This window comes from Mustela nivalis, assembly GCF_964662115.1.
Source record: "Mustela nivalis genome assembly, chromosome: 14".
NCBI lineage: Eukaryota > Metazoa > Chordata > Mammalia > Carnivora > Mustelidae > Mustela > Mustela nivalis.
In genome coordinates this window covers 30,244,466-30,388,644 of record NC_139033.1, presented here as the reverse complement: position 1 = coordinate 30,388,644, position 144,179 = coordinate 30,244,466, and positions in this window count along the sequence as shown.

Sequence of the window (144,179 nt, the reverse complement as noted above, 5' to 3'; positions counted from 1 at the left end):
ACATTCTAATATTTTAAACTTCAGTGAATGAAGTAATTACTTTTTTTTCATTTCCCTATGTATTTATAACAGAATATCTAATGTTTTGACAAAGTGTATAAAGGTCACTGAATAACCATTTATGCCCCATTGACCATTAAGATCATTTTGCAGTTTTAGGTCATAAGACCATAAGACAGTCCCGAACTACCATGCAGAATGGGGTCTAATCTGAATAAATAAAAATTTGCTAAACTTGCCACCAAAAATGAAAATGATTATGAGACAGAAGAGTTTCAAGTCCATCTGTTTCTACTATTTGCTCTATGAGGTAAGTATGTGAGTTAAGCATGACCACTGCGTGGATTTGATTCAATGAGAAAACATATATGTTTATCATCACGTTAAACTATTTCTCAAAAGAACCTAGTGACTCCATTAAATACTAGATTAGTAGCCATGCCTTCAAAAATATGAAAAAGGTGGTAATTTAGAAAGACTTTCAGCCTAGACAGTAAATTCCTGTAGTGGTTTTAAATTCTAAACTATAATTTGATGCCTTGGTGACAATTCAAGCATATACTAATGCTACTAAACACTAGTTTATTTATAGGCATATTTATAATGAACACGTCTGAAAGATTAGGTTGGGGCAATCCTGTGGAAAGTCTTCAGTGCCATTTTAGGAATGTGTATTTATGTTGGAAAAAAAATACTGGAATTATTACCAATGCAACTTTTTTTTTTAAAAAGATTTTATTTATTTATTTGACAGACAGAGATCACAAGTAGGCAGAGAGGCAGGCAGAGAGAAAGGAGGAAGCAGGCTCCCCACTGAGCAGAGAGCCCGATGGGGGCCTCAATCCCAGGACGCTGGGATCATGACCTGAGCCGAAGGCAGAGGCTTTAACCCACTGAGCCACCCAGGCGCCCCCACCAATGCTACTTTTGAGAATGTTAATAGCTGATACTTTATAGGACTTACTTTGAGTCAGGAACTCTTTTAAGCACTCTAAGCCTATTCATTTTATTCTCACCTTTACCAGGTATTACTATGCTTATACCCATAGTACAGATGGGGAAACTGAGGCATATATAGGCTAAATAATTTGATGAACTAGACACAGCTAGAAAGTGGCAGTGCTGGAAATTAAACCCGGGCTGTCTGGTGCATAGCATGGGGCATGCTATCTCTTCTTGTATCATTTCATACATTACACATCATAAATTATGCCATCACTCCATATCCCTCTCTAGACCCTATTCTTGGTCATCTTCGGAAGGTGCTTTATGAGTCAACATTATAAAAGAAATTATTATGGCTGAAAAATAATTGTATTTTCTGTGAGTTTGGAGATTATATTAAAATATCATATCAAAACTACTGATCTGGTAAGACAGATGTATAATAATACAATGAGGAGAAGATAATTCTTAGATCTAAATTTTTAAATAATTATGTCAAGTAAAAATATTAGTACTTTAAATATTTTCAACATATAAATGAACAGAATTACATAATTTTTGCATTTTTATTTGTTCTATTTTCAATCACCTATTATATCCATTTTTCTACTGGCCATTCTTATTTTTGCTTATTTTCTTCCTGTCTCTCGATTAAGTGCTTGTCATTGAAAATATAATTCAAAAACAAGAGGAGAGTTATATTACCTTTTTGTTAGACTTAGAATCTACTTATCCATAGTTTATTTTATAATTTTGCCATGAGGATCAATGTGCAATTTTCTATCATTTCTAAAACAATGAAATTAGTGGTTTTAAATTCTAAACTATAATTTGAATATATAAATTGAATAAACTCATATTTATTTTTTGTTTATAATACTAATGAAGAGTCTGGTGTAATACTTCTCCATGGGTGGTAGCAATGGAATCAGCTTCAGCATACAATAGATTATTTAAGAGTAATTATAAAAACGAACTTATTTAATTATGAAACAAATAAGTATCTTTTTGATATATCTTTTATATAGTGTTTAGTCTCTTCAGTGATCATGCAACTTTAGCTTCAGTTTGGAATGTACTATTATAACTTTTATGAATCAAAATAAGGTATTATTTAAGAATAAATAGGCATGAAATAAAATAGAATCACAACAAAGATGATGGTGATTCACTGTGGCATGGGAGTTCTGTAAAGGACAGAGTTTGAAATGGGACTTCAGCTATTCCTGTACATATTTTAAATTTTAAATCCTAAAGCATAAAGTCTGCTAAATATGGCTGACATGGGTATGTGTTTGTTACACGATTTTTTTTTCTCAATCATTTCCTCGCTGTTTTACAGCCTATTCCCCACTCAGAACTCTTGAAAAAAATAAATAAATACAAAAACTGTACTGTCAGCAGTGGACATCTATAATATAGAGGTTATTGGATAAGCAGACGGTTTTCATTTTTATGTTATTTCCCTTTCCATATACGTAGGGATCAAAGATCTCTAACAAGAACATTAGGTATCAAAGGATTTATTTTAAATGGTAACCTGATCATTGTTTTAAATGCTACACCTCTCTTCCTAGGTTATGTTCTTAAGGCATATAACTTAGCATATTGTTTTTCTGTTCCTAAAAGTTTGAAAAGTATAGTCTGTAGTGGTGAATCTTGTGTATCAACTTGGCTAGGCCATGAAATCCAGATCATAGGTCAAATATCAGTCAGGATAGGGCTATAACGTCAATTTTTAGATGAACTTAACATTTAAAGCAAACATTTTAGTCAAAAGATTACTTTCCAAAAAAACAAAAAAATTTACTTTCCATCATGAGGATGGGACTCAGCCCATCAATCGAAAGCCTTAACTGAAAACCGGGAGAATGTGAGGAAGAGCCAGCCTCCAGATTGCATTCAGACTTGTGCTGGGGTGTCACTTCCGCCCTGGGCTTCCAGCCTGCCCTCCTGCCCTGCAGAATGTGGACTTGCCAACCTTCACAATCCTGAGTCAATTACTTAAAATACAATCCTGTCCATAGATAAATAGATGCATAGATTCAGATAGATAGACACCCACATATGCTATTAGCTCTTCTCTGACAAACCCTGGCTAATACGTGGTTTCGTTAAATTTTTGACATTTACATTTTAAAACATTTAAAGCACTGGAATTTGGCCATTACTTGCCTTAAGATTCATCCCACTGCATTATTTTGAATGCAGCTCCATAGACAGAATTAAGCTTCTAAAATATGTTCTTTCCTAGGCGTTATGTCCCAACTTACTGAAAAGCATATAACACATGGGAAAAATGTGTAACAATTACCAAATTCAGACTAACATAAAAATATATATATATACGTTGATTCTAAATCATCTCTACTTTCTACAGTCCAGGTAAGCAAACTGAAACGCCCACCCACTCTAAAGTAAAAACCGTATTAGATTAGTCGGTGGTTGGTGATTCAAGCATTGGCAAACAAGAAAGATGCAGAAATGTATTTAAGAGGGCAGACTTCCCCTTTAATTTTCAGACAGATTTGTTTTTCAAAAGATCCTAGCTTGTCATCTATTTCCATTCGTTGAGTACACATCACATTTTCTATCTAAACAAGTATCGTAATCATTCAATATGAAAAAATGAGACACTCCCACTGCCTTCCAAAATTAGAAAAAATGAAGCCCTAGAGTAAAACCCTGCTGCCTAATCACACATTCTCTGATAGATGGGCCAGTGTCATTCCTGGATTACAGATGTTAATGAGCCGTTTAGAATAGCTCACTTGAACGGAAGACTCACAACAGGCCAATTTTTTTTTTTTTAGCCTGTGTTAAAGGTTACTGGATTGTGCAGTAATCTGATTTTTTTTCCCATTATACACCATTTAGATTTTTCAAAATACAGAAAATATTGTATGTTATGCCTATACATATTTAAAGACAATCCAGGAAGATTATGCTTCCATTTTTATTTATGATACACTTTATTTTTTTCAGAAACAAAAAGGTGAGGAGCTAGCCTAGTATAGAGGTTCAGATTGGACAGATTTAAGAACTTACACATGGACTTTTTTCTTTCTTATTTTTGGCTACTCTCCTGTCCTTAGTCTTTTCTTCCTACTCTTCCCAGACTGTTCTCTTGTCTGTCTCACCCTTCCTTTTTCATTGCTAAGACATTGTTAATTCTGGCAGAGAACAAATAGCCTCCGTGTCATTTTTTTTAAGCCAATGTTCTTTAATTTTACCTATGTGTGCTCAAGTATTCATCCCCCACAAGCAATTACTAGTGTCATGTCAGTACAAAGTAATTACATGATTTTACAGATTATCTGATAATTATCCCTTACATTACTAAGTATTTTCAATTATTAACATGTAGTATTTTTGGAATGTATAATACTAAAGCATTTGAATACATTTTTGAAAGAGAAAGAAATCTATATTGCAAAGCATTTGTACTTTATTTTCTCCATTTGCACAGGAAAAAGCCCTAAGTACATGGACAACTAATAGGATTTTCTGAAGATAAAACAACTGCTCAGTGAAAGTAAATGGCCTTGGTTTTCTCAAAGAAAAGTAGTATTAGCCACAGTCAGAAAACATGACTTCATTTTTATTGATCGATTCATTTTACAAATATTTATCAGATGTTTACCATTTGCTGGGAACAGTATTAAGTGCTGGGGAGACTCTGGGAAACAAAAATGAACTTGATTCCTGCTCTCATTATTATTTCAACCTGGCAGAAAAAAACAAAGATTGATCAATAATCACAAAATCAAAGTTGTGACTTTGATCTATACTACGAAGGGGTGGTACATGATATCAGATATAACTTGGAGATCTCACCTAGTCTATGTTGAAAGAAAAAGGAGAAAATTGGTCACTGATCCAATATTTGAAGGATGAAAAGGAAATAAATGTGCAAAGGGAATCCCAGGCAAAGACTCTGGTTCTGGAGAAAATGAAAGAAAGACATATGGCAGGCTCATAAAAAGGGAGGTTGGATCTAACAGAAGATGCAAGATGCAAGAGAGATGTGCCCATTGTGGGGCATACTGAAGATTATGATCATGCACGAAAGACTAACAGGGCATCTTTTCAGGATTTGGAGCATGTTAGCAATAGGATCAGATTTAAAAGGATCTAGGCAGAGATCTAGGAATGAATTTAAAAAGCTATCCCAGCACTTCAGGTAAGATATAGTAAATTGGGATTAAGGATATAATGGTAGAGAAGAAAACATGAAATTTATCTGAGAGATATTTAAGAAGATGGGACTTAGAGAATTGGAAAAGGAGAAGTGCCAGGAATAATATCTCTTGTATTTCTAACACGTACAACTGAAAACATAGAACAGAGCAAGACTGAGTTTTCAGTCTTTACTTCAGTCATTACTTGTGTAACTGTTTTTCAGTATTTTCAATTTGAGGGTACTTGCCTTCTCAAGCAGTTAGGTCAAATAAGTAGTTGAATTGTAAATGTATATTCTGGGCCAGATTTTGACGCCCAATAGGTGTTTATTGAATGAAGAAAGGATAGTATGTGTGAATTACTCAAGCTTAATATGAAGCCAAGTCTCAAGTTTTGATCTCATGACCCTGTGCACCTTTCACTATGCCATGCTGTCCTATTTTGATGTTTCATTTCTGTGAGGAACTCTTGAGATACTATCACTTAGGCTATTGATAGTTATCTCCATCTTGTGGTTTCTCAGGATAATAGATGCTTTTGGTGACTAACCTAAGCCCATAGGCCTTTGAGAACATAGCTGCTAATGGCTCACAGAGCTGCCTTCTACAAAGTATTTCCCTTGATCAACTGAAGCCACCTCATCTGACATGTCTCCCACACCTTGCATGCTGCAGTCACTGACTAACTTTGATGGGAACAGATTAGGCTAGCTTCTTTACCTCAAGCTGGGACAACTTTGTAGTGTAATTTATACCCCAGAGTTAATACATTTGAGGTCTGGGCCAGCCTACGGCAAGACAAAACCTGAATCTCATTCTAGCTCAATCATTTCTGATTTTCTCATTCCTTTTCATCTTCTTTACTAGAAGAGCAAACTTCATTTCACAATATTGTGTTACAAGCATCCTCAAACGGAGTGGCACTCTAACAACAGCTTGTATTTTGTTTCCTAACTGAAGTTTGAGAAGGTTTGGTGGGGACAGTTTTATTTTTTCTATTCATCAGTGATTTGGATGGCTAAAATCTCCTGAAGGCTGATTCACACTGATGCTGGCTAAACTCAAAGAGCTGCAAGCCAGAATAGAGATGTCCTTTAGACAGCTCTTGCCTTCCCTGTGGTCCTTCAGCACGATTCCTTCAGCATGGTGAGGTCAAAGTAGGCCGACCTCTAACATGTTGGCTCAACACTCTGAAGACATGAGTCACAGCAGGAGGAGCCAAACTTCTCATGGCTTAGCTTCAGAAGTTACACTTCTACCACATTGTCTTGGTTGGACCAGTCACAAGTCCATCGATCATCATAGTATACCAAAGAAGCTTTTCCCGTTATAAGACTTAATCTAATACTTAAGATTTGAAAAGTGAAATTACATTATATAATAATGATGAAATACAACAAAATTTAGTAGTATTGATCTCAAATAGATGAAAAATATTGTTTAGGGGGAAAAAGGAGTGAAGGTAAAGGACTTTTATTTTTCAAGCATTAAATTGAAGACAATACATGGAAGCAAATTGTCACATGGGGAACAATTTCATACCAATATGGAGTAAGAGGAGAAGGAAAATGTTTCTTTTTTTTTTTTTAAAGATTTTATTTATTTATTTGTCAGAGAGAGAGCGAGCGAGAGCAAGCACAGGCAGACAGAGTGGAAGGCAGAGTCAGAGGGAGAAGCAGGCTCCCCACGGAGCAAGGAGCCTGATGTGGGACTCGATCCCAGGACGCTGGGATCATGACCTGAGCCGAAGGCAGCTGCTTAACCCACTGAGCCAAAGGAAAATGTTTCTTAAAGGCCCTAGAGCAATGCTAATTTGGGGTCAAAGCACACAAGTTTCAGTAATTATAGAAGAATATGAAGAGGGAGCACCTGGGTGGCTCAGGTGGTTAATCATCTGCCTTTAGCTCAGGTCATGATCTCAGGATTCTGGGATCCAGTCCCTCATCTGGCTTCCTGCTCAGCAGGGAGCCTATTTCTCCCTCTCCTCTGCCACTCTCCCCCACCAATACTCTCTCCTAAAAAACATAAATAAATAAATAAATAAATACATACATACATACATACATACATACATACATACATACATAAATCTAAAAAAAAAAAAGATGATGATGATGAAGAAGGAAAGATGAATGGTTGTGTTGATAAATCACAAGAGAGGCTGAAAATCAAAAGAGAAAGGCAATGCACTGCAGACTGACTCCTTTTCTCTAAGGCTTGTCATGGGGTTTATTTGAGAGTAGGATTGAGCCAGAAGTGGAGCGCTCCATTGGTCTAGATTATCAAATTTATTTATGGCAGTACTAAGCCCTGATGTTGGTTTGGATGCTTCATCATTTGAATTTATAAATGAGTTATTTATGAATTATCATCTGAGCCATATTTTGCTTTCTTGTATTTCACCGTTGTAAACCAAGTTATTTTCATACCGATGCACATGTAAGTAATCTTTCAGTTTTGCAATCTGGAGCAACACAAGTTGTTGATGTTAATTACTCCTCTGCCACCTGTGTTTCCAGTAAAAGGCTTTCCCAACTGACTTAGATTTAACTCTTTAGAGTTTAAACTTTTAGGTTTAGAACTTTTGAGATTTTTTTTTTACATGTGAATAACTTTGTGAGCCATAAATAAAATATTCATTCATTCAAATGAAATTATTCTCAGTGCTCACTATGGGTTGTACCTACTGTTGAGTATAAAAATGAATGTAATTGATTCACACATATGGACAAGGAGACTGACATCTGTCCCTGTTAATGAGTAGAACCTGAGATCAGAAAAATTAAGTTGCTTTCAATGGGTCAAAGAGATGATAAATTATACAAAAAGAGGTTTTAACATAATACTTATTATACTGCTGTTGCCATTTGAATTGAACAAATGTTCAAGAATCCTTGAAAAAAATGATTTGGAAATTCTAAACAATATTACTGAGGAAAAATAATTGGATTTAATTGGGGTCTCCTAATATTTTGAGTAGTTATTTCCTTTCCCAAAGAATATATTGTATATACATGTAATACATATATAAAATAAAATGTCTTATATATATATACACACACACATGTGTATGTGTATATATATATGTATATGTGTATATGTATATCTATACACACACACACACACATATATATATATGAAATTTTTTCAATTTTTTATGTTCCTGAATAAGAATTTAGTGTTTATAAGCAAAATCATAACTTCAGGTTAATTTCTAATAAATTTTTAAAGTTGTTTCACCTTCACTTGAATTGATAATAGTGACTCTTTTTATATTTTAATTCCAATTTGTTTGCCCTTCATACATTGTGAATCAATTATAATGTTATACCAAGCATTTAAATAAAGTATTAGAAGAAGCATGAAATTAACTCTTGTGAAACGTAATAAATCTGTGATTCAGAAATAATCATTCCCTAATTATTGTTTTGTAAATGCATATTAAACATGCAACATTATTTTGCTTTGTTCTTTCACTGACCTATAAGTTTATTCAATTCTCTAACCCAATACTTTATTTGTTTCAAGGAAACGTTCTGAACTAGAATTACTAGGTGATATTAACAAAACGAACCATACAATATCATAAAATAATCGTTTCTCATATATAATTTTTAGGTAAATACTGAATTGGATATAGAACAATAGCTTGAAAGTTGATACTGCACTATATCTATACTGCAGACCAACCAATTTCTTAGACAATTTTTGAAAAGTGTCTTTGTTTTCTGCAAGAAGAACATGTTTTTTAACTCATCTATGATGACATTTATAATGGATAACTCTTTTTTTTTTTAAGATTTTATTTATTTATCTCAGAAGTAGGCAGAGAGGCAGGCAGAGAGAGAGGGGGAAGCAGGCTCCCTGCTGAGCAGAGAGCCCAATGCGGGGCTCGATCCCAAGACCCTGGGATCATGACCTGAGTCAAAGGCAGAGGCTTTAACCCACTGAGCGCAGGAGGTGCCCCTATAATGGATCACTCAGTTGTGTATTTTGCCTCATTTTATTCACGATATCCTAATCAAATCATGCCCATGAATTGTGAAGTAGGTTACTTGTTTCCTGTCTGTTGAAAATTCTTTTCCTAACATTTCCACTAAAACTTTTTCCAATTTCATAAAATACCACAAATATCCAAATGAGAACACTGGGTTTAGACTTTGGCTTTTGCAGTGTATCAACAGGGATCAGCCAGTTAGTCAACAAATATTTAGAGAGTGCCTAGTATAGGTTACTAGGTTTCCATTTTAGGTGCTTAGTTACAGCCTTGAGCAAGTTAGCAGAAGGAGGGATGAGATACTAATGTAAATATAAACTCTCTGCAAACCTTAGCTGACCACTGAATTGTGTGTGAACAGGGAAGACTCCTAGGACACAAGGAAAACACAAGATGCTATTTTTGAAGGACAGAACTCAGTAAGACTTTCTTGTTTGTTTCTCTCTGAATTCGTTTATCAGCTCACATGCAACTTAAACAGCAGAAAATGGAAGACTTACTGGCTTGGGGTCCCAGATGACACATACGGAAACAGACACCATGGCTGGAAATTTACCTGGGAGAGCCCCAGAGGAATGGGAGCTACAGAGAAAGTGCACAAGTCAGAGTATAAACTGCCAAATTCTTCAGCACCAAACTGTGCAGGCCCGGGGAGACCACCAGGGAAGCTCCGTATGTAAAGCATCAGCTGTAGGCTTTAAACCTGAGCAAAGATACTTCTGTACTGGGATATCCCAGTACAGCTGCACAACGCCAGGGAAACAGAGCTGGCCTAAAATAACGACCCCTAGAACAAAACCCAGTAATCATTAGTTGGTCCCCACCTTTAAAGGAATGGTTAATGTATGGAGGAAAATGAGAATTGGGGAATCAGAAGACAATAGAGAAATTAGGAGGAAAGATAATAGGTGAATAGCTTAAAGTTGATGCTTTTTTCCCCCAGAGGAGGAGAGCCAAAAAGTCTAAGATTTAGGGAGTACAGAGGCGGGGGGGACAACAACTCTTCTACATGTCTTTTTGGTTCTCTTTCCTCTTCCAGACTTCCTCTGACTATGACAGGGGCTTCAAGGCGAGCCCTTGCTGAGGCTCAGGGTCTCCCAGAGAGACCACAGCCTCCTAGCTCCTGCTGCCTAGAAAGACATGTGCCTCTCTAGATTTTAGTTCAAATTCATTTGCATCCACAGTTCTTGGATATCTTTTAATATCATTGATATCATATAATATCAATTAAAAATAAGATTTTAAACTCATCTGATTTTGTTCATTGTTATAGGGTTTTGTCATAAACTTCTATAATCTAGAGACAAAAGTGCTATTTGTTACACTTTTTGTATATGTGTCACAATAAATTAAAGTTTTAAATAGAGTAAGTAGTAGCTACTTTAAGATTTAATAGGTTAATAATTGGGGTTTTCAGAATAACATGAATAAATTAATAATTTCACGGAGACAAAATTTAATTACAAAAAATGTAACTGAGTGATGTTACTATCAGTGTCTATATCTCCAGGAGGCTCTGTCTGGCTCTATCCATTTTCTTTTTTTTTTTTTTTTTAAGATTTTATTTATTTATTTGACAGACAGAGATCACAAGTAGGCAGAGAAGCAGGCAGAGAGAGAGAGGAAGGGAAGCAGGCTCCCTGCTGAACAGAGAGCCCAACATGGGGCTCGATCTCAGGACCCTGAGACCATGACCTGAGCCAAAGGCAGAGGCTTAACCCACTGAGCCATCCAGGAGCTCTATCCATTTTCTTATCTGCTGTATTCTTTTACAATGATACAAGCATTGTTTATTTGGAGAAACTTACCTACTACTGTTACTGAAGGAAGGTAAAACTAAGAAGTTTTTGAAATTGATACCAAGTAATTGGAAAATGTTTATGTGAGAGAAATATATCAACTCTCATGGCAGTTTAGATCAATCAGTTAGATGGATAAACCTGTGGTTTATTCCTATGAGTCTAAATTTCATGAAGGAAATTATGAGTTACATTACCTGCAAATGTAAAGACTACTACATTTTTCAAAAATATCTTTCTACTTCTCAAAGTTCTATTTGTAGTGATTACACACACACACACACACACACACACACACACGAGAGTTTACACTTTGAAAAGATTTCTTTTACAATTCTGTACCCTTTCTATGGAATTTCAACCAGATTATTTAGTTCTTTAACATTTTCCTGAATAACTTTTGTGAATGGGCATATATATACACACACACACACACACACACATATATATATACATATATATATATATTTAATATAGATTCTAAATTCTTCAACATGGCCTTCCATTATTGGACTTCTAACTCAAGCTACGATCTTAACTCCTATACTCCTAACTTACTACATCCTATTTACAGTTATTTTAGTTTTCCAAATTTCCTGTCTTCCTCAAATCCTTATGGTCTCTTTCCAGTGCTTGAGAAGTTCTTGTCTTCCTCTGTGCCTATTCGTGTGTGTCTTTTAGAACTCCATGGAAATGTCTTTCCTACCTTTCCATGTCAAGATCATTCTATTATACATTCACAAAACAAACTGTACTTGTTTGATTTGTTCTTGATAATATGCATCACCATTGGTATTATATAACTTTTGTGCATTTTTTACTTATTATCTTTCTTCTCCATTAGATCATGGTTTAAGAACAAGTATTTTATCTGTATCTTCACAATTCCCCAGGCCTGAACATGATTTAGTATCCAGTAGGTATCAGCAAATACAGGCCTAAAGAACATCTAAATTCATCAACCTAATTTTTCTCTTACACTTGAGCAAACAAAATTATCTCTGGTATCACTCTAGATTTTAATTTCCATCTTTTCTTTAGCTGCTTAGGTATTTCAATGGATTTTTCTAAGTTCTCATTTTTAACCAATTCAAGATAGAAAGAATCGCCAAGGATTCACTGGGTAACATATGCTTCACTAGAGCTTGTTATAATCTTTTTCTGTAATGCACTCATATAAAATAATAATAAAATAAATGAGTCAAGATGCATTAATTTTCCTTTTCTCAATATGGATCTATAGAATAACTTGGATGTACTATTTTGTACTGATTGTATTAATGTCTGTGTTAATACCATTATAATTTATCTGATTGCCTCATATCCTGTGATCTTTGTTGTCACAGAGTTGGAGACAGATAATTTGGGTATGATCATTTAAAAAAAAAATCACATGTATACAATTCTTTCTCCTGAGCATTATTTGATTTTCAAGTAAACCAACAAATCTTCACTAAAACGAAATTCAGATAGTCACTTTCAAATACTTTAAGTGAAAGTGTAAATCACTATTATGTTTCTGGAACATTTATGGTATGTATGAAGTGCCTTATACATATCCATTACTTCATGTACTAATTTAATTTCTAATAATCCATTCTATGGACATAACTGAATAAACTCACAGAGAAATATATATATTTTCATTGCAACACCTTAAATATTATGTAACTTGGAAAATGAAGTGAATGCCCATCAATATGGAAATGATTATATAAAATTTGTATATTTATACAGTATAATACAATGTAATGGTTAGCATTCATTTAATAACATTTATGATTCCATAATTCGAAGAATGATGTTGGCATAAGGCTAAGTGAAAGCTAATCCAAAATGATAGTTGCAATAAAATGCCAATTAACTATGGATGTTTAATTTATACACATAGATACAAACACATAGTACAATACAGGTGAAAAAATAAAATAGTTCATGTAACAGTACATTATTAAAAATAAATGCATGCTGTGCATGAGTATACACATAATATTATATACACACACCTGGGGGAAAAAACAAATACATCCTACCAATTATGTTTTTCTCTGCATAGGAATTATGCATATTTTTTCTTCTCCAAGCTCTTCTATATTTTCTAAAGCTAATTCTATGAACTGAAGATTGCATGGTGAGCTTATATAATAAGATGGCATATTATTTTAAAATTTATCTTACTTATAACTCAAATTCAGCAATAAATGTGTTAGTGTGATTATTCCTAGTTTTGATGTTTAAAAAAAAATGTTAACTACTCTTTGCTTAGCTGTCCCAATGCACACAAATCTATTTTTTATACTTCAAAGATACATACCACACTAAAAGTTTTAAATAATTTCCTATTCTTTCTGAGATTTCCATCTTATTTTTCCTTCTCTCACAATGTGTTCAGAAATAAGTTTTAAATAAGAATAACCTATCCAGATTGTATTTCTCATGTAGGAGGAAATGATGAGCAATCCATACATTGATTTTTATATGGGAGGTCTTCAAAGACTGCTGTGCTTCACTATCCTTTGAGAGTTATAATTTTCCTCAGAGTTTTTATCCTGACAGAAAGATACATGAAAATTGAATTTTTATGTTAATGTTGCATTTTCTGAAATGTAAATACCTTGATCTGCAAAGGTTTGGTGGATTCAAATTTTTTAAAAATCTCCTTTCATTAAGAACTTTAGTGAATGAAAGAAAACAATGTGTTGATTAGCAAATAAAAATAATCAGCATACAGAAATTGGAAGTGTCATTATATGTTCATATTAGAATAATCATCTTGTTAGTATTCTGCAGTTCACATCAGGGGATTGCTAGATCTGGAAAACTATAGAATGACAGGTGGTAGTTCTGACTTTACAGAAGGGTGGAAAACAGATAAACATTCTACTTTTAAATCATAAATCATGAGAATATAACTACAGTATAAAATTTGTTCTAAAACAAGCTACTAATGACACTGAACTGAGTTTCTCTGAGAATATTTTCCTTGCTTGGCTTCTATGATACTGTTTTCTCTTTGTTTTCCCCCCATCTTTCTGGCAGTTCCTTTATGAATTCATCTTAGAAAGAGAGTCCATCATGGAGTAGGAAAAAGAAGGGAAGGAATTATCACAAGCCATGTGAGGCTAAAATTAAACTATGTCCTGTAAACTACTCTAAGATAAGCCTTATCACAATTTAAATTGCACAATATCAGAGTAGACTCCAATATTAGACTAGTCTCCAACAGTGGAATAGAATGAAACATTTAACGCTGGGGCTGTTGCCCTTGTTCCCATTCCCCTAGATTGCTTTTTACATTTGATTATGATAACATGCAATATCTGTATTACACTTCGTTGCTATGATTGTCTCCCTCTAGACATGCATTCTTTGGAGTTGGGGGCTGTGAAATATTCATCATCACATTTGCACTGCTTAGCTATGTGAACATGCAATGAATGGAGCTTTAAACTGACATCCTACTTTGTACCCATTTAGTGAACACTGAACGCTTGCTCTGTATTATCTTCACACTAGTCAGCTATATTATACTGTAATTTGGAAAAACTCTTTAAAAAGTATGTTTTTAAAATTTTGATAACAATTCTTAAGTGAATGTTTGGGGAGATCATAAAAATAGAGTTGTAACCAGCTAATCTATATGGCAACTTTCTCATTTCAATGGGATCAACATCAACTTTTATTTTAAATGTAATGTGCTTCTAGATCAACTTCTGGCTACATGAGCTCTAGAATATTATAAATATTGTCACTCTCATCCCTTCAACAACAAAAACAACAGCCCATCTTAAAATTTATAGTTTTTCTTTAACCCATCAAACACCTGGTATCAGAGAGCACCAACTAATCAAAAATTTAAGGACAAATACAGCCATGATAATTTGCTTGCCTGGTTATGCCAAATGCTGGCAGACATGTGATAGAAGTTATCTAACATTTTCAGTGGATTTGTGAAGGAAAAGTGTATGTTAGCCACAGAATAAAGAACTTTCAGTAACAGAAAATACTAGGAATATTTATATTCATTCATAGGATTTTTTCTATAAAGTCAGCAGGTACTCACAAAAGTCATTGATAAGAATCCTGAGGAAACATTTTTAATGGTACAGGGCCAGTGGGGAGGAAGAACAGCCACAAGGAAAAATGAAACCTTTTCTCCACATTCTTCCAGCTGTTGTCCTATGTAGAAAAAGGCATACACTCTTGGAGCAATGGCAACATACAGTGTCATGCCTAGGAAATCAGTCAAAACCCATTTCAACTGGGAAAAAAGAAAGAGAAAAAGAAAATCTCCTATTTTTATGAGGGAGAACAGAATACAAGTGGGACAAAACATACATACAAAACCAACACTTGAGGTTGGGTTAAAGCACTGAGAATCCCACACTGCAAAGATCCAGAAACACAGTGATTATGCATGAATGAGGCTAATGAGAATAACCTAGAACTTGCCCTATCCTGTCTCTCACCATCAGGCTAAAATATGTTAGGTTGCAAATTATAGTTTAGTTGTAAGAGATGATGAAGAACGTGAAGACAGACTCTCTCTCAGATGCAGCCTAAGAGAAGACCTAAAGATGATGATGGACAAAGAAAAATTCAGGCAAAATAGGCCCCAAGCTAAGAACAAGATAACATTAAAGGTAAAGGCAATATGAAGCATATAGTGCACCAAGAATAACAGTACCTATTCATAAACACGGAATACTTAACTATTTTAACTTAATGACTCACCCTAAAGTTCTGACAGAAGGAAAAGCATGCCAATTTCCAGGCTATCCTATGAAGGACATGTCCAATATGTCCTATGAAGATGTTTAGCATTCAGTAAAAAATTATCAACTATGGAAAAAAACAAAAAACAATTCATGGTAGGGACCAAATAATCCAAAGAACCAGTTTCAGAATATTAGACACTTGTTAGGAAAATCAAACAGAAAATTTACAACAACTATGATTAATAGAGGCTCTGTTTTAGAAGGTAGGCATGATGCAAGGTCTAATGGATAATTCCAGAAGAGAGATTGAACTATAAGGAAAATATGACCATTCCTGAAATGAAAAATTTTAAAAATATGTTAAAAATACATTTAGCAAGATAACCAGTGGACTAAGGAAAGGATAAATGAATTTAACAGGAGAGTAACAAAAATGACTCAGAGCAAAGATCAAAGAACCAAGAAAAAAAATCCAAGAGATTTCAGATATGGTCAAATAGTCTAACAAATATGTAATAGGATCCTAAAAAAAAAAAATAGGAGATAAAGAATGGGCAAATATTTAAAAAAATGAGAGATATCAAATTAATTCCCAAATTAATGACAGATACCAAACCACAGATCCCCAAAACTCAGAGAAGAGGAGGAAGGATAAAGACAAAAAGAAATAAAACAAGTCTCTATCCCACCACCCAGTGACTCAGAACATATTCAAAATGCTAACATCAAAGAAAAGAACTTGAAGACACAGAGAAAAGACAAATAGGAAGAAATATAAGATTTGTAGCTGATATCATCATAAACTATGTACACACATGCACACACACACACACACACACACAGCAGGAAATAGTCCTCTTTGAAGTGAAAAAAGAAAAAAAACCTGTTAACCTTGTTAACTCGGAATTTTATTCAAAGCATACATATAATATAAAAAGGAAGAACAAATAAAGAATTCCTTAATGAAAACAGAGAATTCATTGCAAGCAGACCTGCTCCACAAGAAATATTAAAGTTCTTCCCATAATAGGGATGTGATAAGAGAAAACATGAATATGTACAAATAAATGAATATTTCTAGGATAAATACAAAATTCATTTTTCCATAGGTTTAATCTAAAACATGAATAACTTAAGAATAAAGAGAAATAATGTTGTGTGTTCATAGCAAATATAAAATTAAAAAATATTACTGTGTAGCATGAAAAACAGGAAGGAGATTTGAAGTATATAATTTTAAAGTCCTTACACATATGAGAAGTAAAATATCATTTGAAGATAGTTTCTGATTAAAAACGTATACTGTAATCACAATGTCAAACATTTTTTAAAAAGTCCCAAATTAGGAATAAAAATGAGAAAAAGAATACATGGAATAAAAAATCATGTCAGGATGATAGATTTTAACCACATATCAATCACTATCTTAATTGTAGATGTTCTAAATACATTGTTAAATGAGAGATATTATTAGATTAAAACAAGTAAGACCCAACTAAGAGCTGACTCCAAGAAACCCATTTTAAGTATGAAGAAACTTATAGTATAAAAGTAAAAAGGTAGAGAAAGGTATATCAGGCTCTTATTTATCAAAAGAATGCTGAAGTAGCTATATTGAAACTACAAAAAGGATATTTCAGAAGAATATTGACCAGTATGAAAAGTGTTATTATATAATGATGAAATGAGTCAATTCTTCAAGAAAATAGAAGAAACCTAAATGTGTATACAACTAAAGGCTTAAAATATATGAAGTTAAGAACTATGAAAATCCAAAATTATTTTGGAGAATTTCAATATTCCTCTCTCAATAATAGAAAACATAGGCAGGAAAGGATAATAGAGAATTTACAGACATTATTCATCTATTTGATCTAAACCACATTTTTCAATGACTTAACCTAACAAAACACATTTATTTCAAATGTGTATGTGGTATTCATAAAGATAGACTATATTTTAGCCCATAGAATATTAAATTAAAACTATATGAAGTATAGTCTGTAAGTATAATGAAAGATCTATGATAAAAATCATTTCCCAATTAGAAATTAAAATATTTCTAAATCATCCAAGGTTCAAAAAAGTATCCCAAATGAAATTTAAAATATTTTGAAATAAATAAAAAAATATACATTTTATCAAGATTAGGACTTGAATTTATGAACAAGGGGGAAAAAAGGCAAATAAAATCCAAAATAATCATAAGATACAAAAATGACAATAAAATTAAAAAAATAAAAATAGAAAAATAATGAAAATTAGTGAAAGTAAAAGTTCGGCCTTTGAGAACTTTAAAATAAGAATTAAATTCTATCCAAACTAAATAAGAAAAAAAAGAGAGAGAGAGAGAAGAAACTAATTTCAATTTGAGAAGGAAAGAGGGAACATTATTGCAGTTAATATTAATATTTAAATGGTGGCAAGAGAATACTGTGAGTAAACAGTCCATAGTTGAAAAACTTAAATGAAATATACTGATTTTTTGAAAGACACAAGCAATCAAAGCTCACTCAAAAAGAAATGCAACATCTAAATAGTTTTGTAATCTGTTAGGAAAATTGACTTTGCAGATTCAGAGGAGTAAAGATGGCGGAAGAGTAGCAGGCTGAGATGACATCAGGTCACAGGAATTCAGTTAGATAGTTAATAAACCATTCTGAACACCTACAAATCCAACAAGAGATCAAAGAGAAGAGCAGTAATTCTAGAAACAGAAAATCAACCACATTCTGAAAGGCAGGACATACAGAGAAGTGAATCCAAAACAACAGGAAGATAGACTGCTGGGGGAAGGGCCAGCTCCTGACAAGTGGTGGAGCAATGGAGCACAAAATCAGAACTTTTAAAAGTCTGCTCCACTGAAGGACATCACTCTAGAAGCTAAGCAGGGGTGGAGCCCTCCTGGGAACAGCGTGGTCTCAGGTCACGGGGTCACAGAAGGATCCGGAGGTGTCTGAGTGTAGCAGAGCTTGCAGGTATTAAAGAGGGAAAGCCAGCTACAGAGAGGGAGCCAAGGAGTGAGCTCTCACTCGGTGGCACTGTCAGGCCACTGCTCTTTGAGCAGGGACCCCACAAGTGGCAGTTCCAGAGAACCCCCCCCCCCGAAAGGGCAGAGTGGCAGGAATCTGCTGGGTTTAGAGACCCCAAATGGAGCTGTGTGCCAGAGACAAAAATGCCTAGTCACAGGCCAGGTGAGCTCAGAGCATGGCTGGAGACCAGGGAGATGGGAGTGATTGAGCGCTTTTCTCCAAGGGTGCACTGAGGGGTGGAGCCCTGAGCTCTTGGCTCCTTTGGGCCAGAGATTGGAAGGCTGCCATTTTCATTCCTATCCTCCAGAGCTCTACAGAGAGAGTTCAGGGAACAAAACACCTGAGAGGGAACTTGAGCATATTACTTAGTCCAGCCCCTGGCAAGGGCAGTGATTCTGCCTTAGGCAAAGACACTTGAGAATCACTACAACAGGCCCCTAACCCAGAAGATCAGCAAGAACATCCAGCCAAGACCAAGCTCCCTCATCAAGGAGAACAGTGGAATTCCAGGGAGGGGAAAACAAAACATGGCTTTCTCCGCATGATTTTTTAGTCTTGCAAAGTTAATTAAATTTTTTAAATTTTATTTTTTCTTATTCTAATTTTTTAACGTTTACTCTTTCCTCTTTTAACGTTTTTTAACTAGTTTATCTTAACAATACCTTTCTTTAAAAAAATATTTTTGAACCTTCATTATTATAGTCATATTTTATCCCTCATTGTATCTAACTTTATTTTTTATATACATAACTTTTAAAAATTTTTGGTATACAACTCCTTCTAATTGATCAAAATATACACTAAATTTAGCACAGAGCTGTGCTCTAGTCTCCAGCCTGAGCAAATTCTCTCCACTAGCTATTTCATTCTTTTCCATACCAATTTAACTCCTTTTTTAGATATTTTTTAAATTATCATCTTTACAGTCATATTCCAACCCTTCACTGTGTTTACCCTTATTATTGGAGATTATATATATATATATATATTTTTTTTTTCTTTCTTTCTTTCTTAAAAATTTTGGGAGGTAGTTTCTTCTAAGAGACCAAAATATATCCAAAGCCAAGTGGGTAGCTCTGACCTATTCACCAGTCATATATATATATATATATATTTTTTTTTTTTTTTTTTTAATTTTTTGAACTTCTTTTACCCCCTTTGTTCTCCCCATGATTTTGGAGTCTCCTCTGATTTAGTAATGCACATTTTCCTGAGGTTTTTGCCACCGTTTTAGTATTTTATTCTCTCCTTCATATATTCTTATCTGGATAAAAAGACAAGGTAGAAAAACTCACCACAAAAAAAAAAAAAAAAAAAAAAAGAACAAGAGGCAGTACTGAAGGCTAGGGACCTAATCAATATATTGGTAATATATCAGACCTAGATTTCAGAATGATGATTCTCAAGGTACTAGCTGGCTTGAAAAAGGCATGGAAGATATTAGAGAAACCCTGTCTGGAGAAATAAAAGCCCTTTCTAGAGAAATAAAAGAACTAAAATCTAACCAAGCTGAAATTTAAAAAAGCTATTAATGAGGTGCAATCAAAAATGGAGGCTCTTACTGCTAGGATAAATGAGGCAGAAGAGAGAATTAGTGATAAAGAAGACCAAATGACAGAGAATAAAGAAACTGAGCAAAAGAGAGACAACTACTGGACCATGAGGGGAGAATTCAAGAGATAAGTCATACTGTAAGATGAAACAGTATTAGGATAATTGGGATTTCAGAAGAAGAAGAAAGAGAGTCTGGGGCAGAAGGTATATTGAAGCAAATTATTGTAGAGTATTTCCCTAATATGGGAAAGGAAACAAACATCAAATTCCAGGAGATGCAAGAAACCCCCCTTCAAAATCGATAAGAACAGGTCCACACTGATCATTGAGTAGTAAAACTTACAAGTCTTAGTGACAAAGAGAAAATCCTGAAAGCATCCCAGGACAAAAAGTCTGTAACATACAATAGTAAGAAAATATTAGGTTGGAAGCAGACTTATCCACAGAGACCTGGCAGGCCAGAAAGTACTGGCATGATATATTCAGAGCGCTGAATGAGAAAAACATGCAGCCAAGAATACTATATCGAGCTAGGCTATCGTTGAAAATAGGAGAGATAAAAAGCTTCCAGGACAAACAAAAACTAAAAGAATTTGTAAATACCACACCAGCTCTATAGAAAATATTGAAAGGCATCCTCTAAGCAAAGAGAGAGCCAAAGGAGTAGACCAGAAAGGAACAGAGACAATATGCAGTAACAGTCACCTTACAGGCAATACAATGGCACTAAATTCAAATCTCTCAATAGTTACCCTGAATGTAAATGGGCTAAATGCCCCAATCAAAAAACATAGGGTATCAGAATGGATAAAAAACCAAAACCCATCAATATATTGCCTACAAGAAACTCATTTTAGACCCAAAGACACCTCCAAATTTAAAGTAAGGGGGTGGAAAACAATTTACCATGCTAATGGACGTCAGAAGAAAGCTGGGGTGGCAATCCTTATATCAGATCAATTAGATTTTAAGCCAAAGACTATAATAAGAGATGAGGAAGGACACTATATCATACTCAAAGGGTCTGTACAACAAGATGATCTAACAATTTTAACTATCTATGCCCCTAACATGGGAGCAATGATATAAACAAATTAATAACAAAATCAAAGAAACACATCAACAATAATACAATAATAGTAGGGAACTTTAACACCCACCTCACTGAAATGAACAGATCATCCAAGCCAAAGATCAACAAGGAAAGAGAGGCCTTAAATGATACACTGGACCAGATGGACACCACAGACATATTAGAAATTCCATTCCAAAACAACAGAATACACATTCTTCTCTAATGCTCATGGAACATTCTCCAGAATAGATCACATTCTGGGACACAAATCCAGTCTTAACCAGCTTCAAAAGATTAGGATCATTCCCTGCATATTTTCAGACCACAATGCTCTGAAGCTGGAACTCAAGCACAAAAGGAAATTTGGAAAGAACCCAAATACATGGGAGACTAAAGAGCATCCTTCTAAAGAATGAATGGGTCAACCAGGAAATTAAAGAAGAATTGAAAAAATTCATGGAAACAAATGATAATGAAAATACAACAGTTCAAACTCTGTGGGACATAGCAAAGGCAGTCCTGAGAGGAAAATATATAGTGATACAACCTTTTCTCAAGAAACAAGAAAGATCTCAAATACACAACCTAACTCTACACCTAAAGGAGCTGGAGAAAGGACAGCAAAGAAAGCCTAAACTCAGCAGAAGAGAAATAATAAAGATCAGAGCAGAAATGAAATAGAATCAATAAAATAGAAACCAAAAATACGATAGAAAAAATCAACGAAACTTGGAGCTGTTTCTTTGAAAGAATTAATAAGATTGATAAACCCCTGGCCAGACTTATCAAAAAGAAAAGAGAAAGGACCCAAATAAACAAATCATGAATGAAAGAGGAGATCACAACCAACACCAAAGAAATACAAACAATTATAAGAACATATTATAAGCAACTTTATGGCAGCAAATTTGACAACCTGGAAAAAATGGATACATTCTTGGATACATTTAAACTACCAAAACTGAACCAGGAGGAAATAGAAAACCTGAATAGACCCATAACTAGTAAAGAGATTGAAGTAGTCATCAAAAATCTCCCAACAAATAAGAGCCCAGGGCCAGATGACTTCTCAGGGGAATTCTACCCATTTAAAGAAGAATTAATTCCTATTCTCCTGAAACTGTTCCAAAAATAAAAATGGAAGGAAAAGTGCCAGACTCATTTTGTGAGGCCAGCATTACCTTGATCCCAAAACCAGACAAAGACTCCATCAAAAAAGAGAATTACAGACCACCATCCTTGATGAACACAGATGAGAAAATTTTCACCAAAATACTAGCCAATAGGATCCAAAAGTACATTAAAAGGATTATTCACCACGACCAAGTGAGGTTTATTCCTGGGCTGCAAGGTTGGTCCAACATCCACAAATCAATCAATGTGATACAATACATTAATAAAAGAACAATCAAGAACCATATGATACTCTCAATAGATGCTAAAAAGGCATTTGACAAGGTACAGCATCCTTTCTTGATCAAAACTCTTCAAAGTATAAGGATAGAGGGTACATACCTCAATATCATCAAAGCCATCTATGAAAAACCCACAGTGAATATCATGCTCAATGGAGAAAAACTGAGAGCTTTCCTGCTAGGTCAGGAACACGCCAGGGATGTCTATTATCACCCCTGCTATTCAACATAGTATGAGAAGTCCTATCCTCAGAAATCAGACAACAAAAAGAAGTTAAGCGCATCCAAATGGCAAAGAAGAAGTCAAACTATCACTCTGCAGGTGATATGATACTTTATGTGGAAAACCCAAAAGACTCCACTCCAAATCTGTTAGAACTTGTACAGGAATTCAGTAAAATATCAGGATATAAAAACAATGTACAGAAATCAGTTGCATTTCTATACACCAACAACAAGTCAGAAGAAAGAGAAATTAAGTAGTCAATCCCATTTACAATTGCAACAAAACCATAAAATATCTAGGAATAAACCTAACCAAAGAGGCAAAAAATCTATACTCCGTAAACTAAAAAATAACTCAAGAAAGAAATTGAGGAAGACACAAAGAAATGGAAAAATGTTCCATGCTCATGGATTGGAAGAACAAATATTGTGAAAATGTTTATGCTACATAAAGCAATCCACACATTTAATGCAATCCCAATATTTTGATAATACCATCAATGTTTTTCAAAGAAATGGAAGAAATAATCCTAAAATTTATATGGAATCAGAAAAGACCTCATGTAGCCAGAGGAATGTTGAAAAAGAAAGCCAAAGTTGGTGGCATCACAATTCCAGACTTCAAGCTCTTTTACAAAGCTGTCATCATCAAGACAGTATAGTATTGGCACAAAAACAGGACACATAGATCAATGGAACAGAATAGAGAGCCCAGAAATAGACCCTCAACTCTACGGTCAACTAATCTTTGACAAGGAAAGAATGTCCAGTAGAAAAAAGACAGCCTCTTCAACAAATGGTGTTGGGAAAATTGGACAGCCACATGCAGAAAAATAAAACTGGACCATTTCCTTAAACCACATACAAAAATAGGCTCAAAATCGATGAAGGACCTCTGTGTGAGAAAGAAATCCATCAAAATCCTTCGAGAGAACACAGGCAGCAACCTCTTTTACCACAGCCACAGCAACTTCTTCCTAGAAACATCATCAAAGACAAGGGAAGCACAGGCAAAAATGAACTCTTGGGACTTCCTTTTCCACAAAGGAAACAGTCTACAAAACCAAAAGATGACTGACAGAATGGGAGAAGATATTTACAAAAGACATATCAGATAAAGGGCTCGTATCCAAAATCTATAAAGAGTTTAGCAAACTCAACACCCAAAGAACAAATAATCCAATCAAGAAATGGGCAGAGGACATGAACAGACATTTCTGCAAAGAAGACATCCCGATGGCCAACAGACACATGAAAAACTGCTCCACATCACTTGGCATCAGGGAAATACAAGTCAAAACCACAATGAGATACCACCTCACACCAGTCAGAATGGCTAAAATTAACAAGGAAGGAAACAACAGGTATTGGCAAGGGTCAGGAGAAAGGGGAACCCGCCTATACTGTTAGTGGAAATGCAAGCTGGTGCAACCACTCTGGAAAACAGCATAGAGGTTCCTCAAAAAGTTGAAAATAGAGCTACCCTATGACCCAGCAATCACACTACTGGGTATTTACCCTAAAGATACAAATGTAATGATCCGAAGGGGCACATGCACCCGACTGTTTATAGCAGCAATGTCCACAATAGCCAAACTATGGAAAGAACCTAGATGTCCATCAACAGATGAATGGATAAAGAAGAAGTGGTATATATACAATGGAATACCAAACAGCCATCAAAATAAATGAAATCTTGCCATTTGTAATGATGTTGATAGAACTAGAGGGTATTATGCTGAGCGAAATAAGTCAATCAGAGAAAGACAATTATCATATGATCTCCCTGATATGAAGAATTTGAGAGGCAATATGGGGGGTTTGGGTGGGTAGGGAAGGAAAAAATGAAACAAGATGGGATCAGGAGGGAGACAAACCATAGGAGACTCTTAATCTCACAAAACAAACTGAGGATTGCTGGGGAGAGAAGGGGAGGGAGAGGGTGGTGGGGTTATGGACACTGGGGAGGGTAGGTGCTATGGTAAGTACTGTGAAGTGTGTAAACCTGGCGATTCACAGACCTGCACCCCTGAGGCTAATAATACCTTATATGTTAATAACAATTTTTTAAAAAAGAAAGAAATTTAAGAATTAAAAAAAAATGACTTTGTAGTTTAAAAAAAAAATCTTCAAAGAAAACTTCAGGCCCTAATGATTTCACAGATAAATTACATCAAATATTTAAAAAAAAAATAATACTAATGTTTAAAATTTCTACCAGAAAACTTAAAAGAAACTATTTCCAACTCATTTCATGAGGCTAGTTTGCCCTAACAACAAAATCAGAAAATTTATTACAAGAAAATGTAAATTCAACTAAAATATCCCTCCTGAATATGCATTCATATAACTCCCCCACCCCCAAAATTAATAAATCTTAAAAATCCAAATCTTTCCTAGATAGCTGATGCAAATTTAAATGGAAAATAAAAGGAACTAGAATAACTAACATTGGAAAAAGAAGAACAAGACTAGAGAATCCATAACACCTAATTTTAAGATTTATTATAAAGCCAGGGTTATCAAGTCAGTGTGACGTTGGTGTAAGGATAGACATATAAGCCAATGAAACCGAACAGAGATTCCAGATACAGGTCAAACATATTTAGACAACAGCTATCCAAAAGACATTATTAATAGAACTAAAAGACAAGCAAATGATTTGTAGAAGATATTTGTAAATTGAATGTCTAATAATATACTTGGTTTCTGAATATATACAGTTATTTTGAATCGATAATTAGAAAATAAGCACACCAATAAAAAATGGGGAAAAGGTTCAGATGAATATTTTATCAAAGAAAATATTTGAAAGCAATTAAGCCCATGGAAATCTGCCCATCATTAGTCATTAGAGAAATACTCACTTCAAAAAGAAGTGATATCATTATACTTACCAGAATGGCTTAGAAAGAAAACTGAAAATTGAAAAACCAAGTGTTAACAAGGATTTGTAGCAACTATAATTCCCAAGCTTTCTTGGTAGGAATAAGTAGTACAGTATCCACAGCATTCTTTAAAATGTCCTTTCCTACTCATTTCTATACCTATCAGCTTGGGCAAGTTACCTTTGAAATAAAAATAATCTATTGTGTTTTTCAAAGTTACAGCTTTCTGAATAAATTGTGCTGAAACTTGAGTGCCTGGGTTAATTTCAAGCCTTGGAACATTAATTTACAGCTGTACAGAAAATAAGAGAACTCAGAGATTGACCCAACTCTAAATTGTGTGTTTTTATTTCAAGGAAAAATGAAGCCTGCAATCTTGGAGACATTTCTAGGTCACAAAACCCTAAACAATGACAAAGTGACTTATCTGGCCCTTGGAGAGATGTATTTACATTTTAAAAGGTCAGAGTAAGAATCCAAGATCCTTTCCATTCTCTTTCCAAAGAACAAAAGTTTCTAGGACTCCCTTTAGAAAAGGAAGGAGGGTAAATCTTCTTCCTGAATATAAGCAGAAGAAAAAAAAATCTGCTTCCTGTCTAAGGCACTGACTGTATTCACGCAAGATTGTTCTTTATTGAGATATAATGGACATAATACATTGTGTAAGTTTAAAGTGTACAATGTGTTGATTTGACACACATAATGCAATATGATTACCACCAGAACATTAGCTAACACCTCTAACATGTCACAGAAAAATTTCTTTTTTTGTGGTGAAAACAGTTAAGATCTAGTCTCTTAGCAACTCTGAAGTATTGTTGTCTATAATCACCACTCTGTGCATTAGAAGTTTAGAAGTTTAGGACTTCTGTACCTAGTGATTGAAAGCATAGGAGACCTGGCTTCACTTTCATCACATCATCCCAGGGGTAGCAATCAGGAAATGTATGTGGAATCACACAGTCATTATTTGCTTTTGAAGTGAATAATGACAATCTGTCTGATCCAGAACACCTGTGTTTATATCCATGATAAAATCAATGAAGATGAAATTAAAAACACAGCTATACCTCATCCTAGTCTGGCCTTCTGGGGCGCCAATCCTTGGCTCACTTCAAAAAGAAAAGAGACTATTTGAGACCACCATAGAAACCAACAGACTGCTAGGGGGCACCTGGGTGGCTCACATCTGACTCTTGGCTTCAGCTCAAGCCACGATCTCTGAGATCGAGCCCCAAGTAGGGCTCTACGCTCAGCAGGGTATCTGCTTCAGATTCTGTCTCTCTCCCTCTGCCCCTAACCCCATTCTCTCTCTCTCTCTCAAAAATAAATAAATCTTAAATAAATAAATAAATAAATAAACCAGCTGTTGAAACCTATGAAAATACCCCAGTCCAAGAATTTGGTAGAATTGGTGAAATGGGAGGTGACACTAGGAGTTGATTTGATGATAGAGTAGTTCAATTCCACTCCTAAAGCTGAAGTGTCCACTATGTGGCTCTTTAATTATCAGTGCATAGTATGTATATGTACATATACATAATATCTCTAATATGACTGGAGACTGGAGTATAGATGGTTTTAGTGGCATACATATTCATTTCTCACTCTTAACGTGAGAGGAGACTGGAATTTAAAGTTATAACAATATATATATTTATTATGCTTCTCTCTTACTTTTTCAGGTTTAATCTGGGGAGGATTTAATCAGCTGAATTTAGTGTGCTTGTAGTCTAATAGGTTAATCTCTGCAATGAAGGGTCACTGAGGTTCAACCAGACAAGATAGAGAAACTCTTCCAATAAAGAAAAATTGAGGTCTTTGACCTCAATTTTTGCATTTAGACCTTTTTAACATACTACCCAACATAATATTTTAACCTCTGATTTTAAAATTGGAAGATTGAAATTATAATTCTGACCCTACTAAGTTAGGATAAAGGTTCTTGATCTGGCTGAGTACTACCTTCTAAAATGAGAAAACTGACAGAAAAGGGTAAAGTTATTAAATGATTAAAATGAGGGCTATTTTAAATAATCTAATGAAAGATTGTCCTTACAATAGCAAATTTCTCAGTCTGTTATAATTGTCAAATTATTAGAGCAGAATAATGTAAGAAAGATTATGTTGAATCAGAGCTTTAGATTTGGATTTTACATGTTAATTATCTTTCTTGTCCACTATAGTAAATATAAAATAGTATCTAACTTCATCACTTTGCTATGTTCAAAACCAGTTCAGCATCAGAAATATAGTATACAGCTTATTATTGTAGTATTCAAAGGATGGGAAACCATAAAACATTACCTATCACTAACAGAGTGTGACTGCTAATGTAGTTCCTTTTCTCTTTGAATGTTGCTCTGTTTCATAACACATTTGAGAAAACCTAATTTTCTTCCTTGGCATATGCAAAGTGATAACAGTATAAAGTCCTAGCCAGTCGTTTCTCTCTCTCGAATAAACCTTAAGTCCATGTGCCTGGGTAGCTCAGTTGGGTGGGTGGCTGCCCATCCAGGTCATGGCTCAGGTCATGATCTCAGGGTCCTGGGATCGAGCCCCACGTGGGGCTCAGCAGGAAGCCTGCTTCTCCCTCTTCCTCTGCTCACCCATCCATCCTGGGCTAGTGGTTGCTTGCTCTCTCTCTAAATAAAATCTTTAAAAAGCAAACAAACAAAACCTTGAGTATGTTATACTCCAGTCCCCTAAACTGGATGGTATTTATAAAATACCTATAATTTTTATTCTTATTTCATCCCTAACAACATGTACAATACTTGATTTCTATGTGAATATCACTCAGAAGCCTTTTTTAGACCATGAAGTGATGAGTTAAATATTTAATAGTAATGGCAAGTAAAAGATAAGGAAAATTTATTATTGCAACTATAGGGCATTCTGGAAAATGCAAATTTATGGAGACAGCATAATGATCAGTGGTTGACAAAGGTCTGGGAGTGGGGAGGATTAAAGAGAACGAGCTCAGAGGATTTTTAGGGCAGTGAAGTTACTCTGTATCATATTGCAATGATGAATACATGTCATTATGCATTTGTCCATCTCCATAGAATATATGGCACCAAAGTAAACCATGGAGTGTGGGTTTTCCTGGATAGATTATCAGACATTGCATTTCATAAATTCACATGCAAGATTAAATGAAATATGTGTTATGAAAACAGTGATTTTTATATGTATTATCATGAACTGTAAAGAATACTTTAAGGTGCTTTACAATTTCATCTTAGCATAGTGCCAAGAATTTAATAGATGTTAAATCTTTGTTCATAAAATACTAATGATGAATGAACATGAATGAATATGTACCTGAATTGTATCTCTATTACCCAATGTGATGTTGAAGTGCCAATTTGTGCTTTATGTTATCAATTTTTTTGTCTGTGAAATATGGTTACATTAATCAATGAAAGAAAGGTAAAAAGCTTCAGGGTGTGTTTATAACTTTTTTTTTTTTGTTTCTGAAATAACAAATAGCACATACTGTCAACAATGGATTTTTCTCCCCAGATAGCAGCCTTCACTATCTTGTTGCTTGTATAATTGAGGTGATATTGCAACACATTATTTAATATCTATTGAAACCTAATTGTAATTTCAAATCCACAGTGAATACAGAATATAACTTTTATCCCAGTGTGTTTATGGTCTAAGAGATTCTTCTATTCTGTTTGGGTATTTAGTACTAAAGAAGTGAAATTCTGCAGACATTCGAAAAAATCATTGCAAAATATAAACAATTAGCATTTACCCCAACAACAAGATAGCCTCTTTACTAAGTCTACAAACTCAAAAAGATAGGGGGACAAAAACAAAAAAACAAACAAACAAAAAAAACAAAACTATAGAACCAGTGATCAATTGAAAGATTGAATTCAATATTTGTTGGGTGCTTGGCTGGCTCCTTTGGGCAAGTTTGCAACTCTTAAAATCGATATTTGTTAAGTGTGTTTCTGTCTGTGAGAGAGAGAGAAAGTGGTGTGTGTGTGTGTGTGTGTGTGTGTGTGTGTGTGTGTGTGCATGCACGTGCTTTCATTTTGGAATGCAAATTGCAAGAGTATGTACAGGCAGGAAATGAATTTTCATGGTTTATCCTTTGCACTTAGGCACATCAGTTTGATTGCAGAAGGAGTAAACACTGCTCAGTTTGTGAAATAACTTTAGTACAGATACATAATGAGTTATGCCTTCAAAAGTATTCAATAAAAATAAGTGATAAGAAGCTCCTAATAGGGGAGCCTGGGTGGCTCAGATAAATAGCTGCCTATGGCTCAGGTCATGATCTTAGAGTCCTGGGATCAAGCCCCACATTGAGCTCTTTGTTTAGCCAGGAGTCTTCTTCTCCCTCAGCCACTCGCTCATGCTCCCTTACTCCTCTCTCAAATAAATAAAATCTTTAAAAGAAAAAAATAGGAAACTCCTAATTAGCTATATAATCTGTTTATATTTTCTAAAATTGTGCAAGATTGATAGTATTTTAAGATGTTTAAGGTTTGATGAAATTCACCAATAAAGTCATATGGACCTGCAGATTTCTTTGGATATATGATATCTCTTAATTAAGTTATTTTAATTAAATAATTTTAAATTAAATAACTTTAAAGACATGACTATTCAGATTTTGTATTTCTTCTTGAATCCATATTTGTAAGATATCTCAGGTAATTTCTCTACTTCTAAACCATTTAATATTTTCTCACATAGTGGATCAAAATATTTTATTTTTTATGTGTCTAGGATTTGTATTAATATCCCTTTCACATAATATGTTAATAATTTGAGTTTTCCTTTTTTATTTAATTAGTTCTGCTAGTTCTTTTATCATCTTTATTAATCTTTTAAGAGGACAGACTTTTGGCTTTGTTAACTTTCTTGTTTGCTTTCTATTTCAATAACCAACTCTTATCTTCAGTATTGCTATTCTACTCCCTTGGGCTAAATCTGCTCTTCTATGTTAAGGTGAAAATTTCATATATGCTTATTTTTAAATGTGTTATCTTTCTAAAATAATAATTCAAAATTAAATGACATAATAACTATAGTTAATAAAACTGAATTATGTACCTGAAATTTGCTAAGAAAGTGATCTTAAGTGTTCTCACCACACACATACATATAACTATGTCAGATAATGGATGTTAATTTGAACATGACAATCATTTCACCAAGTATATGTATATTAAATCATCACATTGCACACCTTAAATATATACAATTTTTTTGTTAATTTTATCTCTATAAAGCTGGGGGGAAGGATTTCTCAAAAAATACCTTTTGAGGGACGCCTGGGTGGCTCAGTTGGTTGGACGACTGCCTTCGGCTCAGGTCATAATCCCGGAGTCCTGGGATCAAGTCCCGCATCGGGCTCCCAACTCCACGGGGAGTCTGCTTCTCTCTCTGACCTTCTCCTCGCTCACATTCTCTCTCACTGTCTCTCTCTCAAATAAATAAAATCTTAAAAAAAAGTTATAAAAAATACCTTTTGATCCAAAAATTAAAAATACATAAAAACTCATCACAATTTCCCTATAAACTTCATCTTAGCTCTATACTACAAATTTTGAAATGTTCTCCTCTCTTTACCATTTACTTTGAAATATTTTCTTATCTCCTCTTTAACCCTTCAGTTACTGAGAAATATATTAATTATTAAACATTTGGAGGTTTTAAACTTGTATTTTTTTAAATTTCTAATTTAATACTGTTGCAGTCACTGAATATATCCTGTAAGTGTTAATCTTTTGACCTGTATTGAGTATGATATTTTTGATCTGGATAACCTTGAAAAGTTTAATATGTCCTTAAAATGGGTTTCCTTCCATTATAAATAATTTTTAATTTTATAAATAAAATGCTGAAGCATTAGTTATTTTAATCAAATTATTCAGTAGTGTTTCTAGGTTTTTAAATAATTTCTCTATACTTAAAAATAAATCTTGTTCTACCATTTTAATATCAGCCTATTCAAAGTGCATCTTTAAAAATACACATAATCTAGTTAAATCTTCCTCTTTTAATCAAGTCTAATAATCTCTGACATGTAATTAAGGATTTTTTGTCAATTTATATGTTACTACTGATAAGTTTGTATTTAAGTTTATTATATGTGAATTTGGCTTGATTTGTACCTTCTCTATTTTGTTCTTCTATAAGATTAAATGCATATCTTTGTAGATGACCAAATTATGGTTAGGTCATTAGGATGTGCCTTAATCCAGTATGACTTCTATCCTTATAAAAAGGGAAATTTGGACAGAGACAGACATGTATGTATACAGAGGAGAGATGATATAAAAATATAGAGAGAATATCATCTACAAGTCAAGGAATGCCGGAGGCTATCAGAAACTAGGATGGAATCATGGAATGAATTCCTCCTCTCTCCTTTCTCACGAGAGACTGACACAGATGACACATTGATTTTGAATGTTTAGCCTCTGGAACTGTGAGACAATATATTTCTCTTGCTTTAACCACCCACTTGAGGTACTTTGTTATAGTAATACCAGGAAGCTAATACAGTATGTTAAATTTTAAGAAAAACAGACTTAGGAGATAAAGCAAACATCAGCATGCTATTCAGAAATAGCACAGATTTTGGAATAATCACACAGGAAATGTAAAGTAACTATGATTAATATGTTAAGGCCTTCCATGGAAAAAGTAGACAACATTCAAGAACAGATGGTTAATGTAAACAGGTAAATGAGAACTTTAAAAAAAATTGGAAATGATGGAAAAAAAAACTGATATAGACATTGCCTTTGATGGGGTCCTTAACACACTGGACACCACTGAAGGAAAAATCAGTGACATTCAAGATAAGTCAATAGAAGCTTCCTAATCTGAAACATGAAGAAAAAAAAGAAAATTAATGGAGTATCAAAGAAGTGTTGGGGCATTCACAAAAGTGTAGCCCATGTATAATTGGACTATCAAAAGAAGAAAGAGACAACAGGACAGAATAAATAATAATGCCTGAAATTTTCTGAAATTAATGACAGACACAAAACCACAGATCCAGGAAGCTCAGAGGATACCAAGTTTGGACAAATACTAAAAAATACACACATGGTGATATTATATTCAGAGTGCAAAAAAAAAAAAAAAAACCCCAGAAAATCCTGAAAGAAACAAAACAAAGCAAAACACCAGAAAACATATCTATATGAGAAAGAATAAGTTTAGAATAGGCAACAGAATATGAAACAAGAATAAAGCCAAAGTACTGACACTACCCAACTTCAAGATTTATTATAAAAGTACTATAATCAAGACAGCATGATAATGTCAAAAGAATGAACAAAAGTTTAAATGTAACATAATATACCAGTAATCGGTCCACACAAATATATACTCTTCAAAATTTATAAGGTCAACAAAAACAAGCTAAGGCTGAGAAACCACCACCACCACCAACAGGAGTCTGAGGAGATATGGTAACTAGATATAATGTGGTATCCTGATGGGATTCTGGAACAGGAAAAGAAAAAAGTAAAAATGAAGGAAAAAAAGTATAGATTTTAGTTCATAATAGTATATCAATGTTGGTTATTACTATAATAAATGTCCCATATTCATGTAAGGTATTAATAATAGGGATATTGGGTGTGGGGTAAATGGGAATTCTGTCATACTACCTCAGTTTTTCTGTGCATCAAACTGTTTAAAAATTAAGGTTTTAAAATAAAATCTGGAGCACATTGCAATGGCCCCATTTTAGAGGTTACCACTCTTAAAATAGCTTAAAAACCAGATATCAGGAAAAATCACCTTTCAAATATTTATATCATTATAAAATATGAATGCTGGGAATGGCCAGTAATTCCTGTACCGATGGATGAAAAATTACTCCAAACTTTGTTGTGAAAGAGAGAAAGCAAGGGGGTCAAGGCTCAGAGGTGAAGATTCTTTGCTCTTCTTTGTTCCTGCTTTTATTGGTCCTTCAGGATAATCACAAATCCTTATCACTGTTCTCAAGCATGTGATGTGTGACAAGGGGTCTTACTGAAATGCAGGGGATCTGTTTACAAGAAAGATACAAGATGCTAATCTGTGTTTTCTAAGAGTGCTGCTAAACATAGCCTAAGGCATAATGCATACATCTCTTAGATCACAGGGCAACTGTTTGGACCACACAGCTTCAGGGAAGGCAACTTCCCATGGCCATTGCAGTGGCACAGTGGTCACAAAGGCCTTGGCATTCCAAAGGCCTATGCCCTTCTCCAAAATCTTCCATCTCCCCCAGCAGCTTCTGTGTTAGATTTTAGCAAGCCAGGTATTATGGCTGATTTCCTGCTCTACATTAACCCCAACATATGAACAGAAACAAAATTATGTTGGGGAAAATGCTCTGGAAAGAAAGAATAAGCGCTTTCAGCTTTATCCAAAATAATCAGGGAACAGAGTTGCACAAGTTATGATCAGGTAAGGTACTATGTAGACCATGCCCGTCTTAGGACATCGCAGAGCATTTTCTTAGCTTTTCTTTTCTTTCTTTCTTTCTTTTTTTTTTTTTTTAAAGATTTTATTTATTCATTTGACAGTCAGAGATCACAAGTAGGCAGAGAGGCAGGCAGAGAGAGAGAGGAGAAGCAGGCCTCCTGCTGAGCCGAGAGCCCGATGCGGAGCTCGATCCCAGGATTCTGAGATCATGACCTGAGCCAAAGCAGTGGCTTTAACCCATTGAGACACCCAGGCACCCTGCAGAGCATTTTCTAAAAGCAGTAGGAAACTATTGAAAGGGTCAGACTTGCATTTTGAAATATGCCATACAAGCCATCGATGGGGTCAACTTTCATTTAAAGTAATACTCTGGCTGCACCTGTAGAGAGAGAGGATTGGAGGGAAGCCCGAATACATGAAAATTTAATGGTGCTGTTGCATTAGACTTGGTAAAGACACTAGAAAATTGTTCCAGAGTAGTAAAAAGAGGGATAAAGAGAGATAGAATGATTGCAGAGATATATATAAAGTAAAATAAATAGGCCTTGTTGATGGATTAAATATCAAATATTGATATAAAAAGGTAGATGTTGCTAAGAAAACCAAGGTTTCTGGCTTAGGTAATTCTAATGAAACTGTCATTTACTAAAAAAGGAAGCACTGGAAAATGAATAACTCACTCTTCAGACCTTAATATAAATTCTTCTAAGCACCACTACTGAAAGTTTGGTTTTGCTTATTGTAGCACTCATTATAATGTCTCTTCAGGAGGTACCACTGTGGGATAAAGGCATGCAGACTTTTTTTCCTCAATATTGTCTTCCCCTTTCCTGGCAGGATAGCTGACACACAGTAGGATCTTAAGAAATAATTCATGAATAATGAATATATGTTTCAAGTAAAACATAAATTTGGGCAAGGCTTTTGTGTTTCAAATATATGTTTGCTTTTGAAGTTTGGTGTGTACCACTATTCTTCTTATTCCCCTTTTCACCCTTCCTTCCCCAAATACTCACACAATTCCAAAAGTGTTGTCTGTCTTTATTTTGCTATATTACTTTTAAAAGTGATTTATCTTCACTGAATGATCAAGCACCTCATATTTATATTTAGAAAGCTCCTACAATAATTCTTACTTCTGTGATATAACATTGCTATCTTTGTTTCTGTTCCTGCCACCATTCTTCTATAACTTGTTAAAATTATTTATTCTCTTTTGATACTGATCTTGCAAAGAGATGAATGTTCATTACAAAAGCAGACTACAAAGTATAATTTAAATAGTGCTTATTTGAGAGTGAGAAAGAAAGACCACATGGTGGTGGGGGAGTGCGGAGGGAAATCAGGAGAGAACCTTAAGCAGACTCCCGACTGAGTTTGGAGTCCAGACAGGGCTTGATCTCAAGACCCTGAGATCATGACCTGAGCTGAAATCAAGAGTCAGACACTTAATCATCTGTGCCACCCAGGTGCCCCTGCAAGATATAACTTAGTACTAACATATACACTAACAAGATATATCTACATTGTAAGATGCACTATTAATCCGAATTTTGAATCCTTAATTCTCATTTTGATTCTCATTTATTTGCATAAACTATTTTAATATGTATAGAAAAATTTGTATTTGGAAATTTTTCTTAAACTCTAATAGAGTAAAAATTTGCATTATTTTTATACCTACTTTCATTAAGATGCTAAATTTTTTCTCATTGAAATATTTATAATAGTCCATTGTAGATAATCCTATAACGAGTATATTATTTCATCAAATGCTTTATTAATTAAATAGAATTGGGGGTGCGTGGGTGGCTTAGTTGGTTAGGCATCTGCGTTCAGCTTGGGTCGTGATCCCAGAGTCCTGGGATTGTGTCCCACATTAAGCTCCTTCTCAGTGAGGAGCCTGCTTCTCCCTCTGCCTGCCTACTCCCCCTGCCCCCACTTGTGCTTTCTTTCTGACAAATAAAAGACCTTTAAAAAAATTAAATAGAATTGAATATGATTTTAATTGTTTTACATATATTAAAATATCCTTATTTCACAGCTATCAAGACTCTTGTGATCTCATTTAAATATCATTATATTTGATAATAAATGACAAGACAATTTTATAATTTGAGTTGTCTATATTTATATTGCATACACATATATGCTTAGCTAAAATTGACACTTAAATTTAGCCAAAACAATGATATAAATTTGGAAAAAAAGAAAGGCTAATAAGATATGACTTATGCTTTTTTGATTCTTATATAGTGGTTCTCAAAGTGTGGCATGGACACAGCAAAACACCACTTGGGAATTTACTAGAAATGAAAATTTCATGACATCACTCTAGGCCTATTTAATCAGCATGTTTTGAGGATGGAACCTAGCCATATATTTTTAACAAGGCCTTTAGGAGAACCTGATAGAGGATAAATTTTTCAAAACAAATATAACAGATGAGATGAAAACAAAGATTACAAGTAACTAACCAGAAAATGAAAAGTCTAATTTTAAAAGATATATGCACCCCTATAGATCACTGCAGCCTTTTTTACAATAGCCAAGATATGGAAGCAATTAAAGTAGTCATTGATAGATGAGTGGATAAAGATGTGGTATATATGTATAATGGAATATTAGTCAGCCATTAAAAAGAGAATCTTGCCATTTCCTACTTGGCTAGACCTAGAAGATGTTGTACTAAGTGAACTAAGTCAAAGACAAATACTATATGATTTCACTTACATGTGGAATCTAGAAGAACAAATCAACAAAACAGAAACAGACTCATAAATACGGAGAAACAATTGGTGGTTGCCAGAGGTGAAGACAGTGGGGGACAGATGAACTAGGTGAAGGGGATTAAGGTCTACACTTCCAGTTATAAAATAAGTCATGGAGGGCAGCGCCTGGGTGCCTCAGTCATTAGGCATCTGCCTCAGCTCAGGTCCTGCTTGGTGGGAAGCTTGCTTCTCCCTCTCCCTCTAGTGCTCACCCTGTTTGTGTTCCCTCTCTTTCTGTGTTTCTCTCTGTCATACAAATAAATAAAATCTTAAAAAAAAAAAAGTCATGGGGATCTAAAGTACAATGTAAGAAACCTTATTATACAATATTATTATAACTTTATATGGTGATGAATGGTAAGTAGACTTACTGTGATCATTTCATAATATATGTAAATGTCAAATCACTATGTTTTATACCTGAAACTAATGTAATATTGTATGCCAACTATACTTCAAGAAGGACAGCAAAACACTGCAAAAAAGCAAAACTGTCAGACGGAAATAAAGATGACCAATTGTATTTTCTGTTAGGAAGAACATTAAAATGGTTTATTTTGGAAGATGTAATACTGAAATTCATATGCAGAGAATTTGCCAAAGTAAAATTGAGAAAGACTATAAGACATTGTAAGCAGAATGACATATATGATTGACCAGGGTATATTTATGGACCAGTGACCTGGTTCACTGGCTCTGTGTCTGTGCATGGTGAGGAGGGCAGGCATGCATCAGGCAGATAAGATGAATTGGGACCCCACTGTGATGAGTACTAAATGACAAAAAACAGAATTCTTAATATTAAATAAAATTGCAATCCATTTTATATTTTTCAATACAGATTTACATAATCAAATAGTATTTTAGAAAGTTAAATCTGGTAATCTTGCATAGAATGAGTAAGACTAAGGAGGGCCAACAGTTTTGAAAAGGAAAAAAAAAATGAAAGACATTTTGTTCCCACACATTTTCCATGGAAATAGAATAAATAAAGTTGATAGAAAAGTGAACAAAAATATGTATTATTTTAAGGGGGAGTGATAGAATTATAATTTCATCTAAAATAGGAAAGTCAGGGGTTCCTGGGTGGCTCAGTTAAAGAGGTTAAAGCCTCTGCCTTCGGCTCAGGTCATGATCTCAGGGTCCTGGGATCGAGCCCCACATTGGGTTCTCTACTCAGTGGTGAGCTTGCTTTCTCCTCTTTCTCTCTCTGCCTGCCTCTCTGCTTACTAATGATCTCTCTCTGTCAAATAAATAAAATCTTAAAAAAAAATAGGAAAGTAAAATAGAGTAAATTTTTAGACTAACATAGGGTGTGTGTGTGTGTATATATATGAAATATATAAACATTTATATATAAATTTTTATATAAATTTATATATAAATTTATATATATAAATTTTATATATAATAATATATATGTATAATAATATATAATATAATATAGAATTATACATATAATATGTATAATATATAATATATAATTATATAAAAATTTATATATATAAATGTTTATATATTTCATATATATATACACACACACACCCTATGTTAGTCTAAAAATTTACTCTATTTTGACTTTATATATATATATATTGACTTATATATATATATATACCCTATGTTAGTCTAAAAATTTACTCTATTTTGACTTTCCGATATATATATATATATACACACACACACACACACATACACACACATATGTAAAACTGAATTTAAAATGGAACATAGATATATTCCGTTTTAAATTCAAAACATTTTAATGGAGTTGGAAGAGGAGTTAGAATTGGGGTTTTGTTGATAAACTTCCACCTAAAGAGTTAGAATAATCCTTCAATATCACAGATTATTTTTGCCTATTTTTTAATGTTGTATAAATAGAATCATACATAAGTTTGAGTCTGGCCTTTTTATATCAACATTGTGCTTGTGGAATTCACTCATGTTCTGCAGTGTTCATAGACTGGGCATTCTCTTTGGTCTTCTCATTATTTTATTGCATGAATAAACCCTGATTTATCCATCCTACTGTTTATATACATTATAGTTTACTCTAGTTTTGAGAAATTCGGAACAATTCTGCTATAAACTCTCTTGTAATTTATTTTGGTGAACACATATGCACTACAAGTACATGTGGAATATATTTCTACCATATATATTTAAATGTGGAATTCTTGGTTCACAAATTTTGTGCAATTTTTACTTTTGTAAATACAGCCGATCATTTTTTTTTTTTAAAGCAGTACAAATGCATATTCCCATCAACAGCATATGAGGTTTCCAGCTGCTCCTTGTCTCTGCTAACACTTGGATAAAAAATTTGTCCTGTTCATTTTAGTGCTCCGTTATGGCAGAAGTATTGTGGTTTTGCATTTTGATTTCAGTTACGTTTCCCCCAATGACTCCTGAAGTTGAACAGATTTTCAGGTTTTGGCTCTCTGGGTATCCCAAATTATAAAGTACCTTCCCAAGTATTTTAAGCATATTTTAAATTAATTTTTCTTTTTAAAAGGATTTTATTTATTTGGCAGAGAGAGAGAGACAGCAAGAGAGGGAACACAAGCACAGGGAGTGGGAGAGGGAGAAGCAGGCTTCCTGCTGAGCAGGAAGCTGGATGTGGGGCTTTACCCTAGGACCCTGGGATCATGACCTGAGCCAAAGGCAGAGGCTTAACTGACTAAGCCACCCAGGCATCCCTAAATTAATTTTTCTTTTTCTTACTGACTTACAGGAGTTATTTTTTATATTCTGATCTACATAATGTGACTATATTCTTCCATTCTGTGCTTTGTATTATGTGATGTTCCTTAATTTATTAATCTATCAAAAATTAGGGAAAATAGAGCCCCAGGTCATAAAATCACCATCAAATTAATCCACAGGTACAGACAGTATTTATTTTGGTAAACATGGAGATAAAGTAATGAGTATTTTTAAGTTGGGAAGACATTTTGGAGTTGGAGAAGTAGCAGGATATACCAAAGAGGAGCAAAAAAGAATCAGAAAAGCAAAGAAAATATTCTTAAAAAATAACCTGAAATTTAAAGGTAAAGAGACTTTCATGATTTGAAGATGGTTACTTGTGTCACCCGTTACAGGAAGTCAGTGACTATAAATATTGAGAGACTACTGAATCTGTGTTGTACTTGGTTACTGTAACTAAAAATTTTAAGTATTTGGCTAGAACAATAAATCAAAGTTCAGTGAGTGAGAAATGAAGAAATTCAGGCAGAGGATGTATGCTTCTTTTTAAAGAAGTTTGTAGGAAAGGAAAGGGATAGCTTGAGAAGAAACTGACATAGCTATTTTAATTTCCTATGAAAGATGAGCTATTCATAATGGAAGAGTTTATATTGTCAAATTGTCCATTTGTTGTTGACGGTTTTAAGATCAACTTTTTGTGGCATAAAGGATAACCTTATTATTGCTTTTATTCTTCACCTGCATTATAATATGTCTGAATGAATTCTTCAAATACCCTTTGAATGATTGTATAAGAGCTATCAGTCTTTCTGTCATACCAGACACAGTTTTTTGTTTGTTTGTTTGTTTGTTTGTTCATATTAATTTACTTCTTAGGCTAAACATTTTGCCTCCATAATCATGTCACAGTTACCTGGACTATTTTTCCTCCAAGACTTCTATCTTGATTAAGTCTTAGAAACTTAGTTTACCTTCATAGTTATGTACACAGCTTTTAGGATCACTCTTGAAATATTTCTTCAGTGTGGGTAACCTGTTGACAATAGAACTAAAACACATCCACGTATAACAAAACACATTAAAAGAAGCTAGTAAAGAGCTCTAAAAAGAATTCAAATCAAAACAGTAGAGGTCTATAATTTATATGTTAAAAACTGAAAGATATAAATATTCAAAGAGAAATATATATTTATCATATATATGAGAAAAATAATGTTCTAAGCAAAAGTTTGAAAATAAAACTCAAAGTTATATTAAGGAATAATGGAAGTGAGGGGGACCTGAGTATGGGTGGGGGGCTTGGAAGAAGCTAATGGGTTAATATAAACAAGTAGATACATTTTGGGGCAAATTGAAAAGTTTTCCATGCTTTTCCCTTCTTAATCTCCCCCCCACCCCCCGCTGGATGGCTAACTCTCCTTTTGCAAGAATTTGAAAGAACTCTGTTCTCTTTAGTTCACTGTATCATGTGTCCCATCTATGGTACTCTTTATTTTAGCCATTACTTTTTCTTACCTATTATTTCTATTTCCTTTTTTGGTTTCATATTGCTAACATGTTTCCTTATCTCTTCTTTATTGTGCCTGTTTTTAAATCGAAGTTCTTCTATGCTACTACCGTTTGCCACCGATTGGCATCTATAATTCACTTGTTATTTTAAAGGGATTTTTTGTTTGTTGTTTCATTCTGCTTTAGCTTATATTCCTTGGGTATAGCGGCTATGGAAGGGCCAAAAGCTAGAGTCTGGTCTGTGTTCCGCTAGGTTAGTTCAAGGAGAGACTGGATTAAGTTTAAGGGTGGATAGCCACAAGTATCACATATCACAGAAAATCACTCCCACTTCATTCATACCAACTCACCAAAGCATTCTCATGCTCAACACTTCAGCTTTGGATATTCAGGAAGCATTCTTGATGGTCAAGCAACAGCAATGGCAGTTTGGAGGAAAGAGTTGGAAGAAATGTATATATTTGGACAACAATTAAGGCCTAGCTTCATCAGTTACCAGCAACTTTTAAAAAGAAAATAGAGCAGATCAGATCTGTGCTGTGAAGAGACATACCCAGACTTTTCTTCAAAGAGCTTTGGGTTTTTATTTGTTTTCTTAAGATAATTAAGCAGAGGGAAAAAGCACCTGAAGCCTAACTCACGATATAAAAATTTTATTATTTATTTATTTATTTATTTATTTGGCAGAGAAAGAGAGAGACAGTGAGAGAGGGAACACAAGCAGGGGGAGTGGGAGTGGGAGAAGAAGCAGGCTTCCTGCCAAGGAGGGAGCCTGGTGCAGGGCTCTTTTCCCAGAACCCTGAGATTGTGACCTGAGCTGAAGGCAGATGCGTAACAACTGAGCCACCCAGGCACCCCATGATATGAAATTTTATTATCAATGTAGAAATTGCTTGGATGAAGCCACTATGCATTATCAGATTAAGGGGTCTTTGTGTACATATTGCCCTTTTTGGGTTCTGATATAGAGAGTGACTTGTGTAAGAGATAATTACAAACAACATTTTGAAAACTATTCTAACAAGATAATACAAACAAAAATGTCACTTGGAATTTGGGGAATATTTTATAGAACAGTATATGAGTTATCTTTGTAAAATAAAGCTGAAATCATATTAAATATTTTCAAGTTATGTATTCGAGTCTGTTTAGGTTTAGAAAGAACTGAAACAGGGATGAAACTGAACCCCTGAAACAGGGTTCAGTTGATAGAGCATGTGATTCTAGATTTCAGGATCATGAGTTCAAGTCCCATTTTGGGTACAGAGATTACTTTTTAAAAGTAGAAAGAACTAAAACAGAGCTATCCAAAATATACTGTATAATAATCTTGATCATAGAGCAAATTACTAGGTAGGGTCTATTCACATTTTCTTAAAATTTCTCATTTTAATTTTTATAAAATAAAGAAGTTTAGACAGTATTTCATCAACTTTTTTCCAGACTGAATCTTAGAAGCTGATAAGCCAAGGAAATAGTTCTCCTTTTTAATGTAAAGACCACATAAGCCATTGGGAACATGGTTACTCTAAGAGATAGTCTTAAAATTTAATGTGCATCAGAATCGGATATTAGGAAACAGATTATTAGGCTCTATTCCCTTAATTTCTAATTCAATAGTAAGTCAAATAGGTAATCAAGCATTTGCATTTCTAACAATTTCCCAGGTTATGCTAACCTGCTAGACTAGAGACCAGAACTTTTGAGAACCCCTGTTCTATGGAAAGGTACAAGTGGAATAATCTTCATGAGACATTTGATCCCTGGTCAAAATGTCATTCCTTTATTTGTCTTGCTAATTTGCAACGTCACATTTGATAACTGGTTCTTCTATAATCATAATTTGTCTTCCATGCTTTGTCTATATGCTCTTTCTAAATGTTGTAAAGCTATAATTTATATTTTATGGTAACTATTTATTACAGAGAGCCAAGTAATCATCTTGTTGGTATGGGCCTTCTACTATAACTTTCCTTCCCCTAGAATTTTAAGCACATTAAAAAAAAAATTTAGTACTTTATCTCCCAAATTTTCCCTCCAAACAGTTCTTATAGGTATATTGCTCCCACAACCTCCCCCTAACGGGACTCCTCAGTGATGCTCTGGTAAACCAAGAATCTGGAACAGCATGGGCATGTGGTGATTTGTATCCTTGACTAGTATCAGTGATGTATATATTCCCACCAAAGCCAATTTCATGCTACCAAACCTCAGCTTGCAAAATTTATGAATATTTCATAATCACCCCTTAAGAACTGTAGGTTTCTCCCACGTACCAGTACCCCTGTGCTTATGATCCTGCCCGGAGTGGTTGTCTCCCAGCCCTGCTGAAAAGACGCCACTCTAGAACTTCACTTACTATTTATGGATTTAATTTCTATTTTCAAAGTCCCACTACTTCTTCATTCTTTGGTTTTACTCTTTGGTTTACAACAACACAAACTGATATGATTTCTCAAATAGTCACAAATAAAAGGGTCCTTGAATATCTGAAAATGTATCTGTTTCTGTGTTAACATGTTCCATAGTTCTTACCACATTTAAAATTTAGTTTTTTCTTTTTCAGAAGTCATTGCACTCAAATAACATTGTAGGTAAAGTTCCTTCCCCAGATACATTTAATGTATTTTTTTATACTTAGCTTCTGAAATTTGGTTTAGGGCCTACTTAGAAAATGGAGCTAAGAGACAGTTGCAATAATTCAGGCAAGAAACACTGGTGACTGGGTGTACTGTCGTATTAAGTGAATGTATATGGTGAGCAGTCTGATTTTTGTGCATCTTTTAAACATATATTTGGTTGGCAAGATTTTCTTACCATTTGGCTGTAGGTTATAAGCAAGAGTGAGAGTGTGAGACAAAGACAATGTTAAGTCCCTAAGCTTTTATTTGAGCAACAAGCGTGCTATCCACAGAGATGCAGAACTACAAAACCACAGGTTTTTGAGAGAAATATCAAGTTCAGATTTTGACATGACATATTTAAATGTCTTTAGCATATACATATTTTCAGCTCCAAGAATCTCAATGATATCACATAGGTTGTGAGTGTGCATAAAGTAAATAAGAGATTCAAAAACTGAGCTCTACGAACCCAATATTTAACACCCACTATTCGGGGTTTAGAAAATGGAGAAAAATCTAGCAGAAGATGATGAGAAAGAGTAAATAGTGGGACAATACAAAGGCCTACAAAGAAGAATAGTATGCAAGGTAAGGGAAGAAAGTGTTTTAAGACACAAACAATAATGATAAGAGCCAAATTTGTCAAGTTATATAAGAATGAAGGATTAATTATACAAAGGAATTAGAGTACAAACCACTCTTAGACAAAATTTTAAATTGATAATAAATGGAAATATTTGCTCAAGATAGTTGAAGATGGGAGACATTACATCTTATGTTGAAGGAAAGAACCAGTAAATAAACTACTCACAATAAAGAGAGATGGCTTAATTTTAGGGAAAAAAATCCAGTGTACAGTGTAGAATGCATTTTTGATGACTTAGTCAATAGAAAGCATTTAAAACAGTCCTTGACAAAAAGTACATCATCATTAAGTATGTTCTTTTATGATATTACTGATATCTCCAATCTCATTCTAGATTTTAGTTTCCTTCAGAAGTCTTCCTAACTTACTAGTTTGCCTTTACTCAACCATATAGTCATTGAATCTAATTTTGGTAACCCTCTTCTTATTCTTTTTATTGTTATAGGTTTATATTTAATCTGTTAATTTAATCAACATTGTATTGGATGCCATGGAAAATAGGTTAAAAACATGTGACCCATGTAACTACCACATCTGGAACCTTTATTAATAAGATGCACATACATTGATTTAGTTTTGGCTGTTTTCCTAATATACATATATAAAATCTAAATCACAGTGCTGAATTGATTTTTTCTAAGGCCATAAAATTAGTAAATTGTGTAAATGAAAATGCTAAGATACCTCTGACTCCATACAGACCTACTTTGCAATTAATTGAATAAAGTGTATATAAATAAAGCTCACAATTGCTCTCATTCCATTTTCTAAATTCTTAGAGATGCTTCAAATATTTTAAAATGTATTTTGCTTCAATACATCAATCAGATTTGGAAAAAAATAAAAACATTAGATTTGTCTTAGCTACTAAATCATAATGAACATGTCACTGGTCAGAGGTCCCCCGAGAATAAGTATTGTGGTTGCCCTTTAAAAGAAAATAACACGGGACGCCTGGGAGGCTCAGTGGGTTAAGCAGCTGCCTTCGGCTCAGGTCATGATCCCAGCGTCCTGGGATCGAGTCTCACATCGGGCTCCTTGCTCAGCAGGGAGCCTGCTTCTCCCTCTGCCTCTGCCTGCCATTCTGTCTGCCTGTGCTCGCTCTCTCTCCCTCTCTCTCTGACAAATAAATAAAATCTTAACAAACAAAACAAAACAAATAAACACATAGTCAAAGAAAAAACAGATAAACAACTTTTTAATATCCTAGAATTATAATTGAGGAACCGTTCAGTTTTGAGACCTCATTCTTTCTGGTATATAATTAAACATTTTAGTGGTAAATTTTTCCAGAATGTTTCATCAAGCCTAGACCCAACAGCGAAACTGTGGGCTGCTAGGGAACTGTCTAATATACTCTCTTCTCCAGGTTTCTTCCCACTGAAACAATAGATTAAGGAGGCTGAAACTAAAAAAGTTTTTTTTTTTCCAAGTTTTCACTTAAATTCCACTTAGTTAACATATAGTTTAATATTAATTTCAGGTGTAGAATTTAGTGTTTCATCGCTTACATACAACACCAGGTGCTCACAACAGTAAGTACCCTCCTTAATACCCCCCCATTTCACCCATCCCAAAGCCCCTCCCTTCTGGTAACTATCAATTTGTTCTCTATAGTTAAGGGTCTGTTTCTTGGTTTTCCTCTCTTTATCCCATATGATCATTTATTTCTAAAATTCCATAGGTGTCTAAAATAAAATGATATTTGCCTTTTTCTAGCTGACTTAATTCACTTGGCATTATATATACTACCTCCATCCATGTCCTTCTGTTGATAAGACTTCATTCTCTTTTATGGAGTAATATTTCAGTGTGTGTGTGTGTGTGTGTGTGTGTGTGTGTGTATACACCAACTTTTCTTTATCCATTCATCAGTCCATGGACATTTGTGTTCTTTCTATAATTTGGCTATTATTCAAATGTTGCCATAAACACTGGGGTACATGTATCTCTTCAAATCAGTATTTTTTTATTCTTTAGGTAAATGCCTCATATTGCAAATGCTGGATTATACAGTAATTCTATTTTTTACGTTTTAAGGAACGTCCATACTATTTTCCAGAGTGACTGTACCAGTTTGCATCCCCACCAATAGTGAAAGAAGCTTCCCCTTTCTCCATATCCTTACCAACACCTGTTGTTTCCTGTATTGTCAGTGTTAGCCATTCTGACTGCTGTGAGGTGATACCTTATTGTGGTTTTGATTTGTATTTCCCTGATGATGAGTGCTGTTGGACATCTCTTCAGGTATCTGTTAGCCATCTGTATGTCTTCTTTGGAAAAATTTCTATTCATATATTCTGCCCATTTTTTAACTGGATTGTTTTGGGGGTATTGAGTTTTATACATTCTTTATAAATTTTGGATACCAACCCTTTATTGGTTATGTTATTTGCAAATATCTCCTTGGCAGATAGATTGCCTCCATAGGTTGCCTTTTAGTTTTGTTGATTTTTTCCTTTGCTATGCAAAAGCTTTTTATCTTGATGAAGTCCCAATAGTTTATTTTTTATTTTTATTCCTCTGCCTTAGGAGACATATCTAGTGAAAAGTTGCTGCAGCTAATCTTGAAGAGGTTGCTGCCTGTGTTCTCTAGGATTTTGAGGGTCTTCTGTTTCACATTTAAGTTTTTTAGGTTTTCACATCTGTTTCACATTTAGGTTTTTCACATTATGTTGAGGTATGTTCCCTGTAACCCTACTTTGTTGAATGGATGTTGTATTTTGTCACTGCTTTTTCTATTGAAAGGATCATATTTTTTTTTAAATTAATGCGGTTCATCACATTGATTAATTTCTGAATGTTAAACCACTCTTATAGCCCAGGAATAAATCCTACTTGAGCATGGTGAATGATTCTCTTTTTTTTTTTTTTTAAGATTTTATTTATTTATTTGACAGAGATCACAAGTAGGCAGAGAGGCAGGCAGAGAGGCGGGTGGGGCAGAGCAGGCTCCCTGCCAAACAGAGAACCCTGTGCTGGGCTCAAACCCAGGACCCTGGGATCGTGACCTAAGCCGAAGGCAGAGGCTTTAACCCCCTGAGTCACCCAGGCGCCTCATGGTAAATGATTCTTTTAATGTACTGTTTGATTTGTTAGAATTGCATTGAGTATTTTGCATCCATGTTCATCAGGGATATTGGCCTGTAGTTCTCTTTTTTAGCAGAGTCTTTGTCTGGATTTGGTATCAGGGTAATGCTGGTCTCATAGACTGAATCTGGAAGTTATTCTTCCATTTCTATTTTTTGGAATAATTTGAGAAGAATAGGTTATTTATTCTTCTTTAAATGTTTGGTGGAATTCAGCAGTGAGGCCATCTGGCCCTGGACTTGTTTGTTGGGAGAATTTTGATTACTGATTCAATTTCTTTGCTGGTTACTGGTCTGTTCAGGTTTTCTATTTTTGTTCAGTTTTTGTAGTTTATATGTTTCTAGGGATTTACCCATTTCTTCCAGATTGTTCAACTTGTTGACATATTGTTCTTCACAATATTATCTCATAATTGTTTGTATCTCTATTGTGTTGGTTGCTATTTTTCCTCTCTTTATCTTTTTTTTTTTTTTTTTTTGATAAATCTGGCTAGGGGTTTATCAATTTTATTAATTTTTTCAAAGAACCAGATCATGGTTTCATTGATTTTTTATCTTCTATATCATTTATTTCTTCTCTAATCTTTATAATTTCCCTTCTTCTGCTCACTTTAGGCTTCAATTTGTTTTTGCTGTTTCTTTTTTTTTTTTTTTTTCTAGCTACTTTAGGTATAAGGTTAGGTTGTTTATTTGAGGTTTTTATTATATCTTGAGGTAGAAAGTTTAAAGTTTTCTGTTCTGGGAACTGTGTCCTTTCAGACCCAGCAAACAAGTCCACTAGCTGTCTCTGTAGAACCTGAACTCAAGGTCAACTGATAGGTTCCAGCCTAGGAATATAAAAGACCCTGCATTCCTTATCAGAGATAAGTAACCCAGACCCCATTCCATTTATACTAACTCTCAGAACATATCCTGAGCCCCTTCTCCTTATCCTGCAATAACTTCCTGGTATCAGAAGCTGAATCTTGCCTTCTATTATGAAGTCTCTACCCCAAAGTGAATATGAAAAATGTGTTACATATATGGTTACTTAATGCCCATGCTCCATATTCCTCTATTCCCCTGCCATTTTCATCAATATGTATGTAATCTTAACCCCATGATTATAAAAATCTCGTTTGGGAGGCAAATTTGAGGTTCATTCACCAGTATCCTTGTTCCGCTGCTTCTCAAATAAACTCTCTCCTTGCTGCATACCTGATGTCTCAGTGATTGGCTTTGCTGTCCACAGGGCAGAGGGACTTGGGTTCAATTACAATACTGATTGGCAGTCTCCACATATGCCACTATTTTCCAAAGCAAGAAAGTGAGCCATTGAAATTGGTCCTGCTATACACTTGGCATTGTACATAGTTGGCATTTCAGCAAAATGGCAGAAAAATACAGAAGGTACTCAATGATTTTGAGAGCACCTTTAGTATTTCTGTCAGAACAGTTTTAAAATTCCTTTCTTCAATTTATTGCATATTGATGAAATACTGTTCTAGTAAAAGGCAACCCCCGAATTAAGTCAGTACATATCTAGTCAAAGCAGCTGAATTGAAGGGTGAGGTAATGCCTCCAACTTAAATCTATTTTTTTTTGTAATAATTTTACTCAACCTGTTTTAAACCTGAGAACGTTTGGTCCAAACTATTTAAAAGCCTAGTTATATGTATAGAAGATAGAACACAGTCATGCTTCAAAGACTATGGAATCAGATAAAAATGATGGCAAATTTTATGTTTCTCAACGGTCGATAATGACTAGGAAGTTGTAAGAAAAACAGGCAAACTACAGGGAAAATAACCAGAATTTATAATGACCTTTAAGTCAATAAAATGAAAATCATAAAGTGCTTACTTTTTTGCTTTTCCATATGGGTATCGTTTTGAAAAGTTTCAAACAATATACAAAGTGAGAAAGCTCACTGGGACCAGTTCCACAGAACTGGTATTAGAATGTTAACAATTTATGCAGAAAAAGCATTGCCAGGGGAAAAAAATAAGCACAGGCAGCCTGGGTGATGAAAAGACAACCACTGATTCTATGGACAGACATGACAGGCTTTTAATCCCAGCTTGACCATTATGTGGGTATGAGACTCTGAAAAATTCATTTAAATTTGGGGGACTTAGTGTCCTCATTGCTTTGTGAGAGAATGCTTATAAGGATTTAACAAGAGACATATGTAAAAGCCTTTACCACAGCACCTGGAATAAATGGTATTCTCATCAATCCAATAAGAATTTTATGTTACACACACACACACACACACACACACACACACACACACACACATCCATAGTGGTGATATTGTCCTGCTTGACCTTTCTAGATCCACTAGTACCTGTAACAGTAAGTAAATTTTTAATTTTACTATTTATTGTAAGATATCAAAGGTTGTAGTCCCCAAGGAACCTTGATCATTGTTTTTCTTTTTTGCTTTTAAAACATGTATAGAGGAAATAGAAACTTCAGTTCCAAATATCATAAAAGTCAAATTCAGTCAAGAATATACTTTTAAATGCATTTGATATGTTTAACCTTTGACCTTTTGAAAGAAACATAAAAATAGAGCAGTTGAGTACGTTTTGATATTTTTTCATATGAAATAAAGACCATAAACCAAAATTATGTACACTAAAATACTCATGTTCAAAGAAAATTGTTTCTATTACTCATATGTTGACAATTCCTTCTTAAATTTTAAGGTCGATTTTTGATCCTGTAAGAAAGGATATCATTGCCACTTGGTACCTGGTTTACAAAGCTTAATAATCTTGCATTTTTGGTAGGATTTGTATCTGCTATAAGACTAAAATCTTTTTGTCACCTTAAAATGCGATGGAGTCTGAGTTACTCATTCTCATTTTTAAGCAATGGTAGGACAATGGCAAAACCGGACAGGACATGCTGATTAGAGCCAATAAGCACAAGCAGATTTGCTCTGAGCTACCTGCTTCCCTGCCAGATGCCTACGATGTAGCATGCTTCACTGACATAGGTCACTAGGATGCTGTTTTCACACACAAAACCACGCCTAGAAAGAAACACTTTATATAAAACTAAAGGTTCTGGAATCTTTTGTTTTGCTTTGTTTTAATTAACTTATATTGAATATAATGAAAACTCCAGTTTACTAGTCTGTTTTCAATATAAAGTGTTAGCATGAAATGAGTATTTTATAAAATATCCAGGTTTTATAATCTACTAACAATCTCACAGAGGGTAAGACTGATAGGATAACCCTGTTACTAAAATTCTCATTGAGAAAATAAGAGTTTGAAATTACAGCTGTTGCAATTGCAGTGTGCTTAGAAAGGACATAGATTTCACTGGAAGATGTTTGAATTATTACAGAGGTTATTGATGGTGCTTCTATGAATAGTCAACCCAAGTTCAATTTTTGTCAATGTTTCAATAAAATAACACCAAAACATTTCACCTGACTGAAATATAAAGCAGATTTGTTGTTACACAGCAAGGAAAAATTCAGTGATCATACTACATTCATCTATTTTTCTATCTGAGATTTTATACTTAATTTTGAGATGAGTATGAAACCTGAGCTGGTCATTAAAACTTTACCTTCCCAGGTATCAGTCTTCTTAAATAAAAAAGGCAGACCTGCAATCTAAGTATTTTGTTGTTGCTGTTCAGTTTTGCTATTTATTTTTCCCTTAACTAAAATTTCCTACTGAAGTGTTTCTAATTTAGTTAGATGCCCTCCTCTGGTTCCTTATCTTTCTGCTTAAATTCATTGCAATGATTATTCCAGTCTGAATGATGAACACTGACTCTGTCACCATGCTATCTTCTAGAAGGTGGAGATGTATCCCCCTCACCTAGTGTAGTGCCAGTCATAAAGGAGATGCTATTTCTGAATGTTTTCATTTTTTGGGTGGTAAGAACCCTCAATATAAGATCTACCCTCAACAAATTTTAAATATTGATAATAATTCAGATGATGTATTGATAATAATTGATAATAATTTGGATGATGTACAGATATCTAGAATTTATGCATTTTGTATAACTGAGACTTTATGCCCATTGGCTAAAAACTCCCTATTCCCCCTCTCCTCAGCTCCTGGTAACCATCATTCCATACTTTGCTTCTGTGAATTTTATTTTTTAAATATATCTCATCTAAATGGAATCATGCATTATTTGCCCTTCTGTGACTGACTTACTTCACTTAACAAAATGTCCTAGCAGTATATCCATATGGCAGGATTTTTTTCTTCCTGAAGCCTGAATAATGCTCACACACACAATACATATTTGCCTTACAAATGTAAGGGCTTTAGTGTTGAATATATAAGTATTTGTAATTTTTATATCCTTTTAATGAGTTGACCTTATATTATGTAGTGACTTTCTCTTGTTATAGTTTTTAGTTTAAAGTCTGTTTTGCTCATAAAGGTATCACCTCTGTTCTTTTACTAGTTCTTTAAATATCTTCACTCATCCCTTCATTTTCAATCTCTGTGGGTCCTTAAAACTAAAACAAATTTCTGTATGCAGCATATTATTGCATCTTTTCTATCTATCCAGCCACTCTGTTTTGATAGGAGAATTTAGCCCATTTACATTTAAAGTAATTATCTATAGGTATGAACTTACTATTACCATTTAAAAATTTGTTTTCTGGCTTTTTTTTTTTTTCTTGTCTCTTCCTTTATGATGTGATGACTTTCTATAGTACTATGCTTTGATTCCTTCAGGTTTTGTGTATATACTATAGTTTTTTTCTGTTTTGGTTATGAGGCTTACACAAAACAGTTATAACAGTCTATTTAAGCTAATAAATTAACCTTTAAGACATAAAAAAAAAAAAACTGGTTCTTCAATTTCCTTAACTCTCTATTGCTTTCTGCACATTTGATAAAATAGTCATATTTCTGAGTCTTAACATACTGGTCTGTCATAGGAGATGAACCTTATTGACCCAGCTTGAGTTCCTGGTGTCTCTCAGATGTTTGTGGTTATCTAAGTCTCCATATTTGTTCTTAGTGGCTCCAGTAGTTTAGGGTGAACCAGGACCCATCAGTGCCCCAAAGTGTAAAGTCATTCGGTACCTAGGTGCTGACTTAGTAGAAGCTAGACCCTCAGACAGCAGTTGGGAAAGCTGCCGTAAGCACCTTGCAGGGACAAAAGAGGAGATAGGTGTTTTTGCCTGCCACATGATTTTGGTGCCTGTCTTTTAGGTAGCAATTAAGTTAGGACACTAGATGTGTGTAATAACTCCTTCCAGGAAGATACTTGTAATTTGGTTTACTGTTAGAGCAAGGAAAAAGGAGAAGCCCAGGAAAGTGTCAACCAGCTCCTGCTTGAGTTTCAAAGGGGGTGGTAGTGGGGATCACAGCCAGTCCTTAAATGCATGTTAATTAGAAACTAGGGCCTCAGGTAGAAGCTTATCAAGTATAAATACCCTTTCAATTTTGCTGGCTCCCCTTGCACTTTGCCTAGGGGATATAACCAAGGTTAATGCTCACATATCTTAAGAACCTACTTCTTTGCTGTAGTACTGTAGGTCTCCTGGATGCAAGCCCAATTGGCTTTCAGAGCTAGGTGAGGTATTTGGGGGAAATGGATAGTCTTAAAACTTGATGTGCTAGAAGTGCAGTGAAAACTCTTTACTTCTTAGGGAGAAGCGGAATTTGAGCATTCTATCCTGATTTTGTGGCTGTGTCAGGGCTGGGATTTATGGTGCAAGTATGACTTCATTTGTCCTAGCCTTTAGATGTGGGTATTTTCTCATTTACCTAATATGAAGGGGTCACTCAGCTGGTCTCTGGGTTTCTCTGAGTGAACTGCTGTGTGTAAAGGTGTACGTTTGGTGTTCATCTGCAGAAGGCTAGCTCAGGAACCGCTTAGGTAGCTTGGTGTCCTCCCCTAAGGTTTGGCCTCACCGTGATTTTGATTTGCATTCCCACTGATGATTACTGACACTGATTATAAACTGATGTACTTCTTGACCATTTGCATTTTTTTTTCAAAATATCTATTCAGATCTGTAACCCTTGTTTTAAACAAATCATTAGTTCTTTTGCTATTGAGTTGTAGGAGTTCCTTTTATTCCCTTTCATAATATATGGTTTGCAGCATTTGCTTCCTACTCCATAAGTTGCATTTACACCATACAGGAATGAATGGGTAGTCACGTTGTTGCGGAAAATCTGAGGTGACGGAGGAAACCGAAAGGGCACACGGAGAGAGGGGAGAACACAGCTTTATTAACGCTCGCATGCTCAGTGGGATCCTTCCCAGAGACTGAGCACCCAACAGGGTTAGGAGTGAGTTTTTATGGTTACAGGCGATGGGGGATGGCACCGCGGTGTTTTGGAGTCTTTCAAGGCCCAGACACTTTCACAATTCCTTAAGGCCAAATGACCCTTTCTTACAGCAGTATAATCTCTGGGGGGGGGGGTATCTCAGGAGAGTGCTAAATCACCTCCAGGGCTGTTTCTCTCCCTTTTCATATTTAAACAGAACCCGTACTCTGGTCTTTTCTTTTGTCTCAGCAGGAACAATGACTTGTTTTTGTAGTCAAAGGGGATGGCTATTTGGTCCTTCCTTGGCCCCAGCAAGAACCACAGGAGCCAGGGGTGGAAAGGGGCTGGAGCTGGGAGTATCCTCCTAAGTGAATCAATGTGTTAGCATATACAATTCTAGACCTCTCTTGACCCTTGGCTCTGTTAACCCTCTTTCTCTCCAATGTTTTTTTCCCCCAAATACCTCCCTCCACAAAAAGAGACCAAAGATTATTCATTTAAAGGAAGTGAAATATAAGAAAACAGTGAAATACGTATTTTCTGTAGCATTGTTAATTTCATCTAATCTCAACTGACCCTTTGGCCAAGATTTTATAAAGCCACTTTGCCAATTGTGTGGTGTGTGTGTGTGTGTGTGTGTGTGTGTGTGCAAGCTTAGGAAAAGATTTTAATCTTCCCTAAGGCAGATGGTAGCATATTGCCTTAGGGATTGTTTGCACATATTACCCTGACTTTATATTTTAAGCATCTGACATGGTAATTAGTTTTATAAAAATGCCCTTCTTGCGATTCCTTTTCTGATCAATTTGAAATACACTGCTTGCATTTTAAATGACTCTTCAAGTATGGATTAGACTTTTTTTTGTTTTCAGTTTTTGTTTGGCTCTAAACAATGTCCAGCATTAGTACATATAGATCCTTCAAGTCAACTAGGTCTCTAACAGAGACCTAAAAGAAGCATAATCTTCTTTTCTGTGATGGATGAGAGGAGTCCTCTTTTGTCACTCCATGTTTTCTAATGAAAGGCACACAGTACAGTATGGAGGCATTTGTGCCAAGATGATTGATTTTCAGTTCATTAATCTGAGAGCGGGGATATTCTCACATATTCTGAAAGTCTCAACCCACCTCCTAGCAAATATTTGATGGCAGAAAACTAGCTGTAAAGATTTAGAGTAAGAATTCATTACTGGCATTAAATACAGTAAACACTTTTTAACAATATATCATCAAGTGTTAAAAATAATGGAAACAAATGGCACTTGTCAAAACAGTTATTTAAAAGGATATTTTCTGAACTACTTGTTTCAGGTTTTTTGGGTGGTTTTTTTTTGTTGTTGTTGTTTTTCATTTTTGTAACAAAAAGTAATTCAACAGATCTGGTCAGTCAAATTAGTTTTCCACATCATTAATGTGAACTCTGAAACTTTGGCTAAGTTGAATGATGGATTTAGAAGTTTTTAAACTTTTACAGAGACAAAAGATTTTTAAAAATAATTTGATGAATGACAGGAAAACTTGAATATCCATTTCTTTCCAATGCCATTTAATCAAAATGACCTTGATGTTCCCCTAAGTTCAACTAAACCTTAGATAGGCTTCTTCCTGACTCTAGGACTCTGACCTCCCTTTTCTTAAAGCATTTACTTTGGAAAACTGGCTATTGCAAATTCTTTCTTTGTCCTTTGAAATGTAAATCTTTTCCCAGCTTCTTGCCAGTTTTACAACCCAGGAATGCCTTTCTCAAGGACCTGGGAGTGAACCCTTTGAAATATAACCATCAAGAAAGATAAACCCCAGTCTTCCAATCTCTGTGGGAGGGTGAGAGCCTACCTTCCACGGAGTATGATTAGAAAGCAGAGATAGCCCTTGCCACACTGACCAACCTCCCTCCTCCTGTCCTTCCGTGCTTTTCTATTAATTTCACTCCAGCATTTAAAAATCCTCCTGCCTTTTGTTTCAGAGAAATTGAGTTCAGTGTCTCACCCAGTGTCTTGACTCTTATTGCAGTAATCTTCAATTAGATCTTCCCTGCCTGTTTAACCTGTCCCATGCAATTTTTCTTCAACACTTTAAGATTTTATTATATGTATTTCTGTTAGCTTTTCTATATATTTTATCATTTCTGTCTTATAGCTCCTGCTTATTCTTCCTTTTTCCAAGAAAGAAAAATATGGAGTAAGGTAAAGAAATTATAAATATGAAGACTTCTAAAGAAGTAACTGCATTTCTCCCCTCATAAATCATGAACAGTCAATTAAATAAATGTTTCTCCCTCCCCGGTCAACTAAAACTTTGTGATTCCCATATTTGTATACCCCATAGAATATTCTCAAAGTATAAATATGTATACCTGGGGTTATAAAAGAATTTTAGGTGGTATTTGGGTGAGTGTATTTTAATAGTAAAACATTTATTTTAATGCTGTTTTTTAAAAATATTTATTTATTTATTTTACAGACAGATCACAAATAGGCAGAGAGGCAGGAAGAGAGAGAGAGAGGAGGAAGCCGGCTCCCTGCTAAGCAGAGAGCCTGATGTGGGGCTCAATCCCAGAACCCTGGGATCATGACCTGAGCGGAAGGCAGAGGCTTTAACCCACTGAGCCACCCAGGTTCTCCTTAATGCTGTTTTATATTTCATATTACATCATATTTTTAAAAAATTTTATCTTCATTATTATGTGATCTAGCATTTCCACTCCTGGGTATTTATCCAAAGAAAATGGGGGGGGGGACCTTGAAAATAATACGCACTCCTATGTCCATTGCAATACCTGTGATAGCCAAGATACGAAAATGACCTGTGTGTCTTAATAAATGAAGAAATGTGGTGTGTACACACATGCATACACACACACACATATACACGGAAATATTACTTAGCCTTAAAAAAGAATTGAGTCTTGCCATTTGAAACATGATTGGAACTCAGAGCATTATACTAAGTGGAAAAATATCATAAAATTAATTTACATTTAAAATATACACTTGCGGGGGGCCTGGGTGGCTCAGTCAGTTAAGCATCAGACTCTTGATTTTGGCTCAGGTCATGACCTCAGAGTCTTGAGATTGATCCCCATATGGCACTCTGTGCTGAGTTTGGAGCTTAAGATTCTCTCTCCCATTCCCTCTACCCTTCCTGCTCCCCACCCCCCACTCATGAGTGTGGACACTTTCTCTCAAATAAATAAATAAGTAAAATAAATAAAATAAAATACATACTTGAATAACAAACGAGGTGAAGATGTGGCAAGAAGAACTATTATCTGTGAAGCATTATTCTATCTATGAGAAAAGGGCTCTGTGATAGGATTCCTGTGCCACAGGTTTATTAATTCCTCTAAAGAATAGGTAGTAATTATTAGGAATATATATATTTTTTAATTAGGAACATTCTTCCAATTTGTTTCTGATACTAAATCTATGAGATAAATTTAGCTGAGATTTAAATGTTACTAAATTAATATTTCACATCACACATTTATTAAGACCAACTATGGGTGAACAGTACTCTTGGTTGTGGAGAGGCAAAAATATAGTTACCCTTGCCTGAAGGTGTTAAAATAAAAGGCACTGAAAAACATAATCAATTAAAACAACTTGTGATAATTGTTACTAGTCCTGGAAGTACTAATGGAATTCCTTGAGAAGATGATCTACCAAGAAAGAGAAAGTTGGGAGATACTTGATAGATGTAGTTAAGTTTAAATACATGTCTTGAAATTTATCAAGAAGAAAAGGAAGACAGACATTCTAGGCAGAGGACCCAGTTTTTTAGTTTTGTCAATGCAATAAAGAAGCAAACAAACAAACAAAGAACTAAAAGCAAACAATAAAACCTACAACAACAAAGCTATTTGGGGAACAATAAAAAGTAAGGAGCTGTTTTCTGGTGTGCAGAGCGAGGCTGGCTACAAAAAAATGATCTTAAATTCTGAAAAGATGTCTGTGCATTTCAAAGTAATTATGTTGAGAATCCTCCATGTTGGTATTGTATCAACAGTTCATTCCTTAGTAATGCCAGATGGTATTCTATGGTATGCATGTCCTACAATGTTTCCACCCATTCGCCTTTTGATAGACAGGTGGAAAACAAGGTTAAAATTATTGCTGTTTAGACATAGGCTTGCATTTCTTTTGGTAAAAATGTAGAAGTAGAAAGACTGGGTAATAAAGTAGGTATATATTTGTAATATTGATGAATTTAAATGTATATTTAAGATTTTATCCCACCACATTTATTTAATATACTTTAATTACCCATACACTAGGACATTCAAAACTGTCCTTGAGCTTACTGATGTTCTGCTCTGTTTGTTTATTTGTATTCATTTTTTTCCTCTGTGTATTTCATTTTGGATAGTTATAATTGCCAGATCTTTGGATTTTCCCATCTGTTTTGCTGCAAAGTTAGCCTTCTGTTAATTCCATCCAGTAAATTTTTCAACTTACGGTAAATTTCATTTTTGTAATTATAATTCGGGTTTTTCTCATGTCTTCCATGTTTCTACCTCTGAATATATGGAATATTTTTTTTATGTACTTGTCTTCTAATTCTAACATCTGTGCCAGTCCTGAATTGGTTTTAATGCTTGATTTTTCTCATTATGGATTGGATTTTTCTGCATCTTTGCGTGCCTTACAATTTTATATTAAATGGCAAACATTATGAACTTCCCCTTGTTGGGTACTGCTTGCTTTTTATTCCTATAAACACTAATGAACTTTGTTCTAAAATTTAATTAAGTTACTTATACCAAGGTTGAATTTTGAGGATCTTATTTTAAACATTATTAGCTGGGACCAGAGTAATTCTCACTATAGAGCTCATTGTACCCCCTATTTAAGCAAGACCCTTCTGTGTATTGTGTGATACCTCATGAATTAAGAGGTCCAGTCTAATTGGTGGGAATAGGCACACTATTTCCAGTCCCATGTGAGCATAGGTACTGCTCTTGCTAAATCTTTGGAATAGTTCTTTCCCTGGATCTGGGCATTTTTCTGACAGGTACACAATAACCAGAACTCTACTGCACATTTGAGAGGGGCCTTCTGCTGTGCTCTGGGGACAGTTTTCTGCCCTCCAATACTCTAGGCTGTTTGCTGGGTCTAGTAAATTCATGTCCCAACTCCATAAGTAGGCCTTTTTATGCCTGGTTTCTTCATCCCTGAATTAGGAATCTCATCAATTATAAAGGGCAAAATGAGGAGAAACAGAAACAAGGCAACAAATTAGTAACCATGAGGAGAAAAAAATGAAGAAACAAGAGAAAATGAATTGAAGAGGATAGCTTAATTGTAAGATCATCCTTTCTGAGTCTTGTAGAAACTGTGAACTGGGAAAGGCTAGAGGATACGTTCGTTCTTAAGCTCGTGGAATATTTTGAAACATATAAATTGTTCAATTCTTGCATTATTTGCTTTTTTGCCTGACATCTTTTTACTGGCTTCCTTAGTTCTTCGTTAATTTTTCTGCCTCATTTTATTTCTGTTTATTCAGTTCTAGCTTTTTCTTAATCCATATTATTCTACTGTACTCCCTACCCCAGTACTGCCCATCACTCAAGTAAATATATGAATCAGCTCATCTAAATTACAATTGAGAACAATTATAATCTAACTATCACTTAGAAAAGCATATCTAAGTGTTAAATGGCATATATATAGAATAAAATACAGGTATGTTGTAAGGGCCTATTCAGCCAGAGCAGCCCCACCCCGATTAAATTGCCATTTTGTTGTAAAACTTGGGTTGACCTTGGCCCCCACCCCCTCCGCCAGGGGAACTTATTTAAAAGCAAGCCTGGGAAACCAGTCCCAGGTAACAAAGTCCAAGTACAAGGGTGGGTCAGGCCAGGTGGAGGTATTCCATCAGTGGGTGTGCATATTGTCTCCTTGCATACCAAGGAGTATGGGCCCCCACCCTTTTGGGAGTCTTTCAGCTCCAATCCTAACCAAGGTGTGATAGGCTGATTCAAGTGTCTACTAGGGTAAATTGTAATTCAATTTGTAGCCTAGCATCACTGTGGAGTTTCCCCAGGCCCAACCACATGGCCTTTGCTCTATAAAAGTTAGTCTGGGAAGCAGAGAGGGGTCGTCCTCCCTGGGGGGGCGGCCCCGACCGGTCTGAGGGTCGGTATGATCAGTATGATTCCTGATGCTTGGCGTGAAATAAAGCTTTGCTTGACATTCGCTTTGTATCAGTCTTGCTCCTTTAATCACGGACCCATTATTGGGGTACCCAATTTGGGGGGACCCAACAATGTTATAGCATTTAACTTTAGTAATAACAGTCTTGCTAATTATGTAAGCAGGCACTTATGTGTAAAAACCTTAAAATTAAAAAATTTCTAACAAACTAAGTGGGTATCCAAAAAGAAGTTCATCTAAAAGTTTTCATTAGTGTTTTTCTATGAAAAAAGTAAAACACAAATTAATGCAATTCTATTCTCAGGGCTACTTGTATTATTGTCTTTCTTATAACTTTAATTTTGCATTATCTCAAAATTATTGAACCTGAATCCTCTGATAACTGGAAAATTTTATACAATTTGACAAAATGATATCACACAGGTAACAATTAAAAAAAATAAAACCTATACAAAAGAATAACTGTAAGTGATCATTAGTAGAAATAATTTAACAAAATAGCAATAGTGAATTTAACTGCCTTCAGCGACATTTAATTATTTAAGTTCTTATTTATGCTTGGATATTTCTGAAAAGAAAGAGTACTAGTATCTCCATTATGAGGAGTGTGTTATCCAAGGACAATTTATAAGTAGAGAATCACATGACTCAATACAATAGGCCTAGGAATGTCTTCCTTAGCAACCTGGATTATAGTTTCTATTCTTCCAATCCTAGACAAGAGAGATTATACAGCTAACCCTATTCAATTAAATAGAAGTCCTTGCCCTGTGATACCTCTCTGAATTCCTAGGTTTATTCTCTGGGAACTAGAAGAACAACCTCTCTTTTACTCCAGCCCAAGCCACACACACTTCCAAGGAGTGTCAGACACTAACATCTCTAATTTTGTTTCCAGTTTGGTTTTGAAATATTACATTTTTTTCCCAAATCCTTATCCAGTTCATCTTTCTTTTTTTCTTTTTTAATTAATTAATTAATTAATTAATGAGATAGAGAGCATGAGCAGTGGGAGGAGCAGAGGAAGAGGGAGAGAATCTTCAAAAGACTGCACTGGGCTTGGGGCTTGATCTCACAACCCATGAGACCATGACCTGAGCCCAAACCGAGGGGAGCGCTTTACCAACAGAGCCACATAAGCGTCCCTGGTTCATCTTTCTTAAAACTATATTCTCAGCAGCTTTTTAATTGATTTATGACTAACAAATTATTACAGACTACCTTAAAGGAAAGCCATAATTAGTAATGAGATTTTTTGGTTACAAAATAAATCACATAAAATTCAAAATAAATGTTCTCAATTTTCTTGAATATATAAAAAAAAGCTCAACATATGCTGATATTTACATAGGATTGGCGGAAAAAACAGTGTTTGTGAGTGACTGTGTGAGACATGCTTATTCTTTACATATATCTCCATTAAAATGTTCAATGCATTTTCAAGTTAGGTTAACTAAATGGAAAGTTAAGTAGAATAAAAAACACAACTGAAATTCATGGGTGAAAGCTTCAATCTTGTAAAGAGTTACGTATGTTGGAATTCCCTTAGACTACTTCCACTAAGTCAGCCAGCTTTTATGCAGCAGATGGATCACATAGACACGGATATCAGTGGAATTCTGCCATTGAATTTTGACAAAGACAAACTATTCGTCAAGGAAGACTTCATCATTAGACATTTGTGCCTTCAATTTTGGGGAAGAAAACATACTACATCTAGATTATTGAACAGTACCATTAACATGATTGATTAAATCTTAGTAACTTCTTAAACTTTTGATTTTGTGGGCACTAAATTGTGGAAAAGGCCAAGCAACACCAATTGCTACGTGATCATATGTGCTGAGTGTAAAGGTGTATTTACGTCAACTTCCTATTTCCTTTTCCCATATTTCCTTTCTTGAACCCATGAGTTTCCTGTTCTCTAAGATTTCATTTTCCCTAAAGTTAAATTCTCTAAATATTTGCAATTATGTTTTAAAAAACTTAATTGTGATGAATCTACAAATTGAACAGAGAAAAATCTTTGTTGTTTTAAAATATGACATTTTTAGTAATTGTTATTAACTTAAAAGAACAATTAAAAAAAAGTAATAGATGAAAAATTTCTTTCCTTTAACCTCATCTTCCTTCCCATATTGACAACTTAGTCTTTTAGTCAGTCCAACCTTCAGAATGTCAGTACCATATTTAACAATCCCACCAAGTTCTGTTCCTCCCAGGCAGAGGAGGAGCAGAAAGCATAACAACCACCCAAAAAGACGCTTGTTATGCTTTCTGCTAAACCTTATAAACTAATTTATGTTAAGAAAATTAAGGACCAAATAAGATCTGCCATCCAGGTGAAATTATTTTATTTCAGTTATGCCTTCTGCATATTATACTAAAGTGTATAATACTAAATTATTCTAACTATAGCTTATTATACTAAAGGTAAGGGTGGACTTATGAAGTAAATACTGTATGTAAAGGGCAATTAGAAAAGACAAAAATTACTTAGTTTTGATGCTTCAACAAGTTTGTTACTTAGTAATAAAAAACACAAATTCTCTACAACAAATTCTCTAGATGTCGGTTTTCTATATGTAAAATATATCAAGATAGTCATTTTGGAGTAAAGTGACTTCAGCATTTCTGCAAACCAACTACAAGTCTTAACTAAAAATTATTCAAATCAATTTGGCAGTGAAGCCAAATGAAAAAATAACAATGAATTTAATAACTTCTTCCTCTATCAAATAAAAATGTTACAAATCTATGTGGAATTGAGATGATAAATTAAAAATACTTACATTCAAAATTATTGCACTTTGGGAGGGTTTAATATTAATACATATTTGCTCACATATTGTGTATTTTATCTATACTATAGCAACTAACTCCTATATAGTTCAATTATTAAAATTCATTTTGGCAGAGAGGGATAGAGAATCTCAAGCAGACTCCCTAATGTGGGGCTCAATCTCAACAATCCTGAGATCATGATCTGAGCTGAAATCAAGAACTGGACACTTAACCAACTGAGCCACCCAGGCACCCCCTCCAAATGCTAATATTCTACCTAGGAACTGCTCAAGATTTCAAATTTCAGATATTGTCCTTTCCTCCTTAATTATGACTTGTTTTCTTGGTATTATTTCTCTGAACCCATTATTTTGGACACTGTCTATGGCTGGAAATGAATTTGATCTTCATTCTCTTTGCTCCCTATGATTTGGAGCCTGTTTCTCTCTCTTTTCTTTTTTTCTTTTCTTTTTGTAGTCACTTGCTTCTCTGAACCTGGCATCTTCAATTGTTCCAGTTAACAACCTCCACTTTGTAACTCAAAGTTCCTTTAAACTCCATCCTTAAAGAGCTTCACATGATATATTTCTGGAGCAAGAATGGATCTATCTAGCCAAAGACTAGAATTAAAAACCTCTTAGGGTTTGAATTTCATAATTGTCATGAATTATATAACCCTGGTGAAACATAATTTAGGTATTACCTTTTAGAGACACATACTCTGAACTTGCCTCTCATCCCTACACACCTATTAACTCAGTCAAGTTATGTAAGTAAGCTCATATAAGGGAAATAAATCAAGTCTTTGTATTTCCTATTCACTGATCTTCCCAGTAATATCATTTCTCATTAGTTTAAGTTATTCATTCTAAAGAAAGAAAAAAAATGTATCAGAATGAGAACACATTCTGATGAAGATCTCAGGAGAATTGGAGAAAGTTTCTGATAAAAGCTAAGATTTGACTATACTGAAACATGAAAGTATAGAAAACTGGAAATAGCATACATGCAATACTTGTTATACTTACCTAGATAACGTAAAGCTTTGTTTTGAACAAAACACATATTATTATTTTTATTTTAAAAAACATTGATCTAATAGCAGATGCAGGTCATTCTTACAAAAAAATAAAGTGCAAGGGCGCCTGGGTGGCTCAGTGGGTTAAAGCCTCTGCCTTCGGCTCAGGTCATGATTCCAGAGTCCTGGGATCAAGCCCCACATCGGGCTCTCGGCTCAGCCTGCTTCCTCCTCTCTCTGAATGCCTCTCTGCCTACTTGTGATCTCTGTCTGTCAAATAAATAAAACCTTTAAAAAAAATAAAAATAAAAATAAAGTGCATATGGAAATATTCGAAGTAAATATATCAAAAATGTACCTATCATCATTTAACCTGATTCACAAAATAATTTCCTGATTATCTTATATATAGAATTTATTAAATATTATCTAAGAATATGTTTTGGCAGGGATTTTTTTTTTAAGATTTTATTTATTTATTTGACAGACAGAGATCAAAGGCAGAGAGGCAGGCAGAGAGAGAGGAGGAAGCAGGCTCCCTGCTGAGCAGAGAGCCTGATGCCGGGCTCAATCTCAGGACCCTGGGATCATGACCTGAGCCGAAGGCAGAGGCTTTAACCTACTGAGCCACCCAGGCACCCCTGGCAGGGAATTTTTACGATGTCTTTTATGTGATCACCAATAACAAGATTATTATATATTCACCAGGATTATATTTTAATCTGTTATTCAAGGCTTCACATTGCTTTCTCCCCACATGAACCTATGAACTTCTCCCTCATAACTGCATCATAGAAACAAGAGGGATATAGGCAGAAGTAGGTGACTAAGAGTCAGCTGGGAGAAAGGAATAATATATTTTCCGTTCACTGAAGTTTTCTAACCCTAGAATTGATTTCACATTTTAAAGTTCACCTGAAATCAAGCAGAACCAAAACAATTTACAAATATAGAAGGCTAAGTATTTGCAAATAAGATCTATTTGCTTTGTCCATGTAGCATTCATCCAATTATTCTATCAACAGAGCTTATATACAATACCTGACAAATGTTCTTGTTTTTATATAAAATGACTTTATTTTGCCTAAAAACATGTTAGATTTTTCTTCTTTACACTGCATGTAAATAAGAGAAATAAATATCATCATTGTTATAACAGATAAATGCAGTATTTACACAGTATTTTCTACTGGGCTTGCTCTGTATTATCACTTACAATTACGATATCTAGAAGAATAACCATATCTTTAAGTTCCATCTGCTTCTACAGTTTTTTCTTTAATGTTCTCAATTTATCAAAACATAGTCAGATGAATTCCTCAATATCAAATTCAATTTAAAATTCCCCTTTCTGAGCCAAGATGCCCTTGAACAGACGAATGGATAAAGAAGATATGGTCCATATATACAATGGAGTATGATGCCTCCATCAGAAAGGATAAATACCCAACTTTTGTATCAACATGGACGGGACTGGAGGAGATTATGCAGAGTGAAATAAGTCAAGCAGAGAGAGTCAATTATCATATGACTTCACTTACTTGTGGATCATAAGGAATAACACGGACATTGGGAGAAGGAGAGAAGAGGGGAGTTGGGGGAAATCAGAGGGGGAGATGAACCATGAGACACTGGACTCTAAGAAATAAACCTGAGGGTTTTGGAGAAGAGGGAGGTGGGGAGTTGGGTGAGCCTGGTGATGGGTATTAGGGAGGGCAAGTGTTGCATGGAGCACTGGGCATGATGTATAAACAATGAATCTTGGAATACTGAAAAAATAAAATAAAGTTTAAAAAATAAATAAAGTCCCCCTTTCCCTTTGGTACAGATTACACCTGGTTCTCCAGTGGGCTGGGGACCAGAGGGTTGCTATTTTAGTCCCTTTCTCTTTTCTGGGCTTACTGTGCTGAGGCTGTGGTTGGGGAAAAAAGAAAAAGATGTTTTCTCAGTTGACTACCATTGGTAAGCTTCCTGTCCTCTCCCACAGTGGTCATGATTGCTCCTCATCTTGGCATCTCCTCTCCAACACATAGTTCTCATTTGGGCCAAGATAACTAATTTTCAACCATTTTGAGCAGGACACACTTAAAAAGAAAAATTGTATTATCCTTGCCATGTGAAATGGGGTTATTTTCTTTCAGCTCTTTCATAATCCCTTGTTCCATGTCCCAGCAGTAGCAGACATTCTAATAGTCCTGTGGATCACTAGGATTTATCCAAAGATAGATATAAGTTTTGATTTAATGAACGAGGTTGAATGTCAGTCAAATCCTCTTGGAAGGGGTAAGAAGGAACTGATGGTATCCACTCACAAATTCTGTTTCTCCAAAACATTACTTCACCTACTCTATTTTCCATCTTCCCTTTCGTTGAGTGAAGTGACACATTTAATCAAGCTTCTAAAAGTCATAGCTGGACTCTCATAGTGATTTGAACATCGATTGTGGAACTACATAACATATTGCCAATTTTCCACTAACATCGGTGCTAGGTGTTTCGATGATATCACTATCCATGTCAACTAATAGCAAGGTGAAATTAGTAGTGGTCTAATTGGAATGTCCTTGTCCCAATGTAATACTTTTCATACCTACAGCTTCATGTGGAATTTGGACAGACTATATATTGAAAACATTTGATAGAAGAGAATGATCTTGAAATCATTTTTAAAGCCATATTTGACTAGTGAGACATTTGTGCATTGATATCATATGCTTTATTGTCCAGTGAGGGGTTTTTGTTTTTTTTGGGTTTTTTGTTTTGTTTAGTTTTTTTGAATGATAGGCCTATAAAACTCTAAACAGCTTTAAAATTCACAAAAAGATATGAAATTAAAAGAAATTTCATAAGTACAATATAACAAGTAGAATGGAGTATTTTGAAAAGAAAATACTGAGAGAAACCAAAATCATACCATATTCAGTGGTTTGCTTTATTTAATCTGACTGCTATGGAAAAACAAGCAAGTATAACTACTCATTGGTTAAGTAACAACCATTTTTAAACACAAATACATACAGATATACACTGTATGTAATATAAGAATGGTTATAATCACAACATAAATGCAAACTTTTATTTTAGTATGTGTCTGGTACCTTTCAATTGTTCAATATATCACTTAAAGATATTTCTGTTGCATGCAATAAAATCTGTCTCATTATTAAAAAAGTACTTATGCCACCCAAAATAAAGGCAGAACAAATGTAAGATTTAAAAAAAAAATGGTAAAATGAGCTCTCATTCGTTTGTAGTTGTCAGATGGCTTTGTGAGAATGGGATAACGTAATCATTTCAATAGATGTAGAAAACAATGGACAAAAATCTAACATGCCTTCATGGTAAAACGCTCAACAACCTAGTTCTAAGCAATAACTTCCTCAAACTGATAATGGACATCTGTGAAAAGTTCACAGCTTACATTATACTGAATGGCAAATAACTGGAAAGCTTTCTCCTTAAGATCAGGAAAAAGACAAGGATGTTTAGTTTCCCCACTTATGTTCAACACTGCACTAGAGGTTGTAATCTGGGCAAAAATGCAAGAGAATGAAACAAAAGTTAATTGGACTGAGAAAGACAATTAAGCATATCTCTAGGAACATCTGGGTGGCTCAGTCCATAAAGCTTCTGCTTTCAACTCAGGTCATGATCCCAGGGGCCTGGGATTGAGTCCTTCATTGAGCTTTCTGCTTAGCGGGGAGCCTGCTTATCTCTTTGCCTGCTGCTTGTGCTTCCACTCTCTCTCTCTGACAAGTAAATAAAATCTTAAAAAATAATAAAAATAAAAAAATAAACATATTTCTTTTTGAAGATTACATAGTCTTTTTTATAGAAAATATTAATTCCCTAAAAAATTAATAGAGCTAATCAATGCACCAAAGTTGCAATGTATAATACACACACACAAAATTTTTCTAATAGAAATAATTGATAAATGAAATTTAAGGATTTATAAAAGGATTTTTTAAAAATTGAGTATTTAAGAATAACTTTAAAGTGAAATTTTATTGACTGAAAATAAAAATATAGTTGAAAGAAATAAAAGATCTAAATAAATGGAAAGTCACCCCATGATCATAGATTGCAAGACTTATATTGTTAATATAGAAATACTCCCCATATAGATCTACAGATTAACTGCAATACATAACAAAATACGAGGTCGATTTTATGCAGAAATTGACAAGCTGACCCTAAACTTCATATGGAAATACAAGGATTGAGAACAGTCACAATTTTGAAAAAGAAAAAAATTCAAAGACTACACTTCCTAATTTCAAAACTTACATAGTAAAAATCATTTTTTAAATAAAAACAGACACACACATGCATAAATATACTTAATAAATTATTAAGACAGTATGATAATGGCACATAGGTAAACATAAGGATCAATATAGTTTGAGCACCTCCAAATATGCCCTTATATTTACTGTCAATTAATTTTGAACAAGGATGTTTAGAACACGAAATGATGGAAAGAATCATCTTTTCAATAAATGGTAGTGGTATAACTATCTACTCATATAGAAAATAATGAAGTAGCAACCATACTTCAAACCACATACATACACAAGTTCAAAATTATAGGCATAAATGTAAGAATTAAAACTATATATATCTCAGGAGAAAATGTTGGAATAAATCCCTGTAACTGGCTTAGGCAAAGTTTTCTTAGATATGGTATAAAAGTCATAGCAATGAAAAAATAAATATATTGGAATTGTTCAAAATTAAAAATATATGCTTTGAAGAACATCATCAAAAACATAAAAAAATGCATAAAATTTGGGAAATGTCTGCAAATAATCTATGTTTCAAGGGACTTGTATTTAAAATAAAAGATTTATAATTCAATAATAAAAGATAGACAATGCAATTGAAAAGCATTATTTGTGGACAAGTGGGAAAAAGAACTAAAAACACAGTTCTCCTATGAAGACATACAATTGACAAATAATAACATGAAAAAAATCTCAATATCTTCACTGAGAGATACATAAAAATTAAAACCATGATGAGATACCACTTCAGATACATTGAAATGATTATAATTAAAACCATATTAACAAGTGTTGAGGATGTGGAGATACTGGAACCCTCATACACTGCTGGAGGGAATATAAAATGATGTAGTCACCTTGAAGAATAATCTAACAGTTTCTTAAAATTTTATCATAGAGTGTTCCTGTGATCTAATAATGACTAGTTGTTTACCTCCGGTGTATAAAAACATACGTTCACATAAAATTCCTACAGAGATGTTTGTAAGAGCATTATCCATAATGGCCCCAAAGAGAAAACAATCTAAATGCCATCAACTGATGAATGGGTTAAAAGGTAGTATATCCAGACAAAGGAATTTTATTTGGCAATAAAAAGAAATGGAATACTGATACATGCTACAACATATATAAACCTTGACAACATAATATTAAGTGAAAGAAGCCAATCATAAATCACATACTGTATGGTTCCATGTATATATATGTTCAGAATAGGAAAATCTATAGATATCCAAAGTAGATTAGTGGTCGTCTGGGCAGGATGAGAGTAAGGAGTTGTGAAGTGGTAAGGGGAAAAGGGGAATAAGGAGAGTGAGGGTTAAGAATGTTTTAAAATGAGACTCTGGTGAGATTTGAACAACCAATGAGTATACAGAAAATATACAATTAAATCAAGTGAACTGAGAGTTATATGTATGATTCTCAGTAAAATATTATAATTTTTAAAGGATATAATAATAATAATAATGGAATGAAACTGCCAGCATTTCCAGTAAGGCACTGAGAATGCATTAAGCAAATCAATGCTTAGGAGTGAGAACAAATTACTGGGACCATACTCCCACTACTTAAAATTTACTAAATTTACTATAATTAGCCTGCCTTGTATAAGTTTAATCAAAACATAGTTATCATGAGTCAGAACACAAAATATTTTAAAAGATATCAAGGTTGAGTTTCCAGTTCATCTAAGGAGCTTGAAAGTTACTACTCCTACCTAATAATACATACAAAGCTAAACAGACTAAAAAATCAACCAGTCATCTTTACATAAGAGAGAAGAGGACAAGGGTAGATTGCTGTCCATAAGACTGGAGACAGAAGAAAAAGTTCAGAGTCATGGCTTACTGGATCTTCTAGAGGTTCACAAGCAAAAACTTCCACAAGAACCAGCACCAGGGCAAGAAAACCTCAACTATAACTGACAAATTCCTGGAGGTTCAGTATGGACAAATCTGAAAGTTAAATATTCTAGAAGAACCATGTCCAAGGGATCTCCCACAATACTGTGAGATTTACCTGTAGGAGCTCAACCAGGTATCATTTAAAATATCCTCTCCTGCTTCCAGCATTGGGAGGAGAAAAGGAACTTTGGGGTTTTTGTTTGTTTGTTTTTGTTTATTTATTTGAGAGACAGCACAAAAGCGGGGAGAGTCAGAAGGAGAAGCAGACTCCCTGCTGAGCTGGAAGCCTGAAGAAGGACTTGAGAACTCCAAGATCATGACTTGAGCCAAATGCTGTAATTTAACCAACTGAGCCACCCAGATGCCCCCAAAAGTTACTATTTTTCTTAGAAAGACCTGTCCTTAGGGTAATCTAGTTAGCCAGAGCTAGGTGGTTGTCAGAGCCTAATTCACCTAGGAAAAGCTAAATACTGAGTTCAATTGGCTCTAGCCTTCAAAGTAGACAAAAATACCAAAGACTACCCATTCTTTTCCATATAAGTAGGAGAGGGGGTGACTGGGAAAAATGAAGATTACAGTGCCATGGCACAGCCTCACTAAAAGATTGAGATCTATCTAAGGATTATAGAATACTTCCCCTCCCCAAAACCTAACATGACTACAATACAACTAAAGGCCTATTTACAGCAATATCTTTTACTAAGTACACCATGCCTGATTTACACCCCCCTCAAAAGGAATATTGAAAGGGAAAAAAAATAATAATTTAGAGAGACAGAGCACACCTCAGAAACAGACATGGCAGTGGTGTTGGAATTAGAAGACCAAGAATTTAAAACAACTGTGATTACTATACTAAGAGCTCTGATGGATAGACACCATGCAAGAACAGAAGGACAAGGCAAGTAGGTGGAAATCCTAAGAAAGAGCAAAAAAGAAATGCTAGGTATTAAAAAAATAAACAAACACTACTGCAGAAATAAAAAATGCTTCTAATGGGCACATTAAGAGACTGGACAAAACTGAGAAAAAAAATTCTGAGCTAAAGGATATATCAATAGAATTCTAGGAAATGGAAAGCAAAGAAAACAAAGACTGAAAAAATAAACAAGAAGAATATCCAGGGACTATGGGACAGCTAAGGTATCACTTATGCCATCACATATATAATAGAAATACCAGAAGGCAAACAACACCAACATTGGAAACAATAAAGACAGAATTTTCACCAAATTTAATGTTAGACATCAAATAAAATCCAGGAAGCTCAGAGAAAACCAAAATGACAAAGAAAAAACAAAACTTATATTAAAAAACAACAACAATCCAGTATACCATGCATAACATTTTCAAATTACAGAATAGCAAAGATAAAAAAAGAAATCCTAAAGGAAACCAAAGTTAGACATCTTATGTAGAGAGAAACAAAGAATTACATTTGCTTTCTCCTCAGAAAAGATGCAAACAAGAAGAGCATGAGGTGAAATATTTAAAATGATAACAGTTAAACAAATCCTAGAATTCTTTAATCGGTGAAATTATCTTCCAAAAGTGAGAGCGCTACAGGGACTGAGACTAACAATAACTGAGGGAATTTGTTGTCAGTACAACTTCCTTGTAAGAAATTTAAAATATTTCTTTAGAGAGTACCAGAAATTCAGGTCTATATGTGAAAAGGAAGAACACTGAAGAAGTAATGAAGAACACTGAAGAAGTAACTAGTGAAGGTAAAGTCAAAACTTATTTTTCTAACTTAAGTGTCAAACTATGTGAGTCAAAAACTAAGATTCTGAACTGAAATAAATGAATCCACCATATTAGCCAAAGAATTCAATAGCTCTCTATCAGAAATGGACAGATCTAGTAGGCAGAAAATTAATAAGGACATAGTTGATCTCCACAACAACATCAGTGAACTGGATGTAATAGACATCAATAGACTTTATCCAACAAGAAAATGGACCTTCTTCCATTCACATGGAAATTTCACCAAGATAGACTGCATTCTGGACCATAAAATACATCTTAACAAATTTGAAAAAATAGAAACCATATACATTGTGTGCTCTTAGCCTGCAATTAAACTAAAAATAACAGAAGATAAGTAGGAAATCTCCAAATATGTGGAGATTAAATACATTGCTAAATAACACATAAAGAAGAAATCTCAAGTGAAATTTGAAAATACTTTGAACTAAATAAAAATAATTACAAAACTTATGAAAATTTGTGGGTTGCAGTGAAAGCAGGGATGTTTATACCATTACAATTTTACACTAGAAAAGAAGAAAGATCTAAAATCAATCAACTAAATTTACACCTTAGGAAACTAGAAAATAAAAATCCAAGTTAAGAAAGTAAATAGAATAGAAATCAATGAAATTGAAAACAGTAAATCAATGGAGAAAAATGAATGGAAACAAAAGCTGGTTCTAAAAAAGATCAGTAAAACTATTAAGTATCCAGGTTGACTAAAAAAAAAAAAAAAAAGAATGAGAGAGAGAGGAGGTACAAATCACTAATATCATAAGAGTGGAGACATCACTACTGATCCTATGGACATTAGAAGAACAATAAAATAACATTATGAACAACTCTATGTCCACAAATGAGAGCACTTAAATAAAATACAATTCCTTGATAGTCACAATCTGCCAAAACCCACATAAGAACAAATGGGCAATCTGAAGAGGTATATAATTATTGAAAAAATTGAAGCAATAATTAATAACCCTCTAAACAGAAAGCCCAGATGGGCTCACTGTAAATTCCACCAAATATTTAAGGTGGAAATATCAGTCCCTTACAATCTTTTTCAGAGGATAGAAGCAAAGAAAATACTTCCTAATTAATTCTATGAAGCCAGCATTACCCTCATATGAAAATCAGACACAAACATTAGAAGAAAAGTACAGAGCAAAATATCTCATGAGCATAGATGTAAAAATCTTCAACAAAATAGCCAACAAAATTCAGTAATGTATGAAATAAATAATTTAAAAAATATTACTTTCTTACTTCAAAAATTATTTTCTTCCTTCAAAAAATTAATTTCTTAAAAAATTAATTTCTTCCTTCAAAAAAAAATCACTTTCTTCCTTCAAAAAAAAAATAACAATTTTATACTGCAACCAAGTAGAATTTATCTCAGGTATGCGAGACTGGTTCAACATTTAAAAATCAATTATTCCATAGCGTCAAGAGGATAAGAAAGAAAAATTACATGAGCATATAAATAGATGCAACAAAAGGCATTTGACAAAACCAGTCAAGCTAAGGATAGAGGAAAACTTAACCAACTTGAGAAGGAATATCTACAGGAATCCTACAGTTAATACTATACTTAGTAGTGAGAAACTCCAAGCTTTCCTACTAAGATCAGAAACAAGGCAAGGATGTTCACTCTGATCAGTTTTTTTCAAAGTCATACTGGGAAGTTCTAGCTAAAGCAATAAGAAAAAGAAATATAAGAGAAGCAGATTGAGAAGAAAGAAAATTTCTTTGTGTGCAGATGACTTGATCACCTACATGGAAAATCTGAAAGAATGGACCAAAAAAATGTCTGGTGATAATAAGCAAGTATAGCAAGTTTGCAGGATACAAAGTTAATATACAAAGTTCAATCACTTTTTTTCTATATATCAGCAAGGAACAAACAAAATTTGAAATAAAACATAATGCCATTTACATTAGCATCCAAAATATTTGAAATACAGGGGAATACAATGAGTGAAACATATATATATATAAGAACTATATCAAGAAAACTACACATCTCTAATGAATGAAATCAATAAATGAAGAGATATTCCATGTTCATGGGTAGGAAAACTCAATATTATCAAAATGTCATTTATTCCCAACTTGATCTGTACATTCAACGCAATTACATTCAAAATCCTAGAAAATTATTTCTGTGGATATCAACGATTATAACATTTTTATACAGAGTATAAAATCCACAATACTCAAAACAATAGCAAGGGAAAACCACCAAATCAGAAGGCTAACACTCTCACGACTTAACTATAAAGCTACCATAATCAAAACAGTGTCATATAGCAAAGGAATAGACAAAAAGATCATTGTAACAGAATAAAAAGCCCATAAATGGACCCAAATAAATCTAGCTAACTGATCTTTAAGAAAAGGAACAAAGACAATACAATGGACAAAAGAGTCTTTTCAGCAAATGGTGCTGGAACAACTGGACATCTTATTTCAAAGGATGAATCTAGACACAGACTTTACACTTTTCACAAAAATTAACCCAATATGGACCACAAACTTATATGAAGAAGGCAAAACTATAAAAGTCCTAGAAGAACATAGAAGAAAATTTAAATGACCTTGGGTATAGTGATAACATTTTAGATACAACACCAAAGGCACAATCCTTAAATTAAATAATTTATAAGCTGGACTTCATTTAAACTAAAACCTTCTGCTATCTAAAAGGCAATGTGAAGAGAATGAGAAAATTCACAGACTGGGAGAACATTTGTTAAAAGATTCATCTAAGGACTGTTATCCAAAGGATATCTAAGGACAAAGAACTCTTAAAATCCAACAATATGAAAACAAACAACTGGACTAAAAAATAGACCTCACCAAAGGAAATATTCAGATGGTAAATAAACATTAAAAGATGCTTCACATGAATTGTCATCCAGAAAAATGGAAATTAAAACTATAAGATACAATTCCACACCCACTGGAATGGGACCACAGGCAAAACTATATAGCCACTTTAGAAGACGGTTGACACTTTCTTACAAAACTAGACATATTCTTACACTGTGACCCTGCAATCAAATTCTTTGGTATTGACCCAAAGGATCTGAAAATGTGCATATAGAGATATTTTGTAAAAGATTTTTTAATTTATTTTTTAAAAGATTTTTTAATTTATTTGACAGAGATCACAATTAGGCAGAGATACAGGCAGAGAGAGAAAGAGGGCAGCAGGCTTCCTGCTGAGCAGAGACCCCTGATGTGGGGCTTGATCCAAGGACCCTGGGATCATGACCTGAGCTGAAGGCAGAGGCTTTAACCCACTGAGCCACCCAGGCACCCCATGCACATAGATATTTATAGCATCTTTATTCATAATTGCCAAAACTTGGAAGCAACCAAGATACTCTTCAGTAGGTAAATGGATAAACAGTGGTACATCATACAATGGAATAATATTTTGCAAAATAGCAAAATAGCAAAATCTAGCAAAAATAAATGAACCATCAACCCATGGGAAGTTACGGAAGAATTTCAAAAGTGAAAAAAGTCAACCTAACAACATTGCACATTTTATGATTCCCACTATAAGACATTCTGGAAAAGGCAAAACTATGGACAGGAAAATGATCACAAATTGTCAGGGACCAGTAAAATGGGGGAATAAAAAGGAGGAACACAGAGGCTTTTTCAGTCAGTGAAACTACTATGTATAGTAATATATTGGTGGATATATGTCAGTATACATCTCTTTAAAACCATGGAATGTACAACACCAAAAGTGAACCTTAATGTAAACTAAAACTTTGAATGATTATAAGTCAATTTAGATTTATTAATTGTAAAAAATGTACCCCTCTCATGAGTGATGTTAATGGAGAAGGCTATGCATGCATTGGGACAGAGGTTGTATATACACTCTCTGTATCTTACCCTCTATTTGCTTTGAACCCTAGGATGATCTAAAAATATAAGCCCTTAATTAAACAAAGAAATAAAAGAAGACTGCTGGATGTTCCTTTCCTTTTAAAACCATAATATCTGAGAATGATTGATTTGAAGGGCTAAAATCTGCTTGCTCAATTCTTGGTAGGGTATCTTGGGACGTTAAGTATAATATGAGTAAAGTAGATTTGGGTTGATATACTTATCAGGATGCTAGATATCTGGCTCAACATCCACTCTGGAATAGCAATGTGAAATTCCCAAAATTGAAACTCAGAGTATAAAATATGAAAAGTATGAAGATGCAGTGGAAGAAAGAACTCAGACGGAGATTAAGTTACAAGTTAGAATGTGTGACTGAAGAAACTATTCTGTGGTCCTTGAATTTACCTGAATGTATAATGGGAATAAATATATGAACTGGGTGCTTTGGCTTTGACCTTTTTATAAGAAGTAACTAACACCACTCCTCCAGTTTTAACTACCCATCATAAATAGGAATCTTTTGACTTACCCGATCTTTTATAAGTTGTCAATTTTAAGCAATATTTATACAATGCATAATTGGTATAAGACAAATGTAAGATATTTCTTCTGATTATGGCAATGCATGAATTAGAAGGTTTATAAAAAATTTTTTTAGGAGTCTTGTCTGGGTAGTTTGTAAAGCATACAGCTCATGTATATTAATAATAGAATATCAAAAATTAAACAGGATATTTCCTCCAGTTACCTCAGCCGTACTTAATATAGGAAAGACTATGGAGGAAGTGAAAGAGGCCACAGAAAACTTGTATATCATTATAGTCTCGTTTAAGTTCTTCTGTTCCACAGTAATTCTGCAGTCCAGCCAGAACAATTAGCATTGTGGGTTCTTGGTATGCGTTTATTGTAATAACACAAGGATATATGAATTTGCTACCCTGTTCCCATATCTAGTAAGGCAGGACTTGAGCCTGACAAACATGAGTAGCTTGTTGGAGCAGTATACTGATGTCATGATAACGGACTCCTCAGAGAAAGAAGCCCAGAGGCGTTGAGGGCTCTAGTCATCCATATAACAAATAGAAGCTCTCTGATAAATACAATGTTAATTCAAGTCTATCTCACCCCATGAAATTCCTGGAACAACCATGGTCATTCTCCAAATTCTGAGAAATAAGTTCTCTCTCGCTGACCTGTCACTAAGTAACAATCGTAGACACTAGCAGGCTGTTCAGACTTTGAGGAAACCACATTGCTTATTTAGGAATTTTACTGATGCTTATTCCCAAGGGACAATAGGGTGCCTGAAAGTCAATGGAGGCTGAACTGACTGAAATGTAAAAAAGTCTCTTAAGAGAGCTATAGACCAATATCCTTGATGAACACAGATGCGAAAATACTCAACAAAATACTAGCCAATAGGATTCAACAGTACATTAAAAAGATTATTCACCACGACCAAGTCGGATTTATTCCAGGGCTGCAAGTGCTCCATATCACTCGGCATCAGGGAAATACAAGTCAAAACCACAATGAGATATCACCTCACACCAGTCAGAATGGCTAAAATCAACAAGTCAGGAAATGACAGATGCTGGCGAGGATGCAGAGAAAGGGGAACCCTCCTACACTGTTGGTGGGAATGCAAGCTGGTGCAGCCACTCTGGAAAACAGCATGGAGGTTCCTCAAAATGTTGAAAATAGAACTGCCCTATGACCCAGCAATTGCACTATTGGGTATTTACCCTAAAGATACAAACGTAGTGATCCAAAGGGGCACGTGCACCCGAATGTTTATAGCAGCAATGTCCACAATAGCCAAACTATGGAAAGAACCTAGATGTCCATCAACAGATGAATGGATCAAGAAGATGTGGTATATATACACAATGGAATACTATGCAGCCATCAAAAGAAATGAAATCATGCCATTTGTGACAGCATGGATGGAACTAGAGCGTATCATGCTTAGCGAAATAAGTCAAGCAGAGAAAGACAACTCTCATATGATCTCCCTGATATGAGGAAGTGGTGATGCAACATGGGGGCTTAAGTGGGTAGGAGAAGAATAAATGAAAGAAGATGGGATTGGGAGGGAGACAAACCATAAGTGACTCTTAATCTCACAAAACAAACTGAGGGTTGCTGGGGGGAGGGGGTTTGGGAGAAGGGGGTGGGATTATGGACATTGGGGAGGGTATGTGCTTTGGTGAGTGCTATGAAGTGTGTAAACCTGGTGATTCACAGACCTGTACCCCTGGGGATAAAAATATATGTTTATAAAAAATAAAAAATTATATTTAAAAAAAAAAAGGTAAGAGAAAAAAAAAAGTCTCTTAAGTTCTACAAAGGATGGTGGCTCAGGCAGTTCAGCTAGGTTCCTATGAATTGACTGTCTACACGGCATTAGTAGCACATGCAAAATGAATATATATAGCTTGGTGTTTTACACAAAATTCAAATAAAGCTACTAGCAGGAAACTCTTGGAGGTTGTAGTCAAAGGCTGCCTACGGTAGCTCCTCAGTATAGCTCAAGTGAAAAGTAACTTCCAGCTTCTTCCTGGGGGTTGGTGGCACTCCTGACACCGCCTATGTGGACAGGTTATCTCACAACTGGCACAGATAATCATGGAGGCCTCCAAGGACCACACTTCTTTCATTGCTCTATGGTCTAAAAGCCATGCATGGTTTTTCCATGTGGGACTCTGGATTGAGACGACATCATCATATGTAAATCAGCAATTTGCCACGAAGAAGCTAACTGATGAGAGGAAGAGAGGGACTTAGCAGAGTACAGACCAGTAGAGATGAATCTGCCTCAAGCCCTTGTGGGGAGTGTTTGAATAGTTGGAACCTTAGGCCATAGCCAGTGATCTCTCTGTAAAGCCAGGCAAGTGAGTCTGACCTTATAGACAATAAAACCATACTTTGGTGCACTCAGTTATGGAAATTTCTATGGGAATTTGGAATATTAAAGTGAGTCATGAGTGTAGTCACCTTAAAACCAAGTTTCCAAGTCAGAAAGGGATTAGAATGGGAAAGTATTAGAATGGGAAAGTATTAGTTATGTAGACACAGATACAAAATACGTGGGTATGAGTGGTCAGCCAAGAGCAAGTGGTTTGAGAGAGAATACATCCCTTCTCACAACTACTGTAACCACTAATGTAATAAAAAAAACTCCCTTAATGTCAATAGGAAAAGGAAGCATTTGTAAATTACTGTAGATAAAATTCCCTGAGGACATCAACCAATAGAGAGCTAACAAATGGATTATATTTTAGCTCTACCAGAAGCCCCCAGGAGGCTGGCTGTTATTAGGTATAACTGGGATTAAGATTCATTCTATCCTAGTTTCTCTTTAGTCTGTATTAAAAGCAATCTTAAATAATGCAATTAAAAGATTTAAAAAGTGATTTCTCTATAAATTTGGATCACCTGGACATATTTCTTCTGATTAAGTTATCCACTTTAATGCTAACGATTTATGAAAATGAGCACAAAAACCCACATACTATTATGTGGAAATGCACATTTCTCACCACCATCAGAACAGCATCCTCAGTGAAATTTAGAAAGGGCAAATGAAATATTTGTCACGCAAACAGATGATGCATCAGATTAAAAGTTTGGCTTTCACAGTGTGTCCCTATGTTGAATATGGACGTAATAAATGTAATAAAGAAGAGCTTTCCTTTCTTGTATGATAAATAACAATGATAAATAACAATGTAAATATGATAAATAACAATGTAATAAAGAAGAGCTTTCCACTGAATCCCAGAAATTTTTCTGGGATTAGGAGGTAGAAATGAAGTGGTAGGAAAATGATGAAATTACATATGTTTATGGTTTTGACACATCACTACACTGTTATTTCAGTTTCCTTCATGGCGGTCTAAGGCCCAGGTTTAAATTTCTGGGTGCCCAAAGAAGGAAATATAAATGCACACAACAGAAATTTAACATTGAAATTTAACAGCACATATTTCTAACAGTACTTTAGAGTGCATGTTAAATTAGGAGTAACTACGACAAGAGCAACCACCACATGACCATTCGCTATATATGCTTAGAATTGAAAAAAACATTAAATGTAAACCTTTAATAGTTAGGATCTCAGATTTTGCAGTCAGTCCTAGATTCAAATCAGTCTTAATTTCTCTTCCCATTTGTGTCTTACTAAGCCTTGATTTATTTACAATCTGTCCCCATCTCTCAGGAATAGAAACAAAGTGTTTATGGACTAGCCAACTCCGCCAGCTCAATGAGTGACATTGGAGGATAGGCTCTGGGCTCTGGCCCTGAGCCTTTAGAAGTGACAGTTCTTCCTTATACATATGCTCCTATGGGGTCACTTCTGTTAGGGTGGTCCATACTGCAGTGTCTGTCACATGATTTTCTCATATCTGAGAGGTTATCTGGTGCTGAAATGATGTGACTCTCTCTCTCCATAGATCCTCTCTTTGCCAAGTAGTCTCTGCCTCCTCCCCCCTAACTCTAACCCACTATGGAACATGAGTTCTGTGAGATGGGACAGGGCCCACAGCTTTTTTTTTTTTTAAGATTTTATTTATTTATTTGACAGAGATTACAAGTAGGCAGAGAGGCAGTCAGAGAGAGAGGGGGAAGCAGGCTCCTGCTCATGCCTGTTGAAGTGATGTACTTGGTATGATGCCCAAAGTCCAACCCTGTAATCAGGCCATTATGTCCTTGGAGTGAGGAATTTCTGTCCACTCTTTGCATATGCTCATGTGGACATCTGTGTTCTCAAGAACCATTTAGGTATCACCAGAATTTAGTGACTTAAAGTTGTCCGCTAGCCACACCCTCTTAGTGTTCTTAAGCTCACAGAAACCTCAGAGCTTGGCAAAAGAGTTGTCAAGCTCCTGTAGCCAGAAAAAGAGAATGGTGGTGTTACATCTTGGAGTGGCCATGGGAGTTGGCCTCTTTGTTCATTCAAGTCCCAAATCCTGATCTGGGAGTCTGTCAGAAAGGAGTGCATGTAAGTAAGAGAGCAGCCAGTTGTCTCATTTGTCACCTTGGTGAGAAGGGGCCCTGTCTGGGGATCTCAGATGGCTCAGGGCTGGTGGCTAGAGGAGCTTCAGAGATAGTTGCCTTTGGTATGGAGTCTGAGAACTGTCACAGAGCAGTTCTGGGCCAAACAACTTATGCAAGAGGCATTCAAAGCAAACCAAATTCTAATAGTGGCACCTGGGGAGGCAGAGACAACTGGGAAGTCTAAAGCATCACAATGGTGACTTTTTAGGTACAGCCTTTGAGGTTGGCCAGGATGTGCTCAAAACTCTTGTCAAAGGCAGCACTGTTTCTATCTACTCCTCCAGAGAGAGTCTTGGTGAAGGGGGACAAGTCCAGAGTGAGGATCCCTGAAATGCTAGCACTGTACAGCCCCACGTGGGATGCCATCTGCCAGTATTTGCTGAGGAATCTTTGCTTTACCAGAATCTCATGCAGTCTTTGCCTCCTTCTTTTACTCTGTGGCTACCTCAGAGGACTGGGTGTGAAGCTTCTGGATAATCTATGGGTCATTTCTGTCAGCAAACCCAAATCCATTGGTTTGCCACAAGTCATTAAGAATTACTATAAAAGGAGGGCGCCTGGGTGGCTCAGTGGGTTAAGCCGCTGCCTTCGGCTCAGGTCATGATCTCAGGGTCCTGGGATCGAGTCCCGCATCGGGCTCTCTGCTCGGCAAGGAGCCTGCTTCCTCCTCTCTCTCTCTGCCTGCCTCTCTGCCTACTTGTGATCTCTCTCTGTCAAATAAATAAATAAAATCTTAAAAAAAAAAAGAATTACTATAAAAGGAAAATTAACAACTTTAACACATCTAGAACACCTCCTTGAGTGTAGAAAATACTGTTAGTAAAGATGATGATAATGATTCATGGATTTTCATCAGTATATGCACAGAATATTTAATGTATGTTTTTATTAATGTGTGTGAACACACATACCCCCAAACCAACACATGTATCAAATAATTCTTCCATAGAACAAACTGATGAGATTTGTAATTTCATCATTATTTTGCAGATAAAGTAACTGAGGCTTAGTTTACAAAAGGACATGAAGTCAGTAAGAACAGATTATATTCAAATATACATTTGTATAAAATAATATCTGCTTTTAGTTACATTTTCTCATTATTCCACCTGAAGAAATACAAAATATATGTACACACTCCTGTGCATTTAAGCCTTTTAAAAGCCTTCTGGTTGCCTATGGTGAAAGATGATGAAAGATGAAGCGAATGAAAGAGGATTTGGAAGGGAACAGCTGAAAATAAAAGGGTTTTTGCATTACAGATTACCAGATGCACAGGGAAAAAACAACTTAGCATGATTTGGAAAGAGGGCTCAACACAGAACACCTTGTTCTTAACCAAATCCTGCTACTTCTATTCATCCGGATGACAACAGGAACTTGAGTAAGCTGCAGGCTCCTCTAAGCTCTGCACCCTCTCCAATCAAAGAAAGAACATATCAACAGATAGAAACAACAAAACCTGAAGTTAGAGTCACCGCTTGGGAACTTTTATTTCTGGAAACCCTGGCCTTAACCAATCTGTGCATAGCTCTGGCTCTGGCATTGACTGAATTTGCGCACACAATACCTATACAGTCTATTCCACTCGCTTCCCTCCCCTCTCTCTGAATGACATGGAATTTTGTCTTCTTTTCTCCACCCCTCCCTCACGCTCTTTTTTCCCACATATTCCTGTGTATTTGTTGATCAGTTCTATCATACATCAGCAATACCCTTCAGTTTGTTAGATTGGGAGTTTTCAGCAAGAGCTCAATTTTTCTCTTCGCTAGGATAAAACCTTCTGGATGTTCACTTGCCATTCATTTTTCACCTTGGTATTTCTTACTATATCCGAGATATTGCTCCACAAATGGGCTATTATTTTTGTTTTTTAAGCCTCTATATTGGCTCTTGATCTGACCTTTATATGGCCCCTTGCTTGTGAATATGACTATGCTATTCCTTTGCAACATACAGAGAAAGTTTTCTGAAATGTTTCCTAACTTACAGGCTGCACATTTCACTCTTGCCTTTCCTTAAAGCCATCTATTCAAATTTTTTTCTTTTACAGCATTATTGGTAGAACAACTGAATGGGTGTAAAAAATGATATCTCATCCCTTCTTAGTACTTCGGCTATAGTTGTGGGAGCCTGGAAATAGCATTTCTGCTAGCTTATGCTGATAAATTTGAGAATCATTGACAATGTCTTTTGTCTCCAATTCCCAATAATTCCAGGTAAGATTTTGGTATAAATCTCTGGTCAGTGTCTTCTTCAAAGAGAGAGAGGCGGGGGGAAAGGTAGAGAGATTTCAGAGAGACTAGACATTTATTAAAAACCTAATATGTGTAGATCCCTAGACTCCTCACTTTTAAATATGTTCTATCATTTAGCACATTTTAAAATTCTCATTCCTATTTCTCAATCGCACTTGCTTTGCTTTTTGGTAACATTTGACAGGTTGTAACATCTCACAGAAGGAATGCCATGTCGTGTTTACTATTATGGACTCCAGAGGTAGAGTAATTTCCTCTTTGCCAGTTGAGTGACTTTGGACAGGTTACTTGAACTCTTTATGCCTTAGTTTCTCCATTCATAAAATAGTTATGACAATAGCACCTATCTAATAGGGGTGTCTGGAGCCTTCGATGAGTTGGTAAATGGAAAGTATGCAGAAGAGAGCCTGGCTCCATTGCCAGGGCTCAGTGTATATTAGCCTTTATTTTCCTTAAACTCAGTTCACATGGATTCTGAGAATTAAAATTCTGACCTCACAGTGTTGGAATTTTTATATAATAGAGTTTAGACTATGCAAAACAGATAAGTATTATTTTGTGATTTTATAGAACCATAAGAATTTGTGCTATATCATTAGGGATGCTTAAAGGTCTATAAATATCCATCTTTGTCATAGTAGTAAATTATGTTTTCATAAGTTGTCTTTTGGGTTTGGCTTGTGAGTCACATATTTTCATTATGGTTTCATCATGTATGGTCATGAGGCTTAGTGGTTGAAGGCAATGAGACTGTCTCAGTCAGTAATAACTATAGTGACTGCCGTTGCAAGATTCACGGTTGTGTAGGACTTTTTAATTGAAGTGTCTTTTTACACATATCACCTACCTTGATGCTTATAATAACCTTAAAAAAGAAAGATGGGAAAATCCCGCCCCCCCCCTTTTTATCGATAAAAGATGCCAGTCCAGGGAGGCTGATTTGTAAGAAGTCACACAAAAGAAATGGGGAGGAGCACATTTCTGTGTGGCTCAGAAGTTTTCTGAACTCTTGAGACTGACACTGTGCTTCTCCTATGGCTTTCTTTTTAATGTTTCTTTCAGGGAAGATTATTTGCATAGTGAGGTACAGTGGCACAGAGTTCAAAGCTGGCTGAACTACAGTGAGTGATCACTCTCTAACAAGAGAGATAGATATACACCATACACCCTTTTTAACAAATAAAGTTGACTGGTCTTCTACAGATTCAAATCAATGGTATGCAGAAATAAAGTCTGGTATGATGTTAGGTAAGTAAAGAAAAGTTCACCTATGCAGACTTGGTTTAAAACTTAAGAGGCAGTGTCCCCATAGGGAGGAGGGGTGTTGAGTAGATCTATTAATTTTGCTTTGTTCAAACTCTTTTTCATGATCATCCAGCTTTCTTGAACATGGTTATTGTTTTTTACAAAGTGAAATTGAATATGAAAGTTAAAAAAAAAAATCCCCTAGTGAAGTGATTCAAAGCACAAACCGTGCTGATAACAATTCAGTGGCCTCATCTCAGCATAGGAAGGAGGACATTTGCATATATATAGCATGTTTTCTGGTGGAGCTCTATTTAGAATTTTTAAAATTTGAGCCTAAATTACAAACACATTTGATGTTTGCTCATTTGGTGAGGAAGGAAAGTTATTTGTCATTTTCAGTGTTTATTTTTTTCCTACCATGTTATTGTTTATATTGTTTTACATGATCTCTGCAGAATTCTGGAGTCCCCATGGGGTGGAATATCATATTTTGAGATAAGTTGTTGTTTTTTGGTGTGGGGGAAGCAAATTGACAAGTAAAATATGATCACTGTCTTCTGATTATAGTGTGTGTGCATGTGGTATGTGTGTGCATGAGTGTGTGTGTGTAATTTTCAACACAACAAATACATTAAATTTAAAATAATGAATCTTGGGACGCCTGGATGGCTCAGTTGGTTAAGCAGCTGCCTTCGGCTCAGGTCATGATCCCAGCGTCCTGGGATCGAGTCCCACATCGGGCTCCTTGCTCAGCAGGGAGCCTGCTTCTCCCTCTGACTCTTCCTTCCACTCTGTCTGCCTGTGCTCGCTCTCACTCACTCTCTCTCTGACAAATAAATAAATAAAATCTTTAAAAAAAAAATAATGAGTCTTTTAAAAATGAAGAATATTCTCTTCAAAGACAAATATAATTAATATAATGCTAGAAAGTAAAATATTTCCTCATGATATTATTTTCCATATTGATCCCTAGGCATTATGAGTTACTTAGGCACACTGACTGTTTTGGGTCGAAATCAATTATTTTGAAGCATATAAGGATCAACAAACATTTCCCTGCTGACTTTGATTTTCCTCTCACCAGTTAGTTTTCTTATATGCTTGATGACAATAACATAACTTCATTTTCATACCATGTAGAATTAGACATAAAATTCTTTCAGTATTTATTTTCCATTTAACTTCATAAGTGTTCTTTTTTCTAACATTTTATCTAACATTTTAATTTTTAAAATGGCTTATTTTGTTAATCTCCTACAGTCTGTCTTCCTTAGTTTCTTTTTCTTTTCTTACCTCCCTTCTCCTCCCAAAGGTAAAACTGTTTAAAGTTTCAAACAATATACCAGCATCTAAGGTGAACGTGAATCTCACTTCTCTGACAAAACCTTCAATTTCATTCTAACAGCTTAAGAAATCATATATTTGAAAGACTGGTTGAATTTCATTCAGCCTGCCTTAATTCTCCTTATGAGCACTGTATGATTTCCTTGAGCAATATCTAGTGGTTAGTATGTGTGTGAGGGGAAACACCTCTTCTTGATACCATTGGTATCAAAATTGGTCAATTTACAAAATCACAATTTATGTTATAAAAATAAACACAATAAAAACACAGCATACTGAAATCTATCTCTCAAATGTTTATCTCCGCCCTATTATTTAGGTCAAGAGTACGTTAACAAGACTGTAGGAGATAAGCTCACATACTGTTGTTGAAAAATTGACCCTCCTGTCACAGGCACAAAACACTCAACAATTCTCTTAATTTTATTATCAACAATAACTTAAAGCAAAGCTTTATCCATCTCTGAGGCCAATGGAGCTTCTGATTAGCAGGTCAGTAATTGCGTTTTCCCTTCATGGAAGGATTATGTCATCTGCTGCTGCAGCCTAAGTACCTTTAAGTACAGGTCTAAACCAATTTAAATCTCTGCTGACCTATCATTTCCCATAAATTGAAATTTTTTCTTCCTTAATAGGTTCAAAATATATGTCTCTTAAAATTTTATGAAGCAAAAGTGGGGTCATAATGGGCAATCTGATCAAAGAGTTTCCTTTTGTACTGCCAATAATTGTAGAGGATTATGATGTCTAGATGCAATTTGTATGTTCATGTATGTTGGCAGATTGAATTAATGTTAAAATATTATTTAAATCATAATATTTGCTATTGAAAAACAGATTTAAGCTAGGAGGCTTGTCCAAATTTATTTTTGTTTTCCACTCATTTAAATGGCAGTTCTCAAAAATAACAGTCAACACAAAAATAAAATGTATCGCGTAGTGAGCTGATGTCTGGCAGCTAGATGACAAAACTCAGTGATTACACAGGGACCTTAATTTTGACAATTTTGCAGGGTCTTCTATAATTATTGAGATTCAAAGACTATTTTACTCAGCATGTAATGAAGTAGAAGAGCTTAACTTATTAGAGGTTAATGAAGTCTCAGGAAACATTAAAGAGTCACTGAACTCTTAAATACAGTTTATAGGTCAGGGTGTGATAGTATTTACTCTTTAAGGAAGAAATAAATAAAGTAACCTTTCTAACAAATTACTACAACACTGAAATGGTAAAAATTTAAAGTTTAAGAATAAATAATTTCTAGAAGATCCAATGACTTTCAATTTAACTTGGAACCGGTATTACAGATATGTTTTAATAATCAAATTAGCTCAGAATCATCAGACTGGAATCATCTGAAGCATTGATTTTATGTGCAGTATTATTTATAAAGGTCACTAAGAAGGAAAGCAAGCTAAAACCACCTATTTTGGCATCTCTACAAGACCCTCTGAATGCATGTAAGAGTATTTTGGGGTTTTTGGTGTGTCTGTATCTTCAGGGAAGTAAATTGTGAAATGGTCTTTATTAAAGTATCCCACAATTTACATTCCATAAATCCTGAAGTTTTAAATTGAAAATAAATGTTATTTGCTGTAATTTACATTTTTCTGACTCGATGAAAAATGAGAGTTGGCTTTATGTAGTATCATTCAATTTACAGGTCATTTTTATTTTTCTGAGTTCAAAATTTCCTAGTCACCACCCCCCCCCCAAATATTTTCATTGCTTTATTTTCTCCTTTGGCTCATATCTAAATTTTCCATCTCTTTCCATGACAGTTGAAGGAATTATGGACAGAAAAGGATTATCTCCTTCTTGCAAAATGTCCTCACCTTGATCACTGTACCTCTGACCAGCCAAAACAGCTGGCTTACTAAGATTCCTAAGTATTATTTTATGAGTTGATATCTAATACGGAATTCCCATTGTTATAATTATGATCAGTGGAAGTCCTAATAGGCAGGCTTGGGATTTATTTTGAAATGGTGTGAAGGCAGGCAGTATCATTTGCTGAGCACCAATGGCAGTTAGAGCTCTGTCGTAATATAAGGGATATTTATACCTGAGCAAACTATGACACAACTGAGCATAACGAAAGCAGAACACAGAGAGCTTACCACTACCAAGCCAGAGAGCCAATCAGTTGGCAATTATGTTCCTTATCTGGCATAAGGCCAAAACCATGTGATTGGCATGCAAAGTGAAAGGTAGTGTGTTTAGGTGTGTATGTCAGACCCTGTGGTCTGGGTCAAGGTCCTTGGGGGAAGTGAAGGAGAGATGATAAGGAACACTGAGAGAGAGAGAGACTCACTAAGTCTGGCTATGATATAGGTAAACATGATGGAACCAGATGGCATTTGTTCTTATCATTTGTCACTTTCTTTAAAACAAGCCAGTTACATTTTGATTCTACAGCCCATGAGGTTTCAGTTAAAATATCATTTGTAAGAGAAAATTATACAAGTTATTGACATAAATTTTTAAAGGGCAGCCATGCAATAAACAACTTCCTTTTAGCTCCATTTTTGTGTCCTCTTTTGAAAAATAATTTAAGAATATCATTAGCACTTTTCATATCACCCTTAAAACAAATTACACCAATTTTTGTTAGATCAGGACCATTCTCTACATAAAAAATTTATAGGCACATAAAAAGTCATCCTTCTCTGTGTTTCCCTTCATTATATTATCTACTGTCATGAGTAAATATAATGTAATGGGGTTGTAACTGTGATCCTACCTCCTGCGTTACCTTGGAAATGGTCATACTGCCATGTGTAGAAACCCTTCTACAAAATGAAGCCATATTGCTCATCAGAATTCTCTCACAACAGACATTATGAATGAAGGTGGAAGGACTGCCTTTAAGGACTCTGTGGTTAAATCTGCTCACAGGGAGCCTGTCAGACTCCTTTCAGTGTCTAGGGATGTCCTTATTAATATGATTATTTTTCTCTCTCACATATCATGGTGCTTATTCAGATAATTGTGAAACATATGCTAGATTTCCCATGATGTCCCAAATGTACAACAACAACAGAAACCCTAGTCCTTCATTTTGATGAGGCTGGCCTCACAGAAGCTATTCCAGATTTTCTTCCTGCTGCCGCATGCTAAGGGCGTTGTTTGGTAATGGAAGGAATGCATTAAATAGGAGAGAAGCATCAAGGAAAATTTCAGCCTGTCACACTGAGCTCATTTTGACCCACTACACTTTCTCTCTGCATGAGAAAGGCACTTCTCAACTAAGGAACCCCAAAAGCCCATTTAATAATTACCTCGATATATATACATTCCACTATTTACCTCTGCATGTGACCACTACCTTAAAATCATAAAGAGCTATTTCAGATTGAAAGACATATGGGACTATTCCATTAAGAAAAATATGGCAAATTTTCTCCCTGTAAGAAACTGGAGGTATTACCCAAGGCCTTCTTTTAACAGCTGTGGTTGCAGACATTACTTTTAAAGAGCACTTGGTTTCAGCTGGATATGACCAAAGGAAAATGCTTTTAAATCAAGTAACAACAGGGTATAGAAATGTTGCCATCTGATAGATCCTGAGGCACTGAAATTTTAAAACCTGGTAACATTTTCAGTGCTGATAAAAACAATCTCTTATAACCAGGTGGCAGAAAGAATTTCACATCCCAGATTGAAAATTTTAAGAGGTCAACTGTAATGTCACAGATATGAAAGGAATACAAAATTTGACCAGATTGGGATTTAGATTGTTTCTCAAATATGAATTATTTTTGGGGGCCCTGGGCGCCTCAGTCAGTTAAAAGCATCCCACTCATTTTGGCTCAGGTCGTAATCTCAGGGTCATGGGATCCAGCCACACATCAGGCTCTGTGCTCAGCATGGAGTCTGCTTGGAGTTCTCTCTCCCCCTCTCCTTGGACTCCTACCCCTGCTTGCACTCTATCTCTAAACTAAACCTTTAAAAGAAAAAATATATAAATTATTTTCAAATATTCATGCGGTGTCAGGAGCATGAATAAGCCTATTCCTCTTCCATCCTCCTTCCTGCCCTACCACATACTCAAAATATGAGATTCAAAAAAATGGGAAAAATTATGTATGCATATTCGTCTGCTGTGTTAACTATACTAGTCAGTATGTGCTTGGTTGATTTTTGTGTCAGTGAAAGTGATGTTGAATTCTACAATGTATAAAACTTTTGTTAGATCTATTTAATATCACATGTCATCTTGAGGCACTGGTTAAATCAAATTCCTTCAGGAATTTGTTCCATGGCACTTATCTGCACAATATCTAATCTCAAATACCACTGCTATCCTGACTTGTCTGTTGGTTCACTTCCCAAATATGTTTGAAATGGAAACAGATAGTGATATAATTATTCTACAGATATTTGTGAATAAATTCTTTCATAAATCATCTCAGTCCTAAATAAAATGAGATTGCCTGCTCCATGAGCCCAGAAGACCCGATCATTATAGCTTCTCTTAGCTGATTGGGAGGAGGTCCACTCACTTGTACCATGGATGGAGTCCACGTCAGCCTTCTCTGTGCCATGCTGTTCAACAATACTTAGTAAAACTTCCCACAACTATGTCAGATACAGGAGCATTGTTCCTGATTGAGCTCTGCCAAGTATAGCTATGCAGCAGCGAAGGTGAAGAAAGGATTGATCAAAAATGAAGAGGCGTATAGAGTTTCAGTTTTGCAAAGATGGAAAAGTGCTAGAAATGTGTTGCACAACCAAGTACAGTTAACACTACTGCACTGTTGAAAACAGTGGACATAGTAAATGGGATGTGTTTTTTACCACAATAAAATGAGTACCAAAAGAACACAGACTTGTACAGACAGAAAGGCTGAGCTATAAATTATCATTCACAGGTGGTATTATGAATGTGTTCCCCCAAAACCCACACCTCAGAAAGTCTATATGGGAAGGTCTTTAAAGAAGAGGAAATTTGAGCACACAGTTGGGATCGATGCGTTTGTGAGGACACAGTGAGAAGGGGGCTCTCTGCAAGCCAAGGAGAGAGGACTCAGAAGAAATCAAGCCAACTGACACTCTGCTTGGATTTCTAGGCTTCCAAGAAATCTAACCTTGAATTTCTAGCCTTATGATTAAAGAAGAATTTATTCCTGTAAACACACAAAAACAAACCAACAAATAAAGATTATATTCTCAGATGTTACTGACTCTCATTTAGTAAATAATGTGCCATTAATCAAGCACTGTTCTCCACCTTTATTAACCCACATCATAGTCCTAGGAAGTAGGTACACATTTTCTTATACAACTGCACAATATAGAAGTGGGGAGGGTTTGTGTATTCAACTATAAAATATAAGTTATTGGCTTATAAACTTTTTTTAAATTGTGTTATGTTAGTCACCATACATCATTAGTTTTTGTTGTAGTGTTCCATGATTCATTATTTGTGTATAACACCCAGTGCTCCATGTGATCCGTGCCCTCCTTAATACCCATCACCAGCTCACCCTTCCCTTCACCCCCTTCCTTCCAAAACCCTCTGTTTGCTTCCCAGAGTCCATAGTCTCTCACAGTCCATCTTCCACTCTGATTCTTCCCCCTTCATTTTTCCCTTCTCCTAATGTCCTCCATGCTATTCCTTATGTTCCATAAATAACTGAAACCTTAGGATAATTGACTTTCTTTGTTTGACCTATTTCATTTAGCAGAATCTCCTCCAGTCGCATTCATGTTGATTTGAAAGCTGGGTGTTTATTCTTTCTGATGGCTGAGTAATATAAACCTTTAAATGCTTCTATAAAAAAGGTGGAAAATTTTAAAGATTATATGTAACACAAGATACATATATGTTAACATAATATTTCATATATAAATGGAGAAACCAAAAAATTATGTTTTCTCCTTTAATTGGTCCCATCAGCTGAAGTTCTCTGATTATTTATGGTACATTTGAATAAGACACCAGTATAAGCAACTGCAATATGTTACTTCTCTAGCTATTTCTGTAATCAGTAACTTCCAGTGAATTAGGAAACAGGGTGATTCATCTGACCTTTTAAGCTCTAATTGCAAGAAGTTTTTGCAGACTGTTGAACTTGTACGAACCCCTTTGTGGGACCTGCCTTTTGAATCTTCTTTGTTTTAATGACCTACACTGTCACTTAGAACTTGTGAGCTGTGATAACAAGTGTAATAGAAAACAAAGTGCTTACCAAACTTGGGTATGTTCTGAGGTATTTCTTTATATTTTTTAAACAAAAACTTATTCTTAAGAACTGAAATTTTCTAAATTGTTTAAGAATCAGCAATGAATAATAAGATAAATGAAATACAATTTCACAAGGAAAGATGGTGGCTATAAATTTTTCATTTGCCCGTTTTTTCCTTTTTCACTCATCTCCTAAAAAATTCTGCTGATCCTCGGTATTTTTGCCTTGTACATCATCTTTAAGTGTTCTTTTCATCCTAGTATATCTTGTATACATTAAGTTAGTGAGAGACCATTTGGTTACAAGTGGTGGGCATGCTGTCAAGATGGTTCAGTCACAGGAAGGGTGATGAAGATTATGGGAATATCTCTCGGAAATTCAGAAAAAGCTGGATTTTTCTTTCAAGAATTAAAGTAGACCAATTGCTTACTATACCCATGTAGGTACCTCCACAGATAATTTTGGAATTTAAGAAACCTCTATCCTCTGTACCTGCCCAGTTTGTCCATCTAAATAATCATTCCAGCTATAAATAAATCAAAGCTATTTAAGGCATAAAAATATTTTATTCAGGGAATAATTATATTAAATATTTTACCATTCAGTTCCAAAGGGGAAAATGAGATTTGCAGGAAATAAAGTTTTAGTAAAGACTTAGTGTGGGCCACCTGGGTGGCTCAATGGGTTAAAGCCTCTGCCTTTGGCTCAGGTCATGATCCCAGGGTTCTGGGATGGAGCCCCCATCCCGCATCATCGGGCTCTTTGCTCTGCAGGGGGCCTGCTTCCTCCTCTCTCTGCCTGCCTCTCTGCCTACTTGTGATTTCTGTCTGTCAAATAAATAAATAAAATCATTAAAAAAAAGACTTAGTGTGAATAAAAAGTTACCAGAAAAGTCATAGCCCAGAAAAAAAAATATAATATTCATACCTCACTTCTATTTACAGAGATTATGAAAAGAAAATGATAAATAAATTAGTACATATACATGAAAAGTTAAAGGAAAAAAATATAATTTGAGGTTTTTTTTAATATCACTTATGTCTATAAGCATAGAAATTTGGGGTAGAGGCCTATTTTTAGGATAAACTGTGTAAGTAGCCATCTTGTTTTGAAATAGGAAGAATAAAGTTTGGTTTGTTCTTGATGGCAAAGTTGAAGGCAATTGGTGTTCATTGCTCCAAAGAACAGAAATGGATTTTTTTCCCTTGTAGGATTTGAAGGAAAAAAAAAAAAATTTTTTTTTGTAAAAGAAAAAAAAAAATCTATATTTATTTATTTATTTCTAGAAGAAACCATGGACCTAGGAAAACTGTCTCTTAAAAGAATCAAGCAAAGGCCATAGCCACTTGGTGGCAGACAGACATCACTAGAGAGGTTCTCAAATCATCAGCAAGATCCCTTAGACACAATAGCCTTGGAAGAGCCGTGAGCTGAAGACAAAGATATGTCTTCACTTGGGAAGAAGCAGAAGAGTCCAGAAACTATAAAAGGCCTCAGGTTTTAAAGTGATATTCTACAGTTAAGTCACATACAACATTTACGAACCAGAGAAAAAATTAAGGACCAAGAGAATTGAAATTCCTCCACCATTATGATCCCATGGAAAAAATTGCATCACAAAATTTTCCACAACAACATATTTAACTAAAAACATGAAACTTAAAAAACAACAAGTTACCCCCCCCTCCAAACAACAACAACAACAAAAGTTAAAACACCTTGAGGTATTGGGAAGACTATTATTAAACCAGTGATCTGACAATACTATTTCCTGGGTTACATTTCATCTATTTCATTTCTCTTGTTTTTGCAAAGTCACTGTACTTCTTACTTTGAGATTTGGGTGTTTTTTGCAAGAATGAGGATAGATGAGTTTATAAACATTTTTTTTTCTATAAATTTTTTTCAGGAAAAGGACCCCCAGAGCCCAAGAGTAGATACTTCTTGAATGTGCATGGACATGGACTCTGTTGGCACAATGGGAAGACAGTGGCAACCCTAGAGCCAAACCTTTCAGAGACCCTTTAAGATCACTAGCTGCAGTGAGCACAGAGGTCTGACAGCCCCAGAGCATCCACACCAGAGATTCTCCCACCCCCCAGGCTCCCAAACAATGACAGAGTACTACTACTGCACAGGTATGAGTACTGACCCATTCCTGTAGGAGGCACGATCCTCCAGGGGAAGCTTGGTTTTAACCACTGCATGTTAGACTGGAAGAATTTTTCTTAGAGTAGTCCTTAAGTCCAATATTTTCTGGCCCAATCCTCCCTGCTCCCTCTCATTTCACAGATAGCAGAACTGCATCACTGCCAAAAGCTCTCCATGCCTACTTCTGATTCTTCCCCTTTATTCTTTGTAGACCTCTTTTTTTCCCCAGTAAATCTCTAACGTGTTTAATTCCATCCTAATGTTTGCTTCTTAGAGGAGCAAAAAGAGATCTATTTTCCCAGGAATATTTTAATACTTGAGTTTTAGTACTTTTTTCTGATCTCTCTCTGGGAACAGACCACCTTCTGCTCTTAGGGTTTTCAAATCTCTGGAGTTTCTGTCACAAGGATTCTTGGTCAAGATATAGTTGGGGTATCATATAGGAGCTTTTCTTAAGAACCAAACCTTTACAGAGGCTTTTTCTCCACCTTACCCTCAGTCCTAATAATTTTTTTTAGAAATTATATGAATCAGAATAGGCTATGTATAATAGCCTACAGGGCCTTAAAACTGAAAATAATTTGTTTTGTATTCTAAACATTCACTATAGTAGATAGGGGATAAGCTTCTATAAGTTGCTCAAAGAGGCTGAATAACATCCCAAGAGTCTCCTAAACGGTGTAATCTGAAAACATTCCTCAGTTGCCGAGAGAGGAAGAGAGAGTTAGAAGTCCAAAATTTTTTAATGTTCAAGTTCATGAATGGCACATTTCAGCTGATTAATGACACATGCCATTTCATTTCAGAGAATATTGGATGGAATGAGGCCCTTGGTCATGCCTAACTGAACTAGAAAAGGTAGTAAGCAGCTGGAATGTTTGTTGAACACTGCTGTCATTTCTGAAGAACTTAATAGTGCTAAACAGATGCTTTTGAAAAAGAAAGCCTGTAGCTATATTTTTATGCTGTTAAAAATACTTTTCTGGTGAAAAATATGCTTAGCTACTTGAATCACAGGAACGATGAAGGATACCAAAGAAAACAATAAAAAAAATTTTGGGTAAGTCTTAAATTGTAAACCAGTATATACATAATAGGATATTATACTGGAATATGTAACTAAGATACTAAGGGATAATAGACATCTGATAACAAAGTGTGTGAGAAAAGAGTTAGATCACCCTAGAGATCTTGAAAAAAGGTAAAAACATAAAACTGTTTACATGACTTCACACACTTTACTTCTATTAAGGGTAAAATGTTTTATAGGATGTGATCTTAGAGATAGCTGGGTTATGATTCCCAGTATCGTCAAAGTGGGATGAAGTTTGGGGTGAGGAGTGTGTTTCACTTTACCTCAAGTGAATGGAAAGTGTCTTCAACTTAAAGAATTTAATATTTCTCTTTATTTAGGATATTGGTACGATGGCCCCCTGACTCATGCCCACAGAATGCTACTGGTAAGGGCGCCTAGGTGGCTCAGTGGGGTAAGCCTCTGCCTTTGGCTCAGGTCATGATCTCAGGGTCCTGGGATCAAGTCCTCCATTAGGCTCTCTGCTCCACATTCCCCTGCTTGCCTCTCTGCTTACTTGTGATCTCTGTCAAATAAATAAAGAAAATCTTAAAAAAAAAATGCTACAGGTGAGAACTAAGTTTCTAAGTACTTGGCAATGGAGTAAGTCAGGCTAGATGCAGTAAGCAGATGGGACATTACAGTCAACTCCTCTGAGGTGTGTATTCTATGTGCACAGTAAGAAAGTTAAGCATGGATATTTAGTTGACCAAAGGGGTGGACTATTTGTTGTTCTCCAGTATCCTTCTTCCTTCTATTAGAACTTCCATCTAGGCACATATCCAACCAAAATAAAGACTACATTTCCAAGCACCCTTGTAGCTTGATGTAATCATATGTCTAAGTTCTGGTTAACATAAAGGATGCAAGTGGAAAGAAGTATGGGCCAACTTCCTTAAGAGTTGGTGCATAGGAGATGACATCTTCTCGCCTCTCACCATTACTGAAATCATTGGGCTATAATTTTAAGTCAATAATGTCCCTTTATTTCTCATGCCATATTTGTATGGAATCAATAATTTAGATATTTGTGTGCATCCTAAGGAGAAAGAGAGCTGAAGCAGCCTAACGTTTCTGTCTGAATCTCAGAGTACTACACACATATTTTTGAATATCTCACAGGGGTGCTGAAGGTATGAATACAAATCCACAGAAGAGCATCATAAACACGAGAGGGCAGGCTTTAAGAAAAAAAAAAAAAAAAAACACAGGAATAGGTGGGATAGAGAAATTTCAGAGGCGTCTAGCAGTAATATAACCTGCCATGATCTGAACATGTTCCCAAAATTTATTTGTTGAAACCTAACCCCCAAGGTGTTATGAGTGGAATCAGTATCCTTATAAAAGATGCCTGCGATAGCTCCCTCAGTCCCTTCTGCTATGTAAGGAAACAAGGAAAAGTCTGCAGCTTGGAAGAGGGCCCTCACCTGATCATAGTGATATTCTGATCTCAGACTTCCAGTCTCCAGAACTGAGAGAGACAAATTTCTGTTGTTTATAAGCTACACGATCTATGGTATTTTGTTATCACAGCCCAAACAGACTTAGTCCTTTGCCAAAGACTAAAGAGTAGGTGAAGAAGTATATCTCAAGCTCATGCCACACTACCTGATGTAGGTCCTACCCCAGTGCCTTGATGCTACACGAAATGATAAGGATAAAGTGATAACATATTTACTAAACAAAGGAGAATTCTGAAATGACTAAATTTAACTAGGAACTGAAAACCAAATAAGTTCAGTACACAAGCTTTTTATTTTTAAACCTGATTTATTTTTTATTATTTATTTTTATTTTATTTTATTTTATTGCCCCATGATTTTTGTTCACTGTTCTAGGAAAACTGAATTGTCTATGTACGGAGAAATCAAATTGAACCTCCTATTCAGAATGACCTCAGAAGGGAAATCGTTTCTTAAAATGGCAACTATTAAATTGAAACATGACCTTGATTGGATTGTGGATCATTTGGTGAGTCAGCCAGGTTACCTGAACTTATAATTCAAATAGAAAGCAGGAACTGAATTCTCAGACAGTGAAAAATGGTATCAAATTGGCTGTGATCCTCCAATAAGTAAGGATGGGAAAAGTGATGGATTTTTCTGAAATTCAATCAATGGGATATTATACATATATCAAATCCAAGAATTTCTAATGCATTCTACCTTCAAAATCCTTTTTTGGGAAAGAGGGGCAAGAACTGTTCTACAAAGGCAACATATGGCAATTAAATTCATTTTTTCCCAATTATCTGGATTGGTTTTACTTTCTGAAGTGTAGTTTTCAAGTAAGTTTATTTTTCTTGAATAATAATTTGGCTGACATAACTCCATGTATTAAAAACACAGATCTAATTGCCATGTTGAATCTTTGTCTTGACTTCTGTCTTTTTGAGACCAAATCCAATTTTACGTTTGATTTTTAGAAGTCTTTATGACTCTAGGATCACTGTAGTTTTTCCTCCAGAGACTTAAAGTTTGTTCTAAATTCTATAGCAAACAAAATTAAAGCCCACTGAATTCAAATATTTTTATATGTTAAAACAATGTATGTATTTCTATTTCAAGGCAGAGCATTAGAACAGGCTCCTGAAAGAAAAAAAAAAACACTCTTTTTAAAGAGTGATCTCTAATTTAATTATAAATATAAATATGATCATTAATATTACTGAAATACCTGGTTAAATAATTTTTCTCAACTATGTTCAATTTTCTGTTAGGTATGAACTATTCAAAATTGTTGTTACATTCTAGAAGCTTAAATTAATTTCTCTAATCGAATGTGGTCACAAAAAAGGAAATACAAAAACCATTTTATTGCAATTATAATGCATTTAATTAATAAATGATTAAAGACTGTTTCCATCTTGATGACTGATAGAAAAAAAACTATAAAATGGATTTTACAAAATATATTTCCTGTGTTAATATGCTAGCATATATATTTAATAGATGACTCATATTAATATATTAAAACTAAAATATGTTATATGCATGGGTTATTAGTTTACTTTTAATCTTGTGTTTACTTTGTGTAACTAGAAATATTTAAAGTACCTTTTTTGAACTATCACATTACTTCTTCAGTATTCTATGTTCACTTCTAACATAAAGTGAATAGATTTGGGGCATTGAAGTATGCCTTAAACTATATGGTTTTTAAAAAGAACTGTAATTGCAGCTGACTAATAGATGATAGAAATAGATGTGTACATCTGTGTTCTATAAAAGTCACAACTCTACATATATTTTCAAAACAAAAAATGTGTTATACAATGTCTTTTACAAAGATTTAAAAAGATATTTTGAAGGCCTTTTAAAAAATGTTTCAGAATGTCACTTTTTTGGCAAGGCGGAAGGTGACATACATCTGAGGAAATTGAATGAAAATTATTTTGCCAGTTTTCCTATCTACCTTGTTGAAAAATTTTACTCTTTTCCCTGCCATATCTATGAATACTGACTAAGTATCTAGAATTTTGACTGCACTTTTCATTGCATGTTTAAAGAACCTACCTTACTCAGAGTGCAAAATCCATGAAATAATCTCCACGATGATTATGATAAATTTAAACTTTAGCAGTAAAACTTAAAAACAGTTTGATCACACATGGGGTTAGATAAATCTATTGTTAGTGCCATCTATAGTTCCCAGGAATGGGACTGATTTCTTTGTTCGCACCACCACCATTTACTGAACACTTGTTTGGATCCCAAAGGAAATAAAAGATATGTGGTCTAAGTCACACAGAGCAGTGGATAAAGCTCACAAAACAGATACATTTAGACTGTCTTCTCCCTAGCAGTAGGAGACAAGATAATAAAGAAGTCATATTCCATGTATATTTCTTGGGCATGCCAATAATGTTTTTCTTCTCATAGTTTTATTAGATAAATTTTATCTAATCTAATCTAATCTAATTTATCTGGTCAGAGTAGAGGGTTCTCGGGAAATCCTTAGAAGCGATTACGGACATGTAACAGGTTGGGTTCTCTGGGAAGCTATTTCAGGCATGAGGTGAGGATATAGGGAGTGCTTTAGTAGCAAACCCTGTGAAAGGGGGAAAAGGAGAAAGCAGGGAAGGACGGGGGAGAAGCAGGCTGGGGTGTCAGCCCAACTACTGACTCAATAGAGCCCCCGCTCCACTCGCCATTGGGTGTTCTGGAGTTAACATGGCCTTGCACAGTTGTCCAGCACTACCAAGTCTTCAGGACTCATCCCTGCTCTCAACCATATAGATTAGTGATGGGATGTGGGCCACTCAGAGAACTTTGGTGAGATGGAAGTTTGCAACTGAAGGCAAGTAAGTATAGAGAAAGCTGAAAGTAAGACAAATAGATTAAGGCTGCCTTAGCTGCTGGGGAAACAAAACTTCACTAGAGGGGGATCTGGGAGTGGGAGGCGCGGCATATCTCAGCATCTCCGTAGACCGTAATTGCTAAGCCTTCTCTTTGAGAATCCAATAGCTCTGAGGTATGAGTATCTCAAATTCACCATTTTTTTCTTTTCTTCTTACACATTGGAAGGTCAGTGCCAATCCAATACCAGTTTTCATTGTCAGGTGACTCTTTCAGGCTTTGTTTTGAATTGTAAGTTTAACTGATCCAGCTGACTTACCATGTGATCCACAGCTCAAGATTATGGTTATAATTTTATTAATTACAGTTGTGATGCTCTATGCTATTCCCAAGGAAACAAATAAAATGATTTGTTTTGTTTGTTTTAGGCAGAGGTAATCAAGGAAACTTACATAAGCCACATTATTTTATCATCAGAATAGGTTAAAGAGAAGGTGCCTATTTTGCCTTGTGAAAGTATATATGAATATGATGGGATTAACATTCATATATATTGTTTCCCTCTGTGTAGATAGAAATTAATAAGAGTCTATGATCTATTTTTCATTAAGAGTCTTATTGCAATTTCTAGATCTATTGCTTTTTATCGAATTGTAGTTTACCAAACTTTTTATCATTCATGAAATACATTACTTGACCTCTTTGCCAATTTAATAGTTTTAAAGACTGTGCATATTAATAAATATACATTTAAATACAATCTAAACTTTTTTAAGTATTTTTATAGATATGTTTCCATAGGGATTAAAAAGAGCTTGATAGTTTTGACAATAAATTACTTAACAGGAAAACGGTTTTAAAAATTAGTTGTTTTGTCCTTCTAATCCTAGAAGCAATATTTTATGTTTTGATGGTTCTTGCTGCTTCCTGTTTTAATAAACTTATTGCGAAATTACCATTTCCTGATTTTAGAGTATTAATAGATATGTATAAAATAGATATTTATAAAAAAATTGGGGCTCAGAGAAGAGTGTTTTATCATTCAATTTTAGTAATGGTAATTTATTTTCCCTAATATATTTTTCCCTTTATATATATATATATATTTTTTTTTTAATTTTTAATTTTTTCCTTAATATATTTTAAATGTCCTCTGTATCATCTCATGCATTTTCAGAGAGCATCTGCTTGTTCTCTTCCACAGTCGTGCTGTGTATGAAGTACTTCTCTTGAGAGAAACACGTGATTAATTGATTTCACCTTCTCGACTATGACTCACAGTATCATCTCCTGATATGGCTCACTCCCACTTGATAGTCATACTGATCCGAAATTCTTTTAAACATCTTTTGCATAGATATTGAATGAAGGCAGCTTAGTTTTCAAAAATTCATGGCAGCTGCTTGTTTCAAAGTGTTGTACAATCTAAGAAAAAGTGTTAAAGATAAAACATACTAGTTTTGTTCTTTTAAATAGGAATAATTTGCATAGTTTAAAAAGATCCTATTACTCACAATAGATTTTTCGTATTCTAAACCTAAAACATATTCAGGGTATGTCCTGAGACTTGAAAAACTTCTTTCAAATAACTTCCTTAGTCTTTTTCTAAGAACTTCTATAACTTTGTTTATGATCCTTTTTGAAATTCTTTTTAGAGATAAGTTTCATTGCTTTATTAATATAAAATACATTAATCATTTATTAAAATCCTTTATAGAGAAGTAAAGAAGTTCATTATCTTTTCCCAAACACTTTTTTTTAAGTTCTTTCCTCATGTATTTCATTTTCTTATGTATTTGTACATATCTTTATTTATATAGCAATGTATGTATATTTACTTTATTTTCACTTTCTTAAATTGAATGAAACCATACATATTGTTTATAACGTACTTGTTACAATCATCTGTTTTCTCTGTCAAAACACAGAGACATACCTCATTTTAATGGTTTCACAAAATTTTCACTAGGGACATAGAAAAAATGTTAATGATAATTTTATTGATGAATTCCCCCAAGAACTCAAAATGGCTAAACCTGTTTGTAAACCACCTAATGGCATGGGTGCCCTTTTCCCCTCAAATCTCTAACCACATTTAAGGTTTTTCCCCCAATATATGTTTTTTAAGTTGTCTTTTGCTTTGTTTTTGTATTTTAATTTACGTGTTAGTGGAATTTAGCATTTAAAAATATTTCTGTTCGGGGCGCCTGGGTGGCTCAGTTGGTTAAGCCGCTGCCTTCGGCTCAGGTCATGATCTCAGGGTTCCTGGATGGAGTCCCGCATCAGGCTTTCTGCTCAGCAGGGAGCCTGCTTCCCTCTCTCTCTTTCTCTCTGCCTGCCTCTCCGTCTACTTGTGATCTCTCTCTGTCAAATAAATAAATAAAATCTTTAAAAAATATATATATATTTCTGTTCACTGTTTTATTTCCTCTGTGAATTTCCTGGTTATATATATATGACTATTTTAAAAATTATATGATTCTTCATAGATTCTGTACATTAAAGCATATTTATATCATAAAAATCTTCAATAGTCTATAACATATCATGTTACTTCATGTATTTCATTAAATATGTATTTGAAATAAATGTAAGTCTCTAAGTGTTGTGCTTTACAGTGTTCATTTTATGTCATATTTAGAAAGTCTTCCAGAAAACTTTTCCATAATGACTTAAAATGCCATTCTTAATTACATACTAAATTTCTCAATATACATTGCTCTTTTTCTCAACTATTCTGCTCTGTTTTAGTTGGTGATTCTTGTCCTAATGAAATACAGTCCAAATTACCTTTCTTGTTAATATTTTGCTTTAAAGAAAAAAATTATAAATACATGAACATAAAAAAAAGATTAAAGAGATGTTATCCTTTACATAAAGCAAAAGATGTGCATAAAAATATGTAGTGAACAGGTATATATTAAAACTAGACCTCTACATTGTCAAAGTCAAGTTTGGTAGAATATAGATAAGACTTTTGCACTATACCTACCAAATTTAATGGTTTTGAAAGTATTATGTGAGGGAATTAATAATGTTGGTAAAGAGTATGGTTTTTAAATCTGTAAATATAGATGTGATTTCTTCTGGTTAGCAAGTCATGTTTTTCCAGTAATTGACTGACAGACATTTGACTATAAGCAAGAATTCTGAATATCCAAATAGTTGTTGATAGTTTTGTCTTTGGCTTATATTGTTTTTCAGTAATTTGCAAAAAACAAAAACAAAAAACAATTCCTATTTACATTTACTTAGCAGTGAGTTTCACTTTGGCTTAATATATTTGTTGGATTTTTTTTATTATTTGGTTTTAAAACAAGTGAAAAAGTTGAACAGAAAACTTTTAGCAAACCTACTTGTAAAATTCTCCTCCTATAAAATGGTGAACTCATGATGATATAAACTTTAACTTGAAAAGGGGGCATATGTAGAGAAGAAAAATGGGTCAAAAAACAGGAATAAGAATGAAAATGTAGGGGCGCCTGGGTGGCTCAGTGGGTTAAAGCCTCTGCCTTCTGCTCGGGTCATGATCCCAGTGTCCTGGGATCGAGCCCCACATCTAGCTCTCTACTCAGTGGGGAACCTACTTCCTCCTCTCTCTCTCTCTCTGCCTGCCTCTCTGCCTACTTGTGATCTCTGTCAAATAAATAAATAAAAATCTTAAAAAAAAAAGAATGAAAATGTAGGCTTTATACTTATATTCCGTTATTCAAGTCAGGAATGAGTCACCAATGGAAATTGATTAAGTTAAATTTACAATTTGTGTCTCTGGTGTTATAGTAGACATAGATATGGACTTGTAATATAATGGCAAGGGCTGGGATATACATAAATATAATGAGTAGTAAAAATAATACCTCACCATGAAGTAGATACTAAAATAAAGGAAAAGGGAAAGGCTGGAAAGTATGAACGTTCATGAAAAATTAAATAATATGGCTTTTTCTTTTAATTTGGTATTTCGTCTTTCAGGCAAGGGAAAAAAAATTTTCTGACAACGAAACATAAAAAACAGCCATGCCTATATTTTAATGATTCATTAAGATCAAAGGCTGGTGGCAGATTGTACAGACTGATTTTGAACTTTAGGGCAAAAGAGGGAAAACTGAATGGGAAGAGATTAGAGAGTGAGACAAACCATGAGAGAATCTTGACTCCAGAAAACAAACTGAGGGTTGTGGAAAGGGAAGTGACTGGGAAGATGGGGTAAGCGAATGATGGGCATTAAAGAGGGCACGGGATGTGGTGAGCACTGAGTATATACATAACCAGTGGGGAGCTACTTCCCCACTGGTTATGGGGAACATAACCATCATTGAACACACCATCAAAAACTAATGATGTGCTATGTTTTGACTAATTGAATTTAAATTAAAATAATAATACTTCCCAAAAAAATTAGGGACTGAATCCTGATTCCACCACGAGTGCCATGTGTGACTTGTACAATTCACTAAAGAAATGGTTCAGCTTTAGTTTGCTTATTTTAACAATTAACCATCAGGGCAATTTTGAAAATGAAAGATAATATGCAACATGTCTAGAAAGGTTCTTCATCCAACATGGTTGCCCTCTCAACAGGACTTTCATGGGTCATGGGCATTTCTTTCTTTTCTCCGCATCTGGTGCCTTGAGCTCTGGTGTGGGATTTCAGATCTTGGAATTAAAGGTCTCATTTTGCTGTTTAACTGCATTTTCATATTGCTTGTCTTTCTTTCTTTAATCATTTGTGGTTCTCTCACAGTTTAACTCATTTAAATTTTCCCAATTTCTCCCGACAGGTAGGTAGTGATTGCTCTGATAATTCAAGTAGGAACATCATGAGAAGGTTTTCTCCAATTAGGCAGTTCATAAGTCAGCTGGACACATGTGGTTGAGGTCCACATGTGTGTGTGTGTGTGTGTGTGTGCGCGCGCATGTTTGTGTGTATAGCCTTTCTACTCCCTCTCCCAGAAGGCCTCAGAAAGAGAAGGGAGGTTGGTCATTGGAGGACATAGGAATAATAGGACATTATTAAATAAGGCATTATTAAATAGGATATTATTAAAATTCAATGCAGGAGAGCAAGAGAAAAGCAACTACTTAATAAGAACTACTTGTCCTGCAGAAAATTATTTATGTTGTGGCCCCATACGACAATAAAGTCTTCATATTTACACTGCATCATATCTTGACTGAGCTCAGGACAGTAAATATTTTAATGCTGACATCCATGGGGATATACACACATAAAGAATTAAGATCGCTCTCTTCATATAATAATTTGTTGAATGTTTCATTTATAATGAACCAAATAAAAAGTAGGCAAAAATTAAAACATTGAGGCATTCAAGTAGTAACTTAGTTTTCTCACTATCTTGAAAAGCAAAAATCACAGAATTTTGGTTTCTCCTCTTTAGTCTACCTTATATGTCATGATTGTTTCACGTTTCAAACTATTCCTACTCCTGTGAGAATACATATTCTGATATCTTTCTGGCAATTAAAAATTTAAAAAGAGTTTAAGAAATTTAGAAGTTATATTATTCAAGTCTTTAAAGTTCTTTGAGAAGTACGCATTAATGCTAAAATGAATTAACTAATGTTTTAGATTTATGTAGTTTTGCTTTATAATATATTGCAACATTCATAAAGTTCTAGGTAGGTCAAAGGTCTTTAAAAAATGAAACCAGAAAAGTATAAAAATAAGATACAAATGAATCTTTTTATAAATTTCTGATTATTGAATTGTCCTGCTTGTAGACCTGTAATGGCACACTCATGTACAAAATGTCAAATTTAAACTCCAAGTGTGGTATAAAAATGTCCTTAGCTTTTGCATTCCAGTCCCTCCCTTTCTCCTTTGCATCTGCTCTCAAGATCTGCTCACCTGAAAACAACAACAACAAAGATCTGCACATCTATAGGTATGGCTCAATTAAATATCCCTTTGTATCTCCCTTAGGGAACTGATTGCACAATATTGTAGCTATGTTTTTGCTTTCCAAACTCATTAAAGACAAAGGACTTTTTTTTTCTTCCCAGAAATGCCTAATCCAAAGTAAATGCTTAAATAAGTGTTTGAAAATAAATTTTCAAGAAAAAAAAAAAATCTCAGCATTCATTTTCTAAAACCTCAGCTTTGTTTCTATACTAGTTAAAAAAAATAAATACTGGCCAGTCAATAGAAAGATATTGAACATGATTTCTGCTGTAGAGTTGAAGGATACGATCCAAAATTAAAGGTAAAAAGTTATCAATTTCTCCACATTTTAAAGTAAGTGGAAAACAAGTCTACTCAAGGGTCAAGAATTACAATAAAAAGTAGTTAAAGGGGGGCGCCTGGGTGGCTCAGTGGGTTGAAGTCTCTGCCTTTGGCTCAGGTCATGATTCCAGGGTTCTGGGATTGAACCCCACATCAGGCTCTCTGCTCCGCAGGGAGCCTGCTTCCTCCTCCCTCTCTGCCTACTTGTGATCTCTGTCTGTCAAATGAATGAATGAATGAATGAATGAATGAATGAATGAAAAGTAGTTAAAAGGGGCACCTGAGTGGCTCAGTTGGTTGAGTGACTGTCTTCGGCTCAGGTCATGATCCTGGACTTCCAGGATCAAGTCCTGCACCAGGCTCCCAGCTGCTTGGGGAGTCTGCTCTCTCCTCTGACCTTCTCCTCTCTCATGCTCTCTCTCACTCATTCTCTCTCAAATAAATAAATAATATATATATATTTTTAAAAGTAGTTAAAGATTCATTATCATAAAATCAGTTATTGGTTGAGTGCAAAGTGAGAAATGCTTTAGTGTTCCCCTTTCCACCATGAATGAGGGCCCTGTCTCCATACCTGTGTAGAGGGACATTTACAGGACGCTTGTTAAATTTGGGGCTTTTGCAAAAAGGAAAGAGGGGCCATACTCTGTAAGCGGACATTATTTCTAGATAATGTGGAACAGCTGAAATTTTAGGCCCTCCTCTTATTATTTCTAGAGGAGCTTGACACATGTTCTCCAACCTGCGTGCTTCATTCTGGATTAGTTCTTAAGTCTTTAGGCCTGTTAGAGCAGACCACATTAGCAGACAATGAAAACTTGTGCAATGGGCTTGGGAAGAGAATGCTCTTTTCCTTTCATACCATTTCTGTGCCCTTGAATGCCATGGATGAAGCTGCTGTGGCTCTACATGGAGATTCGAGGAAAACCCAGAATGGATGGGTATGCATAGTCACGCCCACGCCATTCAAGGTAAACTTCTGGAGAGGAAATCGGCAGCCAGGAAGGGTTTAGGGAATATAAAGGATATATAAGTTATGCTCTATGAAGAGGTTATTATTGGAAATGTGTCCTGGGTTGAAAAGATACTCAAAATAACCATGCACAGGGTGTGTAGAGGGCCCTGCCTAAGCAGGGGCCAGCAGCAGAGAGAACCACTAGCAATCCACTAGTACCTCCACAGCGCTGACCAGTCATTGGTTAAATAAGATAACCTCAGCCCTCTCTCTTTTCCAACATATTCAAAGAATAAGAGCCTATAATTTTCTTGCCACTCCAAAGACAAGGGACATGGAAAACAATTTCAAAGTATACTGTGTTCACTTTAAGTCAGCAGAACAAACCCTAGATATAGGCATTGAGGCATAGGAAAAGGATTAGAGATTGGATTCGATCAAATAGAAGAGGCTATACATTTTAAAAACTTGATTAAAATTGATTGGAGATTCATGGACTTAACTAGAGAACTTATTAAAAGACGGAAAAGATTCAACAAAACATGGTTAAAGGAATGACTGGAGAAAATGAAACTCTTGTATTTATATCCCTGATTTCAGAAATTTGCTCAACTGCTTACATGTACATGATAATATTATGTTCTACATGATTTTAGTTGCTATTGAACTCAAGCTTGTGATTTTTTTTTAAGATTTTATTTATTTATTTGACAGAGAGAGAGAAAGAAGAGCACAAGCAAGGGGAGCGGGGGGGAAGAGGGAGAAGCAGACTCCCCACTAAGCAGGGAGCCCAATGCGGGGCTCTATCCCATGACCTGAGCTGAAGGCAGAGGCTTAACCCACTGAGCCACTGAGGCACACGAAGTTTGTGATTTTTAAACCATACATTTTTCAGGTATAAATTTGGACATGAAATAATAAAGCTATGAATTCATATGAATGTGTCTTCAAATGAAAGACTAAAAATTGTTCTCTTTAATTGAACTCATGCTCTGTGGATTTCAACATATTGTGCTCTCATATTCACACGCATCTACTGTTAATACATTTAAGCTGTATTTATCATTTTTCTCATCAGGCTAGAGATATTGCTGCTGTGTGATTAATTAATGACAAATCAAATAATTACAGAGAATTTACTTTTTCCTACTATATGAATTATAATAAAAATTACTAGTATGACTTTCTTTTTCCATGACACTTTGGGGGAAAAAAAAAGAGGATATAATTCAGATAAAACTGCTCTTATAGGAGACAGGGGAGTGATACAAAACACCTAAATATTCAGCCTATTCATCCCTGTACCAACATCTAGACTAGAGGAAAATAGAGTATTAAACATTTGTTTTCCATGGATTTTCCTAAAACTCTTTAAAATGGTGCAAAAGGGGAGGACAAAAACATCAGAATGAGAGAAGCAGAAAATAGTTTTGGATATCAGATAACTTGATATCACGGCAGTCATATGGAGACAGGCAAACACTCTTAGGGGAATAGGAAGAAGCAAAGGAGGCTTGAGAGAGAAGGATCTGTACTACCTTATGAAAATTTGGAAAATTTTCAGTTAAGTACTTTTCTTTTGGTAATAATCTATTTTCTCTACATCAAACAAACCAATTCCCTCCATTTTTCCGCCAGTCATAAATGGAATATTAGCTAAACAATGTGTCTCATTGCTTTAGGACAAGGCATTTTCTAGATCCATCTCCACACCTCCATTTCTTTTTTCACCTGGAGGTTAACTACTTTAGCATTGTTATGGTCAAAGTCAAAGCTTATTTACGGGACTTCATCACTTCTTCAGACCCATTATGAGGACCGACAATCTATTTGGTATTTTCTAGCTTGTTTGGTCCATCTTGGGAAGAAAGAGTAATTTTAAATATTTATGTGATTTTGTGGCTGTATCTTGGACAAATACAAAGTTATTTTTAACTTTATATTGAATCCTGAAAGATATTCATTTTGTGTATCTATACAAGATGACTTTATCTTACTCAAAATTAAAATATTCTGTATACCTTTTCATTTACTAGCAATTCTTTTCCTCATATCTCCTTAAGGTGAACTAATTACTAATAGAGCTTTAATAAACATCCTATCTGTACACAAGATCTTTCCCTCAAGCCTATTATTTCATAAAGTATTTGGAGTGACCAGGCAAGTGAAAATTATAAGAATTCTGAAATATAATCAAATATTGATAATAAAAGGCCAAATTCTGACACAGCAAAAATTAGAACAAGGAACGTAAATCCTCATGTGACAACACAAAACCCATGAACTAAATAAAATTAAGGGGAAGATAGTGGTTGGGAATCACTGGCAGAGACATTTGCACAAAAGTATCATCTGAGTTGGCTACTAAAGACAAAAATATTTTAGTCCAGGGATAATCAGTTATAAAAGTGAAGCAGATAGGTGATAATAGATGAAGATTTTAAGGATGTTCTTACTTTAATTTGTGTATTTTATTAGCTTACACGCTGGAAATATTTCTAATAATTATTTTGAAATGTTGGTACTTTATTTTGTTGCCATTTTAAAATGAAAGGAAATTCAATCTATTAAGACTAAGAATTCATGCTACTTTTTGAAATGTACATGAGATAGTTTAAGGTATCTGATGTATCTGCATGTTCTCAGGTAAGATTTTTTTTTAAGATTTTATTTATTTATTTGACACAGAGAGAGATCTCAAGTCGGCAGAGGCAGGCAGAGGAGGAGGAGGAAGCAGGCTCCCTGCGAGCAGAGAGCCGATGTGGGACTTGATCCCAGAACCCTGAGATCATGACCTGAACTGAAGACAGAGGCCTAACCCACTGAGCCACCCGGACGCCCCGGATTTTTATTTTTTTAACTTTTCTTTGTCTCAGTTATATTTTCTGAAAAATGAGCCATTATAAGCCAAATCATTATTTTAATGATTAAATAAAAATGAGATCTTAAATTGTATGGTATATTGAAGACAGAAAATAAACATTTACCTTTTACAATTTTTATTTTTTAAAAGTTAATCATAATGTAATTCAGTAAGGATGAGAGGATATATTATTACAAAGTAGTGTCTTGTGAGGTATTCCTAAAAGTAAGAGGAAGAACTCAGAGGGGTGACTACCCAAATACGAATCAGAAATAGGACATTAGAAATCCTGATGATGGGAGTTGAAATTGGCCAGGATAAAATTTTGTTGTTGCTCAACATGATGCAATCACTTCAGCATTTCTTCATGTTGGAAAACAGAACATGCAAACTCTATGGACTGAACTATTTCTTTTTAAACATGGTAACCGTGCAGAGCAGGTTGCCAAAGCACAGCCATTAAAACAAATAGGATGATACAGTTTCTGAGACAGAATCAATGTTAAAGAGTAATACAAAGAATTAAAGGATGCAGAGATAAAATAGGAGGCTTGGAGCTCATCAAATTTAATTTTCTGGCTTTGGTAACTTTTCCTTAAAGCACTTTTTAACAAATCAGATAAATTTTCAGATACCATGAGTAAGGTAAGCGATTTCCCAATGTATTTTTTGTGTAGGACCCGGGAAATGTATATACTACTTCAAATCGCTTTGACATCAAAGACAACAGTCCTACACCAGACCAAAACACTATTTCAAGTCCTAGTAATTCCTCTGTGGTATGTCTCAGCAAGCCAGCGTTATTTCCCTACAATGGTCAGGCATTAAGCACAGGACACTTAATATCCACTGCCAAGAAAGTCCATGATAAGCCATTCTGAGTGAATTTGCTGTTTCAATTCAGGTTATTCGACTGACTGTATATAGACCTTACACATCAAAGCCTTAATGTAATAGAGCAAGAGCTATCAACTTTCACCAGGGACATGACAAAAAAAAAAAAAAAAACAGCATAATGGTTCTAGTTATAAAAGAAAAAAAAGACACTTCTTTTGTGAAATAAGTACATTGGGGTCATAAAGAAAGTTGCTAAGTTTTTTTTTCCCTAGTTCCTTGCTATGCTATATATTTGATATAATTACATAAATTCAAATCTGTACAAATGCAGCCCATTGCCTGAAAATTTTGCCATCAGAGAGCCAATGATTATGAACTATATAGAATACAAAATGCTTTTAGTCTTATTGGTTTAATTCCCATGCTTGCATAATGAGGTTGGAATCAATAAGTACAATAAGTAATATAGTAAAGTGAATGCATTACCCAATCATTGGCCACAAATAGAGTTGGCCTGCCACAGGTGGTGCTGGGCTGGGCTGCCGCTGCTCTCTTGGGATACAATGCTCGTAGCTTCCCTTCCAGTCCCTTCAGCCCTGAGCTCATCTCCTCTTACTCTCAGGCACTCACTAAAATTCCTAGAGAGCTTTGTGACTTATTTAAATTTGCAAATCCAGGGAGAAGACACTGGCAGAGAACTCAGTAGTGATAATATGATGGGCCTGCCGGAGTTCCCCAAACTCTCTCCTTAAAATTTAAAAGCTCGGAAATTTAAATATTACCAGTTTCCGATGCCAGAGCAAAGGCGGTTTTATCTCCGAGCTTCTCTGAACTCAAGTGGAAGAAAAAAGAGAAACAAGATGGAGAAATAAAACTTAACTTAAAAAATCTACACCAGCAGTCCAAACATGAAAACACAAATGTGAAAGAATATTGGGGAATTTGGGGCTAAAATGTAGTGATGGCAATAGAACCCGCTTCTGTCTGTTTAGAGGTCAAGTGAATACTGGACACCAGATGATGCTTGGGTTACAATAGATTTAGTGTTCTATGCCAACAGAGAAGGGTGAACACTGCAGACCATGAGTCAGAGTGGGACTTAAGAAGAGGAGCATTGTCACATATTTCCAGGCTGTGCAACCTGGCACTAAATCCCTAGCACCCAAGAAGACTGCTGTCAATGATTTTAGTCATGGGAGGAAAGTAGAAGCCGTCATTGCTAGGTCACAGTGGTGGATGAAGGTTATTTAAGACCCCTTATGGTGAGCCACAATGACTTCCTATAGACAGATACAAAGGAAATGGACTTCGAGAGCAGAAATATTTGCTCTTAAGGCTTCGAGGCCAATAAATCTAAACCTAAGTTTATTGAGATCAAACTGCAAACACCACATTATTTAGCCAATAGCACACCAAATTCAAAGATAAAAATGAGTTAACAAGCCTCGGGAAAGACAGAGGAAAAAATGAAAACATCATAGATATTATACCCCTATTATAGCAGCCAAATTAAATATAAATAAAATGATCAATGGGTGTAAAGTAGACAAGTTTGAGAAAATCCTTGAAAAACAAACAAAAGCAACAACTATGACTTACCAGCCTTTATCACCGTATTGATTTCCAAAAAGTAAATTGGCATCACAAGACACAGAATGCGCTTAGTTTCATGTAGAAAACTCTTAACACTTTCCATATTATTCTCATGGGAACCATACTAATCTCTTGAGTGCAGAAAAGAAAATGAGAAAATCTAGATTTCCAGGTCAAAGGAAAGTGATGATGAGGTCTTTGAACAACAACAACAACAAAAACCTGAATAGAAGCTATGTGTTATGATCCTCCTGGCTTTCTGCTTCTTGCCTCCCCCAAATTTTCTTTAACTTACCCCATCTTGAAATTTTTACCTGAAGTTCTTTAGACATTGTATTAGCAAGACTTATACTGCCAAACATTTAGAGAGAGCCACAGATGCCTCCATCCCCACCAGGAAAACTGCCACCACCCCTCGCTGGCATTAGTTTAGGAGCGAATCCCACCGAGCCCACTCTCTGAGTCTAACCCCATCCCCCACATGAAGAGTCGGAGCTCCAAGATTTCCTTCTTTGTTCCCTTATGTTCGGCGTAGCTTCTATTCTGCCCCTTAATTTTTAAAACATTTCACTGTACACTCAGGTACTAAGGGCCCATCATTGACATTTTTCTTGTATTTTCTCAAACAATTCTGTTTATCTTCTCATTATAACAGAGAATTAGATCTTACATATGTTTTGCCAACATCCCTTGATGTCTACTCTTTTTACCCCTCACAATGTTTGCACCTTTGGAGAAAGAAGGGAGGAGGGACTGCTTACTCTAGTGGTGCCTCCAGATCATTCCTACTCTCCTCCCTAAAACCCACCTTTGTACCTCACATCATCAGACTTTGTCACCTTTACACATCTGTGTTGTCATCCTCTTCCATCCCTGAAGTTAGCTCCTCCTATTGAGGTCCTTAGCTCATAGCTTCTTCTCATTTTTACAAACACCATCCCATCTTCTTTCTTCCAATGATCATATTACTCAGTTATTCCATTCTCCTACCCCAGACCTCACTACACCTCATTCCCTTATAATCTCAATGTCATGCAAGATTCTTTGGGGTCACCACTCCCATCTTTCCAGTGTACTTACCAGTGTCATGGTTTCAATAATCCTTTGACTTAAAAGGAATTCCAACTCACTCCATCTACTAACTCTTTTAACCTGTTTTCTTTCTTCCCTATAAAATTTAAAACCCATGGTAAATTATTACAACTTTAAGGGCCCCTGGGTGACCTAGTCAGTTAAGCGTCTGCCTTTGGCTCAGGTCATGGTATCAGGGTTCTGGGATGGAGCCCTGCGTCAGACTCTCTGCTCAGTGGGGAGCCTGCTTCTTCCTCTCATTCTCCCTCTGCTCGCTTCCTCTCTTCTCTCTCTCTCTCAAGTAAATAAATAAAATCTTTTTAAAAAGGAAAAGAAAGTAGGAAAAGAAGAGCAAGGCAAGCCCAAAGCTAGCACAAGGAAGCAATAAATTCTGGAGTGCAGATAAAATTAAATTGAGGATAGAGGAAATCAACAAAATGAAGTTATCTTTTTGAAAAGATCAACACGATTTACAGATCTATAGCAGTACTGATCACTGAAGAGAAGACTCAAATTTCTAAAATTAGGAAGGAAAGAGGGGTCATTGCTACCAAGTTTAGGAAGAGAAAAGGACTAGAAGAGAACATTGTGAACAGGTGTCTGGCTGGCTCAGTCAGTGGAACATGCAAGTCTTGATATCAGTCAGGGCTGTGAGTTTAAGTCCTATGTTGGGTGTAAAGATCACCTAAAAAAATTATTACGACTTTATTGCATAGATCTTCAGCAGTCTTTTTTCTTTCATATCCTTATTCCTTCTTCTCTTTCCCTCATTTGGAAAAGCCAAAATGATTGATAAATTTGAATTCAGCTGGAGAAAATTACAGAACAGACTGGTCTAGTTTGAAAATCATAATCATAAAACAAAATAAATCCTTAACACTGACCTGTCATCACACTTTCCCAAATATATTTACCTTACTTTCTCCAGAAAATTACTGCATGCCTTTTCTCTAAGCAAGCTTCAATGTCTTTTATTAGCTCTCAGCTAATTATTTAACCTGTTTCAGTGAAAGAAATGAATTAATGAAAAAATAACTTCACCAGGTTCCCACTCGCTCATAAACCTACATACTTGTAATACATTGCTTCCTCCTGAAGATGACCATCTTTGCTCTTTTCTAATGTTAAGGACCTCGATGTAGGATCTCTATCCTCTCCCTTTTACTTTTTCAAGAACTATACTATGTCAAGTATTAATTTTTCCTCTCATTATAAATTTTTCATTCACCATTAGATGATTCCTATCTGAGTTTGCATGCATTATTATTTTTTAAAACTTATAAATAAATTTTGTCTTGACCTTACTGGCCTGTTAGAGACCATCAAATTCTTTTCACCTTTTTTAGCTAACATCTTAGAAAGAGTTAAGCTCATTGTCTCTTTTCCTCCCTCACACCCACTCTCTTAAGCCTACGACCATCAGTCTTACACACATTCACACACCATATCACGGAAATTATGTCAAGACCACCAGTGAACTTCCTCCTGCTAAATCCAACAGCCAATGCTCAGTTCTTACCTTTCTTGACATCACTGTGAGATTAGCCACTGTTCTTTCCTTCTAGAACACCATTTTTATGTGATTTCAATAACATAACACATATTCCTCCCCCCTTCTAGCCATTCGTGATTTGGTGATTCTTTTAATATTCACCCTTAATTTTGGATTCAGTGAAAATCCTTGTACCTATTTCTCTACCTCATTTGCATTTGCTTTTGTGGTGATATAATGCAATCCCCTATTACCACTCACACCCTGATAGCCCACAAATTGTGCCTCCAGAAAAATTCTCTTGTGACCTTCAAACCTGTACCTGTCACCTTCAGATGGTGTTCAATAAATGTCTTTTACCTAACATTCTCAAAACTAAAATCCTAAAAAGTTTCTTCCAAAATCTGACCTACTATTTCCCTGCATCACTTAATGGCCATACCATCCTTCTTATTGCACAGGTCTGAATCCTCCAAGTTTTTGTTTTCTTCCCAAATTTGTATCTATTTCCTCAGAAATTCTATTTTGTTTTTTCTTCTAAATATATCTAAATACATCAATAGACACCTCTGTTTTGCAAGTCACTCATATTTTGTCTGGATTATTGGTAATGCAATAACACTAGCAGTAATGAATTATCTCAGTATAGCTATGGGATGTTGTTCAGGTAACTTCTCCATAAGCTATAGAACCAGGTTGTCTGGGTGGCTCAGTGGTTAAGCTTAAGCGTCTGCCTTCAGCTCAGGTCATGATCCCAGGGTCCTGGGATCGAGCCCCGCATCAGGCTCTCTGCTGAAGAAGGGAGCCTGCTGCTCTTCTCCCTTTGCTCGCTTTCTCACCCTGCTCTCAAATAAATAAAATCTTTAAAAAAATAAAAGCTATAAAACCTTCCTAATAGCTATAAAACACTTTAACCAAAGGAGAGAGATCTTATGTTAACAGTTTGGAATACCTGATACCAGAGTGACCTACATGTTCCACGCAACTTCAATACAAACATCTCAAGGAATTTTGGGGGGAGAGGGAGAAATTTAACATGGTTTCTAAGATGTAAATGGAGACACAAAGACTCTAGGGTACTTATTTGTTTGAAAGAAAATGTTCAAGTATGGATGACTAACACTATCAGCTATTGAGATTTTTTATATTTACTGTAACTAACCCAGAACATTGGTACCAAGTTTAACAAATAAATCAACGGAACATAGAATGGACAGAAAAGAGGCCTAGGTATGTATCACCAGTAAAATTCGGTGGAAAGGATAACCACTTTATAGAACATGTGAAAGTGAACTAGGATTCATACAGAAAAAAAAAAATCCTTTAACTTTAGAGAAAAGCACACAAAATTTACTTTCAGTGGGGTCTACTAAAATTGAATGGTAAGATAATAAAACTTCTAGAAGAAAAAATTAAAGCAACTTTTAATTTTAGATGTCAAAAATTAAATAAGAAGTGTCCCATAAAGATGGGATTAATTGAAATTTGTTTAAAAATCACCACCTTGGGGCGCCTGGGTGGCTCAGTGGATTAAGCCGCTGCCTTCGGCTCAGGTCATGATCTCAGGGTCCTGGGATCGGGTCCCGCATCGAGCTCTCTGCTCAGCAGGGAGCCTGCTTCCCTCTCTCTCTCTCTCTCTGGCTGCCTCTCTGTCTACTTGTGATTTCTCTCTGTCAAATAAATAAATCTTTAAAAAAAAAAAATCACCACCTTATGTTCATTGAAAGATAATATTAAGATAAAATTGTCAGTCACAGACTAGGAGAAGATATTTGTGCAAATTTGTACACACACACACACACACACACACACACACATATACACTCACAGAAACATACATGCACATATGGATCTTCCAAAGGTCTCATATCCAGAATATATGAATAGCCACAAATAAATAAGGTAAACAGAGGAGAAACAATTACAAAATTGCAAAAGTTCTAAAAATACAGTTCTTTAGGATGCTGACATATACTTTTACAAAGATCAGTGGAGCTCTATACTTACAGTATGTGTACTTTGCAGTTATGCCTCAATAAAAATATATTGTAAAAAAAAAAAAATCTTAGGGGCGCCTGGGTGGCTCAGTGGGTTAAAGCCTCTGCCTTCGGCTCAGGTCATGATCTCAGGGTCCTGGGATCGAGCCCCGCATCGGGCTCTCTGGACAGCAGGAAGCCTGTTTCCCTCTCTCTGTCTGCCTCTCTGCCTACTTGTGATCTCTGTCAAATAAATAAATAAAATCTTTTAAAAAATTAAAAAAATATATCTTAAATCCTTTTCTATGTTTGATTGAAACATCCTCATGAAATCTCCAGAATATATATTTTTTAAAGGTACTATTTTGTCCATAGACCATTGTGCATTCTGAATATAAAATCTTTAGCATCTACTATAGATTCTATAAATGTATATAAGTTTAATGCTTTGTTCATGACTTATTATTAGTAATTCTTCCTTTCTACTATTTGCCCCATCACTCACTCAATATATTTTTTTGTATAAAGGCATCTTATTAATTGTCTAATGATCCTCATGTGGAAATAATATATATAAATTCAAGTGAATTTATACCAGATCAAGTAAGATTGTGATTTTCTTTTGGAAAGAAAAATGAGAAATTGCTTTGAATTATTTTTACTTCTAAAATGAAACTATTTTTTCACTTCTACTAATTTCTAATATGAGCTCTGCTTACTTCTGTTTATGTGTCATCTAGATGTTTAATTTCAGTTATACAGATAATGCTTATTTTCACATCTATGAATTATTAAAAATGATTTAATTTAATATGCACCTCATTTAAAATATGCACCTTCAAATTTAAAAGTTTTGGCATTTTATTTCTTTGGAATTAGCGGTTCTTGAGTACGTGTGCTGAACGCCCACAATAAAGGTGTAATTAGTGTCATATTGAGGAAATTCCTCAACTATAACCTATTGTTTGACAAAGGGAATATGCCTCAAACTTTTACTGGTGAGTACTTACTATGGTCTTTGATGTAAAATGTTCTTGAGAGTAATGATACCTACTTAAAACTAAAGCACTTGGCCTCGGGTGAGTGTGTAGAAGATCAAAATGCACGGGACTCCTAGTGGTAATAAAATCTAAAAGTATTAGGAAAAGATTATAAGTGGTCAATTAAGAAGAGGAAGATTTTAATAACTTTTGAAGTTGAGATTTCAAGACTAGGTGATTCTAAAATCCCAAGTGCTTATCTCCTGCAATCATCACTTTTACAGTACACAATATTGTATATATTGATGCATAGATGTATGAATGAATGAATACGTTATTAAAGAATCAGTTTAATTCAGACACAAAGAAGTCTGAAATGTGAAACATTGAACAAAGATAAAAAGTGCAAACACGAAAATGTAATTGGTCAATAGTATGTCATTGATGACCTTTCTAAAATAGCAGGTTCAATACAGTGACTAGAGTAAAATCCTAATAGGAAGCAATTAAATTTGATTAATTTCCAGGTAAGCCTACTTCTTTCCTTTTTTTCTAAAATTTAATAGGAATGAAAAGGAGAGAAACAATTAGAAGATATAGTTATTTATTTTAGTTAATGAGAATTTACCCTCTCTCTTTTAAAAGTTTCTGTTCCTTTTCATCATTTTCCTACTTCTGGAAACCTTTTCTTTTGATTTCAGAATTATACCATATTCTTGTAATTTTTCCTTTTCTTTTATTCTTATGGAGATAAGACTAGGAACAATTATTCCACATCTAATTTGGGATCAAGATTTTCCCTGATGTGAACCTGAGCTTTTTTGTACCAGTAACTATTTTGGAAATTCAAAATGAAGTGAAAATATATTTTGGTTGAATAAGTTAAATATTATTGAGCACCTAATAGATGCCACGCATAATGAGAGAAGTTACAGAATACAGCGCAACCTGAAAGAACTTTGTATGCTTCTTCTTAAAACCCACGGTCCCATCTGCCTCGTATTGGTACCTGCTTACTTCATTACAACAGATCTTTGAGAGACTAAACCCAGAGTCACCCTTCCCTAAATCATCTTCCGATCTGTACAACAAAAAATCATATATGGTTGAACTAGCTAGTAGGTATATATGAAATAGAAATTCAGGAACAATTATTCCACAATTTATTATTAATCTGTTATCAATCACATATGTTTGAGTGTATATGTATGTAAATAACTTGTGCATATGTGTATATATATATATAGAAAGAGAGAGAGAGAGAGAGATCTATTCCACATTTGAGGTCATGCTATCTCACTTCTTTCAGCCTTTTTTTTAATCCTTTCAGACGAAGCAGTCATCGTTTGCTGATGAAGCTTTTCTTCTTTGCACTTATAAACTAGATTAGACATTTAGACATTTTCACCTATGAACTCATGGACTTCTTATAATAAAGAACTGTTGAAGACTAGAATTTTTTATATAGTGATTGGGAGACCTTCATTTCTTTTTCCCTTTGAATTGATTAAACGCTTCTTAAAATAGTGTTTCTTTTACTTGAAGTCATCAGGGAACCCAAAAGAGTGGATACTTAATTAACATTTGTAGTCTAGTTGATTGATTGGCATTACTCACCAATTTATTTTTTAAATTTATTTAGTAAAATTTATTTTATCAATTTAGCAATATATAATATGTATCAAGCACAAAAAATACATATCACATAATCAATATATCACATTTATAGTGATTGTATTTTCTCCTACTTTTTACATTGCAGTAAAAAGATTTCAAATAATAACAGATTTTAAAATACTTAAATATGGGGCGCCTGGGGGGCTCAGTGGGTTAAAGCCTCTGCCTTCCGCTCAGGTCTTGATCCCAGGGTCCTGGGATCAAGCCCCACAACAGACTCTGCTCCACAGAGAGCCTGCTTCCTCCTCTCTCTCCCTGCCTGCCTCTCTACCTACTTGTGATCTCTGTCAGTCAAATAAATAAATAAAATCTTTAAAAAAATAAAAATACTTAAATATAATATAGCTATTTCTAGGACTTAAAAGTTACATGGTTTGAATGAGAAAATAATGGATTCCAAAATTCTTCTATCCAATGTTTTATTATGAGTAAAACCATATACGTGCTAATGTAACAACCAGTCTACTCAGACTGTGTTAAAACACAGTTGTCATTGGTGGTCATAGTGAATGGGTTTGCCCTTTGTTAGCTTACTGTTTTAATTTGCTGGGTTTTTTGTATGTAGACCCAATCTTTTGTTGAGGTGTAAGTGATCTTCATTTTCAATAGATGTAAAATGTGTGTGTCTGTGTATTTAAATATATGTAGATATATGTATCTACATGTACATTCATATACACATACACATACATATATATCCTGAGATTGAAAAGTAACAATAAGTTCAAGGGCTTTTTTCCCTCACTCCAGATTTTCCTTTTCCTATTTTGGGATTTCTCATTTTCTGCAGATTAGATATTTATTTGTGGCTTCCACTGTAATTCCTGGCTTTAACACTATTAATGGAGATGCATTAGAGCTGAGAAAATTTTAAAGGCTTGCTTTAGTTCAGAGAAATAACTGGACAGGGGTTGCTTATAGCAATTGCATCTCACCTACTCAAACCTTTTGAGTTTGTGAAATTGAGCTGAGAATTCTAGGAGAAAATGCAAGCTTTACAGCAAGATTTAATCTTTCTGTAAGCAGCTAGTCCAGAAATACCATAACAACAGCTGTTCTCATGGAGTATTAGCATTTTTGTTTCTGGTCTCAGCTGCTTCTCAGAAGTGCAAAGAAATGCAAACATGGAAAATGTTCATTTTTAACATTAGCTTGAGTTTGAAAATCAGGGGACATTCATTGGTCCCCAAAAGTAATGGATGCACATTTCTGCTAATGATTTTATTCCTGAAGTAGTGTATGGCATATACATAGCTCACAGAACATCCTTTATTCACTATAGAAGAGGGAGAAAAACATATTCATCACTTGGCAGCATGATTTCCAACTATTGTCCACATGTGGGTGTGGCCTTTGATTTCATGTGAGACAAAAATGCAATGTAATTCTCATCGTTTTCATATTACTATTCTAATTTCATCCCCTTATGCTCTTACATTCATGACTTAAAAAATAGACACTTTGAAACTATAACAGCTATGGTAGTCTTTCAAGTGAATTAACTCTTTCCGGTCCTGAATGACAAGGAGAATTTATCATAGTTCACTCCAAGGTAGAGTCAGAGGGATGGGGGATAAGGTTTGCCTTATAGGTAAGACTTCATTTTAATTCCTTTTACTAAATATCTGTAGCCTATCTAGTGATTCAGTTCCACAAATAACACAGTTCTCCGTTATTAAATCAAAATAAGCTGTTCACTTTAAGGCAATAAGAGATATGCCTTCCCTTTCCCACTGTTGTCAGAGACATTTTTTATTTTTGTAAAGATTTTATTTATTTATTTGATGGAGAGAGACACAGTGAGACTCAACACAAGTAGGGAGAGTGGGAGAGGCAGAAGTAGGCTTCCCACTGAGCAGGGAGCCTGATGTGGGACTCAATCCCAGGATCCTGGGATCATGATCTGGTCAAAGGTAGTCGCTTAATGACTGAGCCACCCAGGCACTCCTCAGAGCCATTTTTTAAAGTGTAAAGGTCTGCAGGGTATCTTGATAAATAATTGATATATATTGTAGCCTAATATTTCTTAGCATAGTGCATAATCTTCTCAAAGACACAAACATGTTATTAGAAGAAACATGAAGAGCTATTTCTATGCTTATGACTTAGTCAAATAATTATTTGCCTTGATTAGATCTTTCTATTAATGTGTTTACTGAGTTTGTTGACAATGAATTCAAAACCCTTGAAAAGACGTTTTTTCTTTTTAAACAAAAAAACCTTTTTAAAGAATTTATTTTTAATGTATTTTATTTTATTAATTTTTATTTTATTTGAAGAAAATTTTTTATAATGGAACTTTACTTAAAAAGCAAAATCTAAGAGAATTCACATGTGGAATTAATGACATACAACTAATTAAACAGTCACCTTAGGCACTCTTCTTCCCCAATAACACCAAGAACGTCTACTATATGGTAGAATTCTGAGACTGGGATTAAATGTGACTTTAAGGACTTGTTCTCTTCCTACTTAACTCAAATCTTAATGTGCTCTTGGGCATATCCCCTCTTCAATTTAAATCATTTTATAAAAATTGATATTTTTATTGTAAAACAATTTTAATATCTGTACAATATTTATAGCAGTTCATAATGAGCAATGGTGGCTTTGTCAGCAAAACATCTATCTTTCATTATGACTGCTCTTGATATATCTTGTTTTGTGAGTACTACAAGATATTGGAGTTTTTCCCCCTTCATTTAGTCTTTCTTAATTTCCTTATAACAGCTATAAGTGTCTTTCTTTTCTATCAGAATGATAGTAAGGGTTTTCAAACTGTCTTCATTTTTGTATTAAAAGAGAGTAATCTCTAAAGAGCACCATTTCATAAAAATATCCACATAGCTAAAATAATAGCATCTTTGTTTCCAGGTTTATACTCTCAAATACAAACCTAAAAATGGAGATTCTAGAGTTTATTCACATCATGACCGTTTATGTGCATGGTACACATTGCCTCAAAACTTACATTTTTAATAGTATAATACAGGCAATTGAACTGACAGACTCTGGTAGTTTCTTTTAGAGAAAGTTCATGAAGTCACATCATTTAGATATGCTACTTTATGGCTTGTTTACATAAGTGAAAATTAAAAAGAAATGGAGTTTAGAGGCCACCAGGGGTCCTACCAGTAAATTGCAACAGCAAGAAATACAACTTGCAGGTGAATACTACTTTAGGACCCCAGCAGGGAGAAGGAGGCTTTCTTCCTACCCCAGCAACAGCCCAACCAATAGGAGGAAGTCACAAATCAGCCAGTGAAGAGCCACTATACTTCCAGCTCCCAGATTGCTCCAATGGACGTTTCGTTTATAACAGCCCCACCCAACTCCCTTCTTTTCTCTATAAAAAAACATTCCTCTTCCTTGTTCACCAAACTTGCCTTTGATTTTGCCATTCTTTGCTTGTCCTAGGTTGCAGTTCTCCGCTATTCCTGAATAAACCCAAATTTTGCTGTTAAAATAACTGGTAGTTTTTATTTTTAAGTTTAACACCTAGTGAAATATCAATTACATTTGACTAATACAGATACCTTGGAAAATTAAAGTGAAGTAAGAAAAAAGGATGAGTTTTTTTTTAAAGGATTTTATTTATTTATTTGACAGAGAGAGAGATCACAAGTAGGCAAAGAGGCAGGCAGAGAGAGAGGGGGGAAAGCAGGCTCCCTGCTGAGCAGAGAGCCGATGTGGGGCTTGATCCCAGGACCCTCTGATCATGACCTGAGGTGAAGGCAGAGGCTTAACCCACTGGGTACCACCCAGGCACCCCAAGGATGAGTATTTTTGATAGCTTAAAAGTAGTCATGACAAAGGATCAAGAAGGAGGAGATGGTATTGGAAGTAGATGTTCAATTATGTAACTTTTATAAAGAGTGAGAATTCAAGGAAAATATTCTAAATAAAGAGAATCAAGTAGAAGCATAGGTAAATTCAGAAGTATTAAAGGAAAAGGGGACTCTAGTCTGACGTGATGGTTGTTTAAATGAGAGTAATATATAATGTAAAAATATTATGAGCCAGATAGTGGAAGGTCAAGAACACCACTGTGAGGACTTAGCTCTTGATTTTGAAGACACAGGTCACCTATTACTTGTGTTTGAAGAAGACTCTAGATCCATACAGTAGGAAAATTGTCCCTCCAGGCGCATAATCCCAATGGTTTGTTACAGAACGTTCCAGAATAGCAAAGCCCATGGGGTAGAAGTGAAGCAATGAGTTGGCTACTGCTTTAACTTTGACCCTATTATTTATAAATATGTTACTGAAATAATTAGTAGTGGTCACAGGTATCAGTTGCTCCTGTTATGTACACAATGAGCTTAGGAGCAGAAAATTGAAAGTTGTTATAAACTGCAAACATCCTTTGCCTATGTGCTCTCTACATCCAATAATACAGCTCCCTGTGCATCCTCCTTTTTTAGTGTTCCAGCAAGAAGAAAACAAAAACATGAAACACAAGAGTCCTCCTAAGGATCAAAAGATGGTCACTTCAGTGAATTATAGCAACCACGTAGTGATTTAATACTACCCAATTGGTGCTTCTTACAATATTTATCATAACTTAGTTCTTACGGTGGCTCACAATTCTTAAGGTGTCAAAAATATACATTTTTCTAACATCCCAAAAATCCCTCAGGAGAAAGAAATCAGCTTGATAATTTACAAAGCTTATTTTGAATACAAACCTGACACAGCTAGGAAAGATATCTCTAACCCTACATCTTCACATCATCCTGGATAAACTTGTAGATAAAGCAACAGACTGTAGTGATTTGAAGTAGAGTCAAGAAGGCATCATCTCTGAGTAATACTCAATTGCAAAAGAAAATGCCATAAAATACACCATAACTCATAACAAATCTCTCTTACTGGCAATCATATGGAAATATTTGACAATATATGATTAATATAATTGTAGTTTGTTTTAACAGCTGTATGTAGGTGCTTTCTTAAAATATAAGATTTTTTTTTCTTCAAATCTGTGGTAATGGGAAACATATTTAACAAGCTAATGTACTGTGGACCTATTTAACACATCTCTTTGAATAGAAATTAATAAGTATCTAAACACCTATGCGTATATATTTAAATTAGCAATAATTTATGCAACATTATTAAATTGTTTTATAATATGTTAACATAAAAATGTTATAATTTCCCCTAATTCAATGCTCTGTCATCAAACTAAGGAAGGGAATAATATTGGCTAGTTTGCCTTCTTGTTATACTTTAGAAATTCTATAAGAATCAAACTGTGGGGTGGCTTTATGATTTATCTACCCTGCCCACAGTGCTTCTGTTAAAACCCTCATCTGGGGGATTACAGAATGCCATAGTTAGCACATGGTATTCCAGTCAGATTATCTCTGACTAGGAACTCATTTTAGAGAAGACAGAGTATGGCCATGGGCTCTTTCTCTTGGAAATCACTGCTTTTTATGTTATCCATAATTCTGAAGCAGCTGGCCTACTAGCACCGTGAAAGAGACTTTTAAAGACTTAGTTCTTTTGCCAACTCTGTGTCCACCTCTTGAAGGGTAGTACGACAAGCTTGGAGGTGCAGTCTCTGTGCTGAGTCAGTATTTAAAATATGTTGTTGCTTGTCCTGCAGCCAGGATTAAAAGGTCTAGGGAACCAGTGAGGTGAAAATGAAAATGGAATCTTTCATTATTCTTCTAGTGACCCACTAGGGAGATGTTTGTTTCCTCTTCTTACGACTTTTGCTTTTGCTGGTCTGGTAATCTTAATTTCCAAGGAGAAAATGCTTCTGTCAAAGGGCAAGACAGTGATTCCATTAAACTGTAAATTGAAACTTCCACCTGGAGACTTTGGTTTTCCCATGTCCATGAATCAAAGGGTAAACAAAGGTGTTAGTGTGCTGGCTTGGGTGATCAATTCTGATTTGAAAGGTAAATTGGGGGGACAGCTGGGTGGCTCAGTGGGTTAAAGCCTCTGCTTTCGGCTCAGGTCATGATCCCAGGGTCCTGGGATCGAGCCCCTCATCGGGCTCTCTGCTCAGCAGGGAGTCTGCTTTCCTTCCTCTCTCTCTGCCTGCCTCTCTGCCTACTTGTGATCTCTGTCTGTCAAATAAATTAAAAAAAAAAAAAAAGGTAAATTGGGATGCTACTGCATAACATCAGTAAGAAGAACATCTGGAATACAGAAGATAGGTTAATATTAAACCTTCTATTTCTGTATTTAAATTATAATATATCAAAGGACAAGTGTGATTTGGCTAAGAAAGGAATGCACATCACCCAATAATGGACTAAGGAACTGTGCCTCCTCTTTGAGGGAACAGATTATATTTGCTCTCAGCTCTATCAGGGATGGTTGACTCCCATTAGGTGCACACATGATTGTGTTACTGTCTTCTCTGGAAATTCATAAGGATTGAAAGGGGTGCCAAGTTGACAAGAAGTAGACTGAGATGGCTATATTATAGGTCGATGTAGTTAAGCTGGAAATAATTTACCATGCATTTGATTTCTTCTATGATCTGTGAAAGAAATTTACATAAGATTTGAAAGAAAAGAAGGAAAAGCCATTTTATTTGGAGCTAGGAACTATGTTAATTGACACCTACAAATGAAGGGGAGGATTTGGCTGGGTCATCTTGTTGGCATGAGGTACATATAAGCACACTAGTCCTCTTGGCTTTTCTGAGCACTGATCCATGCATGTGAATAGTTCTGTGTTGAAAAATACTATTCTACAGGATGTCAGATGAGGTGACAGGAAACATGGTCTCCTCTTTGTTCTCTTCAGTCCTAGTTTACTCTTGTAGGTTCTAGTTTGCCCTTATTAACAATCCAGATCACATTCCTTTCTCCTTCCCTGCCATGAGCTTGGCTGATCAGATGGAGATGATCAGATGGGGACTTGTGACTTTTTACTAGCTCCCTAAATTAAGTTGAATTTTTATAATAAACTCCTTATTTTTGTATCTCTCATGTGTCACTCTAACCACACCCTGATAAACAATTTATAATTTTTTTTTAAGATTTATTCATTTGAGAGAAAGAGAGGGAGAGAGGGTGCACACACACAAGTGGCAGGAGGCAGAGGGAGAGAATCTTCCGGGGACTCCCTTCTTAGCCAGAGCCCGAGGTATGGCTCAGTCTTACCACCCATAAGATCAAGACCTGAGCAGAAACCAAGAGTCTACTCTTAACCAACTGAGCCACCTAGATGTGTGTGTGTGTGTGTGTGTGTGTGTGTGTGTGTGTGTGTGTATATATATATATATATATATATATTTTTTTTTTTTTTTTTTACAATTTGAGAGAGAAAGTGAATGAGTGCACAGGGTAGAGGCAGAGGGAGGAGGAGAGAATCTTAAGAAGACTCTCCACTGAGCATGGAACTGATGACTAGATCTCATGACCCTGAGATTATGACCTGAGCCAAAACCAAGAGCTGGACACTCACCTAACCAAGCCATCCAGGCACCCTTTTAATATTTTTGTGAAAAACATTTCTATTAATACATCTACAAGGTCTTTAGAACACATAAATCAAAAAGACAAAAAAAAAAAAAAAGAGCAAAAGTCAGCATTTAAGACCAGAGAATCAAACAAAACTTGAAATCAAAATTGTAACATCTATATACTACATACATTTTCTCAGCCCACCATTTTACTCACAACATTGCTGCCCAAACCAGCCAATTGCAGTTATAAACTGGCAGCATCCTCCTTAAGTATATACCACAGATGCTGTTCAGAACACCTCTGCAGACACTCTGTCAGCTATCATGACAAAATGGGGGTGAATTAATCCCTATGGGGCCACTTTTGCAGAATGGGGTTATCTAGTTACCCGATCAATAAATGCTTTAATCTGTCCTTATGATGGAGAATTCTGAGGTGTATTCTACAAGACTCTTTAGAAAGTTGTCAGCAATATATAATCCATTTGTCCACAATGGTTATAAGGTCAACATTTCACCTTTGTATTAACTGTCTCACCTTCCTTGTTTTGCTCTTTGCAACTGTTTTCCTTTGCTTGGGATTACTTCCAAAACTTAAAATCCTTGCATTCAAGATATTTCCTCAGGCTCCGCTTTTGGGGCAACCTAGATTAAGAGACAGATTGAATCTGGCTCTAGAAAGGATAATTTCTGGTGGGAACTTTAGAACTGGATCCTCTGGATGACTGGTATCAGGGTCAAGAATGACCCTATTACTAGGGGTAGGTCTAAAGATGGGACCACTAATGTGTAACTATTTCACAGTCATTTAATTGGTGGTGAACTTGATAAGGTATAGGTTGAAAGTGAAGCATTGGTTTGGTTGTCAGCAGTTGTACTTGAAGGAAGTGGGGAAAGAGTTGTTATAAACTTAACAGATCAGCAACTGGATAATAGCTTCTAAGCTACAAAAAACCCTGAATGTTTAGCCTCAGTGGGTCTCCTCTGCCAAAGTCAGGACTTTGACTTTAATCTGAAGAATGGGATACTGAGTCCTGAGATAGGGTTATTTGGGTGAATAAACCTGAACCCTTGGATTATCTTGAATCCTCCCCTTCATGAGATGGATGCTTTCCAAGGGCTCCTAAAATTTGTCCTGATCTTCCTTATTATCATTTCTAGGTCAATAACTTGGGTTTGTCTCAACAAAGCCCAAGCTAGTAAATTCTTTCTCTGCTAGGAGAAGACACAACTTATTTACCAAAGAGATTTCAGATCTGGAAACCGGTGATTATATGTTAACAGTAAATCTTAAATGTGTTGGACCAGAAAGGGAGATTTCAGGGCAGATAAGGGAGCATTTATTGACACAGGTGGATACTCTTATGATCTGAGATTGAACATTTGGCCAGTAATACCTGGAACTATTCCTTATATGCTGCTGGGATAGTTTTGTGGTAGACAGACACAGTGGGAGCCATAATGTGTGGTAGATAATGTAAAAGATAAAAGAAGCCTCACGGATTTCGATGTGGGGATGTTAAAATACATTTAATATATTAGACCAGGATACCCACTAGCTGTGTTCTCCAAGAGTGATGCAAGGCCACTTGTGTTGTTAAAGCTGTAAGGAAAGCAGGTTATTGGGAAGTTATATAGTAAAACCTTTGAAAGTAATAATTGACTTCTCTATGTGGGAGTTGATAGTAGGGAAGGCTGTTGTGGAACTAGGCTCCCTACAGTTGCTGTGTAAAATGGGATTTTAGGTCAGTGGGGGCCCAGTTGTAGTAATTAACTGTCCAAGGCAAGGTGAAAATAGCAAGACTGGAGAGACAACCAGGATGTTTTGACTTGCGGGGATTTTTGGCAATGACTAACAGATAAATGGTTTTAGGGGTTAGGTAGGTGGCAAAACAGCTTGAATATCAGAATCAGAAAGGAGAGACAATGGATAGAAAAATGTGGCAGTCAGCCACAGCAAGTGTAAATAATGATCCATTATTTCCAGATTTAAGTCAACTATCAGACCTAAAATGCTTTCATTGAAGGAGCCAAAAGCTTTTGGGTACCAGGTCTGAATGGATTCAGACACAAGCAGAACCAAAACATCATGATGGTTAGAGTGAAAGTATATGGCAGCCAGGTGATGAGTGGTATTTTGGCACACATCTTTCTCAGACGTTCCAAAATGGTACTCAATATGCAACTATTTTTTCATTGTACAATTGGAATGTATAGAGCATAGTGAAAGGACTCCATTACTTTTTCTTACTTGTGAACTGAAAGCTATTCAGATGGGGAAGGCTAAGTGGAATTTCCTGAAACTCTTCTTTCCCTTCGCCATACAAGCAAACTCATACTAGGATGAATTAAACAGATTAATGCCACCGTCAAAAAAAATAAAAATAAAATAAAGGATGTGATGGTAGTATATTCTAAAAATCCACACGTAGTTCTCAATCTGGGCATTGAAAAACTAAAATTGTGCCAGATAATTGTGGAATATCATAAACTTAAACAGATGGTACTTCAATTGCAGCTGGTATGTCACATATGGTATTGACATGCAAATAACACAGCCTCTAGCATGGGGTATGTGGCTATTGATCGAAGTTAGGAACTACCATGAAGAGACCTCAGTGAAAGAGTGAAATAAAAGTCAAGCCCCATAGGGATGATAGTTGTAATCATTCCAACCAACGAAGTATTCATATTCAAATACAAAAAGAACTGTGTTTTAATAAAAATGCAGCTAACCCATTTGAAAAATGGGCAACAGTAATTGGGCAAGTTCTTCACAAAATAGGATATCCAACTGGTAATAAAATAAACATGTACTTAAAGTCATTAGTTATCAAGGAAATGCAAGATAAAATCACACAATGTGATATCTCAAAACACCCACCAACGTTACCAAAAGTGAAAAAAGAAAAGATGATAGTGTTGGAAGAATGTACATCAAAAGGAATGCCGTGTGTGTGTGTGTGTGTGTGTGTGTGTGTGTGTGTGTGTATGGTATAAACTGGGACACCACAACTGAGAATGGCTTAGCAGTATAAACTAAAGCTATACATTTGCAAATCTTACCACCTAATGATTTATCTCCTAGGTATATACAAGAGGAAAAATCAAATATTTAACAAAATACATGTACTAGTTTCTTTTAAAAGCACTATAAAAGGCTAAAATTGAAGATCCAAATGTGCATAAAAGTAGGATGAATAAACTAATATTGATAAATGGAATCCTTTAAGGCAGTGAGAATAATTTACAACTACATAGAATAATATGGACAATCACACAAAGAACATTAAACAAAAGACAGTTACAAACAAGTACTGAAAAAACAAAACAACAACAACAACAAAAAAGCCAGAACCAGTCTACGGTGTTAGATACCAGGATAGTGGAGCAGTTTTCACTGGAAAACCACTGATAATGTTCAATTTTGCCATAGTGCTGGTTATAAGCATGTGTCCACTCTGAAAACTTTTCATTGTGAAAACTTCTGATCTGTTTGCTTTTCTCTATTTTATGCTTTAATAAAGTTTCCTAACGTGAAAAAGGTAACAGCATACATTTTCTGTCTTCCCCCAGGGTTGTGTTTCCTTTTCCATACTGTTACAATACCGTCTGCAAGGGAGCTTACCACCCTTTTTTCATGCAGAATATCACACTGGTTGCTGTATCAATGCAGTCATACTCACTGTAGTCACATTGACCAGGAGATAGTGTTCTAGGTACTTGAGTAAGACACATGCATTCCAGAGGATGGGACATAAGACTCACAAAGATGAAGGGATCTGCCACACCTAGAACATTTTTTAGGCTCTGATGGTATGAGCTATGCCTATATATTTCCTCTGAGGCCAGACATTTCTTGCACATTTGTGTCACCTAACTTGAAGCTTGCTGAGTCTCATTGGATTCTGGAGGTGGCATATGTTATATATAAAATATTATCCCAGTGAATTTATCAGGTGACTCAGAAGTCCCTGGGCAAAACAAGTGGTCTCCAGCATTTCTAAATTGTAATATAAGCGGTCTCTCCACCCATGCCATGTGACTCCATAGATTCAACACTGCAGGAGGTATCTGAGCAGATAAAAGTATGGTGTGGTGTCCCTAGTAAGCCAACAGAGTCACAGAGCAGACTTCTCAGGAATTGAAGTTAGGTCTTGCATCCTCCAGCAGAAAAATACTTAAAGACAGGTGTTGGTGTGGCACTAGTCATAGTAGGGCTAAACACCTGACCATGAAACAAGTGACTATGTGTGTGGGGAGGTCATTGAGAAGATGTGATCGCTGGATGAGCTGAGCTGGACTGGGGCGATTGGAGGCTGCTCCCATGCCCGCTCATTCTTGGAATGTGTGTTTGTGTGTTCTCCTTGCCTTCCCCACTCTTAGAAGCTACTCTAAGAATACAGACTTGAGGGTGCCTGGGTGGCTCAGTGGGTTAAGCCGCTGCTTTCGGCTCAGGTCATGATCTCGGGGTCCTGGGATCGAGTCCCGCATCAGGCTCTCTGCTCAGCAGGGAGCCTGCTTCCTCCTCTCTCTCTCTCTCTGCCTGCCTCTCTACCTACTTGTGATCTCTCTCTGTCAAATAAATAAAATCTTAAAAAAAAAACAAGAATACAGACTTGACATAGAGATGTGGTATTGAGACTTCCTGGAGAGTATGCAAGATTAAACCCAGGTGAGGTCTCTATAAATTCAAGATTCTGGTGGGCATGGAGATTTATGGATCTTACAGCCAATTACCCCAAACAAGCCCCTTACACAAGTTCCAGTGTTCATTAAATCTGCTACCTACCAATCTGGAGTGGTCTGCCTCTTTGGTCTCTCCCTTCCTACAATGTATGTGGTATGGATACCAGTTTCATATTCCATTTGGGAAGCTCCTGAGGAGTTGCTAACTCACTATACAATCAGAGCAGCCCATTTTGACCTAAGCGTTCCAAGATCCATCAGGCAGGCTTGGGCAGCCACAGTAGCAATCCATTGTACACAGAAAATAACACATTATAGATGTGGCCTGGGAAGGTCCAGAAGGCAAAGGTATGTTGAATGAATAGGTGACTTAGATTCCTTTGTCACCTCCCTTAGTTACATCAATACATTATTCTTAATTTACTTATGTGGCTTTTAGGGACTTCTCTGTAATAATCTCATAAAGGATAATGGCCTTGTTCACAAATTAATTGGGTTAATGTGCTGCAAGACAGTGATTGTGTATTATATTTATTCGGCTGCCCAACAGGCCTACCAAGGATGGCTTTGAGGGCAATGGTCCAGGAAAATCTTCACACTGAGCAGAGCAGTTAGCAGTGTGCTTGCTTATTTAACTTATAAGGAAGGACGTCTGATGTGCAAATATACATGAGTTCTTGAGTAAGAAATTTCAATGTTCAGTTAGGGGCCTAGAAGAAGCAAGATTAGAAGACTGAAGCCAGCAGTGTTTAGGAAAGGTGCAAAGTACATGATCTATGGGAGTGGGCACAAAGAGTGGTGATCTTTGTATCTCATTTTTGTAACAATGAGACAGTATTTGCCACTAAGGAGAAAGTGTTGAAATAGATAGGAGTCTTCCAATGGAGGTCAGCTACTCTCTCCTGTTGGCCAGAACAGTTTTTGCATAATGGACCTGCAAACACCACTATCCATATGCTAATTGTATATCTAATTTACCATAAGACATTCTTCATAATATTGCCTAAGACCAAAGGGCTTATTGGAAATTATGAGAGGTGCAATGTTCAGTTCAAGACCATGATATTCAGTGGTCTTACCAGAACACATCCCTTTGAAGTAGCCAGTTGTTTGGCTACTTACATGATTGGTTAGGATGACAGTCCCAGAAAACACCCTACATAAGGCAGTGTATACACTCTTCCACTATAGATGTATGGCTCTCTGTCCCTAGTAACTAAAATATAGGGACCTGATCCAGGGATGATAGTATTATTTTTCCTTTCGCCATCAATGCCAAAGAAGTACTTGCAGAATGTCTCTCCCCACACTCATAACTATACACTCTGCTGGGCTTAGGTGCAGCAGCTGCCACCAACTTTTTGACTGTGTGATGGACTAGACTTTTCATAGGACCTTAATTTCTCTGAATGGTGCTGGGAGTGGAAGTGTCATGGTTTTTGTTGTTGTTTTTGTTTTTGTGTGTTTTTTTATCTGCTTAGTTTAACTTTGAATTCTGAACTCTAGTCATTAGTCTGAATTCTAGTCATGGGCACAGGACAGGTGTAAACCAAGAGCAGTTCATTGCTGTTACATTGAATCTCTCTTTCTACCTCAGGCTTCTGTGACATCACTATTTGGTACACTTGCCGGAAACTTAATAGCTGTTCTGATGTAAGAACTAACCTGGACATTAACACTTTGACCAGTGGATGTGAACCAGAGCATACGTACTTTCTTAGGTCACCGAAGCACAGAACTTTTGTAGTAGACAGGGCACTGAGAAGGTCCGCTTCATAATGTGTCCCATGACTGACCTTCCCTTTGCTTCCTTTTCTACTCCCAGCCTCAAATCTTGTTTCCTGAGATCAATTCCCAAAATAAGCTACCTGCACTCCATAGTTCTCTTGGGCTTTCTTTTGAGAAAGAAACAAGAACAAGATACTTGCATTTAAACACACATACCTTGGTAATCCTGAGGGTCTTTGGACATGGAGATACAGGGACTTAAAGTGTCTTTATGTCAAGAATTTTCTTGGGTTGGAGCCAGTTTACTTAGGTACAGTATAAGCAGCCAACTTCTTCATTTCACACATTCTGCTACTTTTCATTCCAACAAGTAATTACTAAAATATTTCTTACATGTGAGTGAAATTCAGTTTCAACATGATGGTGCTGAGTTGCCTCATTATATCTAGATTTGCTGAGTATGAATGTGTGAGAGATTTGAAAGAGATGTGGTTTTTCATAGCTCAAGATACGTGACTGTCTTTGGTCTCATTCTTGAGAAGTACAGCCTCAACCTTTGCCCAACATTGTATGCTTATCTGCAAACACACTAGATGTTAGACTGCTGGAAAATCTTCAGTAAATAATTTCATATCGTTTCTTTCTTGTGCTGGTGTATGGTACAACAAAACACTCCAAGGAGGCTGGACCTCCGATACCTCAAAAGCAAGAAACTTGGCTCAGGACAATGGCTCAGCATCAGCAGGGAAAGTTATAGGGTGTTTGTACTCAGTGACTTAGGTAGCTATACAACTAGAATTAGACAAGCAGAGGTGACACCTGCAGAATCCAGCTCTTTCTGAATAGTAGAGTTCAGGCTTGCCTTCTACGTTTGCAAAGTCCTTCCATCATAGTAGACATGCCTACTATGTCTTGCAGCTGTTAGATTTATGCAAGAAGCAGAAAAGGAAAAAGATTGTATAAAGTATTTTCAATTCACATGGACATATATATGCACCTTTTTTCTTGGACAGTACTCATCTGCAAGTTGAGTGATATTTAGCTTTACTTAACTAGTTTAATTTGAGGCATCGATCTTCATAAATACTTGTTTTGGAAGGAAAAAATTTCATCTATTGCTCCTGTCTGCCGCAAGAATGAAAGGATGAAGTGAGGTAGACAATCTGATAGCTGAATGAGAAAGAGGAGCTAATTATTGCCCACGGCTATACCTCATGGTGTGGGATGAGCCCTGAGTGTTCCCTGAATAGAAGGAATCTCTTTCTGTTACAGAGGAAGAATGAGTCATGGTCAGGCTACAGCCTCTCTTTTGTTCTTACACAAAGGAGACAATGCAATTTGGGAGGCAGGGTGAAGGATGCTATGCCCTTAGAAGCACAAATCATTGTATAGCCCTGATGATAATGACATTCTTCATCCATCCCTTCCATTTGTTATTGACTAGAATAGTAGCATCTTTGGTTTCTTTTGTGTTATTTTAATATGTTGTGGATAGTGATAATAGACTCATTTTAATGACTCCATTTCTAATAACAGAAAAATATTTCATACAGGTACTTCTTGCTTCCACTAGCAACATATACCAGAAAAAAGGCAAAAGAAGAAATCACTGATTTACAGATTATGTTCCAGATGTCTGTATGGTAATTATTTAGAATGCAATACATGTTGTCAAAGAAATGTTGTAGATACCAATGGAAAGTCCAACCTGAATCAACCAAAAAGAAAACAAACAATTACTTAACTCATAATGTTCTTGGACTGTTATACTATTAGTAGCATTTCTCAATTATAGAGAAAAGGGAAGAAAACAATTTGATGGAGAGAAAAACTAGTATTGGTTATGAACCTTCTATATGCCAGACACTTCAGACAAAGTATCCCATCTCATTACAAAAGGAAATTCTATTATTTCCCTATTTTATAAGTGTAGATTCTGAAACTAATAAGAGTTACTGATAACATATCCAAGGTCACTTAAAGCTTGTGAATAGCTAAGCTGGTATAATGCACCCCGTTCAGTCTGAATCAGCCAGTTTCATCTGCTGCATCTTCTCAGGATGGCCAAGAATTGGATATTGTCTTAGTTCTCTTACAGAATTATAACATACCAGTTCATAGAAGGAGATCCAAAAAGTACATGAGCACCCCACCTGAGCTCAGCAACATATCTCTTTTTAAACTTCACAAAGCACCTTAAAACAGACATTAGGATTCAGACCTGTCCTTGGGGATTTAGAAGGCGCAGGGAAAAGGACAGGTAAGAGACAGAGAAGAATTCTGAGTTTTCCTCAGTGCCCATAACAGACACCTGATAGGTTTTATGTGCAAAATAGTCATAGAGCCATTTTTTTTTAATGTTACTAAGACCAAATAGATGATTTAAGTCAGTTTAGTTACAGCCCGTATAGAAGAAATTTCAACACTTTCATGAGTCCCAGGAAAATCTTTTTCTTTGGGTTACTATTTTATCAAAAGATAACAACTATTTAACAATCTTCATGTAAGAGAGGAGGCCAAGTTTTTTTTTTCATTCATATCTGCCTTCCTGGTTGAGACTTGCCCTCCCCCAAAAGAGCAATTCCTGAGGTATATTTTAAGCAGGAAAAACGCAGAGTGAAAGTCTTACACTGCACTCTCCATTACCATTTCTTCCATTTGTATAGCTATGATTACTGGGTGATCAAGAATTAAGCTACCTCATTCTATTTTCCTATGAATGTTAACCAAAAGGAAAAGGTTATTTAGTTACCATATAGAAAAATCTGTCCTTCCAAGCACAATCTTACAGTCTAGTATGTGTGACTGACATCAGAGACACAGGGATGCTATTCTTAACTTTTGGCTGATGGGAGAGTGATGGGAATATATAATTCACTTTCATGAACTGGCAGATCCTTAAAAAAAAAAAAAATCTAGATGTCAGTGCCTTCTCTGAAGAAAAAGATAGACAACTCAATACTCTCGTAATTTACTAAGTAATTTTTGCTGTATTTGCTGAGGCCACAGATTCTAGAAAATGAAGGAAACTGTTTTTAAAAACATTATGGGATTATACATTTTCACAGTTATTTCTTGAAAAATAAGTTTCTTTTAGACAAAATTTAATACCTAAAATAGTATAAGAAAACTCATTCTTTTCTCCAAAGTGAATTGTAAGTATATTCCCAACTTATCTGGATATACTAAAATTATTTTTTTTAAATAAACATTCTCAGCTATCTTCCTTTCAGAAAAATTCTTTCTTTTTATTATTGGGATATCTAATCATCCCTCTGACAAAATTTTATAGACCTCGGTTTTGAAGTGGTCTTAATCTACAGAGGAGGTAATTAGCTGTTTATGAGAAAATTCAGGCCATTATATTAATATGATACATATGAACATATCCCTCATATAGTACCAATATTCTTATTCTTGATAAATATATAAGCTTTGCAATAGCTTATCTGCATACATTCATAATTTGTGTGGTTTTAAATGAAAATTCCATAATTTCATCCTAGCTGATTATTTACGAGAAAATTTAAATTCATTTGGGCTGTCATGAAAAAAGAACTATGACGTAGTCTGAAATTAAGACAGGTGAAGAAAGACATGATTAATTTCTGTATGAGAACAGCATTTTTAACAAAAAGTCCCATAATTTTCCTAGGATAAATTATCTTTGTCTTTACAATCTATATTGAGGCAGGTATGAAAAAAAATGCTACGCATTATTTAAATAACTTTAATTATTTAATTTCCCATTTGCATTTTAATACAAATTTTGACAGCACCACCTGAGACTTTTCATAAGGCCAGAATTTAAATATTAAAGTAATTAAGGACTGAGCAAATTATGAAATTTCTCTCTCATTTATTTAATAATTGTGAACCCAAGTTATGTTGTGGTGGAAAGAAGGAAGGTATTTCTGCCATAAGTGTTCTGAAGTTTGGGATGAGTTCTCAAATTTGAATGCAGGATAATAAAGACTTTGTGTAATAAGTCTCATGCTAAGAAAAAAAAAATAAAAACAATTAGGTCTGATTCAATATTATATCTTTTGTTTAGTAGACATAAATTCAGAAGTTAAAGATTTTTATTAGGTAAATTAATTCTCAGGATGGTCCTTAATATATTTAAATTCCAACCTTTAATCTGTCCGACACTAGGTTGATTATCTACCTTGATTCTCTTGCCAATATGTTGAATATATTATATTCATAGTATATATGTGTTCAATCTTATAACAATCTTATATTGTTCTAATAGGTTACAATCTTGTATTTTCTAATAAAATAACTGATATTTTTCTATTTATGTTCATTCAGTTTTGAAGTTCCACGTCTCTTATAAGAAATGAATGGTTTCCATTATAAATTTTGTAATTTCCTCAAACTGGATATATGTTTATCTTAGGTTCAGGAAAACCTAAAGAAAAATTACTGTAGAATACATAGAGTTGGTTCTTTAAAATTTTGTAGAAGAAATATATTTGCTTTATCTTTGAAAATAAAGCATTTGTAGAGATGACAGCTTTGGGGAACTTTTTTTTTTTTTTTCCATTGTGAAAGTCACTGGTTGAAAGTCACGGTTGTTTTATATTTACAGCAAATATAGCTGATTCCTGATTCTATTTATTATTTAGCAATAAGGATTACAAATGTATATATATTTCCAATAGCATAATGAAAATACTGATTTAAGGAAGAATTATCTTAGAATCAATTAATAAGACAAATTAAAAGTTAGGATCTAGATTTGTCCAAATCAACAACTTTGGAGCCTGAAATTTAAGGGAAATGTCATTGTGTATGGTTGTAGATCTTAGCATATGTTTCTCTACTAATGTGATTTTCTCATATGTTAGTTTTTGTGTCATAAATTATACTAACCTCTCTTAGGATGGTAATCATGATCCAGGACTTATATCAGGTACTAGGCACTCAAAGATGAGCAAGCCATACCGCTTTCTAAGGACAGCTAGAGTAAGCAGGGTATCTATAGGTACATAACATCATTTCAGGCCATAGTTTTTAGTCTCAACACTGCTGGCACTTGGGGCCAGAAAACCCTTTGTGGGGATGTCTGTCCTGTGCCTTGTGGGATATTTAGCAGCAATACTGGGCATTTATCTGTTAGATTCTCCTATCTACACTGCCCTCCCAATTGTACAAACAAAAATTTCTCCAGAAACTGGCAAATGTCCTCCAGGGACAAAAATCACCCCCACTTGAGAAGCATTGTTCAAGTTATCAAATGCAAATCTAGAAGTTTAAAAAATAAAAATTTAAGGGGCTCTTGGGTGGCTCAGTGGGTTAAAGCCTCTGCCTTCGGCTCAGGTCATGATCTCAGGGTCCTGGGATCAAGCCCCGCATGGGGCTCTCTACTCAGCGGGGAGCCTGCTTCCTCCTCTTTCTGCCTGCCTCTCTGTCTACTTGTGATCTCTGTCTGTCAAATAAATAAAATCTTTAAAAAATAAATAAAAAATAAAAATTCAACTATACATCTAGCACTTAATCATACTGTATGATGGGCAGTAGGTATGTGTGTATGATTCTCTATATGATGATACACAGAAGTAGAGGGAAAGCGTGATCAGAGCAGTCTTCACAGAGCATATTCACTGAATAGCCTCTTAAACTAGATCTAAGATAGTGCACAAGTCAGTCAGGAAAAAGTGAGGCCACAGAGCGGGAGAGGGAGGTCAGTTGTAAAATAGGAAGACCTCAGTCAACATGGAGATTGATTCATTATTACAGCTTCCAGGATTTTGAGGAAAGAGCTCAGCATGTTATGTGAACAATAAATCATAAAAGACACTGAAGTCTTTCAAGGAAACTGGACAAACAGGACCCCTTTGGTGGTGAGAGGAAAGAATCATAATTTTCATGGATAAGTCACCTGTTCACACTTCTGGTTGAGAAATCCAAAGCTGGCTGTGGTACGAAGAACTGGGGAGAGACAGCCAATAGGTGACATAGGGCTTTGCTGTGTGTAGGCAAGAGGACAGGGGAGCTGAACTGGGATAGTATGAGAGGGAAAGAGAAGTGTCTGCATTTAGGTATAATTGGAAAAATAAATTGAAATGATTTTTTCATTATGGAATTTAAGAGATTGAAGCAAGTAAAGTTGAGAATGACTAGAAAAGTTACCAAGCAACACAGGTGTTTCCAGTGCTCTGCCCATAATCTCTTGTGTCCCTTGACATTCTCTCTCTCTCTCCCCCCCCCCCTCTTTAATTTAAATTCAGGGGCACCTGGGTGGCTCAGTTGGTTAAGCATCTGCCTTTGACTCAGCTCATGATCCCAGGGTCCTGGGATCAAGCCATGCATCAGCCTCTCTGCTCAGCAGGGAACCTGCTTCTCCCTCTCCCTTTGCCTACTGCTCTGCCTACTTGTGCTCTTTCTCTGTCAAATAAATAAATATATAAAATCTTTAAAAAATAAATTTAAATCCAGTCAACGTGTAGTACATCATTAGTTTTGGTATAATGTTACATTCTTTATTACACTGATTCAACAGAGAGCCTTGAACTCCTCTGGCTATGGAAGTCTTCTTGTTGGCACTTACGGATAGCCAGATTGCCTTGAAATTCACATTTGTCTTGAGGCGGCCTTCATCCAAAGACTGAGAGATCCAGGAGGATACAGACTCTATCCGCCTTGTACCTAAGCAAAGCAAATCTGAGATGGGGCCTTCAAGGTCTCTAGGGCTCCCTAAGGATTAAGCCAAAGTTATTCCTCTATTCTACTTTACTTGATATTCCACCCTTTCTTAGTCACCATCTTCTTCTGATACTTTTTTTTCCCCCTAAATGAATTATGTTAACATAAATCCTTATATTAAGGTCTAATTCTGACAGACCAAACCTTTTGCTTATTTCCTATGGGATATTGGAGATGACCAGACATCATTTGGATATCTGGAAATGAAGATCAGATCATGTCTCGTTGAAATTTTATGTTCATTAGATATTGAAAAAATAATTATTATTATTACTATTATTTTCTCCTATCATATATTACAGAATGTTTTCATGTTTACTCAAGTTTTTTCTAATATACAGATTCAGCCCCTATCAAAGAACAGATCAAAACAGTTTCTGCTAATATACAAACTTCCCCTTACATTAACAAGTGGGTTGTGAAATATTCTGTCATATTTCTAGTACATATATTTTTTTCCATTATGACTTCTGTCTCACTTGTCATTTGAGCTGGAGCTTTATGATTAACCCTGCCACTCATTCGTTTGTTTCCTTACACATTTATTATTCATGTGTTCATTATTAATAAAGAGCTGTGATTGTCTGTAAAATGCCAGGCTTGTGTGATGGTGGGAAACAATCATGCATTAAAGACTTACCTTGCTACATATGATTATGATGTGTAATATCTGAGAAGCATTTACTCCTACCAATTAATAACAGAGTAATAATTTTCCATAATCTGTCATGGAATATTAAAAGATTACACATAGTCATTTTTAAAGCAATGCATGACTATGGATATTTTAGACAATATACAAGCAAAAAATACATAAAAAGATGGAAGCACCAGTTAAAATCCTAGTGGTTTTGTTTAAGTAGGCTGCAGGACAGATACTCTAGTCTCTCATATGCTTTACAGGACTTCATGGGAATGTGCAGTTAGAGGCTATCAAAGTTCTACCTGATGAAACTTTAAGAGTTTGTGTAAGAACTGTGACCCCCACCATGCGGTGAGCTCCCTCTGCTGAAACTTCAACTTGGCCTGGAACTACAATTTTCATGATAAGCCTCCCGTTAAGTGTTCATTTAATTGAATGATTGCATTTAATTATTATAATACTGTTTTGAGGCAAAGAAATATTTTATTCCCAAATTAGACATGAGTAATCAAATAGTCTTAGGAGACAAGCACACTACACATTCTTAGTAACATGTAGTGTTTCATAGCACTGCTTTCGTAAAGTTCTTTGAGTGAAGGACTATGGGAATAGATTGGTAGGTGTGCCTTCTACCTATTTCAGATTTTGCATAAAAGTGGAGGGGGCAGTCCAGGCTTTACATACATAGTTCTCTGGATGAAGACAGTTTAAGGACTAGGAGTAAAAAACATTGATTTTAAGTAGCTCAGACACTGCCTACCATACCTTTTGAAGGTTTTTTTTTTTGGAATTTAACATCTAATAGATTTTTTTTTTAAGATTTATTTATTTATTTGACAGAGAGAGATTACAAGTAGGCAGAGAGGCAGGCAGAGAGAGAGAGGAGGAAGCAGGCTCCCTGCTGAGCAGAGAGCCCGATGCGGGTCTCGATCCCAGGACCCTGAGATCATGACTTGAGCTGAAGGCAGCGGCTTAACCCACTGAGCCACCCAGGCGCCCCTTCTAATAGATTTTGTTTCAGCATCTATAATAGGGAAAAACAACACTGAGGCTTTGAACAGAACCTCAGGGTTTTTAATTCCATTATCACATATGAGGATTAGATATAGTATCTTGCCTACTTCTCTATGATTCAGAGAGGAGAAAAAGTTCTGTGACCAATAAAAAGGCCTCTTCGTGTGTGTGTGTGTGTGTGTGTGTGTGTGTGTGTATGTGTGTGTGTGTTTGTGTGTGTGTGTGTGTGTATAGTCTATTTAAGAAATCTTAACACTAATAATGTGTATGTCTTGACAAATTGCTGGGTAATTCTTCCTAGGACATTATATTGATTTTCAATGAATGGAAAACTGGAAGAAACTAGGAGTTACTAATAGAAAATGCAAAGGGCAGTGAAGAAATGGAACAGACTTTTAAACTGCTCTATTCAAATATCTTGGTGTCTACAGATGTTGTTTTTAACAAGTTGTAGCAACAGTGTAGAATGTGGATCACCACCAAACACTGATTTCCAGAATTTCCCTTTCAGCTGACAAAATCATTGAGTTGCTAAAGGCAAAGGAAATATCTTTTTTCCTGGTGTGTATCAGCCTACATGTCTTGCTGTCCTAATCTACCAAAAAAGAACAAAGAATCTAGCAAGAGCAGACTAAGGCTGTCAAGATAAATGTGTGAATCCTACTGACAGGACATACACAACTCAGCCATTGGCCATGCTACCTCTTACATCACTGAAGCTAAATACATTCTATGAATTGACATGCTGAATGGTGGTTTTTGTATATCTTCCTTTTCAATTCTTGCCTTTGAAATGATTTGCCCTTTTATTTTGAAATTGTAACATGTTTTAAATTTTACAAATAGAACATTATAGAACAAGGATGGCATATCTAAAAGTTACTTCTATCCTTGTATGCTATCAATATTTTCAAACACAAGTAATCCATTATTCAAAAGAGTAGCTCAGAAACACAATGCAACTCAATAGAATTAGAGCAGGCATTCAAATTAGAGCAGACACTCAATTTACATAAGGGTTTATCTCCTGGGTAGTAAGAAAATAGGTCTTTTTCAACAAAGAAAACATAGTTCTTTGAGAACTGACTTACAGGTCTCACATGATGTAAGGGGACAGTATTCACCCATCATTAACAAACTCATTTGTTGTAAGGATGGTTGGAATTCCTGTTGGAATACCACATACACAAAGATTTATCATCAAATGGACCTAAATTACACCATGTTGTAGACTTTTTAAAAATTTTTGGTATTACTGTTTTTCTTCTATCTTTGTATTTAAACACTTTAGAAAAATTAAGTTACCATAATTCTGAAAAATTAAATTATGACAATCCACTGCACTGATTACATTGGTATTATTAATTGATAAAATCTTCCATCTGCTGTTTACACGGGGAAGAGAACATATAACACACTGCATATAACATACAAGCACATAACAATAGGAATGGCTCAGGTGATTCACAATAATTTTATCCTAAGCTCCACAGTTAGTTTACAGAAGTGGACATTTAGTAGAGAGCAAAATATACCACTGTTCAACTCACTAAATGTTAATGTGTTGCTAAGATTGCCTTAGGATGAATATGAATTTACATCACAAAACTTTGATGTTTTGATAATTAAAATGAATTAAAAATGATAAATTGTATGTGTCAGAAATTTGGCAAGGCAGCTACATTACAGTCTACTTATCTAAATAACAATGTTTAAAACAACTACTTCTATCATATTATTACACATAGTGACTCAAGAATTTAGCTCCTGTCATATGCACAATTTTAAATACTTCCCTCACCACCTTCATGTAGATTTCTCTATTTGCTTGACCTGAAATTTCTATTATTACAATCATTCCTTTGGTTGGAGTTTAAAAACAACATCATTTTCTCCAAAAGACTAAAATTAAAATGAATATGATTTACTGTATCAGGTAGAAAGGGCTTTAAAAAAAAAACAAAAATGAAAAAACTTTATTTTCTAGATACACCAACATTTCCTCTCTCACAGCAAGATTTCTCCAAAAAAAAAAAAAAAAAACCAACAACAAAACAAAACAAAAAAACTTCTGTTACTTTAAACTTTTCCCCTTTGAATTATCTCCAATTAGTTTTGCCCATACTATCCAACCAAACTACCCGTGTCAAGGTAATAAATTAATTCTTACCTGATTATAAGCATTTGGCTGCTACTTCCTCTTCAAAATACTTCCTATATTTTATTACACCAGTTTCACCTGCTTTCTTCCTACTACCTTGCCTACTACTCATTCTCCTTTTCTATTCCTCTTCCCTGCCCCAAACTCTGAATGTGGCAGAACATTATATCTGAATAAGTCTTTGAACCATTCTCTTTTTCTATTTGTTCTCACTTTTTAGATGTCCCATCTAGATCTTTGGAATGAAATACTTCCTATATTCTAGGAAACTCTCCTATTTATAAGCAGACTTAGAGCACCTCTCTGAATCCCAGATCTTTATGTCTACAGCTTCAACACCTCCAATTAAATGTATAATAAGCATTCAAATCCAAAATAGACATAAGAAACTCCACAAAAGAAAATACATTCCTTTCACATACACATGGAATATTCTCCAAGATATGGCCACATTAGGCCACAAAACAAGTCTTAATAATTTAAATTGAAATCAAAGTTTTTGTTTTTTTTTGTTTTTGTCCAAAAATAGAAACTAGAAATAGAATAAGTCAAACTGAGAAATCTTCAAATATATAGAAATTCAATGCACTTTTAAAGAGCAATTGAGTTGAATAAATCACAAAATTGGTTAAAAAAATACCTTGAGAGAAAAGAAAATGAAACACAACATATCAAATCTTACAGGATATAACTAAACATTGTAAGATGAAAGTATTAGCTATAGCTAAGATTAAGGTATATAGCTATAAATGCATACATTTAATGTGAAAAAATA